We start from the raw sequence: 127553 nt of genomic DNA on the forward strand, positions 1-127553 counted from the left end.
TTAAGCTCACCGGGTCATTGCCAGGCTACCATCACGGTAGACGCTGCAGCTGGCCATGGACAGTATATAACGGGTACGCGCGTCCTGTACCCGTTATTTACTGTCCTTGAGCTGACACAACATTTGGGGCCTCCTTTTACTCGACTTTCGTTGCATTCCTTTTACATCCGGCAAAGATGCAACATAAGCAGATGAGCTTGGTGTGTCCACGAGATTAAGGGCTGTGTGCAGAACTGCAGATACATGGTGCAAAATTGGCGTACATAAAAGAACGCTTTTGCGCACCCCAAACCCTTTTTTCTCTTGTTTTAAGCCATTCTACAGTCGAAATAACTGTCAAATGATTGGTTTACACTGGCAATTTGTGCGTGCAACATCCAGTTGGAGGGGCAGTAATGATAAAAAACTTTCGGTATCCTAAGCGCACAGAGTCGTACAAAAGTTTCATTATAGATTGATCGTTTTCAAAATTTGTCTGCAACTGCCCGTTACCGTAAAGACCACCGAGTCAGGTTTCCACCATTTCCTTCGAATTTTAAATATTGTTTTGTGTTAAATTTTATAAAAATTCGTGGAAACCATACTCGGCGTAAAAACGATCTTTATGGTAATAGGTGTTCTCGTCCAAGATTTGCAGATCGATTTACGGTATAATGAGACTTTTGGTTCATCTAAATGTTTAAGCTTTTGGAATTTTATTTCGCCCATTATCTGCCAAACTGGATGTTGCGCGCACGTACGTTCTTTATGCCAATGATTGTAGTTAATCATTTGGCTATAAAAATGTCATAAAACAATGCCGAAAAGTGTTCTGAATTTGAGAAAGCGGAAGTTACCGTTCACGGTGCATAAGTACGAATCTGGTTTCACGTACCGGCAATTAAACTTCCCGTAACAAAAAGACGGTAACAAAGCCGGCACTGAGCACCGATTTATATATCGGAAGTGAGCAGAACGACCTTTAGTTTATAGTTCCTAACAAACTTTAGTTTCGCAAAACGCAGAAGCTTTAGATCTAATTTAAACTTTAATTTAGGCGCTACTACATGTTGACTGTAATACATTCAGGATATTTCCGATAAGACATATCCATGTAAATGCCAGTAATAATTAAGGCAAGGAGAGCTGCAAACACAATGTAAGCTATGTACTTACTCTTACTTAAGCAAATTTGCGTAATTAAAGTAGTGGAATATTGAGAACGCAGACACAGACTAACATGAATTCATTTTCACGCAACTGATTGTAACATGAGCACAGTATAGCCTACTGCCCATCTGAATAATAATGCCCATCTGAATAATAATATTGGGTTCATCTGCTTGTGTTGTTGTTTATGTGCAACGGGCGTCATGATCAGCTACCAAAACAATAGTAGTATAACGTTAATAAGATAACGTTAGCTGGTTATAGAACTACCTTGTGAATGCAAAAGTGCGCGTATATAAGGCGCCGATTTTTTTGGAATAACAACAAAGTTTCCCATGCACGCATACCGAGCATGAGCCGATCCGGCACCATAGTGGCCGGTAGTCAAAACATAATTTATTGTAGATTGTGGCGCAAAAGCTCGGCTTCACTCATCATCCTTTTCTCTGCAGAAATGATTTCCAGCCCTTTACAAATTACAACACTATAGTTTCCATTCTGGTCCAAAACTGTTTGTCGTGAAGGTTACGGATGGTCGTGAAGTATTACTGGGTATGTTTAATTAACACTGCAGTGCTTAACAATGTCACATTAATTTTATTAGGACTGCAAAAGTATGAGCACCAAGTCATATTTTATTATTAGTTTTGAGTGGTAAGGATGCAGTATTGATACGAATAAATGTTGATACGCTGATATTACCAGTTAGCACCCCCAGATATTAATTCACGTTATGGACTATGTTTCAATTTCAGTTATTCTTTAACAGCGCTTTGACAGACTGTACAGATATATCCTTTAAACAAATTATTCAGACAATATGTAGAGTAGATATTTAACAACTGTGCTGAAGACTAATAATTTTTAGAGTAAATGAACACATAGCGGATACGGGCTGTCGAATTACAGAAAGCAGCTCATCTAAATCAGCCGAAAGGTCCGAAACAGGTTAGTCACCTTCTGTACGTATACAGTACATAAATACTAATATTGTACCACTAATGCAGTTTTCGATAATTATGATCATTGCCTCGTTCCAGTAGTGCAGAGCTAGCTATACAGCATCAATTGTTCATTGTTCCTGAACGGTTCCTTTGGAGAGTGGTATTGCAAATCTAAATTAATTTTAGAATTGCTATTTGTTTATGTGCGAACAATTTTGCGTGCTCCAGTGTAGTGCTGCTTAAATAAGACTATCGAAAAAATAAAATTAATGGTAAAAGCAAACTAACAAGGCAGCCAAACTGGTCTGAAGGTTTGCATTCCTAGTTTTTCTCTTAAATTATAATATCGGATTTGTGTTGGGTTTGGCAAAAATGTTAAGATATAATTACTTAATCGCTGGAGTTAACTGGCGGCAGCCATCACAAGTCAAACCATCAAATGCTTGCGCGGGGAAAATCGGAAGTTTATTCATCCATAAATCAAACGCACCTGATTAATAATTAAAGTATCATACAGCTTCACGCTCAACCGCAAGGCTTATTCCAGCGGTTTGCCTTCTAGATCTGGAAGTGTCACGACTGTGTTTGTAATGCGACCTGTGACAATATTTTACTGCGTTACTTTGCGCAATCGGCAAAATGCAACGTGACCTTTTGAGATATTGCCGTCGTTTGCTCACGAACTTCGTGCTTGGTGTTTGCACTTCACATGTAGAATTGGCTACATGATATGATATGATATACGTTGGCAATATTTTAAAGGATTATAAAGTTACAAACCAAACAATGCGAACCCGCTAATTGGTAGTGCCACATTTTATGCGGCGTCTGCCAGATTTTATCGTTTGCCAGTTGCCAGATGCTCCAGGATTTATCGCTCGCCATGCCATTGGCAGTGCCACTGGCAGGTGCCACTGCCACGTTTTACCCTCTGCCAAAAATGTATTGTTCTAATTTAAGGAATTTTTGTTTTCCAAGAAGCTACAAAATGGTAATGGTCTAGCTGACTTAAATTTTTATCACACGTTCAGATCATACAACCAACCGTCTTACTTTAAAAAAACCGGTTTGTTGCGCCACTTGTGCAATCGCTTTCGCATGCACGCGTTTTATACGAGTACAGAATCCCTGGGTTACGTTTGGACTGGTCCCAAGTGACCGTTATCTTCGTCATCGATAGCCGTTTATAATCAACTGTTTGATATAGGCTTGATCGAGCATTGCCAAGATGAGACTACTACTTCACCTTCCCCGACAGTTACTCCCCTAGATACGACTACACGAAACACTGTCGAATCGACATCCACAACAAGCCTCACTATGAGCGCCGAAACCCACTTTTGCACGTGTCCGACACCGCCCAATTGCACCGCCCGTCCCACTTCAGACCAGATCGAAGCCGGCCCGGCCATCATGATGCACTGCATCAACGGAACGGTTACGATGCCTTTCGTCCAACCAGCGCTCAGCGATGCGGTGGAGGCCGGGTTTGATGGCGACAGTTCGTACCTGTGCCGAACACACCTACGTAACTTGCACTGGTGGTTGCTGGGCGAAAGCGGACGGTCGTTGTCCCACGGGCTGCCGTCCGGGTGGACCAGAGTCACCTGTCACAGCGGCGTAATGCAGTTTTCGGAGCCCGATCCGGACACGGCGCCGTCTAGTGATTTACGGTTGCGGGCAGCTTCCTTGGATTCGAAGTGTCGTGGTGTGTTCGCTGGATTTCTAACGCAGCTCGCCAACCTCGTGGATTAACTTTAAGGCTTAGAGCAGTGTGTACTGTGATACTGGTGTAAAAAAGCTTACGATTTTCACTTAAAAATTAGTTAAGCATTGGTTGTTGTTATTAAATTTTATATTTGCAATGCGCAACGTGCCGGCTTATCAGCAGATGGACATTCGCACGTTTGTCTTAGAAACAGTAGAAGTATTATCGCCACAGCAGACGTTTATTAACTGTGCAACGGCATTGTGTTTATCTTATCTGACACTACTTTAGAATAATTTGCATTGTATGAGTGATTGTTCTTGGTCATGTCGAACAAATAGATCGATAACGCCGATGCGATTCAGACTTAACGGTTTAATTCGCCTCATATGTTACTGCAACACAAGATTAAGAATCGAACAGCTTTTTCCAGACAGCCTCAAACGACAAAAATGAGCAAATCAGTGTATTTTATTTTATATTCGTTGGCTGTTTTAGTTTTGGTTAGTCATCATACTCTCGCTGAGAATTCGACGGATTCTACAACAACGCAGTCGACAATAACAACAACAATCGATCTGTGTGCTGGGTATGTTTGTCAACAAAATGCCCACTGTGTTGTCCACCCGGAAACCGGTGTCGGATGTATATGTAATTCCGGTTACGCGTTGGCCAACGATTCCTCGGGACGGTGCTATTTCGACCCGTGTGGCGCGTCGGCGTGCGGACGGAATGCGACATGCTTAATTGATCTGGACGCGCGGGATCTACGGTGGTGCGTGTGATGATGGGTTCGTGCGGGACGTCCAGTTAGCGGAAACCGAAGACTGTACAGGTTCGAATTGCTGGCGTCATTGCACAAATAATCATGACCAACTTGCTTTGCAGAACCCAGCGACGGTATGGAAATATATGCTTTAGTTATGCAGAAAGTGTTAAAAAATATTTCATGTATGTGGATTCGATAGCTCCCTACGATCTCCTGTATGCAGTCATCGGTGTCGCTGCGTTTATCCTCGTCTCCTTTACCATATGGTTCTGCTATTTGGCGCGACGCGGGTAATTTGTCTGCAGATGGTTTGATATTCGTAGACAATTTGTGCTAATAAAGAGTGTTCCTTTTTGATAGACCAACACGAAAACTCGGTGATTCCACGCCGATATTTAAATCCAACGTGGTCCGCATTATTCCGGTGGATATATCGCAGATTCCCCGCATGTTTGGCGGGAGAAAAGCGTCGGATGCCGAGGTCATTCTGGTCAGCGAAGACGCCAATGAAGATCACACAGTACGTAATGGAGACTGTTTTCCCAGCCTTGACGATCATAGTGGACTTTTGTAGGACGCGCAAGGAACGGCAACAGCGGAACAGCTACTCCAGACGCTGTCGCCGGAAGATGCCGAAGCGCTGATCGAGGGACAGGTAGGAAAAAGAAAATTGTTGCCTTTAAATTAGTGCATAGTTGACAGCAGAACGTATTGAAAATACTGTGTGCAGGTAGTTGTAAAGACGGAGTCCAGTGCTAAGCCCGCAGCTCCATCAGACGATGGGAAAAATGAAGAACCGTCCAGCGTAGCGCCCACTACCGAAACGGTAAAATAAACCCTTTGCGCGCTTTTTTGTTAACCGCAAATATGCGTTGTGGTGCCATTGCCAGGTTATTTTTGTGCCGGTTGATGGAAACCTCTCCCAACCTTTGGATATGGAGCTGCTTTCCGATTCCGAACGCCCCGCGCCCGAAGTTATTGTGGAACCCACGCAGACGATGGTTGGTAATGCAGATATTTGACTTTATAACGGCTATCAAGAGAGCGGTTTTTTAGATAACCGTGGAGCAGCCAAGAAGCATCACGGCCGCTTGAAGTCACTATCGCGCCAACGGCTGCCGGCGTCTCGGACACTGATGAAGATGACGACTCACGGTTATAATAATTTCTGCTTGCAGAGTTAAGATTTTTCTAATTACAAAGTTATTACAGGAGTATTTTAGCACATAAATATTTTTAAGAAGCGTCAGGAAATGATGTCACATATTGTAGAACTCGTGGCTACCAGCGAAAAGGATATACTGATGTGAATCAACGAGACACAACATCAACATGATGTAAAATCAACAAAATGTATTTTACATCAATGTGATGTAAAATACTGAAATAAATAAAATTCGGTGATCCATTCGCACTTCAACGCCCTGTCGTGCGTAATCTGCTGTTGGTACTTCGTGTAATATTCGTAATTTCCGTGTACGCCTCGCTACTGTAAGGACTCTGCTGCGCGTAAATGCGCCGGCTACCGCTGAACCGTTTCTTGGGCGCGATGGCCTGGAAAACGATGATGTAGATGGCTTGTGATCCACATGCTAGTGTCAGCAACAGAACGAAGACGTGCTGCACGATCGGATCCATAAAGCAGGCGAACAATGATAGCCAGACACTTAGCCAGATCAGGCCCATCAGGGTGGTGGTGATAATAACCCCGTTCAGTTGTTGTTGGGCGAGGGAATTGCTGGACGCGCTACTAGATGCCGGCGATAGACGCTGGGGCCCCGCGATGTATTTCTGACGAATTTTGGTTTCTGTCAAAACGGATACGATCAAGCATTAATTTTTCCGCTAAGAATACGGTTTTGCAACTGTTTACCATAAAAATAAAAAATCACGGCCGCTACGTTGAGAAGAGCCATAACGGATATCGGCACGATAAAGGTCACCAGTGAAATCCAAGGATGGTCTCCATCCAGCCAGCACCTTTGGAACGGTTTAGAAAACAAAACTTGTATTATGGCTATTAAACTACGTTTTACAGTTTTGATCTACGTTTTACAGTTTTGATAACTTGCAGTAAAGTTATCTGCATACCATTTTTCGTGGCTAGCGTAGCCGTATCCTCCATACCAGTCGTGAGAAACTCCCTGGATATGACTGACGGAGGCGATAATGGGGAACAGTATTGGAATAACTACATTAACAAGAATGGAGCATTGAAAAATGATTTAAAGCGTAATACGTAATACGGACGTATTGGTATGGTAGCTCAATCGTTATACTAACAAGTTGCAGCGATCCAGGCTTTTAAGCGGAATCCATCATAGGTGTCGCCGGGTATGGGAATCCGTCGGGCGTAGATCTCTGGGTAGCGGGTCATCTGCACGAGCCGGAATGTCTCCACCCCGGTCCATGCCATGCTCATCAAGGAGAACCAGTGCACTAATATGGCGTTGGCTAAACAGAAACGCTGTCCACACAGTTCCGGCGAGAAGACCATGGCCTGGGAGAAGATGACGAAAAAGTACATGCCAAACAGGACAATCCACAGGTTGGTACGGGCGAAGGTGTCCTCGTCGAAGGTGATGTTCTTGTACCAGATGCGCAACCTAAAACACCAAAAGTTTGGTCCCCTTTATAGCTGATTTAACTGCTGAAACTTGAGTTAAAAATGAACCAGCCAAATTTAAGAAGTACTAATGAGTAATGAACTATCTTTTTTATAAAATGCTTAATTTTTTATACGTCTTTCTGACTGCTTACAAAATAATGACCAAAGCCACCAATGAGCAAAGCGCGGCGACCATTGTCGTCGCCGTGGTGACAATGGCCAGATCCAGAGTAAAGCTGCTGTCGCTGCTCTCCGATTGGTCGAGGACACTGCTGCACATGGTCAGCAGTAACGAGAAGGGCGTTAAGTGGTCGCAATGGCACTCGACCAGCGTTCCATTCCAGATAGGTAATTTATCAGCCTGACAACCATTGGTAGACCATTGTTTAGTGGGGTAGTTGAGGTAGTTACATGTGTGACGTCGTCGCGCTCCGTGCGGATACTGTAATAGAACAGTCTTGTTCACATGCGTACTTAATCAGTAGTGCATAGTTACGCAGCGTACATCGAATAGTTTATCGACATTGTGCCGAATGGTCACGATCTTTTCTCCCTTCAGTGGATGGCCGACAGACGCCAAAAGCACCAGCGGACTTGAACGCTCCAGCCTTTTGTTGGTGCTCGGATGCTTGCTGAACGTAAACGCCGGCATGGCGGATAAGGCGAATGTAAAGCGAGAGGCCGAACCATTAAACATTTTCTCTACGAAAAACTTCTCATATTAATTCGAACCTTTGTGAAGATGAATGAAATTTGCCAAGTAGAGCGCATTCGCTGTAAGTGCTGCTACGTTGTTTGACAACTTACTGATTTCCTCGAACGATTTCTTCAGAGCTTCTCTGCATAATTTTATGCTGGCGACCGAATTGTTGTTCGTGCCCGGTGTCAGTAATCCCTGCGATGCGTCTTGTATTCCCAGTTCGGTCCGCAACAGCAGATCCTCAAAGCGTGTTTCATTGTCAACAGAAACAACATGCGCGTACGATAGAATGTGCGTGTCTTTAAACTCGTAAGGCACATCCGAAGGCGGTAGCTTATCATAAAGAATTTCCAGCGTCTGGTAAATAGCAGCTGCAGTCTGGTCGCCTTCTTGTTCGGTTTCCGGTGTTATTGGCATTTCTAGATGGTTATTCTGATCGGCACCCAAAAGGGCGTCCGCAATTTTTATGATGCTTCTAGTTGCGTTTGTCGTGCCATTTACTGGTAGACTGAAATTTACGGGGAATTTAGCGAAATCTAAGGAGTAATTGGCGATTGCTGCGATGTTGGGAAAACTAATTTTCTCTGACTGCGAGGCGCTGTTAACGAGACCTTGCACTGCTCGGAGAACATTAGATGGCGATTGCGTGTAATAGTCCGTGTCATTGTGGTACGCTGTGCGGTTGATGGCGTTGCTCAACTCTTTGGAAATTCGCGGCGCTAGAAAGAAAGAATGAATATCAACTTTATATTAGCAGATTTCATCAATTCAACTTGGCGTAAACTGATGAACTTCACCTGGCGAAGGTGTGGTCGAGGAAGTTACCGGTAACAGCGTAGACGAGGACGTAGATGACAACCTAGACGTGGAAGCTGAAGTTGGGTTTGGCCGCGTGACAGTTGATGACGGTAGAGTCGTTGTCGTCACTGTTGCCAGACGTGTTGTACTGGTCGCTGTTGGTTGGACAGTTGAATGTATGTTGTCTGGTTCGGAACGGTAGGCGGCTAGCACTGCGGATATGGTGGCGTATGCGATGATTTCAACTAAAACAGGTTCTAACTAGTATACTGCAGTAAAATATTCCTTGTTAATCATCCAAATAAATAAAACTTTGAAAACATAAACCATAAATTTATTATTCCTAACGTAATTTGTAAGCTGCACAACATGAACAGTTTTTATACAAGAGAACCAAGTATCTTTTCAGCAAAAAAGATTTTGTAACAAACCGGATACAGGGCTCCATTTATTCGCTACCACAAAAAAACAGGCATCGTAAGAAAAAACCATTTAGAGCCTTACCCACAATAGATGCTATGAGCAAGCCGATAAAAGACAACACTTGCAGAGTTTTCTTTGTTTTGGGATAGTTTTTCAGGTAACCCATCTTGACCCGGAAATATTTACTTCGAGAAAACAAACCGGTAAGATATAAAATATAGCCTTTATCACCGGCTATATTTGTGCACGTGCGGTTGCGTTAGCGCTGTAGTACATGTTTTAATAACATCATTCGTTGGGTGATAAAGCTGATAAGCCGTAACAATGTATACGGAAACCGTGACGGGTGCTATCATCTGGGAGCGAGATTAAGCTAACCGACTGCCATTGTTCAAACATTGTTACATCCTATCATTCGGGCGACGGTTGACTACGCAGTACATTCATCACATGTGCACTCTACGTACCGGCCTGATAAGCTAGTTCATAGAAACTTATACACAGGCGTATCGGAACAGCATTTCTTGTTGTTTGCATTTACTCGGCAAAAATTAATTCGCTTAAAATTGCTTATGTGGAAAACGTCATTGCGGAGTAAAACGGCTTCGATTTTGACGCTAAGACCCAATGAAAAATCGATAATGCCGCTTTTTCATGTCGTTTGTGGGCAACCTTCACAAAAAGCCGCCGTCTAGTGCATGTAACATGAGACAGAAGTGCGCTAACGGAGAACCGCATTTTTGCTTTATGGGTTTGGCCGGTCCTCATGGATAGTCGTGCATCAGCTCTGCATAAAAGCCTTTAAAACAGGTTTTATGACTCACTTTATGTCATATTACGACACCGCGGTGCAAGGTTACTGATAACGATAACTGGATGCTACGAGTTTATAACTGCAGGGTTGCAATAAGGTTATCAGTTTCCTTGTCAGTGTAGCTTATCGTTGGTATCGAACGGAAATGCGCGCAGCTAAATGTCGAGCACTAGTTTCGCGTTTCCACACTTACACAAACCGTAGAATTATCCACGCACATTCCCATGAAATTTTTCCTTCTGGTTACCTTAAAAAATTCCCATTGGAATACTGTTGAAAATGCCGGAGGCGACTGCGCTAGCTTACAGGCTTCTTCTTATTTTCACCGTTTTAGGTATAAACCGCACTAACAGTTGCCACCAGATACTTTCGTTAAACGGCAGTTACTATGCTTTGCAGGTGTGAGTAATAACAGGAAGAAAGTGTCTGCCTCCGAATGTCAACTACCGTCGTCATGCTTCACCTGGCGGACACTGCACGCCTGTGACCTGGGCACCGACATCCAATCGGTTGATACGGGTCACGCCATCGCGGCATGCACTGACACATCGGCGGATGTGACCTGGTTTCGCCGATTCCGATATCTTCCCTATCAGTTTGATCTCATCGAAGATCCCGGGCCTGATAATGTTACGGGTAAAATCTAGCTGTCAGAGCAGTTTTTCAGCGAATTTTGTGAAGAACACGATTTAGGCAATGTGATTGCTGTGTCACGCTGCACTCCACGTCGGAAGGGAGATGCGGCGGACCGCGACGAGCCGGTGGCCATTCTGCGCAGTCCCGGAATTATTCCGCGAAGCTGTTTGGCTCTGCGTGTCACATTTTGGTACCGTTTATCTGGCGGACCAACTTTCTCACCAACTCCGCAGGAATTCAATCTTAAAGTGCTCATTGAGGATCGATATTACACTTTCCCGAATGACTTAATCTGGGGACGCCAAAACGATTATACGAACACCACTGTCAATGAATGGAACTTTGCTGAAGTCTACTTCGGACGCGATAACGGCGAACAGTTCACCGTGAATTTCCTGGCGTACCATGACAACAGGTGTCGGGAAAACAATAAAACCATTGCTTTGGATTTCATGACGATCCAAGCAGGTTCGCCACGTTTCTAAACAATCGGCATTAAAGTTCGTAAAAATCTTTTAATTTTAGCGCAGAGGACCGCTAACTGTACAGAAGTTTCGGATATAACAGTGACAACTGAATCCCCAAACGACCAAACCACGCCCACAGTTAATTCCACCGAGTCATATGCGTGCGAAGTTGACGAACCGATTGTGGTCCGATGCGTCAAGGGCGCCGTAACCGTGACACCACCGTTGCCGGTTAACATTTCAGACAGTAATGCTGCGGAGATAAGGTTTCAAGGTGACAATACGTATTCTTGTCGAACGCTTTTACGGGAGCTCCATCTTTGGTTGGTAAACGCCAGTAATACAGTAGAACGTGGAGCCAAATCGCCTACCAGTATCATTTGCCGAAAAGGAAGCTTAGAGTTCTCTGAAGTAGATCCCGATGCGGCACAATCCACGGATCTGGTCTTCCGTACACCGTCCGTTGATCTGACGTGCCGGAAGATGTTCGTTCAGTTTTTGCAGCAGCTGGCGAATTTTACAGTGGATGAAGGTGTGTGCATTACTACTGGGTACGTTGCGGCATTCGCAGACACTGACTTTTTTCAGCAGAGGTTACCGAGGCCGGCGGTACGATCACTACGGCTTCCGCGCCACCAGAGAGACCCAGTTGCTCATTGCCGGCGGCTTGCTATGACTGGATAACGCTGCACCAGTGCGACATGGGCACTACGGTTCAGCTCGTTCAGAGTACGATAATAACGGCGTGCTCCAATCAGGAGCATGGAATCATGTGGACGAGGGGATACAAATACTACCCCTATCAATTCGACCTCGTAGAAGATGGCGCCGATGCTGACAGTAAGAAAATATTAAGATGTCGCTTCTCAACCGCTCCCGCACTCAGTTACAAATAGTAGAAAAAAACAGGGCACAGACAAAAGCAGTTAGTAGTTATGCACCAGTAAAATCCCGGTTAACTGACAATTAAACCAATGTACCGGCGAAAAAGGTATAAGATCTACGTTTAAACTCTATTAAAATAAACTCTACGTTTAATTTAAGCAAGGGACTTCTGCAGAAGGAGTATTCGCGATTTCCCGCTGCTCGCAACGCGTTGCTGGTGTGGCACCGGAACGAAACGATGCCGTGGCGATTCTGCGCAGCGCAATCGTCACCCCGACGTCTCCCTACCTCTGCCTGCTTGTGTCCTTTTATTATCGCCTGTCCGATTTTCCGGTATTCTCAGTTAACCCAGACGAAAAGTTTCATCTCAAAGCGTTTATCGAAGGTTACGGTCAGACGTTTCCTCACGAGCAGATTTGGGGGAACGAGACCGATTATTCGGAGAATATTATTGGCCAGTGGCGCTATGTCGAGGTGGTTTTCACTCGCAATGTTGGACAACAATTCACTATCAACTTTTTTGCTTACCATAACGACGGCTGCCAGGTCAACCTCAAAACGATTGCATTAGATGCAATAACCATTCGAACAGGTACCGACTGACAACGGAGCGACAAAGGTCATACATCGTACTTGGTGTAAATTAAAATGTGCGTTCATTTAACACTTCCTTTCGCAGCGAAGGAGACCGGAATTTGTATTACCACCACCGTCACTACAACCCCGTCGAAGCCAACCATACCAACTTTACCCACGGTTGCGTGGTTCCGTGATTCCAGTCAAGGGGCATGCGACGTTGGCCCTGCCATCGTGTACAGCTGTCAGAAGGGTTTGGTAAGTATCGATTCACCGATTTCTGATATCGACAGCAGCGACGCCATGGAAGCGGTATTTCGCGGCGACAACACGTATCCTTGCCGAACACATTTACGGAAATTGCACGTTTGGTTAAAAGAGCTGGTCGGAATGTCGCCCCGGTCTGGCTACACGCCAACTGTTATTACGTGCAGGAAAAGCCACTTCGAGTTTTCGGAGCGGGATCCCGATGAGGCGCAATCCACGGAGCTGATGTTGCGTACTGTGTCGATAGATTTGAAATGCCGTAATGCTTTTGTTCAGTTTGTCCGGCATGTGAATGCGCTTACCGGTTCCAGATTGTAATGAATGTTTTCTAGTAACTGACTGCTGTAGTAGGTTTTGATCACGATATACAGTATAATAATGAAAAGTAACCATGGGAAATGACAGCATGCAGAAAGATATATTTAAAAAATAGTTTATGTGCTTTTGCACACAAAGGTGCCTCTTTATTCGGAGGGTATATGTGCGATGCATACAGCATCAATAATATTCTGTAAATTCTTGGTCAGCCGAAGAAAATCCGTACGGTCATCAGGTGACAGTTTCCAGCATTCGCACATCAAATCGTAACTGCCAAAAAAAGGGCACATGCAGGCGACAATACGGTTGCCGTTTTTAATTCACGGCAATTTAAAAACCAGATTCATAAATTTTTATTTCTTTGCGGCAAATTGCGGGCAAATTTTGCACTTATTTATTTATCCAAATTCCTGCATAATGCCTGCTGCAAAGAACTAAGCTGCACTTACATTATGATTGGACAAGCAGACGGCTTATCCAACCGTGACCCCGTCTGCAGTGCCGTCAGGAAATCCGAAATGTTGTTCCCGGGTGAAATACGGAAGCCGGCGTAGGGTAAGGCGCCCAGGCTAAACATTTCCCATAAAACCACACCAAACGACCACACGTCCGACTTCTCAGAATAAACTGCATTCTGGATAGATTCTGGCGGCATCCAGCGAACGGGTAGCGCCTCCTGTAAAATCAGGTATTTGACCTTCCGTAATTAATCTAGCCTTGAGGACTCCTTACGATGCATACTAGCTCATTATTCAATCGTACCTTAGACGCCTGGATAACATATTCCGAGCCTTGCCGCGCTAATCCAAAATCAGATATTTTGGCAACATTTCCATCACAGATGAGAATATTTCGAGCGGCTAGATCCCGGTGGACAATGGACGAGGCACTCAGGTACTCCATCCCACGACTAATCTGGCCAGCGTAAACGAGCAACGTTTGCGTGGACAAAACCAAACCCGCATATTGCATAGTATCCACAGGGCACGATAGTTGCTCTTTGGTGAATTTAATTCGTTCCGCTTCATCTTCGTCATAGGCTAAGATGTCTCCGTCTGGGCTTACGTGGTTGTAAAACCGTTCCGCACCAAGAACTTTCAGTAAATATTTGAGACAACCAAACTTAGCGTATTCAGTAACCACGAGGAGTTCTCCTGCATAAAGCGGTTATACAAGTACGTAAGCAGTTACACTCAGTTGTACTTCACGGTTTTAATACGGACACGGCACTAACCTTTCAGTACCACTCCAACGAGCTTCACAATATTCGGATGAGAATCCAGTGTCGTCAAAACTCTCAGTTCTTGCATCAGTTGTCGTCGTTCCATTAGATCCCGGTCATCTCTCACGCTTTTAACGGCAACCTCAGTTAGTGCAGACTGATGATAACGTCCACGTAGGAGTCCTTTCCGGATAACGCTGGTCAAGCCACGACCCAAAACCATATTGGCTGGAAATGAAATACGAAACTTGTACAAGCAAATGCCCTTTAAAAACTTGGACTCAAGTACGAAAAGAAAAATGTTGCTGGTGCAAGGGACCATTTGGAGATCTTATACGAAATTTTGCGAATTTCAGTTCGGAGATACCTACTGATATGCAAATTAAGCAGCGAGATTTCCATTGCTCTCACGCGTGCATCAGCATGCAAATTCGCCGCTTCCGCGCTGAGATCAAACACCGTCATCGTGTATTCACTTGGAACTTCAGAAACGCTGAGCGAAGCCGTCAAGTTTAATTTACTCTCGGCTCGCTCAGTACGACGCTGTCTGGCGCGCCACAGCAGAAAACAGGAAACTGTTACTGATGCTACCACTGCTACCGGAAGAATTACGCCCAGGATCACTTCAATACGGCCGTCTAACAAAAAATAGCAACCATCAGAAAACAAACAGAAAAAGGACATCTTCATTACTCGAATGTCCACTGCTCGGTCGGCTGGAATATTGTCGAACAATAATGTAGTCAATTAGAAGCTCATAAGAACGTTTAATTGATTGGTTTTGGCAAACTGATTCTTCGATGTCCGAAGTGGTAAACATATCGAATCTCATTGCAGGCCAGTCTTTCGGTTCCGGTACGGTAAGGTTAATTATCCGGCTGTCATCCAGAAAAAGTTCCACGCGCTCTTTAGTCCAGACTAGGCGGTACAGGTGAAAATCGAATGTCAGGTCTCTCTTGCTAAAAATACCGCTGAAAATACGAAAGTTCATTACACATCACACACCCAAGTTTATTGTTTGTCCAAGCGTTGAACATGAACGCTGATTCTATGGTACTTGCCCCAAGTAGTGGTAACTTTGATAATAGTGACCATCTTTTCCCGAAGCCGTAATGTAATTTACCACACCACCGATATCGCGTGGATATTTTGCAACAGCACCAATGTAAACCTCCCATGGACGTACATCAGACGACAGCCTCAACAGCGAGCCTCCGCTGGCTTCCTCAGCTGACATGCTGGGATATTTGAATCGAATTAGCAGTTCACCGTATTTAAAAGTAAAATTCCTGGTGCGGATATAGCCGATATCGTTGCGGTACAGTGATCCATTGTCACAGTTTAGAACACTTCGCAGTGACAATACACCGTTATTAACGCGCACTTTCTGCCAAGATTTCATGTCCCATTTCTCAAAATCTAACGTCTCGAAATCATCCCGGAACACTTCAACCCTCTCTTCATCACAAAGTCCTCGTGCGAGGAGAAGACACAGGCATACGGATAAAAACTGATCCATAGAAACGACAATGAAGAAACCGTATTTATTTTTGTCAGATCATGACCAGCATCTTACTGTTTTTTGGTTATGATCGCGTTGTCATGCAGGCTTATCGCTTCTGTATAACAGCTGTTTCTTGCCGGGTAGACAGCAAAAAGTGTCAAAAAAACTGCAAAACTGCCCGAAGGATTATTTGACTCAAAGAAAAAATAAATCGTTGAGCGTGATCACCTACGAGATGTTACCCGAAACCGGTTTCTTGGCCTTTTTAAATGCTTTGCATTCGTATGCTTTTCTAATACGCTTAGTGGGCGGGAAATACCATTATGCGGATATAGCCAGCCTAAACGAGGCACAACATCCAGTATCCATTCGAAAGAACTTTGCAAGCAACCGGGGCCGCAGCCGGTGTACGGAAATAAAACCCTGAAGCCTGAAGATTTAGGTTGTTTTCCTTCGCACTTTGAACTTAACCTTTTGGTATATGGATAAAAGAAACGAAGTCAAAAACTGCTGCTCTTGGAACAATGTTTTCCTAATAAGTCGCAAAAGCTTCGTTAATTTTAATTTTGATATACTATTTTGTGTTGCAGACAGCAGTTCACATGGCAGTCGTTTATACAGTAGTACATATCCCTGTAATAAAAATACAGCTCGGGGCAAACGGCAAAGCTAGTGGAATTTTTAACGCCGATTAAATCTTGCTCTTGAAAGCAGACAACCTATGCATTGCTGACGAGCAGTAAATTATAAACAGCAAAGCGTTCTGGCTCAGAACTCTGAAGTGTAGAACATTTCTACTGCAGCTAAACCGTTCAAATTTCAGTAGAATCATACTAACAATGAGACAATTTTTTATGATCCACTGTATGTCTGTCGTATTTGCTGACATGGTGGAAGTTTTCCGCGACGATTTTAACGATAGCATTCTGGATAGCACAAAATGGTCCATAACGTGTAAAAGTCATTCCGGAAATTATTTTGATTCTGATAACGTGCGGCTTAAAAACGGCTCACTGTCACTAGGCTCGGGAAGCCGTAACAACGGTTCACAACTAATCCCGACAAGCGCGAATATCCACACATCAGGGAAATTTAACTATACGTACGGTGAACTTGTTATGCGGTTCAAGCTGCCGGTGGGCGGCAATTATATCACCAGTTTTGCCTTCCAAATGGCGGCGTATTATTTTATCGATGCAGTCGGGAGGTACATAATAATGCGACAAATGCGTGGGGGGTTAGGTTTATTCAATCAAAGCCAAACCATGGGCAGAAAGCTTCTACCATTCGGGCTGAGGCTCTGACCAAAATGAGCAGAATATGCAAACAGAACACGGCAACCCAATCAGACGGCCGAAAGGTCATCTTAAAACAGCATGTTTTACTAAAAACAAAACTACAGCACGATAGCATAAAGAAAATTCTAAAATGGCTAAAGCCAGACATCCCATATCCACGATGATCCGAAGACGGGAGGGTGGGAGGAAACAACTTTGCGGCGAGCAAAATGATGGCCGGACTGCAGTGGTAGGCGCTTATATAGGCATCCGGGTAGAAGTGGATCCTGGTTGTTGAATGGCAACACGACAATACTAAGCAGCGACAGCCGGTTGGCCCGCTGACTTTTCTCAAAATAATAACCAGATTCCAAAAGGAATCTTCCACGTTTTTATGGCCAATGCACTGACGATGGTATGGTGCCTGTGATCAATTTGGTCGGTAGGCCGGATGTACCGCATATTCTATTGAGCGACGTGGACTATATGGATTTGGGCGGCGGCACTGCGCACAGGAAGGACTATATTTACATGTACGTATGATTCTAGTCCCAGTACGATATAAAGGAATACTATTAGATCAGAAGAGCTGTTTCTCAGCCTCTTTGTAGCTTTGCCCTCTTACAACGCTGGTGCTGAAGCAAATACTCGTAATATGATGACGGAATGTACAGTACAGTAGCGATGTGAACGTAAAGTGACGGTTTTACTCGTAGTTATCATTATTTCTCGCCCTTTATAAAAGTTTCTTATTATGTTCAGATTTACTTTGGGTTTTTCTACGCGGATGCGCAGTGTCTGTATAAGTCCGTGTGTGGCAGCATTTTGGGCGTCAGCCATGCGTAGTTCTCGGATTTTGAGTTTTGGGAGTTTCGGAGTTATTAATTAAATTTACCGTCGGAGATGTAGTTTCTCGTTTGCGTAGGTTCGTAGACTCAGCTATGCCACATTGAGATTATCAGCTCATACTGTGTTGTTGAGTAGGTCGGTAGGATAGATTATTTACGGTAATTATTACTATCGTACTAATCTCTCTGTCAATAATATCAACTCACTTCCCAGGCTATGGGCGTACTTAACGCAGTTGGCGACAGCGATTACAGCCTGTAATCTACAGGTGAGCTTTGAGGTGACTCTACAGGTGACCTGTAATTTACAGGTGAGCTTTGAGACACATTTTGATGTTTCTGGTGGAAGTGCAAGGAAGCGATCTAAAGGGACGGTAACTGGAATACGTAATTCGGTGCTTTTTCGATCCTGTTCGAGTTATCATGTTCGGAAATAGTCGGGATATTAATTACATATACTTTTTCCGTGGCCGGATTTTTTGAGCCAGTTAGCCATACGCAACATTAAAAAATTCAGCGTTGTCATGTATCGGTGCATTTTAGTTGTCTCTGGTACGCCTGGCGAACCGCCAAGCAGTGAGTGCAATAGAGCATTCTGATGATTTTTGAAATGTATGTTCCTAAGCGTTGCCAGCCATTGCGGGGGTTCGACGCACCCTGACTTTTTAAATCAAAAGGTACCATAGCTCTCTCCTCCGTAGATTAACGCGTTTAGGGTTCCTCTAGAGTTCCATTGGTTCCAAAAGTTCAACCGGTTTCCAAGTTACACCTGCCTTCCAAGTAAAAACGGTAGCATGATAATTGATAAGTGCCCGATGAAACCGCAACCAACGTTCTTGTTGCAAGTGATAACAATGGAACCTAAGGAACTCTACTGGAACCCAGTGGAACTGTTTGAACTAATGCACACCATCTCATTGCGCCCTTATGTGTAATTCCAATGGAACACATGGAACTGTTTGAACTACTGTATATCTCTCAACGCGCGTACAAATGGAACCTGTAGAAATATGGCAAAGCGAAAGCATATATGATTATTCACGGTTCCAACAGTTCCAATTGGGTTCTATAGGTAACGAGAGGTTCTATTGGTGTCACATACGTTTTGCAATGAGGCGGTGTAAGTAATTCCAACAGTTCCAGTCGGTTACAATGGGTTTTATAGGTTGAACGGGTATTATCACCAAGACAAAAAAATTACAGCAGTTTCAACAGATCAAATTCGTTCCAATATACTTCCATAAGTTCCGCTGATACCACACTCTTTTGCAGTGCATGAAGTTTTCTAGTTTTTGTTGCGATTTTAAAGGCCGGTACAGGGAAACAATGCCTTAGGTGCCTCTCCAAGGTACGATTCGATTATGTCTCCGTTGTTGCACTTCGTTCTTACTTGCATAAAGTCAATTCCAATCTTCATTGAAAACAGTAAGAGGAGATCCATTAAGTAGTCGACGGGTTTGAGGAACTAATCGATGACCCACTTCACTTTTAAAAGTTTTAAACGATAAAAATTATTTTAAAGCATTTACTTGTAGTGATGCAGACTTAACCCTGGATTATCACATCCTCAAGCTGGTGTGGACGCGCGATTTGCTTGGTTGGTTTTTGGATGATCAGATGGTTTCCAACGCGACTGTACCCGGGCTCTCAACATGGCCGAAAATGTACATAGCCATTACCAACCTTGTACTCAGCAAACCGTTCCCTGTACAAAAACCAAACTTTACTGGCAGTGCAACCAGAGCATACCAGGAACTGTTAATCGATTACATAGTCGTCTCGCAGTTCAGGAGGCAAACAGAAACAGGTGCTCAATGTATAATAACTTGATAATAACCAATGTATAATAAATTATAATATAATATTATAATATTATATTAAATTATAATATTGTATAATAATTACCAGTTTACAGTAAAATCTTGAACACCTGCGGTTTCGTTTAATGTAGGCGCAGGTTTTACTTTATAATATATTATACAAGTAACAAATTTTGGTAAACATTAAATAATCACCTCTGCTAACATTTTATCACACTTAACGCTCATGTTCTTATCCAGTGCATGCGTCACGAGTCATTTTGGGCACGATCATCCCCGTCACGCTTATCGCTGTGACTGTTACTCTCCTTTGGTTTGTCGTGAAACGAAAGCTGTGGAAGCACGGCGATATGAAGAAAATTAGTCCGGCCAGTGGTCTGCGTACCATGATCGGCCGCTTGCGAAATCCGTTTCCTTTTAACGCGGATACGTTTCCCCTGGACTTGGAGTCTACGCAGCGCTTGCAGCATTTAGAAATTCCTTTAGCCAAAGTGAAATTAGGTAATTCTTCTGATTATTATTGGCTGAACCATACAACAGTATATTGTTAACTGTGACCGGTTCGATGTCAAATTATAAACTGACAATTAATGCTCAGATGTTTTCGCTGAATTTCCAAAGAGTTTATGATGACCTTTAAACAGCGGGGATCTTAAGCCAGAGCCCTTCTTGTATCGTTCGAAGGGGATTCCTTGAAGGCCCTGATGACCGTCCAAGGGTAACGACTGTGGCTGTGAAAATGCCAACTGTCTCCGAAAAGGCCGAGGAGGAGATGGAAATTATGGCTGACGTTGGCCAACACCTAAATATCATCAGACTGCATGGGTTCGTCTTGAAAGGTCCGTCTTATTTTGCTTTTTATTAGCTTGGTAGTTAGTTTTAGGATGCTTGGAGTCTATTGAACATTGAAGGGGAAATTAAAATGAGACTGATATTGTTTAGGGGAACTCATGTTGCTGTACGAATACGCTTCATTGGGAGCGCTTTCTAACTATCTCAAAATGCACCGTGGTGTTTGGTTTTACAACCATGTCAGTCCAAATGGAGAGCTGCTGTCGTATAATTCGGAAATGGCGGATGAGCTCCAACAGGTTGCCATCCGAAATGTCCAGGAAACCGAAATGGACGGATTCGATGGACAGCTGCTCTCCACTCGGGATCTTTTGAGGATTGCCTACCATATCAGTCAAGGTGTGGCGTATCTCCACAGCCGCTCGATTATTCACCGTGATCTGTCGGCGAATAATGTGATGATCTGCAATGGGCATGTGGCTAAAATCGCCGGATTTGGAATGGCTAAGCAGACACGGAGATACGTCGCCCTTGATACACAGGTAGATTATGGGCGGTAATCGAATGCGTAAAATCCATATATCTTATGAAACAGGAAGAGATTACCATGACGGAAGGGAGATAAGTTTTCTCGAACATATGCTGTTACTTTTTAAAACAGGAAACATTATGCGACCGTTGGATGGCCCCAGAATCCATTACGGATCGAACATTTTCTGCCGAATCCGATATGTGGACCCTGGGAGTGCTTATGTGGGAATTGTTTAGCCTGAGCTGTCTTCCATACGAAGAGCTTGTTGAGAACCCGTACCCTAATTGGCCGACATTACTGCAGAACGGACTGCGTTTAGGAAGACCGGAAGCTTGTCCTGGAGCAATGTGATAAGAATTTAATATTATCAACGATTTTTTTTGCAGATACTCTCTAATGCGTGAGTGTTGGCAGTGGATACCGCAAGAGCGCACGGATGCTGCTCGACTGTCGCAGGCGCTTCGCACGGTGAATGACAATATTTCCGATGAAACATACCTACGTTTGGATTACTGGTACGCCCAGAATAGGGATGCCAGCCCTGCGGAAGGAGCCGGAGGCAGTGATGACTATAGTGTCACTGCACAATAACAGATTTACGATGATTTCGTTAGAAGACCACCACTACCTCGCTCTTATGACCATCACTATATATTCCAACCAAGTCTTACGAAACCTGTTGAAAGCGTGGCGTCTACCGAGCACAGATGTGCGAACGAAAGAACACGCCGCTGCCAAACAAACTTTATTAAAGTCGAAGAATTTAATACAGGCACAAAGCCCAATCATCAAAACGCTATTCGGCGTGAAAATCAGGAAGATCTAGATGAAATCTCTCAGCTACGGGACGTAGCTGAGAATGAAAATCTTCGAAAATCTCGAAAATGAAATAGGTTTCGCAGAATACCAAAGAATACCTAGAATACCTAAGAAATCTTAGAAACCTCAGAAACCTAAGAACCCCAAAGAAACATAAGAAACCAAAGAAACCAAAGAAACTTAAGAAACCTAAGATACCTGAGAAACCTGAGAAACCTAAGAAACCTAACAAACCTAAGAAACCTGAGAAACCTAAGAAACCTGAGAAACCGAAGAAAACATGAAGAAACGTAAGAAGACATAAAAAACATAAGAAATGCCTAAATCCAAGTCTAAGTCATAAAGTCCAAGTTGTAGTGCGCGGTGTTATCTTTTACTTGGATCATGTCCAGGAGGTAGGCCGGAAGTGAGAACTGATCTTTGTTCCAGAACTTGAACAACCACACCGCATCGCTCTGACGTCATCGGTCGAATATATCAGGAATACCCAACTTCTGATACAGTTCCGGAGTAACCGGCATCTTGTAATCAGTGATGGTTTTCACAGCTTTACGTTGCAGTCCGTCCAGCTTGTCGCGCTCGTCGAAGACGCTGCAGACCATACCGGCGACTGGTGTCCAATATGGCATCCAAAGCAAGCGTGGTAAAGACCTTTGCGCTGTGACATGCTGAGCCCTTCTTGTGCCCGCTTAATCATGGCAATGCCGAAATTCCCCTTCCGCTGCACCTTTCTGAACTGCTCACTCCACTTCAAGTGGTTATCGATCTCAACACCGAGATACCGTACACATTTTGCAATGCTGACAACCGACCCGTTGATGACGACTTCCGGATCCGGTTGTTTGTTTCGGTCAGAACATAAGTAAATGGCTTGGCATTTCTTTCCATTTACGTGCAAGAGATTTTCTTCCAAAACCTGGCCGACACGCACCAGTCCAGCATTCAGTTTAGCGGCCGCAATACTTTTCGTTTTTCCAGTTGCATGGACAATTGTGTCGTCTGCAAAACAATCAACCTCACAATCTTCTGCGTTAACAGTAAGTACATCATTAATGTAGATGGTGAACAGGATTGGTCCGAGCACTGTGCCCTGCGGGGCGCCAGATGTTAATGGCAGCCAGTCGGATGTTCGTTTCCCATCTCGTACTCTTTGCACTCTGCCGGTAAGGTAACTATGTAGCCATTGCACTACGATATCCCCGGCTCCGATTTTCTTCATCTTGTACAGTAGTCGCGAATGGCTTACACTGTCAAATGCTTTCTTGAGGTCTAAAAAACACACTGCTGTCACATTCGTGCTATCCAATGCCTTTTTCCATTTCTCCGTTGTTTTTAACAATAGCGTTTCACAAGAATGACCGTCTCTGAATCCAGACTGATTGGGGGATAAGATCTGTTGTTCTTTCAAAAAACGCACTAACTGCAATTGGACGCATTTCTCAAACACCTTCGAGAAATTACAAAGTAGCGAAATGGGGCGGAAATCATCAACACACTGCGGGGAAACACTTTTTGGCAAGGGGTAAACTTCGGCTTTTTTGAAGACGGACGGAAACACTCCCTCCTTCAGCGACTGATTCACCATTTGCGTAAGGACTGGAGCGATGAGCGGCGTGATTTTCTGTAACAGTTTTGGTAGCATCCCGTTTGGTCCGGGGCTTTTTTTCTTCGCGGCCATTCGATGAAGTATCCCAGCCACCACTGCTGTATCAACATGCGCAAACCTAGAAAACAAAGCGTTACTATCGTCCCCCAGTGGCGGTCGCTCTGGAGGATCGTGCGGAGCCCCGTGTTGGCCCATTGTCACAAAATGCTGATTAATCGCATTTAAATTAACTGCAACCGCATTAGGTTTCGCCTCTTTTTTCATTGTTCTGCCGATTTCTTTCCACACTACGTCACTCCTGCGCTGATTTTCTTTGAAAAACGCCTCTTTAGCATTTAAAATAGCCGTGGTCACTTCTAGCTTCACTCGCTTATACTCTCGGGCTTGGTGATCGTACATCGGTGTCCCACGTGATCTGCATTTCTCTTCGTACAGTTGGTCTTTAATCTTTAGCATAGCTTTTAAATCATCGTTCATCCACGGTGGAGATGCACGCTTTACACGGCGGGAGCGTGTAGGAAAACATTTGTCAACCACAGCTGAGAGGTCTTGCACGAAATTCTCCACAACTTCATTCACGTCACGTTGTTCATCATACTGTTCGTAGCGCTTCACTGTTTCACCGATTTCATCCAAAAACTTGTTATCGTCCGTATGGCTCCACAATCGAAATTGAATTGTTTTGTGAACTGGAATTTTAGTTTTGTACTGTGCAACAGTACGACACAGGCGGTGATCCGAAAACTTACATCGGTAGCAGGCATACTGGCATACAGGGAAGGCGGGGAGCACAACATAGTATCGATTTTGGTGCAGCTGATAGAATTCATGTTATCCTTCTTCATTTTCCTGTTGGCCACGCGAGTATAACCTATCACCTTTTCGTCGAGATTAAAATTTGTTTGCAGATCATGGTAATAGCGGTGGTACGGAGTACTACTGATGGAAGTATTTATATAAATAAACTTCCGGCAGCCAAGGCAGTAAAGGGTTGTTGCGGCTGGCTGCCAGGGAACGGAAATGCCCAGGCTGGTTCAAGTTGATATTGAATCGACCAGGCCATTTTTGCTCAAGGCCGGCAACTAAAACATCGCCTCGATGAATTTGAGAAAGATCAACAGGAGTGCCTGCACAAAGTCGCCAAGTGCATCCTGCGTTTTTCATCCTGGAGAATCGTGGCTGTCCAGCCAAATTGTCAGCGGCTTGTGTCAACAGTCATAACCACCCATGTTCAAGAAGTTGAAGAATCAGTCAAACCGGGCGTTGCTTTAAAGCGTTGCTTTAACCTCATGGCACTACTGTTTAAAGCAACGCCCCAGACAATAACGCCATGAGATTAATGAATGAATGTCCGCCAAAACTTTAATTAATATACAACATTTGATGACGCAAGGAAATTTTTACAATAAGCATCCACACTACCCTCCGGCGCCATGCGGGCCAGCCCGGGTACCTTACGGTTAACTCTAAGCAAAAAAAAAGGATACAATCCTAAATGATCAGGCAGCCTTGCGATGATCACTTATCATTGTCTCCATTTTTAAAGCATTAACCTTTCGGAAATTGCATACCGTATGAATGAAAAGGCACGAAGCGGTGAATTACTTTTATGGAGGACGGCAGCAGTGAGCCGCTAAGAGTGAACAGTCCCATGGTGGTGGAGAGGATAGCAGATCATCGCGAATTGTGTAACATTTTCACTTATTTATTCAGAGCTTGGCCTGCATCACATGCCCGGAACGCGATACGGCTGGTATTGCATTTATCATCAAACATCCAGTGCGAACCCCTTCAAGTTTGTGTACCATTGACGTCAATGGGATTACGGGAACGGATGGCTGTTGCCTGTTCCTATATCTACTTAGTCAGCTAAACCAGAACGAAGAGCAAATAGACATTTTGCAGCAGGTAGGCAGCTACAAGCGCCAGCAGCTTTTGCCAGGAAGTATTGTGAAAGCAGAAATGTTTGAACAGCGTCAGTGTTACTAATACATCTACGGCAACGCGGACATGATCTGCACCAAAACCACGGCGAGCAGGTAATGGATAAAGACGCGCTAGAGCAAAAGGTCAACTAAAATTTTCTATACCATTGGTTAAACAGATTACCATGAAATTATACTATGAAAACAAAATGAATGAAATTAGGTTGCAGTCATTGTTGTCTTGGCGGCTTTTGCCCATTAAAATGTAATAGGTATCCGCTTTCAGTAAAATATTAACGTATACGTACACGTAACCAAGTACTCTACTTACAACGCATATGTATTTGCTTGATAACACTATTATGTACATGTGCTGGATACTATAACAGCTGATACTCTAGCCAGTATGTGCAGGCAGTAACTTGGTGCATAATAACAACACAATAAGCGTTCAATAAAACAATCGTTCCACAGCAAGAACACTTCCTCTATACTATCTTGCTCCGTAATCGTGCCCGTTACGCATACCGCAATCCCGCGCTGTATCTGTATGGACAAACGCTGCCGAAAAAACTAACTAATTGTAATAGGTTATAGTGACCGTTATACCATGAAAAATGATTAAACTGAAAACACACAATGGTGAAAGTATTTCTCGTGAATTCCAGCTGGACGTTGCCGATATCTGTTAGCGCTTGGCAAATATGTAGATTACCCGCATTTAGTTATCTGTAACCGTATTAACCGTAACCGCATTTATTTATTATTAACTACAACCAAATTAACTTAACTGTACCCTGTAACCGTATTTAACTGCAAGCTATTACCAATGCGCCGGCAGTGTGGTGACTTTATCGGAAGAGCAGCTGCGGCCGCGTGTGAAGACAAAATAATTCGGAAGTTAGTCGACGCCATTTTAAGGGAAACGCACGGTACAACAAAATTTTGCTAATAGGCATCGTATTATATATCATTACAGTGAGAAAACATGAGAAATGGTCAGTGGAATGAAATGAAATAGGCGAACTGCAGGGACCCTGAGACCGAGCGGAACCGGTCGCGCGCTTTCACAACATTAAACCGAGTTACTGGACCGTGTAGCAATAGACACAGCGCCGACACCATTCAGAAAGTTGCACTTATACCAGTCGCTTCGTCAACGGTTCAGCGGGTCCACTTACTTGGTTTTGCATGGCCAGACTGCACACCGTTCCCCGCGCCGTCCGCAACTGCTGTACACGGTGCGAGGCGGTAAAACCCAACGCGCTGCTTATCAATTGTTCTGGCAGAGCTTATCGCAGTTACAGATAATTAAGGAACACCGTGCCTCATCTGACGAACGGTCATGCCGGTCTAACACGCTTGGTGTGGAACGGATTAATTAAATGTGCTGATTTTTATGGATTCAGAAAATAAAATTGCGTTTGGCGCTATTTAATCGTGCGAACGCCTACACAGAACGCCGGTGAGGTTAAATAGCCATACTATCCAGTCCTGCATTAAGCGCATTTGCCGTTAAAAAAATGGAGTTCCAGTTCTACTACGTTTTACAACCGGGTGCCACAAATCCCAAACACAGCTGCTCGGGTAGTCTTTCGTCAAGCTGACATGACTCGAAATTACTCAGTGTAGCGTCACCACTGAACGTATCGAAGATGACTACCAGCGTTCCGGATTGCACGGGCGCCTATGCGTCGCTTTTATGGCGGCTGATAAATTCCGTCCATGCGTCGAAAACAAAATTACGATATAGGTGTCCGTATGACTGATAAAAGTAATAAAAATAATACCTTTAATAAGTATCGTGGTACGAGTGCAAACTATGCACCAGAACAAAACGGCATTTACAAAAGAAACACTTCCTCTATGCTATCCTGGTCGGGGATCGTACCCATTACACAAATCGCGTTTCCCCGTTGTATTTGCATAGATATTCGCTGTTTAAAAAACTCTTTCGCCCGCTTTTGGCCAGTTGAAGCCGCAATACCGTTTCCAACCGTTTCCACTAGCTTTTTAGTACCGTCTCCAAAAGGTCCGTAAATTTCGAAGGCTGCGGCAACGAAATCGTATCTTGTTTGCATCCAAGCGTGTTTCGCTAGTTTCTTTCTTTCAGCGAGTTCGGCTGCTGCGCCGGCATTCACGGAAGTGCGGTCGATATACGAGGCTGCCAGCGTGTCCACGCAGGTAACATCCACTGCCAGCGGTTTTCCGCGCTTCCACGGAATGAGGGTGATCACATCCGGCCTCTTCTTATCTTTCAAGGATAAACCTTTTGGTTCCATTCTCGAAGGAAAGCCAGCTGATTTTAGGCCCCGGGTGAACTCCGCGCTGATTCCGTCGTGTCGTGGTAATCTTCCAGCAGACCGTTTACAGCGAAGTCCGTGCCGGCCGAACTCGTCGACCAGCCCACCACAAACGCATACGTGTGGAGTGACGATCGGTGCTCCCAAACGCAGCGCGACACTTATGCGAAAAGCGTTGTCCTCTAACAGATTACCAAGGCAAGCTGCCGGTAATGCATGGATCCACAAGCCTGCTTCCGGGACTGATACCGCCTTAAGATGCGCAACTTCCTCCTGTGAAGTCCGTAGTGCGGTCAGCCTTGAGAATGTCTGCAGTGTCGTGGGAGTGTCCCATGCTTTCTGGACGTGTCTGAAAACTTCCACCGGAAGTTCGTCAGTGTCTGCTTCTAACTTCCAGGCGCGCGTGACGGTATTGACATCCGTGGCCGTCAGTGTCGGGCATAATCTGGAAATCAGTGGGTGCAACGAGGAAGCCGATGCCAAGTAGGCAGAAGAAGCTAGCTTCTCAGTGCGTCTGATCCCCAAACCACCGAAACGAACGGGAAGGGAGGCCTGGAGCCACGTTGGGTGGTCCATCTTCACATTGGTGATGATCTCCGCCGTCTCGCGAAATACTTGGTCCAGCCTGTACAACTCTTGTGGGAACATCCATGCGAGGGAAGTGCGCAATATGTGCACAATTTTTGGCACTCCAAGGCAGTTCTTCAACAGGAACAACGCTTGGTGTTTAGGGATAAGCTGCAAGCGGCTGCACATAATTCCCAACTGGCTGATCTTCTCGTTGATCATCGGGGTTACGGCGGCTGGTAAGAGAGGAGTTCCGAGCAAATTCAGATTACCAGCTGTCACTACAGCTATTCCGGGGAATAATGTGGAGAAGTCGTTAGCGGCCGATGTACGCTGTGCTTCGGTGCCCCCGCACAGAAAAACTTCGCACTTCGCAATATTAACTTCCAGGCCGATCTTTTTAGCTTCTTCTATCAGCAGCAGGAAGTTACGGATTACTTCCGACGGTGATCCTCCTAGCGTCCCATCATCCATATACCACGCATTCAGGTAAGTGTTCAGTTTGTAGATGATGAACTGCAGTACCAAGCAAAACAAAACCGGTCCGAGAGGATCCCCTTGCTGTACGCCGGACTGCGAGGAAATGACGGTTTCTCCCAGAAACAGCGAAGAATGTGCACCGTAACACATTTTAATAAAGGCGTAATATTCCGGGATGACGTCGGCTGCTATCTGCAATACTTCCTCGCGCGAGACGCAATTGAAAGCGTTGGTGAAATCAATTTTAAGGAGGGCTTTAACACCACTGCTGTATTGAAGAAGAAAGTCCCTAGCTGCGTGAATAATTCCTTCCACTCCCCTCTTTACACCGGAACCAAGTTGGTGTGGTTGGAGAATCTCCGATGTAATTGGCCGAATTCGGGTATCCACCGCCTTGGCAGCGATGCGGCGGTATACATTTCCGACGGCAATTGGACGCAGGCCTCCATCCTTTTTCCGTAGGGCAACGAGTCGAGCGCCGCAGAGTAAAGTAATAAATGAAACGCGGTGAAGGTCCTGCCATAAGATGTAAACAAACCAGAGTTACCTTACTTTAAAGTCTTGATATGTAATCAGTTTGTCCGACAGTTTATTACCCGCGAAACATTACCGACAACCTTCCAGCGATCGTTTCGGCTATCTGGATTTTATTGCATGCACCAGGGTACGATATCAGTATACGCATCTCTCCATCAACCTAGTTTTACACCGAACAACACACACTTTTGTCGAGTGCTCTAAGTTGTGGACAAGGCAGATGGCGACATCCTGTTCGGCCGACATTTGTCATTTCGAAGCTATCAGCAAATTATTGAAGTATAATTACAAAGTTACGAAATAATGGAGTTTTGAACCATGCGTGACAACACTTATGGATTTTAAGGGCTGTAATTATTTGTTGATCATGCGGGAACCGCAGATAAGCCGAATTCAACTCTCACCATAAATCACTTAACTGCGTAGCCAATATCAGTCTTTGACAGCTCCGGTTTAACATTTACTAACTTTGGTTAACCAACAATTCTGATATCATTGTTTATATAGGTTACTTGCAAGCTGTGACGATGTTAGCTGGACCATACTGCCGTTCCATCGATAACATTGCAGTATTAATAGGCAAGATCATATTCTTCGCGCGGCCACTTAAAATAATGACTGTCGTGCTTCTTCCCTTGTAAGCATTATGTTTACTGAAAACTGTACATTTCCGGTTTATCTTCAGGTAGTCGCAAAGAGTTAAAAAATTTTGTGTCGTGTTAATGTGTTATCCGCAAATTAGTACCAGCCAGAAAAGGTATTTCTGAATACCACTAGTCAATTTTATAAAACCGCCGCCGAGAAACGTGCAAGGGCCGAGAAAAAGGTATGTATAAATGTGGCAGCTAGCATAGATAAAATCAGGGTTTCCGGCTTTAACATGTTTGTGCAATCTTAGGAAATCCAGATTGAAGTACCGTGCCGTGGAGTTGTGGACGGTATTGAGGGATTTCACGGGGATCACCCGGCAGGAGTATCACGCACGGTCCGATGAACCCCACCATGACCCTCACCGTGTTACCATTATTCGGTATGACATACATACGATTTACGAAAATAACATTAATTTACGTAATCAGCTATTACCTTGTTATATGCGAATAACAACAACCAGTGACCAAATAACGCGCATAGTATTTAATAACACAAAAAGAACTGCTTTAAAACGTACGACACAGCGCACATATCACACGTACGTATGATAACATTGATAATTCATCGCTGACCATTCAAGTGGTTTCGTTTTGTATCTGTTTTTCGAGCTGCCACCGGGACAGCAGTTTCTTTAAAGGTGATCTACCACCTCGTGCAGGATATCCCGGATCGTAGTAGACATTAAGCTGGATAAACAAACAAACCATACATTTTCTTACTGCTGCAGCACTGATCTTGTTTCGTCTGGCCACTGTGTGCAGTGAAGATTGCTACGAGGAGGTGGATTCCTGTGATATGGGAACGGAAGATCAGTCGGACGATTCCAGCGTATATATTTTGGCGTGCTCGTCGGATCCGCCAAATCAGAATTCGACTTGGTATCGCAGCAACAGTGTTGTTGGCAGTGGCGTGGCACAGGACACTTACCAATGGGACATCATTGGAAAGATAAACGGATCAAGTGAAAGTACGCCTCAGTTGTTGTTATTATGCGTTCGCATCTATTGAGATTCATCCACTACATCCTAATTATTGCCTGTGCATGTTTATTCTAGATGACATGATGGCCATCGCACGTTGCACTCCTAAACATGACTACAGTGGTGTTATCCGGGTTACAACTCTTTATACCCCGGCGCTTCGCGTCGAACCAACCATGGTTGTTAGCTTTTGGTTACTGTTATCCGATCCTCCAATAATAAACACAGAGTACTTCGAACTGGGCATCGCTGAATGGAGAGAAGGGCATCCAGCTCATTACACCGATGTCCTGTGAGGAAGGCATAATGGGCAGCAAGATTACGCGCTGATTTCCCCTAATAACCAATGGCATCTTGTTCAAGTGAAGAGGGTAATCCCGCCTACCGACAATATTTTCCTCCCCGGTGTTGCAAGGCCTTTTGTCAGGTTTAATCTCCGAGCTTGGCACAGAAATAGCTGCCAAAACGTACGATTCATAGCGCTCGATGAAATAAAAGTGGAAACTGGTCAGTCAAAAGTGAAATTCACAAGCGATACAAATCATTACCTTTATAATAAGGAAAGCATTTTACTAATACCAATCACAATGATTTTTGACGGACGGAATATTTTTGCAGTTACGAACTGCTCCACAACTACGCCGCCTACAGCTGAATCAACAATGGAAACCCTAACTACAAAAACTGAATCAACAATGGAAACCCCAACTACAACAACTGAATCAACAATGGAAACCCCAACTACAACAACTGAATCAACAATGGAAACCCCAACTACAACAACTGAACCAACAATGGGTACACCGGAAATGACAACAACAACTGAATCAACAACGGGACCGGAAATGACTGCAACAACTCTATCAACAATGGGAACACCGGAAGCGACTACGCTAATTCGACCTGAAGTATCCACATCGTCAACTACTAAATCGACGCCGGGAACACCATTAACAACCACAACGACTCCTCCGCGTGTTACCCTAAGTCCCGGATCATCTACAGCAGCTCCTGGTAACTATTTTTTCTCTTGCGTCGTGAAGTGCACGGCTAATGTTTAACATGCCTTCCATCGCAATTACTGTACCATAGGATACTCCGGCTTTTCATCCGTGTTATGACTGCGCTATTCTCTTTTATCACATTCCACGTTAATGGCAAATATTCTATGGCGACTTTATGTAAACAACGCTCTTTTACTGTAGGCAACCCTATTCCTGCTACACCACCACCCATTTCTGCTGCACTGGAGAGCGCGACTAATAACGCTACCTATCCGAATGCGACCACCTATTACCTACTTTCGACACACCGCGTCCTAAACATCTTGCAGAATGCAGCCGAGCTTACCTTCAACGATGTCCGAGTAACTGCCAATTATTTTCGAGATTTCGCTACAATGAACCCACCTGAAGACCTACCGGAAGGTGCACAGAAAGATGCTGTCGAAACCCTGCTTCAGATAACTTACCAAATAGTCAGCGCCGAAAGCTCTGGAAAACTAAAAGTATCGCCTTCACCGGGAAACGGCCACCGCGCTGCAGTGAGCATCTATCAAGCACTCGAGCAATTGTACCACAAACTGCCGGCAAGCGACGAGTCATACATACGAGTATTTATTACTCCGTTCTGTGTGACTTATGTCTACTCGACGGTAATCAATGGATCTTCCCAATTCGACGATCTGAGATTTTCTAACAACTTGGAGATCGGTGGTTTTGATTGGGGAACCGGAATTACAGCTGTATGGAACGGCAGCACTGGTTCCGTGACCAGTACTACTTTCAACAAGGATGTTTTGCGAGAGGTTTTTGAGGATTTAAGTAAGGCTGGGATAAACGGTCGACACTTTAGTTGAGATTTATGAAAGGTCTAAATTATGTTCTAGAAAAAACTGTTAATGCAACAGAAGCCGCCAAGTTCACATTTTCGCTTTCCGCGATGGTGGTGTTCAAATTTGCCGAAGAGATTCCTGCCAACGAGCTGAACGAAAGAGCAAGCCCGTTAGTCTTACTGGCGTCCTTAAACGACGATTCGCAACGGAGAAATAATATCGTCACTACTCGGCATAATGTCGATATTCTTTTTAATGTAATTGATTACTAATCCGGCAAATATTTGTTATTAAATAATAATTACAAGTGGAAAGAACATTAATTTGATGCAGACAGAAATTCTATGTTTACAGTATCCATCGGGAGCGAAAAGGCGACACGCATGTACTTTCTTAAATTACGGAACCGACCGGTGGTCGATAGAGGGCTGCTCTCTTACCGCTAAATATCCGAAATGGGACAACACAATCGTGGAATGCACGGGCGACCATTTGACGCCATTTTCACTATTCTTAACGTTATGCAGCAGTTTATCGAGATCCTTGGTTCCAAACGATGCGGCATTCACGATGGATTTAGCGGTCGTGACTACGGCCACCACGGGTGTGGCGGCTGTCTGCTGCGTTTTCGCCCTTATTATAATCATGTAAGTAAGCTCAAACTTGGGTAGGCGTTGCTTATAATGTGTTCATTTTGCGCTTCAGGGTGAAAATTTATCAGAAAAGCGTTGTCTTCGACGAAGTGATGTTTACACGGATGGGCTTGTGGGTGGCACTATTGGGAATGTATACATTCTCCATTTTCTCCCAGTTGATGGTTTACATTCCCGAAATGTGTGGGCAGCAATTTTGTTTGGCCAGTGCCATTTTGGTGCACTGGTTTGCATTGATGAGCATTGGATGGACGGCAGTCCAGACCGTCGGCGTCATTCAAGTTAACGCTGTACCCGGAAGAGTATGGGCGAAGGGTGAATATTCCTGGATACACATACAGTGGATTCAGGATGAAAACTCTACTGGCAGCATCCTGTACGCAGTTTAATCGATAAGACCGAAATTTGCTTGCGATAACAGTAACTGCTGCGTTTGCGTAGCAAACTAATAATGTTTTCCTGTTATTAGTTATCCCAATACTGTTTCCTGTTTCTGGCGTCTATTCCACATTTTTCCGAGGACACCACGAAATTTTTCCATGGCTACGGTTATGCAAGTGATGAGAAATGGTATAAAATATTGAAATGATCACCGAAAAAGCATATTTCCGATTCAGCTAAACAGGGTTATAGAGAACAACGAAGCGCTGCATTTTCTTGAGCGGTTTCACTGTAGGTGCTGGCTGGAGGGCGATCACTTGTGGATCCCTTGGGTGACCTATGTTGTACCTTTATCGGCTGCAGGCGTACTGAACCTATCCGCGGCGATACTGTATTTATACAGTGAGTAATTTCTCTATCTCCAAGCCGCTTAAATAACCGGCTTTCCACACCCACGCCACCAAATGTTTTTGTCTTCTTTAGCAATCAGAAGACAGGAGAAACAAATGGCGGTTTCGGACCAGCGTCTCCGGAAGCGTGTGAACTCTGCAAAAAGAAAGCTGCATGGAGTGATCATTAACACAGGTTTGATGGGATTGATCTGGTTGAGCGTGTGGCTGGCCCTTTTCTCTTGCATAATTGACCGGACACTGCAGTACGTGTTCGTTATATCGCTGACGGTGGCATGTGGATCGCAGGCGGTCTATGTAATCCTTTTTCAAGGAATAATTCCAGAAAAGTCGTCAAAGCGGCCAAAGAGCCCTAACGGTAGTCCAACCGGGCGTGTTGCGACTGTTCAGAATTTAATACTGAGCCAGCAGTAAACCGAAAGCGAGATTTATGATAGGCGCTTGCACATTGACCTTTCTTGATTAATTTTATTTTAGGCTGTTTACAGCACGTGGCGTTGACCACTTTAAATGGAAAAAATAAAAGTAGATTAACATGCAAAACAAGACTACGTATGCCAATAAAAAGGGGTAAGGATTCAAATAGTACCGGGGCAAAACTAAGCCCAGAAAGAAATAATTTTGGTGGATTAGCAATAACCGCTAGCGCGTATTTACCAGACTTGAGGTTGCATAGGAAAATAGCCCACGTTTTGGTAAAAACATTTTTTCACGATTACCGTGAGAAACGGTCGACCAATTGACACTACCAACTAGTACTAGAGTAGTATTTATCTGGTGCGAACCGGTAGTGTCTAGTGAATGCCGTTTTCGCCACTTCCGCCCGGTTTCGGTGTTACTTGCTGAATTAAGCATTCTTGCTTTGAATGTATTGGCGCTTTCCAAATCACATATTGGTTGGCGTTTATTGTGTTTTACATGTCTGACTAGTGCCTAAACAGAATAGCACAATCCGGTCCGACTCATGCCGATTGCCGAAAAGGCGATGACCATTTACCATATACATACTTACTGTCTACATAATTGCTGTTTAAGGAGAATTTATACGATGGTAGCAAGATCGAAAATGAAATTTTCAAAATTCTACATTGCAATAAGAAGGGTTACATCTGTTACTGGGCGGAAGATGAGTAAAATTAGGTAGCAACGAAAAAAGTTATTTAAGTTTTTTCGTTGCCGACGAGGAGCGATTTGGCGGGCTGGCGAATCTTTCTACTCTACTGCCACCTGTGGTCAAATCAGTGAAAGAAAGGCTTCAAGAAGGCATTCTTTCATTCTGGAACAAGCCTTCTGGCTGTTATATACATGCCAGCTTGCAAGTGTGATAGGAGCAGACAAGGCTCATGTTTACACAGTGAGGACGCATAGAGTATGACAAAGGCGCTAGACAATGGAAAGACATAGCGCTGTCCCGTGAGCGCAAATGAAAGAGTGGCACAACATGTAGTGAAAATATCATTGTGCTATGTCAAATGCGTAGTTATGATGCAACACAAGCGCACGCTTTGTGCTAGCGAGAATAGTCGAAAGAGGTCGAAATCGGTATAATCTCTTCTTAAGGGTGAATTAAACACTTGCGGTATGCTTATGATGGTCTAAATAATACCTTGCACAATTTACAACCGCTTTTAATACGTAAAGTGACAACCGAGAAAATATTACCAGCATAACAAAACGATTTTTAATCTCATGCAAAGAGTATGCATAATAATTATTACCAAGTTAACTGTCGCAAGTTCAACGAGATCCACGTGTGACATATCATCTGCATGGCAGGACAGGTAGCGATTACACGCCATCATAACAAGTGTATAAACAACTTGTTATGATATAACTGACAAGCATTACAACCCTCTTGAATAAATAACACTGTGCAATCTTAAATAACACTGTGCACTTCATTAGGGCCTTATGACAACCGATAGGTGTTACGCAGTGTGACAGTCGATGACGCGGAAAATATCTTTGGGTATTTTCCGTGCAAGAGGCCCTTTCATTTCCGGTACGCTGCTTTTCAACGCTGCTGTCCTTCGGGAGTGATAACATCGGCCGGTGGCGCATACCACAGCTTATCCGCCGGCCACAGGCGGTCGCGCATCATCCCGGTAAAGGTCAACTCTCGCATTTGCAACCGCGAGCATTTGTCGTAAATTTGTCGCCTGTGCTGCTCGTAACTGATTTCATGCAGATATTCTTCATCAAAAATTGTCGCGACGGGATCCGTTGCGTTGAGCTCTTGCCCGGCGATCTCCTCACAGCGGCCGCGCCATAACTCGCTCATCTGCCGCAGTTTGGCCACATCTTCCTGTAAACGCTGCAGTCCGTACTCTTTTTTCTTCCGCTGGAAGATCGCGTAAAATGCCGGTACAGCTGGTCGTCGGCGTTGTTCCAGGCGCGGATTTTCTTCTTCATCGTGCGGGTTAAGGGAACGACGCGAGAGTCGCGGCGTTTGTTTACGCGAAAGGTCACTACATCGTTCCAGCTCCAGCAGAGAAGGTCCCGTAGCATGACCAGCGACTCGTCCATTTCTTCTGTGATCATCACCAGGGAGAAGCGATCATTTAGCTCGGCGATTTTCTCTTCGATCTGTAAAAATATTTAAATATATAATTCACTGCAGAAATAAGCGGTTCTCGCACACCATTTTTATTATCGAGATGCTATTTGTAAAATACACTGACTCATTAATTTGTAAATAAAATTCGAGAGTATTTATTTATTATTTGTTAACTTTCTTAATTCAGCCAGAATAACAAAAGTGTGAGCGTTGGGAATTCAGTGTAAAAGATGCAAGGTTTTTTTAACCATTTTTTTAAAATTTTTATGCCGAAACATTTGTATTTTTTTTTATTTCGCAACTAAAACGAAAACTCTTACATCCGTCAATAAATTTCGATTTAGGTAGAAATGCCTGCACTTATTATTTATTATTATTGTTATATTTAAAATATTTTTCGTAGTTAAACATTTGTGCATCTAACGGCCAATCTACATTTCTTCTAACGATTGTATCGATAGCTGACCTTGGACTGATCTTGGAAGTCTTCCATCTCCAGACCGAAATCGAACATCATCGGATTGCGGGCAAACCGCGAGCGAATCAACAGTCTGGTTGTTGTAATAATATTCCGGCCGTTGGATGAAATCGGTGAGGTTAACGCCATACCGCTTGACCAGTCCGAAAAAATCATAGGCCGACTCGAACATGGCGGCCGGCTCTTTCAAACTCGTCACGTACACCGTGTCATTAGGCATAATGCTTTCGATATTCTCGCGGTGAAATCGTGTATGGTGACATAATAAATTATACTGGCTGCCCAGGGCGGATGGGAGGGGTATGGCCAGCTCGGGAGCGAACTTCTCCCGATGTCCTAGGTAGTTGTCTTTCGGTGGTAAAACCAGCGTCAGATTATTGGACTCGCCGAAGCGCAGGAGGATGTTCTGGAAGGCGCTGCTGGCGCATTTGTGCACTTTGAGGAAGACGATGTTGTGGTGCGGGGAGCAGTGGCCAACCGGTTTCCTGGCCGCAGCTGTCGTCGGCTCGTCAAGTGGCGGGCGAATGGCCTGGAGACGGTGATCAGGCAGTTTTATCTCCAGCTCCTCCGATTTTATTTGCCTGCAGAACACGCTTAATATAATTTAATTCTGCTGGATCATAGCGTAATTTACCCTGACACGATGATCGGTCAGATGCAAACATAAGACACCTGGAAACTGTTGTACATAATTATGCAACTTCATCATTATCGCCGCAAGATATTGCGCATCATAAATCTCATAACAACTGATTTGAAAATATTTTCAGTACTCTATTGTAGATACTCAGGATTTTGTTCTAACAAACAAAAATATTTTATTTTTTCCGTGGCTTATAGACGCATTTCGAATGAACTCATCAAAGGCTTTTTCGTAGCAACCGCGAAAAATTAAGTAACCAATGGATTTTCGGAAAATACTAGTTTGAATTTCTTTACAAAATAATAAACTGAATGAGTTGTCTTTTAATAGCATATTTGGGGATCGATTATTAATGATACTGCGGAATGAAAAGCTAAGAAAAATAGTAACATTAAAACTGAGAAATTTGTGCTGACTCTATGTAAAATTCTGCAATAATGCTGGATAATAACGGGAGTAACTAGAGTTGCACCAAGCGAATTTGTGGTACTTACAAAAATGCATCGGGGCAAACAGTTTTAAGGAAGATCCGCTCCCGCGGCAACAACCGGTCCAGCCCAGGACCGCCGAGGATAAAATAGGCGGAGAAAGAGAAAGTCAGCAGACCGACCAACAGCGTCAGCTTCACCAGATCGCCGTTCGTGGAGCGGGGTGAGTAGCACTCCCAACACCCAGCTCGCCTCCGCATCGCGTCCTCCTCCTGTATCTTGCGCTTGACCGGCGCATTTGCAAACAAAATCTCCTGGATGGGCACGATTTTTCCCGATTTCTTGCAACGTGCCGTCCTCGGCCTAACAGCATACAGCGACGGTAGTTCAGCGCAACAGCAAGAAGCGCTGTTAGTAGGCGTAGTAATCCGCCCGCGATCAATAGCTCCGGCACTGCACCGTCAGCTGAGATACCGGTATTCAGGCCAAAGAAATAATCAACGCGCTGCTGACAGTGGCAGCGCACTGCAGTGCCATGGCCTGTCTTTTATTAAGTCTTTATGGTCGTGTAGTAATATTTTCATGCACTGTGCATTGCAGCGGCACAGGAGGTATTGATCGTACTGTGCGGTATTGTTATGTTGTAAGGAGCGTTATTATTCGCTCAGTTGTACCTGTATTCGCATGTACCATACGTCTTATAAAATGGTCCGCGTTCTACAATTTAGCGAAACCGGTTCTGCGCTGTGTAAATGCAGTGCGCGATCGGCAACAAGAAGAATATACAAGCTGGCGTCTTATCCGCGCATACAACCCTGCGTACAAGCGTATCCGGCAGTTTCTAACGTAAACGTACATATAGCACGTGTTTAGCGCGAAGTTTGTGCTATGAACGAGTGCCTCTACATACGTCTTCCGCTATCATAAATTTACTCTTCTCAGTATTTAAAGTAGGTATATATAAAGGAGAAAATCTAATGTTTTACATTATTTGGATAGTTTATACTTCAAATCAATATTTGTCTCGCATCAGATATGCCAAATGCATGTAAAGCGTAAATAGTGAGGCGTGGCCCGCCGTCCCGCCGTCGTACTGAATTCGGCGCAGTCCGTTAATTTGTAATTTTCACTGTGTGAAAACGTTGTGCAGAACACTCAAAAGCGTACAGCGATATAATTCTGAGTTTTTCAATGTACAATCTTGTACAGCGGGCGATATAATAAGGCCGAGCAGAGTTGTGCGTTAAATACGTTTTCCGAGTTGATACGGATCATTTTCATAACGTACCGGCAACGCAATGGAGGTGTGTTTGTGTTAAGTTGTTTGTTCGGCAGCCTTGATCGGCAGGACAAGCAAATGATCACTGGCAGGCATGCATAGTTGATAACTCTTATGGAAGCTATTATGCTGCAAAAGAACGGACGTTGCATAAGACATTCGTATTGTTCTGCGGCCACTCCAGTGCGGTGTACAGATCCATACACTACCACATACTTCGGACGCCGACTGTCAATCTGCCGCTTTTTATTTTACCAAGACAATGGCTCTCATCACCGAGCGTGAAAATAATCTCTTTTTATTGCGGGTGGTTATGAGTTGTTTCGTTGGTGGAGAGTGCTTGTAATCATTTTTTTTCCGATTTCTTGAAGATATCATCGACCGGCTGAAAACACACTGGAAAATTGTTTTGTGGCAGAAAGTTTGTTGTTGTCGGCTTCCATTGTTTTCGGCGCGTAATTTCGTTTGTTACTGCAAGCCGCTCAAGTGGCGATGGCCGCGGTGAGAAGCACTTTAAGCCGATCTAAAAATGCACAAAAAGTGCTGCTGGGCGGAAATGTTTCCATAATAATCCAGCATAACATGTTTGTAACCGGATGTGGATTTCAGACTGAGCTTTCGTTAATGCTTCTCTAGTATCAATTAAAACCGCAAAAACACTTTCTAGAAACGATGAAAGGTCACCGTACACACAATGGGCAACACGGTGCAAGCGTAGAATTGGGGATTTACTTGCGTGATAGAACCATATATAGAACTGGTGAGAACGTCGAATACTTTTTGCGCCAGGCGATAGCCATGCGACAGCGGGTGCTTAGCACCCGAGGACGTATGAGCTCTGTTGTGTGTAGAATTTGTAAGGGTAGTATTTTTTGTAGAAGCTGTAGTGTGCCTATATGTCCTCTGGAGAGGACAATTTTCGACATGGGTATTTCGATATAAATGAGGCCGCTTTTGAAGTTCGCTGACGAAATGGTCTTTGATTGGGAGATTGAGTAGGCAGTGGGTTGAGATTTCTTTTGTATTGGTTGTTTTGTCGAGTATAGTGTGGTTTGGGTATATAAAGGAGTCCGAGTGCAGTTTGAAATTAGTTGGTGAGTTGGTTATTTGAGAGTTTGTTGGTGAAAATCTTTGTCTCGTGCGCACTGATTCCGAAGTTGGAGATTTGATGGTGTTGGAAGTTGGTAATTTTGTTAGTTGAATTTGTTATTAGCAATCGAGGGTTTAATAGTAACTGTAGTAACATATTACTAGTTGGTGGGAGAATGGAAATTTGATAAATTAATCACGGATGGTGGAAGTTGGACGAATAGCGGAAGTACATAGTGGTTTTGGAAAAAGTATTTTTGTTTTGATCTTGTTATTTTATTATTTTGTTAGTATTTTGATATGGTTTTATTCTAAATAATAGAAATTTGTCGTTATTTTGAATTTAAGATTTTATGGGTGTAGCGGGTATTTTTTGTAAACGTGTTTTCTGTCGTTAGTTTATGCTTATTGTGGTTTCTTGTTTTATACAGTTAGTAAACTAAATATTAAATTTTTATTGGTTCAGGTAATAGTAACGAAGAAGGGTTACGAAACGCTAAATGGTTCTAAATGGCTTTAGCGTGTTTTGCTGGTCAAATAATGCTAAGCAACGCGGAAAATTTATGAGATTGATAGCATATTAACTGATTAGATAATTACTTTTGGTTACATGTTCTGTGCAATTAGATACTGAAAAAATTGTGACACATTTTGAACATGTATAAAATTGTGATAGTTCCCGTAACAGTGATGTGTAGTAAATTTATAGCTAATAATATTTTAAATTTAGATAGACTAAAAATAAAAATAAATTTTATGAATGTACAATTTTAAAACAATAATAAACGTGCGTTTTTTATGTATTGTATATTGCATTACATAATATGACGGATTGCCATTACTTGCATTATTATTGTTTTTTTCTCTCAGATATTAAGAAAAAAATTTTGAGGGTTCATTTGGGGTTGATACCGCTGACAAATGATTTTCTCCAATAAATTTAGTTGGGGATTTGCAATAAAATTTTGTCATGAGAACATTTGACATAAGAAACAGGTGGGTTCAGTCGTGCGCTTCACGGCTTCGGTTAGCAGCCGTTTCTGGGAATCATTGAACCGTATCCGCAGCTGTAGAAATCTTACAAGATTTAACGGATTAGGGTGAAATGTTTTTTTTTTCGAAAAATTTTTCGTTGGAGTATTTTCGACAGAATTAATGAATTGTGACGCTGACGTGAAAATATCCGTCTAAATTAATGCTGCCAAGAAAATAACAGATTCTAGATAAACTGAATCATCACAAGCAGGTGGCTGCACATTTGGCTGGCACCCTAGCTTATTTATTGACGTTAAATTATCTATAAGTTCAGATGAAATATTGTATTTTTCAAACAAAATAGTATTGGTACTTATTATTTGGTAGGCATTTAGTATTGGTTGGGCGCGGTTGGGCGCATACTTACAACATACAAAAGAAAAATGCGTAACGATATATGGCCCGACTGACCACTTCCATGAGTTGGGATTTTGTGCAGCGCCCTGGCGTTTTGCCGCCACAGCCGCTAGTTTGTTTGTTTGTGTGGAACGGAAGAAAAAAACGTGACTGAGTGATTGCCCAAGCGGCAGCACCGCCGCAAAGGATACAGTAGCCCACTGTAATAGGAGCAAATTTTAATTTATGTACAGTACTGTACTTTGAAGGATTATTATTCACGATAAATACCTAGAATGTGCTTCTACTGTGTGCCCCTATAATGTTCTCCTGTCTGTTTCTCCACTGTCAGTTATATATTGTTGTTAAATTTGTAAAGGTAAAAACCATAAGAAACCAAGAAAAAACATAACAAACCATATTTTTATTATTATTATTTCTTCGTGGAGCAGGTAGCCCATTTCCGGCTAGGGTGACATACTAGCATGGGATTTTAAACCTGGCCAAACAGTAACTGCACAGTGAAATTCCCAGCACGCTTAAACAAAATTTGCACTGCGCAACGCATGCTTAAACGCACCAACAGATCGAACACTAAAAATATCAGAAGAATTAAAATCCACGAAAAATTTCCACATTTTATTAAGCTTTCAAGCCAAGGTTGTTTCGCCGACTTTTTTCTTTGCTTTCGCCTTGATGATGGTCCGGTTCCCTTTTCGAAGATTGTACGGTTTTACTTCTTCTTTAAATTCCACCATCTCGCTGATGTACTGCGGCACATGGAATTTTTCCGGGTGCTTGATTTTGTACAACCACGTCGCTTCGTTTTGTCTCCATCTTGTGAACAGAGGAAGGATCCCGTGCTTGGTCATGAACGATTCCGTGGATATTCCAGAGTAGTTTGCAGCCGCTCGCAGGCCGCTACGATGCATGGCGGCCAACTTGTCCCGCAAGCGCACAGATGCCCCGCTCCACACTGTAGAGCAGTAGTCCAGATGAAACTGGACAAAGGCATAGAAAAGCGCAATGCGTTGGGATGTTGGCAGGCCAACTTTCACACGATTTAACAGTGATATGCAGTACCGAACACTCTTTTGGACCTTTTTAACATGGTCAGCCCAACTGAGATGTTCATCCAGCATCACTCCAAGGTGTTTCACTGACTTTTCTGGTTGCAACTGATGACCGTTCAGCGATACGTTAACGTTACTTTCGCAGTTGCGAGCTGAACTTACCAACAATAATTTCAATTTTTTCTCATTGACATATAAACGGTTAGCTTTTAGCCAGTCACAGATGTCCGGTAGTGCATCCGTTAGTATTTTTGCTGCTTCTGCTTTCGAGTTAGCAACTGCATAGCAGATGGTGTCGTCAGCAAAACTTTCTAGCTGGACATTTCGTAATCCCAATTTCAGAAGCTCGTTGATATATATCGTGAATAAAATAGGCCCAAGTATGGACCTTTGCGGAACGCCGGCCATAACGTTTTCCCAAGAGGAAAATTTATTGCCATGGCGTACGCGTTGCGAGCGACCGGTCAGGTATGAATAAAACCACGTTAACGCTGAAGTTTTCACTCCAATATCACGAAGTTTCTCCAGCATAGTTAAGTGGCACACTGACGGAAAAGCCCGTTTTAAATCAAGAAAAACTACTGCAACACACTGTTTGTTATCGACAGCCTTTTTCCATGCCTCCGTCACTTTCAACAGTAATGTCTCGCAGGAATGGCCGTTTCGAAAACCAGACTGGTTCGTTGCAAGAATGCCCTCGTTCTTCAAAAAATTGTTCAATTGTAATTGGGCACATTTTTCAAATAATTTCGACAAGTTACATAAAAGCGAGATTGGCCGAAATTCATCCGCTGTTGCCGGATGAGTACATTTAGGCAATGCGATTACATCCGCGATTTTAAAAACTGATGGAAAGATACTTTTTTTGAAACACTGATTTATTAGATGGGTCATGGGTTCAACAAGTATGGGCGAAATTTCAGATAAGAGCCTATGGGGAATTCCTTTCGGTCCCGCGCATTTCCTCTTAGTTAGAATTTTGCCGAACATGTCAACTACCATGTCTGGGGTAATCTGATCGAATTCGAAAGTCGCCGTGTCAGCCTCCTTCGGGAGGACAGCTACGGGATGCCGTTCACCATGCTCCCCCATTGTAGCAAAATGCTTATTCAATGTATTCAAATCGACGCCCACAGTATCGCTTTGGCTTTTCTTTCCCCGCAAGCGATTAATTTCGCGCCACATCACTTTAGAATTTTGCGCATTTTTTTCAAAATAATCCTGTTTTGCGTTCTTGATTGCAGTAAACAGATCTCGCTTCAAATTTTTGAATTGTCGATTATTGCTTTCATACTCGGAAGCACTTTTCGACATTTTTCTTCCTTTGTATGCAAGATTTTTATTTTTTATTAAACGCCTAATGTGACCGTTAATCCAAGGTGCACTGCTGTTCGAAGCTCTTTTCGATCGTAACGGATAGCACCGTTCAATTATATCAGCCAAACCACCAACAACATTCGACACTTCTTCGTCAACGTCAGGATAATCCACGTAGTTTACGTACCGCTTCATAAAATCGAATACTTGGCTCTTAAAAGACTGACTACTAGTCGCTTTCCAATCTCTATAATAAACCACCCTGTGCTCCGGTTGCGCACACTGAAATGCAGAGACCGTTTTGCACAGCTTGTGATCCGAAAAACTTATATCTGACGGCTGGCACGATGTGTACGAATTCTTAGGACTGCATAAAATTACATCAATTTTGCTGGACGTTGTAAATAAAGTATTATCTGATTGTCTCAGGCGTTGGGCTACCCGAGTATATCCGATTACCTTATCTTCGAACGAAAATTCATCCACAAAATCTCTGAAAAGTTTAACATAGGGGCTCGACGAACCAGGGGAGGAATCGATGTTAAAGTCACCCATGACAATGTGATCACAATCCGGATGTTTCAGTAATACTTCTCGCAAATGATCAAACAAAGCTTTTGTTTCAGTGGAAGTCGAATCTGGCTGACGATAAACAGTACCAATAATAATTTTCCGATGTGAAACAGATAATTTTAACCAAAGACCCTCAAACCCCTTAGAACGATACTTCAGCTCGACACGCTCAGCCGTTATATGCTGAGGAACATAGCACAAAATTCCACCACCACGAGATTTACCATGAATATTAGGACGATCACTACGAAACAAACAGTATCCAGGAATAAAAAATAATTGGTCTGGATCCGAAGGACGAAGATGAGTTTCAGTAACAGCGAAGAATTTGGGAATATTATCATCAGTGCAGAGATAATCTGTCAGTAAATCAAGCTTATGATAGTTATCATAGGGCAGCCCCTGGATGTTTAGATGGTGAAACTCTATGGGCGACATTTTGGTCGATGACATGTTACAGAATCAACAAAATGTTTGATGCCATATATCATAAGAACAAGCAAAAAATTCTACGCATTCTGCCAATTTATAAGGAGAGAAGTCATAAAAACATGCATGAAGTAAGATTACACGCGCTGGCTGAACGGATCTAAATTAATCCGCCAGCCAGCCATAAAAAAACATAAGCTCACAAGAAAGAATTTCAAAATCCAATATGGGCGAAATGTCCTTTTTGCCGAAATGAGAGCTAGCCGAAGTGATTCAGTGCGCGGAAATGTAACGCGGCAGAAGTGATCGGACGCGGTAGAATTCATCCTGAAAATAATTCCCGCCTGGCAATTAGAGTGGTCCTGGATCAGACTGCTCGGGAGCACTCTTCCCGTTATGTTTTAAGTGTACTAGCTAAGTGTTTTGTACTAAATGTAGACAAATGTCCGAAGCGAGGCTTGCAAGATAATTACGTACTGTAATCGATATTTTGTAATTTATGTACACATTCAGTATGTACGTCTTAAACAGCACCTGCAATTCAGTTCAGTCTGTGCTTCTTCTGAAGGTTTCTTTCAAAACTGCCGCTTTGCATTTATGAACTTTATGTATTTATGTTCAACACTGCGTCTCAGCGATAAGCCCGAAGCCGTCTAAAAGACTGGCATGGCTGACAATGTTACGGTATCTACATTTGATCCGATGGTAAAAACAATGTTATCATACTTCAGGTAAACGCTTAAACAAACAGTGCCTCTTATTCAAACAACTGCATCGCAAAATGTCAATATTAAAATAAAACAGTAATGATTATCATAGTTCAGGACGTCACAAAATGCACCCAACAGCTGCTCAATCAAAGAAATATTTTTAGCTTTATTCCGTATGACGCTGACGGTACAGTGATAAATGAAATATCCCATTTTTAAAAAATGGTTTCCAAGATTTTCATGTGCGCTGATCTGACTTTATCTACAATTATGGATTATTGACTTTCTTTAATAATACTCACGTTAAATCTTCAATTAAATTTAATTTGTGGTGCGGTAAAGTGGGTTCACCGTAACATGGAACGCGTTTCAAACCTTGTGCGCCCAATATTGCACTTGTGTTTGTTGTCCTGTAAGTCATTTATTTTTCCTCTTTGCATACTGTCTACAAATATATAGCGCAGCTGTGCAAGTACACAGCATACAGTTTTTGATAAGTCGGATGACATACTGTATAATATAGGAAACGTATTTTGCCGGCATCCATAGCGGTATTTGTTTGTGCATTTTAATTATACTTGCCTCGTCCACATATAAAAAGGCCTGCACTAGCCAGAAAATCTAGGCCGGTGTTGAAATAACTCAGATGTATTGTTGTAGGTATGGCTGCGTCTGATTACCGCAACGCTCCTGGTGATATACATGCACGCACGGAATGCCTTATCCCATCGTGCTGCACTTGGTCATCCGTAACGTCGTGTGATATGGGAACACTACCCGTGCCAGACAACAATTTTTTGGTGATCGAAGCGTGCAACCTTCCAGACCCTTTATTACTTGGAGATCTCAAGTGGCAGCGTGGTTACCTGTGGTACTCTCCATATTATTTTAGCTGAGTCACCGAGGCTGGGAATCCCGGAAACGATGTCGGTAAGTTAAGAAGCTAATTTTGTACGAAGAAGCTAATTAGGAAGAAGTTAATAATTATTATATAGCGGAAAACAGTGATGTCGCAAACTGTACAGCGTATGCAACAGCAGAAACGAATGTGGAGACTGTTTATCACTCCTTATGCAGGTGGTGTCATTGCCGTGTCACGGTGCGCCAAACTCCCTGATCCGCCTCGTCCCAGCCAAATTAACGAATCGATGGCAGTATTACGTAGCCCAGAGATCGATCCCACAGCATGCTTGCTTTTTCGTGTTACATTTTATTATCGCCTATCTCATTCACCGACGTTCAAGCACAGCAATCTGAAAGAACGGTTCTATCTGCACGTAGTCATGGAAGTCCGTGGTTTGCCTTTTAGAAACAATCTAATTTGGGGAAATGAAGATGATTACCAAGGAAAGCATCCTAACCAGTGGCATTTCGCGGAGATATTGTTTGAGCGTCAGCTCAATGCAAAGTTTTTCATCTCCTTGTTGGCGTACCATAACGACGATTGTCTATCCAACATAAAAACCATAGCAGTGGATGTAATCCGGATTGAATACGGTTTGTGCGAAAATAGCTTTTCAATATTTCTTTAAGGCTTACGGGGATTTTTAACTGCAGCCGAAAGCGTCGAACTGGAATCTGGCGTGTGCCCGATCACTACGGCCGCATCCCCCATATCCAGCACCGCATCCGTACCGGTTTGGCCGGCTGTAAATACAATGCCTACCACAACAACCACTTCAACAACGACGGCTCAAGTTGGTTCAGGTGGGTCGAGTAAGACAAAAGTCTATAGCTCGACAAACCATATACCCTCTAATGTTCTTCTTGGCATAACGTGCACCAGATTCTATTAGCTTCGTCGTTAAGGATAAAAGCGCGCCAGCTCTCAGACACGCATGATAATAAAGCGGATATTCACGCCTATTAATCAATCTTCTTTTCAGGGATTTCTATCACAACAGAACTGAAAAACGCTACAAACAAGGAGACATATGCTAACGACACTGCTTACTACACCCAGTCACCGCACAGTGTTCTGGACGTTATTCACAGTGCGGTAGCAGACAGCTCACTAGAGCTACCTTTCGATGACGTTCTGGAGATTGCGAATTTCTTCAAGGATTTTGTCGGAACAGATATACCGGCCAACCTACCAGAAGGTGGGCGCAAGAAAACGCCGTCAACACGCTCCTACAGATCACTGACCAAATAATAAGAGCTGAGGAGAGTGGAAACCTGCAAGCACCGCCATTAAGCAAAGACGGACACGCAGCTGCAGCGACTATATATCAGGCACTGGAGCACATGTACCATACACTGCCGCCTCAAGAGGACCTATACGTGTTCAATAATTCTTTCTCGCGGGTTTACGTCAGTGCTGTTCTAATCGATGGCTCGTCCCAGTTTGAAAGCCTCAGCCTAACCTCACAACTGGAAGTTAGTGGTTTCGATCCGAAAGGCAATATATTTTTCTTGGGTGACAGCTCATCCTCAGTGGCCAGCATCGCCTTTAAGAAAGAAGTACTGAAAGAAGTTTTTGAAGATTTAAGTAAGTCATTGAAATGCCCGATTGCAGTTACATTATTATCCGTTTCTCATAAATGGATCCAATTAGATCGTTGGAATATCATGTAAGAAAGTATTTTCCAGGACAATCTGCGAATGAAACACGAGTAAGGTTCGTCCTTTCACTTTCTGCAATGCTGTCATTCAAGTTTGCCAAGTTTATTCCCCAAAATGAACTCCGCGAAAGGTCAAGCCCGATAATTTTGCTCGCATCAATGAATCACAGGCCCAAGAGGAAAGACACAGTAATCATTCGACACAACGTGGACGTACTATTTGAGGTAAGCAAAATAAACATATAGTCTCAACCAAACTACAAGACGAACCAAAACGGCGAAGTCACTTTCAGCATCCATCTGGAGCCAAAAGACAGCACCAATGCATCTTCTTGAACTATACATCCAAGCAGTGGTCGGGAGACGAGTGCAGAATATTTGCAAAGAGTGCTAAATGGGACAGCACAACCGTGGAATGCGCATGCAATCACTTCACACCGTTCTCGCTTTTGCTGACTTTGTGTGGCAGTTTATCGAGATCCTTCATTCCCAAAGATAAGTCGCTCACTTTGGATTTGGCGGTTGTGACAACAGCAACGACCATCGTTTCGGCAGCGTGCTGCCTCGTTGCTCTCCTTATCATAGTGTAGGTACTAGGTTGTCGTTTATTCTGTTGGGGCATATCATATCGTTTCAGAGCACTTTTGGATATGTTGAAAAATAATTTATAGGGTGAGAATCTGGAGACGTAGCGTTATTTGTGACAAGGTGACATTTACACGGATGGGTTTGTGGATAGCGCTGTTAGGGATGTATCTCTTCATAGTTTTCTCACAGTTGGTAGTTTACGCTCCTGAATTGTGCGGACAAAAATTCTGCCTGGCAAGTGGCATTTTGGTGCACTGGTTTTCCATGATTTGCGTTGGATGGACAGCGGTTCAAACAGTTCAACTTATTCAAGTCATATTGTATCCGGAACGATACGGGAGAGGAAATCACCTCCCAGGAGACTCATACCATGGATTTAGAGTGAAAACTTGGTTAGCCGCAACACGTGAGTAACGTTTCTCGTGTTCTGAGAGCCGGTAAGTGCGTTCGGTCAACGATGTGTAATCAGTTTTATGTCTTTAGTTATTCCCAGCGTTTTTCCGCTTCTTGCCTCCATGCCGCATTTTTCCGAGACTTTAACCACATCACTCGGTGGCTATGGTTATGCAGATCACGAGAAATGGTAACCAAAGAAAGTCGATATTTTGCAGAATTTAAACATCAGAATGATTTTACTAGGTGTTGGTTGAACGGCGACCATCTATGGATCCCTTGGGTGACTTTTGTTGTACCAATTTCGATTGCAGGCGCAGTGAACATCGTCGCGGTGATAGTGTACGTTTGTAGCCGGCAAGAATGTTAACATGTTCACGGTTCACGTTGTGAGCATATTTGACGGGCGAAAATGCTTGTGAGCATTTTTGACGGGCGAAAATGCTCACGAATGAAATCATGAAGGCTACATGTAGATTTTCCTGAAAAATGACTGAGACACCACATTTAAAAAAAGGATTGTAAAGATGAGTTTCCGGTGCTGAAACTACACGTCGCCGAAAAGACAATTAAGGTAAGTGTCCCGACTACTCGTAAGTGCATGTATATCTAGTAATCTACTGACATTCGATCCCTTTCGCGCACGACTAAACACTGATTTGCAGTGTATTCAGTCAGGCAGTACCCGATTGATTTGTATGCCTACACTGGGTTAAACAACTAGGGTCTTTGCCCATAACACTTTCCCATTCAAAAATGCATTTAAAAAATAGGCATTAATGCACAAGTGGGCCAGTGTTGCATGGATACATGTTTATTTTTTATGTTATGGGGGGGGGGGACCCTGGAATATCAGATCAACACAGGCTGAAAACTGCGGCAGCCTGCGAAACTGCGGCAGCCTGCGCATTCGTGATAAATTGAGAAAATCGAAATTAATTCTCCTTCGGTTATTCTTTCAGTAAAGTAATCCTTCGTGTTACAAATCCTGGCAAATATTTTACATGTATTTTCGTATTCCTGTATTTTGAAAAAGAATGTTATTTTTTGTATTTTTTGCGTGTATTTTGAAAAAGTGGCAGGTTACCTTCTTACCATTGCGGCCATTACCTTCTTATTTTAAAAGTTTTACATTTCCTAAATTTCGAACCATTTCAAAACATTTACAAAGCTAGTCGAGCAAAGCGCGGTTATTACCTTCCTACTTTATAATTTCTAAATTTCAGTGTGAACGTGAATTTCACGAAACATTTTAAACATCATAAAGCATTTGAAAGGTGGCCTCATTACGCGGGCATTTTTACATATTTAAATAACGTAGTAAACATTTTCACAAATACGATTATATGACATATTTCTACACTCTCAACTTTTTACATTATGGCTGCGTGCAACGGTAAACACTGGCGTTAGCTGGGTGCACGAGTGACCTTTTGGTGTTGGCACGGGTGCTGGCACGATTATATGACATATTTTCTGACGACATATTTTCTGCCATATTTTTTCTGCCTGCTATATGACATATTTTCTGCTTTTTTTTTATTATATGACATATTTCTAATAAAATGTAAATAAATAAAAATAATGATAAATAATTTATTGAATAAACGCATTTATTGAAGAGTGGTACTATTCATTGGATAATCAGAACGTTAATTTAATAATACGGATTCTTTGTACGAGGGACGGCGCTCATTAGACTAAATTCTCGGTGGTCTAAATAAACGGTGGACTATAACTAATTCAACCGTTCAACGGGTTCCTCGAAAAACTTTAAATGACATTATCGTAATAATGACAGAAACAATGTGCAGTGCTCGAAACCTATAATCGACATTTAAATAAATATCGGCAACCGAGGAGTAACTGGCCACTTTCAGCAGCATTCAGCTTAGCTTAGCAACACACCAACACCACAAGTCCAGCTTGCAGGGCCGCAGTCTCGCAGCCTCGCAGTGCCGCAATCTCGCAACGCCGCAGTTTCGCAAGGCAAGGCCGCAACACAGCAGTCTCGCAGCGCCGCAGTCTCGTAGAACCGCACTCCCGCAGCGTCACAGTCCCACACCGCCGCAGCCGCATTCCCGCAGCCTGGCTGCTTTCTCGCCCCGTAACAATTCAGATTTAATATATTATTTTCTGGCCCACTTCTGCACAATTACCAAAAAATATCATTAAGGAAGTACGACGAAACAAGTTTTTATTCAGAATCATCTCTGTACATATCTGTCCCTCGAGGTAAAATCGCAAGAAGACAAAGTAAAATTCTGTTTTCGGCACACAACCACCAGCTTAATTTTACTTGTACAGTAACTTCCATTTTCTGTATTTGAGCAAGCGGATGTTGCGCGCACAGAGGGTTTTGAGACCCCTATGTACATCATTTGATTGTAGAATAGTTTTATTACGGTGCAGGTACCCCGTATACCGGCCATGATTTATATACGCACCATGGGAATTTACATTGTACACCTGGCCACGTTTATACGAAGTACTAGTTTCTTTCATTCTTCATATTAATCCGTACTTAATATGCAGCACAGCGCAAAGCGGAAGTATGTATATGGAACCCACTGCAGTTTGGTCTTTGTAGTCTTCACCACTATACAACACATAAACAGATGTTGCTTGTTTTCACTTAAAATAACCGATAAATAACGCACAGATTTTCAGATATGTTTAAGCTTTGCCCACGTTTTTCCTTGTACATCGTATTTGTGAGTACGGACACCCGGCAGGGATGCTCACGATGTAAGATCTATGCAGTAATCGGATACCGCTAGCATTTGCAATCTGCATTCTGCATTACACCCGTGAACATGCGTGACGGCCGGGCACGGATGCTCATATTCGTGAGCACGCGTGCCGAGCGCGAATGTCCACATTATTTTTTAGCACCAGTGCCGACTTGGCCTGATATGTACTGTATAAGATTTGGGAACCGAATATACAAACCTTAAAAAGTTATTGGAGCATCGTAGTGAATTATTGATGCTATGCAAACATTGTTCAGTTTGTTGCACTGTATTTGGGTAATTCTTTATTATCTCGGTTCTTTTTAGATGTGACACCAGTAGGCAATGGGCACCGTGAACCCCGGGAATTTTCACGCTAATGTACCGTAAAATCTCGAATCAGAAGCCCACAACCAAATTTAATTAAATTAAGGCATGCTGGGGCTCGGTGTTTACGTTAATGTACGTATACAAATCATTTGGCTACAGAGTTCATAAAACAATGCGCAAACGTGTTTGGGAGTGCCATAGGTTCTCTGTAAAGGTATTAAAGCCCATTCCCAACTGCACGTTGCAGCCCACAGCAGAAATTCGCGGCCTGACGTTGCTGAAATATTTGCATAGGGAGTAAAATTCGATTTTGCACCTAAAGCTAAATCACTTTTGTGGTTATATCAGGTTTCTTAACAGAATTGTAAGGAGCAATAGAAACAGAATGAGGAGAGCGACCAGTTGTAAAAAATGAATTATGAAACTGACCGGTTGCGGGAGTACTTGATTATGAAATTAAGCAATTGGAAGCCGATTAGTCAGCTGGTTACAGTGCACCTCACAGATTGATTTCGCTTTTTCATATGTATGTACTAAACACCAAAGATCACGCAGGTACTGCTTAGTTAAGGCATAATGGCATCTAATTATGAATATAATTCTGAATTATGCTTGAACCGGTATCGAGCAACGAAGTTCTAAATTAAAACTTGCTTGTTACCACTATTGCTAAGTTTTATTAAGTCTTATGAAATTTTCTAGATTTATTTACATGACTAAAAAATGTTGATATCACCGCCCGGCGCCGATGTTCACGACCATACAGCAGACTGCCACGCAGAGACGGCCGAGTTATTCTTCTGATCTGATTACAAGTGTGGCTTGCATCAGCGGTATCCGATTACCGCCCAGTAGCTAACGTGTTCATCACTGCCCGGCACCATTCACTAAATTAACGTCTATTTTGTTCTGCTCGCAAGGCAACCTACCCGTAGAAAAGAATTAATCAAATATTATTCAGAAATAAACAGTGTCACGATTGCGTATTGTACAAGACGGACTGCCGGACAGGGAATCTTCTGCCGAATACAGTGCCATCTTCATCATAGCTGTGTAGTCCTGCTCCAACCATACAGAAATGGCTTAAAACTTAATGATAAAAGCCGCCGAAGTTTAGGAAAGACTGGTTTTTATGAGACAACGTTTTATTTCCCAACAATATATTAATGCCATCCTTTGCGTACTGAGAATACAGAAACATAAAACATTTAATTTCAAACCGGGTGCAGAGAAAATCAACACTTGACATGCATGATTTCATTCGTGAGCATTTTTGCCCGGCAAATATGCTCACACCGTGAACCGTGAACATGTTAACATTCTTGCCGGCTACATACGTTCACAGTAAGCCGAGCCGATTATTATTTTAGGCAGCTTCTACCAGGTTCGAAAGGCTGCTTCCGCGAACTACAATTTGTAATTTTGTGATTTTATCGTTGCTAGCAACCAGGAAGCGCCGGAAAGAAATTTCGGTCCGTCAAGGTGATAAAGAAAAAAATGCCGATTCAGTCAAGGACAGGTTTTACGGCGTGATCATCAACACCGGTTTGATGGGATTTATCTGGTTAAGCGTGTGGCTGGCGCTCTTCTCCTGCTTCATTGACCAAACACTGCAGTACATCTTTGTACTGCTGTTGACGGTCGCTTGCGGATCCCAGTCGGTGTACATCATTATCTTTCAAGGAATACTGCCCAACCGGAGGTGCAAGAGTACTGACGGCAGTTGGTGCGCCACTGCCGGAACGTAATATTGCAAGAATGCAGATTTTGCGTTTTTCATCTTTTTCAGATTAATCGTTTGCTTGGTCATTAGTTGCTCAAAGCTGCAGCACAATATACGGCTCAAATTAGCTGTAAAGCGGATAAATTGAAATAAACTTCAGCGGAATTCGGTTCATGCGCGCTCTGATTATTTTTTCATATATATGATCTTTATTAATTGGTTTACTTTGTGTTCAACAACAATGACTACACACTACGGTTACAAGTTCCAGGAACAACCAATATCATTCCCTTCCCCAAATTTACTTCTGCCCGGAAAAGTGCCTAAAACTGCGGCAGCGTTTCCCTTCATTATCGCCAGACTGATGCGTTGTTTCAAGAAGGCGGTATATCGGCTTTCTCCTGTCTTTCTCCGAATCAGGCGTCCAACGAAGCTGACTATATCATTCGCGGCTTCTCCAAGCGCGCCAAGCGTTTCCACCGCGAATGGATAGAGCAGATACTGTTCTCCGAGGGAACGGTACTTTTGTCGCTTCCGACTTTCCGCTTGCCGAGCTGCTGCACCAGCCGCTTTTGCAGTTCCTTTAAGGTACGACTGTACCATTGTATCTGCGCATGTGGCATCCCATGCCAGCTGTTTTCCATCACGGACGGGTACCAGAGTAACTCCATCCGGCCGCAGGCCATTCTCTCCCGACATTCCCTTGGGCTCTAGTTCACTAGGAATACCCGCCCCAAAAAATCCACGGTGAAGAATGCTGTTTAACTCGGAATGTAAGCTCCATCTGCCTTTGTTGTACAAACAAGACAAGCCATGGTGACCGTCCAGGGTTCCGGAAACTTGCATGCTTGGCAGTCTTGATTAGCTACCACGGGTAAGCCAAACCTCATTTAAATGGCGATTCTTACTTGATCATCGGAAAGCAGGGTGCCCAAACTAGCCGCCGGCAACGCATACAACCATGCTGCAGATTCCTTTTCTGCTTCAGTGAAGCAGCCAGCAAGAGTGCCATTTCCTTGTCGCTTCCGCTTTACATGGTTTTCAGTCTCCATCTCGAGTAAGACAATTCCACCACCGGCCAGTCCCAGCTTTTCTGAGATTTCCGAACATGTTCCACTGGCAGTTCCCAATGGTAGGTATCAGTCCATAATGTTATGGCTTCATTGAGACCCGACAACTGATTAATTGTGTAAACAAAAGGCAAAGAAAGCAACGACACGTGTCGTTGCCGAACATTTGAACGTGAGAATGTTTTGACTAATAAAACCTTTAAAACGAAGGTTTTAGCAAACGACCAACGTCGTATCAAATTAAAGAAAATTTGCGCAACAGCGTTGTGATCTTAAATATTTAGTCGGTAATGACTCGGTATAGCACATTTCTTTAACTTTACTGGCTCAGTTGTTTCCAGAATTGGCGGATCCCTTTCACTCTCCACAATTTCAAACGAATGTATACTTTATATACATTCGTTTCAAACGAATGTATACTTTTACGAAAAACGAAAGACTCTTCCGAATGCGCAGTAAACCTAGACGCCCTTAATCAGCACTTTGCATCCATGGGCCAGCATGGATTTCCGCATGTCGTACCACCACCACCCACCGGAAGCGTACTCCTGTCGGGTGACGGAACGCTAATAGTTTGTTTTGTAGGTTCAGCGTAGTCACACCTGAAGTCGTGATGTCCGTAATTCAGAGCATAAGAGCAGGAAAGAAAGCATCTGGTCCTTTTGGCATCCCAGCGGGCTTACTCGGCTCAGTGGCGTCGATTCTTGTTCCACCATTGACCTGCATGATCAACAACTCGTTACGGTCAGGCATTTTTCCCTCAGTTTCCAAGATGGCAGATATTTGCCCGAACCCGAAAGTGACCAACGCACAGCACCCAGATGACTTCCGCCCAATATCGTTGTTGTGCAATATGTCCAAAGTTTTTGAACGTTGTGCCCAAATTCAACTGAATAATCACTTGCAAGCGTGTGAGTATTTATCCCATCGCCAGTCCGGCTTTCGCAAAGAGCATTCATGCGAGACGCTGCTGGTAAAAGTAACAGAAACGTGGAAGTGTGCGATGGACGACGCTGATGTGATTGCAGTAGCCTTTTTTGACCTTAAGAAAGCCTTTGACTTGGTCAACCACCAGCGGCTAATGCTAATGTTGGAAAAAGCCGGCATTAATGGCGTGCACTGCATTGGTGTTACTCTTATCTCGCTGGCCGTCAGCAGCGTGTGAAGACAAACAGAAGGACCTCGAAGTACTTACCGGTAATTTCCGATGTACCGCAAGGTACTGTGTTTGGTCCAATTTTGCATAATTTACCTGAATGATTTGTTACGAAACAGCGGCATGTGGTTTGAAATCGACGCGTTCGCCGATGATACCATCGTCTATTGCCGCGGGAAAACAAAAGCTATAGCGGCTGAGAAATTGAATACCGCATTGGAGGAAGTCGCAACCTGGTTTAATGACAACAGTCTGGCACTGAACGTGAAAAAATGCGCCGCAATGTTTGTATGCATCAATACCAATCCAAAGAAAGTGACCCAGTGGTAATGCTGAACGGTCAAGCGCTGACCGTAAAACAGCGTGTAACGTACCTGGGAGTTGAAGTCGACCATCAGCTGAAACGGGATAAACAGTTCCAGAAAGTGAAACGAAACATTAATTTCGGTATCCAGAAGATCAAGCGAGTCAGAACCGGTCTCAGCATCCCTCAGCGAGCCACCCTTCACCACGCCTTCGTCAAGCCGTACATAAATTACTGTGCACTGGCTTGGTCAACGGCGTCTTCGGTAGAGCAGAAGGAGCTGAAGAAACGGCAAGACGCGGCCTTGCGGACCATCACCGGCGGCAGTTGTCGGATAACACCGCAACTGTACGTGCAGCTGGGCATCACACCAGCAACCGACTGATGGCGGCAAAAGGAAGCGGTATGGCTGTACAAGATACGTAACCGGAGCAGTTTTAATGTGCCGTCTTACATGACCAACCTGCTGCCATTCAAGAAAACGAGTGCGAGGTACGAGCTTCGCCGTACAGAGCGGATCGATGCCACCAGGCGGCTGTGCATCGGGAAGACAACCCTGCAGATGAGGCTGAAACAGTTGTATGATAAATAACGGGAAAATGTTTACTAAAATTGTTGATGGTAAGACTAAAAAACTACGTGCGGAAGAGGTGCTCGGTTGTGGTTCTATTGAATTTTACCTGGCTACTTTACGTTCAAATAATTTTCTGTAATATTATGTGACCTCGACTGTTCTACCATCTTAATAAGGTTATGTATTTGTTATTTTTCTATTATTATCTGACCAGACTAGCGAGTCCCTCAGGGTTTGTCTGCTCTTGAATAAACTAAACTAAACTAATATACTCCGAATAGTTCTGTATCTTTTACAATGGACATTGTGGAATTAAGGTTATGCTAAGTAGGAAAGCATTATGTACATAATACAAACCGTTTTTAGAAAATGGTTTTTTTCACATTTCCAGAGCTAATTACGCTTGCCCATTAAAACCATGAGATGAATCACTGTAATCGGCGAATAAACTGTGCGTCATGTCACCTCGTGTTTTATGAGGAGAAGCTATACTGGCAGCTTGTAACAATAACCTGAAAAGAATAATAAAAATTCTTGCCTAATTTTGCCATGTGAAATATTCACAATCAGTGCGACGGTTTGGAGGTTCTAGCGTACCCACCGACGAGCGACGATGATAGACAATATAAAAAAATAAAATAAAAAATAAAAAAACCTGCAGCACTTCTACTGAAGGAGCGTTGATCTGCTTATCTTGGGTCGTTTTCTCATTAATTTTACGTTATTTCTTAAGAAAGTAAAATATTACTGGACTCTTTACAACTATAGCAAATTCCGCACGACTCCGTAAATTTGTACCCTTATTCGCTTCCACTTGTGTCATATGTACTTAAGTAAGATACTTTGTAGCGATTTAACCACCACTGCGAGAGCGGAAATGTTCATTCATTTTGCGATTTTTCTGCTGTTTTGTCGCATCTTACCGGTTAGCCGCTGCGTATTTACTCACTTATTAGTCTTCTTGGATTTTACAAAGCGCATTCAACAGTTCCTTGAAGTCACATGCTATACTTAACGGGTTTACCTCATCGTCTTAAACATACAGACTTCACCGTTTTGCAGTTTCGTATCAAAACTTCCATTGTTCATACATAGAGAGTTACGAGTTCAGTTCTTGATCACAACATGCTTGGAAGAAACAAATTGAAAATTGTGGCCGTTGAATGTGGAAGCCAAGTCAGTTTAGCGAAGAACAAATCAATTACCGCCAAATGGATAACTGATCCTGCTCTGCAAATTTGTTTTTAAACGTGCACTAAGCACCAAAACGAATTAAAAATCCTATTAAGAGCACGACCGATTAAGAGTAGTCGATTTTGTTGTTGGCTGCTGGTCGATTTTAAGCCACCTCCTAGTGAAGTTAATCACTATTCGTGCCGATTAAGAAATTGCCGATTTGCGAAATTGGCAAATTTTTTTAATCGGACCGAATAACAGACCGATTAATCTGTAAAGCGGTAAGGTCGATAAGAAGATATTTCTAAAACGTAGGAATTTAATAGCAGTGCTGTTTTCTTCCGCGAAACCAGTCCTATGTGCCTTCCGCGGCTGCAACCGCTGCCTATGTGGTTAGTACAATATCTTCGTGTTCGGCAAGAGTGTCATCTTGAGCCGGGCAACTTAGACAGAGACGATGGATAGTAACCAGTCGGTGTAACAGCATTCCCTAATGAAAATGGAAGGCCGCTAGTATGGGAGATAACCGTGGGCAGACACCATAATTTCCAGACATCCATGGTGCCCGGAAGTGCAGCGGATATATGCGAAAACCGGAAGCCGGGAACATATAGCGGCCTGGCAGAATTTTACATAAGACTCAACCACAACCGCTGGCATTCGAAACTTCGGAACCATTGACCAAGACCATTGACCAAGAGTCCAAGACCATTGACCAAGACGTTCTTTAAAGAACTGTAGAGAAAGATTAGTGAATGCACAGCAACCCCCGCTCTGGAAGATTAGCTGCCAAAGAATCGGTATCGAGATTCAGCGAGGGATGCAATTTCTGTTCTCGGTACATTTAGCGACATGGTTGAGAAGGAGGATGTATTTGTATGTTGCCTTTAAGTTAGCTGAATGGAAACATTAATGTTATCGGTTTTTGTTGCTGGTGCTTGATGAAAGGCATTTTTTAATACAAATAAAATGTCTGTTATCAAAGCATTGTATGATATGGAATAAGTATCGCAATAATTCTTTTTTAAATGCTGGATTGTTGTCCCTTTACAAAGCACTGAGCATTTGTTAAGCCAAGGCTGCACAAGAATCAAGCGTATATAATTGATGTTACAGCGTGGATCCCTCGCTTCGAACAGTTCGAGTGGGTGTTTACCACTCTGTAAATTGCTAACGTGGACGTAAATGACAAAAAGGTGTTTTCACTAACGTTTATTAACGAATTGAGCCGGCTACGCACGATTACGTCCGTGTGGTTGCGGAAGTATCGCTTTCCTTTATTAGATTATGGCAATCTTTCCTTCGTTTCCGTTGTTTTCCGGGAATAATAGCTTCGAAGAGGATAAGGTAAACTGCCTGCGATCCGCAAGCGGCTGTGAGCAGTATAACGAAAACGTATGGCAGAGTTTCCGTTTCGTCAATTACACATGAGAAGAGCGCCAACCACATGCTCAACCATATCAATCCCATCAGGCCAGTGTTTATGATAACACCATGAAGTCGTACTTTAACACGCTCCCGGTCGACGCCGCTACGCTTGTCCAGAGCCGTAAGTTTATTTTGGCGCGCATTGGTTGCTGGCAACACAAGATCCATGCGGCTTCACATTAGCGATGAAAAGCTGTAGAAATACAACTTACAGACGAAGTAGAATACCACTGTCGAAATGTTAAGTAAGGCCACAAGCGATACAGGTACAATAAAGGTCACCCATGGGATCCAGGCGCTATCATCACCCAACCAGCACCTACGGCACAGACAAGCTTATGTTCCTGAGCCTGATACTCATTACCAGAGGTTTTATTGATTACCATTTTTCATGGCTAGCGTAACCATAGCCACCCAGAAGCGGCGCTAAGCTGTCGGAAAATTCCGGCATCGAGGCAAGGAAAGGAAACGCACAAGGGATTACTGAAACCAAATCCTAGAAAATCTGTCTGCTGTTTTGATAAACAAGAAAAGGAGAAATATTTAGGTAATTTCAGTAAAGCAATGCAGCAACTAACGTGTCGCTATCAGCCAAGTTTTTATCCTGAATCCGTGATAACTGTGGTAAGGAAGAAGGCCCTCTCTTCCGTACTTAAATGGCTGTCGTATGACCTGGACGAGGCGCACCGTTTCCACGGCTGTCCAAGCCACACTCATTAGTGCAAACCAATGTACTATAACCGCATTGGCTAAACAAAACCTCTGTCCACACATTTCAGGGAAGGACACCATCATCTGAGAGGTGACTATGAAGCAGTACATGCCGAACAGCGTGATCCACAAACCCGTCCGAATAAAATTTTTTTCGTCGAAAACAATTCTTTTCCGCCAAGCTTTTGCTCTGGAAAACACAAGCTTACCAAAGAGCCCCCTCCATCAGGTAATGGTACTACAGGGTACTTACATTATAATAATTAAAGCAGTGAGGCAACACACAGTAGATACAACCGCTGTCACTGTGGTCACGATGGCTAAGTCCAATGTAAACGGTTTATCCTTCGACGCGAAAGAGTTGGACAGGCTGCCACATAATGTTAGTAAAAGAGAGAACGGCGTCAAGTGATCACATGTGCATTCAACGACCGTATTATCCCATTTAGGGTATTTAGCTGATACTCTGCATCCGTCTGTTGACCATTGTTTGGAGGTATAGTCCAGGAAGATGCACTGGTGCTGCCTTCTAGCCCCGCTGGGATGCTGTAAACACGGAGCAGTATTACCGACTATGTTGCCTAAATAATTTTTGAAATTTTGTGTTTGTATTTACATTGAAAACCTGATCTATGTTGTGGCGAATGGTGATAACATCTTTTCGGCTAAGGCTGAATCCTGCAGATGCCAGTAAAATTAAAGGACTTGACCTCTCCCGCAGTTCGCTAATTGGGGTATATCTAGCGAATTTGAATACCGGCATCGCGGACAAAGAAAATGCGAACCGTGCTCCCGCTTCATTGGACGTCGACTCCAGACAATGAAAGACGGTTTAATTCCAGTAAAAGCGGAGCTTCGAAGCTGACTTGGACACACTTAGTGCTTTAAAAGCTTCCCGCAGGACGTCGTCCTTTAAAGCAATCGTGGCTAAAGAAGGGATGCTCTCGTTGGAGCCAGTCAAAATCAATTTCCCGTGGTTAAAACCGGCGATTTCCATTTTTGTGTAGAGATGCAGATCGTCAAACTGCGCGGAAGCGTTGACCTTTGCAACATTAGCATACACCGCGAAAGACGCATCATTAAACACGTAAGGTTCCTCCGTTGGTTGCAGCCTGTTGAACATGTCTTCCAGCGCCTGATAAATACTAACTGCGGCGCTGTGCCCCTCGTCGTTTGCCGTTGGTGCGGCTATTTTCCCCGAGTTTTCCGCAGTGAAAATCTGGCTTGTGATCTGCAGCAGCGTGTTAATGGAGTCTTCCTGAGCACCCTCTGATAAATTAGTGGGAATGTCCGTTCCTGAAAATTCTTGGAAGAAGTTTGCGATTGTCACGATGTCACTAAAGCTGAGCTCCGTATTCGCATCGTTCAGTCCGCTTTGAATCGTGTGCAGCACATTGTGTGTCGACTGCACATAGTAAGAAGTGTTGTTCGGATAATTCTCCTTGTTGACAGCATTCTGCAGCTCCAGAGAGAATGGGGATAACAGCGTAGTGGCTGCTGTAACAAAATTATGCTGATAGGATACTAGTGGCACTCGGAACGAGAGAGATTAAAAAAGAGGCAAATCAAATCATTTTTACATGTGTAAAAATTAAAATACATACGAGTAGCAAAGCAACCGTAATCTAACGCTATCAGATTAACGAATTCTGGTTCATATTCTGATTTTGAAATTCGTAGTCTGGTTGTTTTTGTTAGTTTGTAGACGTTCCGAACTACCCGGCGTCGTCGGAATCGTTGCTGCTATCATAGCTGCGAATGTCGGGGACGTCGTGGGTTCTGTCGTCGTGGGTTCCGACGAAGTAAACCCGGACACTGCAAATGGTTGCGATGGAGCCGAAGTAAAAGGACTTCCTTCCACTGGTGTAATTGTCGTTGAAATCGTGAGTACCGTCGATGGACCTGTACATATTCCGGTGGCCAGGGTAGCGGGCGCGGCTGCAGTGAGAAATAAGAATCAATATCATCGCTATTAACACTCGTAGACAGTGACACCACGTAGTGGCAGGCACGATGTAAGCTTTTCAATGGCTTTATTTTCATTGTATAGATTGCCCCGGACGGCGGGTGCTGTTTGATTCAGTTCACCAGCCACCGAGGACACAAGTCCGTGACAGCCTAACTGGTCGTGGGAAATTTTGTACATTTCGTACATTTTCACCGCACATGCTTTGTGGCAGCGACAATTCGTTATGGGACAACGCGTTGCACATCCCCTTTGCACATCCCGCGACGCGTTGCGTAACCCCACATCTGACCGCTAGACTGTTTGAAGTCAAAAGATCTCGAGCGATCTGATCTAGATCTACAGCTATGACCCCTCATACCACTAAATAGCCTCGCATTTCGTACCGCTCTATAAAATCAGCCGGTTTTCTTAATTTACGTTAATATCTCACGACGAATAATTTGATCTCACGGCAGACTGTCCATATACATATGACTCATTGCACCACCACCAAATGTTCCCCGGCGACCTGTTGCGCCGCCCGTAGGCCTTAGCTAATGCACTCTGTTGTTACTGCTAGGTAAGTAGGAGATAAAAAGAAAAATTCAGCCCGGCAGTGACTGGCTTGCACTGGCTGACCGGAGCGCAGAAGCTTCGGACGAAAGTCACGCTGAAGGTCGATTTTGCACGGTCAGTTTTAGTGCCATCAACCCCTCTAATTGCACTAAAACGCATGATTTTTTTGGAAAATAAGCAAATAATCTCTCATACTGGGATAGCCAAAATTTCCGTAGCTGTCAGACCCAGATCGTCGGTAGAGAGCAAAGTGAACGTCGTATAATCTGCATGATGCCATCGACGAGCTTCCGCACCAGGCGGACTTCATATGCCTGCGTATCGGCTGAGGTAGAAAGCCTGATCTCCGGTCGATGAACCAAAAGGCGACCGCGTATTAAACAGCATTTATTTGACTTGTTTTTGCCCGTCAGCAGCGTATATCGACGGCCAGACAGTTTAACAGTACCCAGATTAGTCAAACACTCAAAAACGTTTGCTTATTAAGTTTCTTTCCTCATTGTACTGTATGATGTCCCATTGTACAACTCAACGTGCGCTAGGCGCTTAATCGAACACGGGGACCATGTGATGTGTTCGGTTAGGACCATGTGTTGTGTTCGGTTAGGACCATGTGCTGTGTTCGGTTAGCCACAAAAGTTTCAAAACGAATAATTTATTCTCATGTTTTAGTGCAACAAAATTTAATGACTGAGTGGGACCGCGTACTCACCGTATTGAATCCCCATGGCGTCCACAGCGATCGATTTTAAATCAACTTCACAGTCGTTATTGTGATAGGCGAACCAGTATACCGCAAATGCCTCGCTTTCACGGTGAAAAATTGCCTCACCAATATTCCAAACATTCGGTGCAAAACCGTCATAGTCCTCCTCTCTGCCCCAAACCACTTCCGTGGGGAATGTTTCTCCGCTATTCTCGACAAACACTTCGAGATAAAACTGGTTTTGTGGGTCGGCAGAAGCGAAAACCGGGTAGTCAGACAACCGATACCAAAATTTCACACGCCACACGGTACAAGATCCCGGCGCAATATCCTGACTCCGCAGGACAGCCACGGAGTTGTTTCGCTCCGGCGCAACACCGAAAGGTCGTCTGGTGCAACGTGATAACGCGATCACATCAGCTGCAGTTCATACCAAAGAAAGCGTTTTAATCAAGATATAGATATACGCACAACTTCAGCGTTTCGGCATATCTCGCACGCTATAGTGGCTCTATAATATATATGTAAGTCCGCTATTGTTATGGTTCGCGAACCGGACACTCAGCTGTACCCACACATTAACAGCAGTCGCTTGAGAGAGCTATCACATTCAATCATCTCTCGTATATACGAGAAACTTCAAAGTATCGATCATTTTAGAAGAGCAAAATTAGTTTCAGACACCCCGACCGTTATTGTTCCGTACATAAGTTGAATATTATAGATTTGCCGTAAGTGTAAGCTTGCAATGACTTGTGACTGGTTCCGTATGATAACCATAGCTTCTATGGATAATTCATTTAGTTACTGTACATACATAATTCACTAGCTTTTCCTCCCGAATATTCGTCATTTTCCACCAAATCGAACTGATATTGATAATATTTATAGCCGCGGTACCAGTTTGCGCAGGCGATGATAGATATGCCGGTGTTGTCTGGCTGAATTTCTGTTCCCAAACTACACTGGATAAAAGTCTCCCAACTGTAACACATGTGAAATTCATCCAATTACAGGTACAGACAGTATATACAGAAGATTTCGAAAATCTAAAGTGTATGAAGGGGTTCCGACCTGTAACACGGTGCTGGAAGAGAGCATACCGTCCGTTCACTTCCTTTAACCAATGCAGGAAAGAGCCGTGCTGCACTTGCGCCTGCAAGGGAGAGACCGTCACTATTGTAATAATTTAATGAATCGCTTAGAAAGCAAGTTCGTGCTTGTTAATAGCAGGTAAATGTCGCCACACAGTTCAATACACGGCCCGGTTAACGTACGATGGGCGATGTCCCAATCAGCCTTTGCGCTTCATGAGTGATAAAAACCGTTCCGGAACAAATTCGTTGACACCGAAACTGGTTTGTGATTCCAAAGAATATAGATAATTGTTCTTAAAGTTAGTAGTGTTTGCGCTAGGAAAACACATACTGTACGACAATGGAGTTTAACTGAACAGCTCGCGACGGCGAAGCGTGCTGTACTGTTCCGTAAACCAGCATACCCAATTCGCATGCCGCGACCCCGGGCCGCCGGAAGCCCTAAGAGGGCTGTGTGACCTCGCGCTCCTCCTGGCACTTTGCGAATAGCTTGAAATTATATGAGAAAAGGAAAGGTGAGCAGCTTTTCTGCAAATTTTTGGCTTCTTGTTTTGTTTCTCGTCTTCCACTTGTTTCCTGCGCCTACGCGAAAGGAATACGACGGGCCTGGGCCAATACTGCCGACCAAACTTCAGAAGGCAATATTTTGGGTTGCACTTTATTTATTTAGCTTTCGGATGGACCGGCACGGATTTACGGTAGGCTCATTAATTTTAAGTTACAGTATTCGCTCAACCTCCATAGCAGACCTTGGATTGACATCTAACAAGAGGCTGGTAAACGCGATCACTTCTTGAATCACCGCTATACCGAGACGTCAGTGATGGCTCTGGAATGGTAATTGGAAGCCAGGCCAGCCAGGGCCAGATTTTTGTCGGTGCCGACAAATCGTCTCAGGTCTGGTACGAGTATTAAAACAAATCAAAAAACCAAATTCAAAAATTTTCAGAAATTCAAATTTTGTAATAGCGCATAGTAGTGTGAGATCTAGCCCTGTTGTACGTAGACGCCATACCTATCAATAAAATCGTTACCGCAGTCCTCCAAAAAGGCGAAACGAAATCCATTCGACCAGTTTATTCAAATCAGAGCGGCACTTTCTGTGCACGGTAATAAATGCAATGCATGCACAAACTGATTCTTTCGAGATACCTTAAAGACGACATGAGTTTTAAGAAAAACTTGAGCTAGCTTCTAGCGGTTGAACTGCTGCATGTGTTGAGGGTCTCGGTGGCAATATCGAACAGACAAAGGTGATGATCGACATAACTTTTGCGGTTACTTGACAGTTAAGCGAGCGTGCTTAAAAATTTGATTAAACTTTGTAAGACTACAATCGTATCTTAACGTCAAGTATTGCTGATAATCGTTGCAGTGCGGACAATAATGCCGTATTCACGGATATTCAAGGTACACCGAATCATCCTTAATCGCTAGCACTAATGCCGGCTCGTTTGACATCAATGAAACCGGAGCGTTGTGTGAACATTGAAAAGGGTTTTGGTTGTACCGTATAAATACTTACATATAATGCAATACTTACATAACAGTATGTCGATGCGTTTATATGAGGCTGCATAAGTTACACTTCATGCACAAATTACTTAACGGCGTATTGGATGCGTGTTGCGTTGCGATATCAGCCGAATAGTGAGTGCATAAATGATAGAATTATAGATGTATTACCAATAGTAGCTAAGATCGAGCCTGTTTACAGCACCATGAATATTTCTAACGCTCAAGAAACATAAGCTTGTAACTTACGGAAAATACCGTCGATATACATCATAAGGTGCAACCGTGCAACCAAAAATGTGGTACCAAAAATGTGATACCAAAATTTATTATAAAGTATAGTAAGAGCAGTGAATGGCATGCTGATGAGTAGGTTAAAAGCGCACGCTAAACTCAACGGACATTCGTGCACCATTCGACAAATGCTTCGTCACCGTGGTGGGGATATAATTGCCAGGTCCTCCTGGAATACTAAAATCAAAGAAAAAGTTTCCGATATCATCGTTAAAAGTGAAATCTTTATCGACCACCACAATCCGAACGGTGGCGGTGCTGTTGCGCTGGACGGGCCTGGTGAGGCGCACTCTGACAGGAAAGTTGATCTCGACTACATCCTCGCCTCCGCTATGGGTCTGCGATTGGGTTCTAAACAAAATCCTCAATCAGCAAAGCGAAGCGTTCTATGGTACACATCACAGTATTGTCATGGGTAGCGTTAGCTATATACAGTATATAAGCCAGTACGGGTAGTGTATACGTTAGCTATATACAGTATACAGCTACATACAGCTAACTATTAACTATATTCTATGAATACACCATATAGGGAAACATGGGATGTTTGTATATAATAGCTTTCATTCATAAAAGGGATAAATGGAGAAAAAAAACATTGAAATGGATAATTATTCAGATCAGAGACGCCGATACATAATCCAAACCAAAATCCGTTACAGGGGCATTTCTATAGATTGCCGTCTTTATGGGCGGTTGCAGCATGAATTACAGGATTGCCTTCCAGATTTCAGTTTTTGACTCTTTTAAAAACCGTGAAAACGCTTATCACATTTCAACCATAAGTAGCGATGCCGTCCAATCAGTACTTTTTTAATTGACAACAAGCCATTAAAATAACCGAAAAAGCGCAAGCGTGGTCACACTGCGCACTTCAAAGGTAAACCTTGTTAAACCTAATGCCAAACTGGTTTTGCAGAACCGCGGGTACCTACGTATGATAATTTTGTTACTGGGATTCGCAATCTAGATTAAGCATTTTTGGATAGATATTTTTTGTTGACTAAGCATGCAAACTTGAAGTGCAACAAATCCGTCAAGAATTTGACTGCCTTGAGTGACGACCAAGTAGTGGTTAATATTGATTAGCTTCTTTTTAACAATTACAGGAGCACGCCGGGCGACTTACCGGGTAATGCCCTCGGTGTTAACCCAGCTGTACGTGATGGTGAAATGTGGATCGCATTTACGGGAATTCCAGAACTCAGGATCGCAGTTACCGTCGTAGTAATAATGCATTACGCGGATATCCAGCGTCGGGTTGAAGCGGACCGCTGCAGCAGACCGCACGCTACCGTTGCGTATCTGCAGCCGCTCATTTCGCTCCGCACAGGCGGCAAATAGTACAACCAGGAAGTACGCCGCTGTTAATACAACCAGGTTAATTAAATATTAAGTCTGGAGCTTTGGCAGAATTTTAATCGGTTCCCACCCAGTAAAGCGCTAACGAGACGAACAGCCATGTTTTTGATTGTATAAGCGAAGCTAATATTATTACATAGCGCGAAGTCTTCTATGAGCGAGAATTCCGACACAGTGGAAACACAGATTGGCGTGAAATATCGCGCTTTTGCCAGTTTTCAAGCACACTCTACAGATATTGGCTTTTGTGTTGCGCGGTAGAGATAAAGCAAATAATGCGCTTTATGAGCAACAACATTTGGTACCAAATTGGGATTGTGATAGCGGCATCAACAACGTTACGTACCGTTTTTATTCGTTCTATCTGATTTTTTCTTTACTTTTTCTTTCTTTATCAGAGCAGCCACCAAAATAGCTAAGCATCACGACGTTCGCAAGTGTAGCCCAAGCAATTTTCTCGTTTACTACTTGCATACGGTCTTTGTTGCCTGAACTGATTTTGCTCGATCCAGAGTCTCTACGCTCAGGGAGTCAAGAAATATGCAGAGATCCAAGAACTATGCCGGTAAAATACCAGCTAGTTGGTTTTACAAGTACAGATACAGTAAACTTTCTTAGTTTGTCGACTGGACGGCGGATGCGTGCCAGTTGCCTTATAATTCGCCGGCATGACACTTGCATATAGCAGTGATACGATCTCTCTCTCGAAACCAGCCGAATCGGCAGATTCAAAGCGGATGTACTACGAGTGCCATAGATTTTCTGGGGAGTACGTGGTAGTAGGTGCCGATCACTCCGCGTATCAAGTTGTACGTCATGCGCGGTAGGTATACGCGGTAGGTACAACTTGTACCTAATGCGTATACCTATTGTTGTTGATAACGTTATCGCACAGGACGGCGGTATGCAAACAATGAAACGGTTTCATCTTGCCGGTATCTACGAAAACGTACCCTAATTGTACTTATTTCATTGATAATTCCGCGTCTTGTATGCGTCTCAATCTGAACAAGAGACATTGTAGAACTAAGAATGCGCCAAGTGGTGGAAAGTTATGCAATAATACCGTCTTTACAAAACTAATACTTTTTCACATTTCGCGTGCCCATTAAAGCCATGAGATGAATCACTCTAATCGACGCATAAAATACGCGCCTTGTCAACTTCTGTTTCATAACAAGAAACTATACTGACATCTCGCATCAGTCTGAACAGTATATCAAAGAATCTCGTCTAAATTTGCCGATTACGATTTATTTAAGAATGATATGCAATGCTTAGCTGTTTGGATGAACGCATAGGTGGCTAAATTAGGAGTAACAAATTTCGACACTGTGTTGCAGATCCCTGGCATCGAAGTCATCACGAGAATGACCGGGCACCTTCGCGTAGCCCAGATGGTATTATTCGGTATGACTTTATATAAGTAAATGCTCAGTGGAAATAATAGTATTTTATGGTACTTAATTATTACGTCACAAAGTGATACAGCTGTGACAACTTGGATAACTTGCTAGCACTCATGTCATAAAGCCGACGGACGAATGATTTTTATCAACACTTGACTTCATGGTCGAATTCTCGTTTTATCACGACTACAATAGATAAAACTTAGCGAGGAAGTGAACACAGGCATTTAGATTTGAACTAGGACGCTGTCAGTTCTATTGAGCTCAACCCGAATAAATAATACCTTACACTACATTACATATGGTGCATTCTTGATTGTGCAGTAATGGCTGTAGTGGAATGATTGACTGTTATGTCGCAGTATAAATCGGTATTAAAGTGTTAAAAATACATTACATACATGATACAATCTTAAGTAGACAAAATCGTATTCTGATCGGTTTCAGCTGTGACTGCGTTCTCTCAATCGGTTCGTGTCCAGTGATGAAGCCGAAGTCTGTGCAACAACCCACAGAGTGTTTGGAGCCGTTGGCGTCATGTGATATGGGAACGGTAGCGCAGCCGGACGCGTCCGAGGGAGTCATTGCGGCTTGTTCGCAGCCAGACGCCACATGGTACCGTAGCAACTACAACGGGAGCGGGATGTATGGGCGGGACGGATACCAGTTCGATTTAATTGAAGACGAGGAAAGCGGTACGAATGAAGTGGGTAAGTCTCGTATGTGCTGTTTCAACTTCCGGTGTTACTGCAGTACTGTTCTTTACAAATTGCATTTCTTGCTGTTTTAGTGTCTGTCAGTAACTTGCGATCAACGAATTATACTCCAAAAATTTACAGATTCAAAAACAATAAATTAGAGCCTCCGGCATTAAAACTGCGCCTCTCTATAACTGCTTTTAGGTGTTGTAATCGCTGTTTCGCGTTGCACTTTGAAACCCGGCCTCGACAACACTGCGGTCCCTAGATACGAGGCGAGGGCGCGCTTAAGAACCCCAAGAGTTAACCGGGAATCAGGTAGCCCGGTTATATTGTCTTTTTGGTATCAGCTGCGTCGCCCCACACCTATTGACCAACCGATAGAGCCAATCGATCTCGAGGTGGACATCGAAATTTACTATAAAGACGACTTGAAAAAAGGTGGCAACCGGAATGATTTTTGGATTCCCTCAATCGACGACGGTTATCCAGACCCGGGCGGCTACATCTCGGGAGGGGACCTTATGCGCTTGCGTCCACTGTGGAAACTATCAGAGCAGGATCCTGTCGCCTTCTCCCCTGACGTTTGGCACTATGTAGACGTGCCCGTCCTGCAGGCGGATATCGATTCCATATTCTCCAGTGAAAGCGGGGATTTAGAGGATTTCCACGTTATGTCTCCGCGAGTTAGTTTTTCGTTTTTGGCCGACCACAATAACTGCGACTTCAGTGTGAGTCCCATAATGCTGGATGCTATCAGCGTCAAAGCAGGTTCGTGAACGATTGTTGGCTGACCACAAGCTACCGAAAACTTGCGGTTTTTGCCGCAGAAATTTAGATTTGTATACATTCCTTGTATTTTTAGTAAGAAATTGCTCAGAATCAACCACCATGATCACTACTGTATCGACAACTACAACTGCAAGCACTGTTTCGACAGTTGAAACTAGCTCCCCCGTAACATCTTCTACAACTAGCTCCTCTTCTACAACTGTATCAGAGCCCACAACAACTTTGAGGAGCACCACGATACCAACGGAAACCACCACAGATTCGAAAACCTCCACGATGGCCTCTCCTTCGCCCTTATCTGCCACCGACGTTACCGTCTCATCCAGCTCAAGGGTTTTCCCAAACGCAACTTCCGAAGTGACTACGGAAACGTTGCATTACACTACATCGTCAGGTATATACCGAAATTTGAATGTAAATTAAGTATTCCAGGACCTATTGACGCTGATTGCCACCAAATCAGTTGACCTAAAATGACGCTGCAATTGCTCATAAAATTTAATGTAGCCCTCTTTATAGAAGTACAGTACTCCATAAAAAGATTGTATTTGCGTTTGCAGAATCACTCGCCACGACATTGACCGATCCACTGACTGCAGCGACTGTATTGTCACAGCAACTAAGACTCCGGAGCCTTCAACAGTGATCCCAAGTAAACATTGTTCTTGCAGATTATAAAGTCGTTTGCTTATCAAATTCTTCGCAGAAATTCCCCCTACAAAATCGCCAGTATCTGTGGCACTGGAGATGGCCATGAGTAACAACACCTGTCCTAACGAGACAGCCTACTTTACCCAGTCGCCATCCAATGTACTCGCTGTCATTCACAGTGCCGTTCAAAATGACTCGTTAAGTCTTGGTTTTGACGATATTCTGCAAACGGCGCACTTCTTTGGAAAATTTTCTGGATCAGGCGTACCAGCAAATTTGCCTGAAGGAGCAGAACAAGCTGCAGTTGAAACATTGCTGCAGATAACGGACCAGATGGTCATTGCGGAGAACACTGAAAAATTGGCATTACCTGCTAACAGTGAAGACGGTCCCAATGCGGCAGCGATCATTTACCAATCACTGGAGCAGATGTACTACAAACTGCCATCTAAAGCAGACCCATACGTGTTTAATAATACTTTCTCTGTGGTTCATGTCCATGCTATGCTGATCGATAGTTCTGCGCAGTTTGCCAACCTTAATCGGAGCACGAAACTGGAAGTTAGTGCCTTCGATAAGGCAATGGGCGTTGTTACTAGCTCAAATGACAGTTCTTCTTCGATCGCAAGTATTGCATTCAGAGACGCAGCGCTTGAAGAGGCATTCGAAAGTTCAAGTGGGTGCAACAACTTCAATCTTAAGAGATGCCTAGCACTGCAGTCGCAAATGTTTTTCAGGACCAACCGCGAAAGCATCTCCAGTTGTTTCGTCTTTTCCTGTCCGCGATGCCGGCATTCCAGTTCGCCAAATTCATCCCGACAAACGAACTCGAACGAAAGGACAAGCCCGATTGTTTTGCTAGCTTCTATGACTGGAAATGTTAAACAGGGAGATATAATCACCATTCAGCACAACGTGGATGTTCTGTTTGATGTAAGCAGTCGAAACACTCTGACAAACAGTTTTAAACGCTGCCCCAACCATAACCCTTACAGTATCCATCTGGAGCGAAAAGACAGCATAAGTGTATCTTTCTGAATTACACTTCTCAACAATGGTCAGGAGACGGGTGCCGTTTAACCGCTAAACATCCGAAATGGGACGGCACAACCGTGGAATGCACATGCAATCATTTGACGCCCTTCTCGCTTCTGCTGACATTGTGTGGCAGCTTGTCCAAATCCTTTATTCTAAAGGATAAACCACTCACTTTGGATTTGGCTGTTGTAACCACCGCGACGACTTCGTGTTTCCACTGTCTGTTGCTTCTTAGCTTTGCTGATAATCATGTAAGCTGTTTTTCGAGAACGTAATAAGAAATGATGGAGACAATTTTGGTACGTATTTATGACAATAATTTTTTTCAGGGTAAAGCTTTTTCGGAAACGAGTAATTTTTGATGAAGTGACATGTACTCGGATGGGTTTATGGATGGCGCTATTCGGAATGTATCTGTTTACCATTTTCTCGCAGCTGATGGTGTTTGTTCCTGAAATCTGCGGACAGAAGTTCTGCTTAGCTAGCGGTATTTTAGTGCACTGGTTTGTTCTGATGAGTGTGGGATGGACTTTAGTCCAAACTGTCGGTGTCATCCAGTTGATACTTTATCCGGAACAGTATTGGAAAAGGAGACACCTTCCAGGAGACAGACGTCACGCGACTAAGCTGAAAACGTGGTTAGCCACTAGCCGTAAGAAATATGTTTGTTTTTAACTGGCGCATCTGTTTGCGAAGCTCGCTCGAACTTCGAAGTCTATAATCGATTCGATCTTGCGATATTTGGGATTGACTGTGTATTTTAGTTATCCCTGGCGTGTTCCCTTTGCTCGCATCGATGCCACATATTTTTGAGAACATCGGTAACATAACAAGCTTCCTTGGTGGCTTCGGCTATGCACATCACGAAAAATGGTAACCAACCGCCAGATGAAGTTACATCCAGCACTGCGCAAAAATACAGTAATCAGACAGTCTACATACATCTGTAGGTGCTGGTTGAACGGCGAACATTCGTGGATTCCAATCATTCCATGGGTGACCTTTATTGCACCTCTATCGACTGCAGGCCGTGCTGAATATAGCGACAGTCCTAGTGTACATGGTCAGCGAGATAAGTGAGTTACCATTCCAAACCAGACGCCGTTACGGAGCGCTATATTCTACTATTTTCAGTATTCGCGCTACGTTTACGAACTGAAGAATGCTCTGAGAATTTTCTGTTGTTGTTAGCAAAGAAGAAGCGCAGAAAAAGGCTTTCGGTCTCCGAAGAACGTAATGGGGAATATGCCGGTCTGGTTAAGCAGAGGGTTCACGGAGTGATCATCAACACCGGTTTGATGGGATTGATCTGGTTGAGCGTGTGGTTAGCGCTCTTCTCCTGCTTTATTGTTGATCCGACGTGGAATTATGTCTTTGTTTTACTGTTGACTGTTGCTTGTGGATCTCAGGCGATCTACATCATCGTATTCCAAGGAATAATTTCTGATAAGAGTTCAAAGAATCCTGTCAGCAATTCCAACAGCAGCAACGAGCGCAGCGTTACTCCTAATTAATGCCGGGCCGCGCTACATCGAATAGATCTGAGGAGGTCCAGTTGCGGTGTTTTCAAGTAATTTTTTAATTTTTGTTCACTTTAATCGTTGACAAACTTGCAACATCAAAATGGTTGCCAGAAGCAGACGAACGATACAGTGCGAAAGACAAACAAATAAAAGCCATGGCCAATGATTTAGTCAACCGAGACTATTATTGCGTGCCATGACATTTTCTCGCTCCCTACATCGGTCCCTTGCCGAGCAGCCAATCCGCACTCCAGCTCTTGTGCTCAGCGACGACGACGTGTTTACACTCGCCGGACTCGTATTTCATTTTTGTTTCCCTATAGGTATCTGTTTATAATTAAAACAGTGGTTATTCACGGAAGGCAAATCTACATGTTCGAAAGACAAACATAATATCTGTTGTTTTGCTTTCGCGTATTTAGCGTCTGCGGGTGAAAGCTGCTTGCACAGGTTAATCCGGTTGGCAAATACATGACTCTGGTACAAATTAATAACCAGTTCAAATGTCTTGCACATTACTGTGATACCGGTATGTACCGGATGAAATAACACAGTAGTTTTATTGTTGAAAACGACGACGAAATACTGAAAGCAGAATGCTATTGGCTGTTCCACTTGCCACAATCGGAAATCAGGTGATTATAACTTTATGAGGTGTGCCAGGTGTCGATTTTGAGCTTAGATTGCAATAATATTATATAAGAACAGTGTACGCTTTTTTTCACGTTTATTATAGTCAGCATATAAAATTGGTCCTATGATCAACATGAGCCCAAAAATTTTCACAAAAATCTAACGTTTCAGACGGTTCCATGTTTACGGTTAAGTTCGTGTCGATACATCACTGCTCCCCTGGATATAAATATCGTAACCATTCCGACGCTTCCGCTGCTTATCCGGAATGATTGCCTCGAAGAAGATTAAGTAGACTGCTTGCGATCCGCAAGCGACTGTCAGCAGGATAACAAACACGTAGGGTAGCGTTTCGGTTTCATCAACAACGCATGAGAACAGCGCCAGCCACATGCTCAACCAGACACAACCCATCAGGCCAGTGTTTATGATGACACCGTGAAGTCTTTGCTTAACAGGATCCCCGTGCACACCGTTACGCTTGTCTAGTACTGCAATGGTCTTTCTGAAGTTTACGGGTTGCTATAAACAGAGATTAATTAAGTAATTAAGTGCTTCGTATTTTGAAAATAGAACTCACAGATAACGTATAATATCACGGCTGAGACGTTGAGCAAAGCAACCAGTGATACAGGCACAATGAAGGTCACCCATGGTATCCAGGTATTATCGTCGCCCAACCAGCACCTATAACGAAACTCTGTTTACAGTTCTGCCGGCAAAAAAAAACGCCGTATTTGCTGGTTACCATTTTTCATGGCTTGCATAGCCATATCCGCCCAGAAGGGGCGCTAAGCTCTCGGAAAACTCCGGCATCGAGGCAAGGAAAGGAAATATACTGGGGATAACTGAAATCATATCAACCAATTATATGAAAGCAGAAATGGAAGCAACTGATTCTATAGTCCCAAAAACACTACAACAGAGCTTACGTGTCGCTGCAAGCCAGTTTTTTATGTTGAATCCGTAATAATTGTCGGTAGGAAGCGATCTTCTTTTTCCATGTTCTAACGGACGCCGCACAATTTGAATAATGCGCACTGTTTGAACAGCTGTCCAAGCAACACTCATTAACGCAAACCAGTGCACAAGAATGGCGTTGATTAGACAAAATTGCTGTCCACACAATTCCGGGAAATAAACCATCAACTTTGAGGAGATTATAAAGCAGTACATCCCGAACAGCGCTATCCACAATCCGGTTCGAATAAAGTTCTTTTCGTCATAGACGACTTCTCTTCGCCAAGTTTTTACACTGAAAACACTATCTGTAGTAAATAGTAATTAACAACCAACTTCTTATCAAGTGTCCCATACTTACACTATTATAACCAAGGCAATCAGGCAACAGAGTGTAGAGACAGCCGTTGTCATTGTGGTCACGATGGCCAAATCAAGAGTAAACGGTTTATCCTTCGAGGCGAACGAGTTGGATAAGCTGCCACATAGCGTCAATAAAAGAGAGAAGGGCGTTAAATGGTCGCACGTGCACTCCACAACCGTATCGCTCCATTTGGGGTATTTAGCCGTTACTCTGCATCCATCTGTCGACCACTGCTTAGAGGTATAATCGAGGAAGATGCACTGGTGCTGTCTCCTTGCTCCTGACGGAAACTGGAAAAGATACTCGGTAACGTAACTACGGACTGGAGAAGCAAATCGGATTTTACATTAAACAACTGGTCGACGTTGTGGCGAACGGTTATTATATCTTTCCGCTTCGAATTGTGTCCCACTGATGCCAATAATACTAAAGGACTTGACCTTTGTCGCACTTCACTGGCTGGAATGTATCGGGCGAACTTGAATGCCGGCATCGCGGATAGAGAGAATGCGAATTTTACGTTGGTTTCGCTGGCTGTTTGTTCTACAAAAGAAACTAATGTCTGCACTTGCAAAAGAAACATATTTCCTTCACGAACTCACTTAGCTCGTTGAAGGCTTCCCGCAAAACATCGTCCTTAAACGAAATCGAAGTTACAGGAACGCTGCTTAAATTTGAGCCGGCTGAAGTCAGTATTCCACGGTTAAAGCCGACAATGTCCATCTTTGTGTGGAATTTGAAATCATCGAATTGCGAAGAAGCGTTGATTTGAAGAACATGCGCAAATGTGAATGAAAGCGTTTCGTTAAAGACATAAGGTGCATCCGTTGGCGGTAGATTGTTGTACAGTGTTTCCAATGCCTGGTAAATAATGGATGCAGCATCATATCCGTCATTTGTTGCCGCTACGGCTGATTTCCCAGATTCCTCCGCAATAACTATCTGGTCTGTGATCTGCAACAGCGTATTTAAGGCGTCGTTCTGAGATCCCTCTGGTAAATCATCGGGGATTTCTGCTCCGGCAAATTCTTGAAAGTAGGTTGCAATTGTAAAGATGTCGTTGAAAGTGAGTTCCACACTTTCGTTGTTGACAGCGCTTTGAATAATGTTCAGAACATGGTGTGTCGATTGCGTGTAGTAAGAAGTGTTATTCGGATATGTATCCTTGTTGATAGCGTTCTGCAGGTGTGCGGAGAAATTGGGTTGAATAGTATGAACCCCTGTAAAACGATCATTTTGATGGCACAGTACCATGGTGGCGTTGCAGCACAAAGACGAACAGGCAGGTTTACGTTATCAACACAACTAACTTCTCCTGATCGCTCGCTCATTCTGTTAATAACTTTAGTATGCAAGTGTTTTGAAATACCGGTTGTCGTCGTAGTGGGCGTTGCTCGTGAAGGGGAAGATGTCATGGACGTTGTGGGTTCTGTTGTCGTGTGTTCCGTTGAGGTAAGCAGTGTAGCTGGTTGCGATGTAGTCCATGCGGAAGTACTTGTTTGAGTAGTCGCATTTGTCGCTGCATCCAGGTTCACAGTCGAGGAATTCGTGCATATTGCATCGTCCTGGCTGGCGTTTGCGCTTCTGGCTGCAAGGACAAGGATTTTATTAACACAATTGCAGTGCACGAGCACTGCAGCCTTTTTTCATAATCAAGTGCAGTATGTACACTGTCGTAAAACTCGGGACTTAACAAGGCCAGCCCGCTTAACTGCCGTTGTAAGATAGCATTTTAGTCTGTTGTAGGAAACGCAACGGCTGTTTTGACGGCTAAGGAAAACAAATAAAACCTAAAAAATTGAAGAAAATTTAAGTAATATAAAAATCCAATAGAACTAAGATACCTAAGAAAACTAAGACAGTATAGCAGAACGCTAGCTCGACTTCTTGACGGGTCGATATCATGTCTGTGCGATGAGGTCACGTTGTTGCGAGCGCATAACGTAAATCAGAGCACTTTGAAAACAGGTACGCAGGAAAACACATTTTGGGTGCTACGCATAGAATGAATCTTAAGCCTATCGTCTTTCAAAAAGTTACTCTCATTTGCGTTTTTCGCCTCGAGCAGCAATTTATGCGGTACCAAAACCTTCTAAAAAATGTTTTCTCTCCCTTTTGCAATGTTGATCTTGAAGTTTCCCAAGATCTATACAAGAGAAAAAGGCTGGTGGGGAACGCATTAGTCAACGGAGAGAGCCAGCTAATGGGCAAAGTCGCCTGATGCGCTTCTCGTCTATCTCTAGGGTTCTGTTAAAATTTTTAAAGGGAACGATTTAACTGGAAGATAAAAACGTCAAACGGCATGCAGGCAGAGTGATAAATACTGTAGCGATAAAAGTTGTACAACCCATAAGACCACCCAGTCATGGTTCATCATGCCGTTATGAATTCTCTTTATTTTACCGGCTAGCTGTTCTTCTTCACAATTTCTAGAATTCAGTCTTGCCCTCGCTTGTTACAGCTTGCATCAGCTTGATCAGCTTGTTCTGCTTGTTAAACTCTTGTCTAATCCTTGTTCCCTGTGTTGCATTGTTCTTGTCATTAAACATGCCGTGAACTTCCGTTGTTACGTTCAGTAATTGCGTTACGTCAGTAAGAGCAGTCCCGGCCAGCATCGTTGCCGGTCGTGCCAGCCCTTTCGTCCCAACAGCCTACACAACATCGTGGTAAGGTCAACACGCCAACCCACTAGAACAGCAGCCAGATCGGCTACTGTTACAATACATATGGATAACTGCATCAACCTAGCAGTGATGGCGTGCACTGACACTTACAAGTGGGCTTGAATGCACCCAATGATGTCATTGTTAGATCAATCGACACCGACGGGTAGGCTCGGCAGATGGGTGGATGCGAATTCATTAAACATCTATATCCACCAATCGACCTTTCTGCCAGTTACGCATGCAAATATATTTAAATGCAGCTATGATGAAGATCAGCTGAAATAAGAAATAGCAGTCGGTCTTTCTTCTAATTATTTTGCCATCGCTATCGACTGATACCACTGACCGCAACTCAGTTTTTTTGTGAGGCATCATATCATGAGCTCTTGCAAAACGAAGGAATGACCTTTAAAAAAAGGTTGATGGAATTTGAAGAAAGGTTGATAAACTTTACAGAAAGGTTGATGACCTTTGCAGAAAGGTTGATGACCTTTGCAGAAAGGTTGATCAACTTTCTGGAAAGGTTGATAAAGTTCACACAATAGTTGATGATTTTTAAAGAAAGGCTTAGAACTTTCGACAGACAGGTGGACTACCAATACAACCATCACTAAAACGAGGAGTGCAATAACGCCCAAATCTCGGTCTCCATTAATATGCAAAAGGCGGTAGTGTTCATAAGTTTTTAGTCCTAAAGCACAGCGGTTCGGAAAGTTGTTACGGATAGAGTGCACAAATAGCGCGAACACGATAACCAAATAAAGAGATCTGCGGCTTTCGCCTTAATTTTGAAGTGCTGTGCTCCGAATTGTCAATCTCTAATTCGGTACTTCTTTCTAGTTCGTATAGCTGAACATTTAGCAAAGGACAGTCCTAGCACTGTGGCTTCGACTACTCTGAGCGCATACTATTATGACCCAAGTGATTTCGTATAACCGCAATGTCTTCGAATACGCACCCGGCGTCCTTTTTAAATCAATGGACAGCGAGAAAGAAATATAAGAAAATGTTAAGGTTGAATAAGCTTAGACAGACAAGCAGTAAGCAAAAAAATAAAATCGGTGAATGTTATGTTGGGCAGCTATGAGGATAACCTTCGCCAAAAAGACGCAAAATTTTCTGCAAAAAGGTTGATGACTTTTAGAAAAGGTTGATCGAAAAGGTTGATGACCTTAAGAGGCTAATCAGAAAGGTTGATGACCTTTAGAGAAAGGTTGATGACCTTCATTGAGCGTCAACCACCCGTCAACCTTCCTGCCGGCTACACACGACATATTAACCTTCTGCGACAGGGTGTGTAGATTTGTACTGACCAAGTTGGAATGTGATGGTATCCAGAGCGATTGATTTGCGATCACTCTCACAGTTGTCGTTATGATAAGCGAACCAGTATAATGCGAACATCTCGGAGCGATGAACAACAGCTTGGCCGGAATACCAAACGTTGGGAAGAACACCGTTATAATCCTCTTCTCTTCCCCAGATCTGTTCAGTTGGAAATGCTTGTCCAGTATTTTCGACAAACACTTTAAGGTGGAACTGGTTTTGTGGACTGGCAGAATCGAAGACTGGGTAATCGGACAGCCGATACCAAAACGTCACGCGCCATACAGAACAAAATCTTGGAGTAACGCTTGCACTTCTCAAGACAGCTACAGAATCGTTTCTTTCATGGACGCCAAAAAATCGTTTGGTACAACGCGACAAAGCGATCACATCAACTGCAATGCGCACAAAATGAGAATTATTTAAACGAGTGACCCCAACTGGAATGATACGTACCGTCTTCGAAGCGTGGGTCTTTGTCCACTAAATCAAACTGGTATGGGTAGTAATTGTGGGCGCGAAACCAGCCTGTGCATTCTCTAATGCTGGAGGTGGTGCTGTCTGGCTGGGATACGGTTCCAAAGGAGCAGTTTAAACCATTGTACAGTTCCCATATATAGCACGGCGCTGGTAAAGGACATACGTGCGCTCAGTCTCTTCACTGAGCACACAAAAGCGCATTATTGAGGTTGCGCCTACACGAAACAGACAACCATTAGCAGAATGTAGATATGGATGAACGCACACACCGGAATAGTGCCGCACTGCCGTTTGAAACATAGCCAAGGACATTAAACTCCCGGTATTGGTATCAATATTACTGTTTTCCATTGCAATTACTCAGGATCTGATCATATTCTTTAAGAAATGTATTAAATTGCCGTATGAAAATAATAATATTATTATTAATGTGTTAAAAAATATTAATAGTTCCTAAATTAAAATTTGTGTTCATGTATTAAAATATTAATAGCTTCTATACCGAAGATTGCATTAAAAATAAGCTAGAAATAACAGGATTTTACAGTATGTAAGCAAAACTGCACGGTAACGCATGACGAAGCCAGTGAAAGAAAAAAATCTAACCGAATAACGAAAGCGCCAGCATCACGCGCAAACCAGTATGCACAATGAAATCCATTCAGGAACTGGCCGGCTCTTCAAGGGCGCTATTCTGTTATATCTGCACTGTTATGTATCCTGCCTTTCTATGTCGGCGACTCGGCGCTCCCCACTACTGTACCACAATACGCGCAACAAGCGCAACAATAATTATGACATAATTTTTTCCGTTGAAGGAGTATGATGCAAAGCGGAAATAAGCCAAACTACAAATACGTTACTGTCTGTTTGCATGTGCAGGAACGTTTTGCGAGCAGATTTTTTGTATCAATACTCAGCTGATAACGCTATGCTGTAGGCGATAGTACAAGCCTCCTTTCTGACGTGAGAGCTGCGACCGGCTTCGCTTTATTATCTGTACTTCCGTCTGCATTACTTAATGCGGTAAACAATGCGCCGGTTTATGATAATACATTGCCGTATGCTCATTATCAGCGCTGTTTTCGTCTTATAGAAATCAGGCGGTTTGGCGCCTCACTGGTGCAGCGTTATGAAGAAGGCTGAAGTAAATTTTTATTTTTATGCGAGCCAAGACTGTGCCTTCCGTGATTTGACATTTTAATTTTTCGGTTGCAAATTGCCAATTTATGCCGTTTACTTATTCAGAGTTTCAAAAACATCTTGTAAAACTGTAGGAAAAAAAATATTTTGTCTGAAGTAATGGAACGTTGTGCCCGGAGCCTCGATTCTCAAGAAAATCCCCGCTGTTTTGACGTAAGAGAGACGATGAAAACAAAAACTGGACACACGGTTTGATTTAGTTTGGTTTCTTTTATTTAAAACACAACAAGTATCCAACTTCCGGATGGGATGATCGTGGAATTCTTAAAATTGGGTGAGGAAATTTTAGGGCATTAAAATTAAAATAAGCGTCAATATCTGTTCTGCCACAGTGCGTAGCAGACCAGTGCAAAACCACCAATAAACATGAACCTCTACTTATAAACTATGACATTTAATCACACATATCAGTCTAATAAAACATATCCCTAAATTAGCTTCAGCCTTCAGCTACTTCGGTATCTGGCTAATGGAAACCAATTCGGCAAGAAATCCGGCGAAGACGACCCGGCATTTTGTATCCAGCGACGACGCATGGAACTGCAAACTCGTTGAGTGCGCCATGTTCGGGTTTGACTGGGAAAACACCATCACGCCTCTTTTACAGGTGACCTCTACCGGCCCGTGCAACGGCGATCGTCTTTGGGCTTTCTCCAGCAACCACATGTGCAGATTGCGCAAGTGTGTTCGGCACCGGTAAGAATTGTCCCCGTCAAACACCGCAGTGCTGGCGTCACTGAGATCAGGTTGCAGTGAGGGCATAGTGACTACACCGTTAGTGCAGCGGGCGATAATGGCCGGGGCCAGCTTCACATCGGTATGATACGGGATTCAGGGTGCTGGACTGCAGTTCTGCTGGAGTTGCTGAATCCGGAGTTTCCGTTTCAGTGGTTGATGTTGTTGTGATTGGAGTCCGTTTGGTTGTAACTGGGGTTGGTGATGATGGTGGAGCTGCGGTTTTGGTTGGGCAGATGCCGGAACTGGGAAAATCACTTGTCGCTACAACATGGTACTTGTGATTAGATTATTGTCTGCGTTAAAATCACTGAATAATGCGGCTTTTGATATCCGACTGAGGGTTGGGAAAACGTTTAGGTAGGCTGTGATATTAGTGTTCATTGTTAGACCAACGGGCGAACAATTTTTTACATAATACCAGGCGCCTACTGACGGACTGACTGACGGATGGACGCGCAAACGCTTACTGACCATACTGAATCCTCTTGGTGTCCACAGCGATCGATTTAAGATTAACTTCACAGTTGTCGGTGATAGGCGAACCAGTATAACGCGAACGGCTCGCTTTAGTCACGGTGGAAAACTGCTTCGCCAGAATGCCAAATATTAGGAATAACGCCATCGTAATCTTCTTCTCTGCCCCAGAGGAGTTCACCAGGAAATGTTTGCCCATAATCCTCGAGAAACACTTTGAGATGGAACTGTCTTTGAGGATTGACAGAATCGAACACTGGGAAATCCGATAACCGATATCGAAATGTCACGCGCCACACTGTACAAGCTGTCACACCGATGTTCGGGCTCTTCAAAACGGCCACGGAATCATTTCTTTCGGAATCTGCGTCGAAAGGTCGCCTGGTGCAACGCGACAAAGCCATCACGTCAACTGCAAGAGACAAGAGGGAAAATTATTGAGACAAGACGTAAGTCGGCTCGGTACTTGAGAAATGACTATTTCCAAAGTGCAATTATGAAAAAATCATTGCCACTTACGAATTTTGTCATCAGAGCTCTGGTCATTTTCCACCAAATCGAACTGCTACGGGTAGTATTTATATCCACGAAACCAACTCCGGCACGCGTCAATGCTCGTGACAGTGTTGCCCGGCTGAATCTCGGTTCCCAAATCACAAGTCCCTCCGTTTAAATTTACCCAGCTGTAACACGGCGTTGGTAGGGGGCATATCGCTCGCTCCGTTCCCTCGCCGAGTGTAATCGGGACTGTGCCTACAGAAGCAAACAAGCGCTCCAGTAATTATGATCTGATCAGTTGTAGCATTTTCTTGTTCGTTGCGGTCCGCGGAAAAGTGCGCTACGGTAGTAAACAGCTCGCATGTCTAACTCTTTTTTCCATTCGTCTAGCTAATTTTTAAAAGCTCTTAATCGTTAATATTCGACATTAACAAAGACTCCGTAATAATAAGTAATAATTAATTTGATTGATGATGGTCAAAATTTATCAAACGAGAGTACGAAAACACGAAAACACGAAACACATTTCACCTAAGTAGCGTATGCTCGACCGTGGTGTGCAGAAAAGACATCGTACCTAGCAATAAGAGTACCACTCCCCAAACATTATCTGCAGCAAAATCCATTCGGCAATACAATATACGGTTTAATCAAAATAAACATAAACTACATGTTCTCGCAGAAATTTCGCGATAAAAACTTAATGTTTTATCTCTGTCAGGTACTACTTCTCGTCCGTAGTGTTTATTTAGCTCAAAAAGAACCCTGTTTATGTATGCCTTAAAATAAAGTTTGCGACTTTGTACATCGTGCATGCCACAATCGCATATCTGCGTCAAGTATCGCTGATAACATTTTCCAACTATGCCGCACTTCCGGTGATAGCCACTAGTAAGCTGTAGAACTATGACATTGTTTTGTTCATGGTTGATCCGGAATTCCTTCGTTTATGTTTCCTGTTTTATCTGAATCCAACAACGGAAAGTACGAGTACAATACACCAGCATATTCTGATTTCCGCTTCCTTAATTCGTGTCTACAGGGCTTATCGATATGGTATTGGTAACCGAAAGCAATTCAGGCGTTTGCTTTACCTGCTGAAATGTCACGGTGAAATTGCAGTGAAACGTGATTCTCCTGTCATGTATGATTAACCTTCAACCTTTTACTGCCTGACATCGTAAAATAGACATAATTATGACAGCTGAAAACAAGTGTACAAACTGCACAAATTCACATATATATTTCTTCCGTTGTATGCTATGCCGACACCCTAAAAATGTATAAAATAATTTGAATAAATTAGAGTCGTTATGCGACTTAAAACCATCTCAGGAAAAAATTTCGGAGAACTTTCAGTTTTGCGTAATGGTGAACTCGTTAATGTAATGTGGCACTGTGCAAATTAAGGAGCATTAATCCTTGGAAACAGTGAAAAACCCACCGAATACAAAGCCGAAACACCTGCCTAGGATGATCAGGATTCAGAATTCACGATACTATTTAACAGCTAATGCAATTACTATTTTTGCTAACATTAATTACTAAATTGTTCAGCTGTTATTTTGACTTTTTTAGCCCGAATATTTTCCCACAACAAAACCAGTGTTCGAAACTTCTAAAATGGATTTCGTGTTTACGTCCGTTTGGCTGCATAACTACTGCTGTCCTTTGCATAATTATCGCATTCTTTCCGCCGCTTCTTTTGCTTCCCAGGAATAATAGCTTCGAAAAGAACAAGGTAGACTGCCTGCGACCCGCACGCGACCGTGAGCAGTATAACGAAAACATACGGCAATGTTTCCGTTTCGTCGATTACGCATGAGAAGAGCGCCAACCACATGCTCAACCATACACAACCCATCAGTCCAGTATTTATGATAACACCGTACAGTCTCCGTTTAACAGGATCCCCGTGCACGGCGTTAGCATTGTTGAGGGCCGCAAGGTCCTTTTGGAGTTTACGGGTTGCTGTAACAATGACCAAGAGACTTCACATCGCACTTCGGGCATAACTGATCAATCGGTTTGTGAACAGAACTCACAGATGACGTATAATATCACCGCCAAGATGTTAAGTAAAGCAACAAGTGATACAGGCACAATAAAGGTCACCCATGGAATCCAGGTATTATCGTCACCTAACCAGCACCTAAATCAAGATTCACCTGTTATTCCCGGCAATTGTTTTCTAAAAAACTTACAGTTGTGGTGACATACCATTTTTCATGGCTTGCGTAACCATAGCCACCCAGAAGTAACGCCAAATTTTCGGAAAATTCCGGCATCGAGGCCAGAAGGGGAAACAAGCAAGGGATAACTAAAACAAAATGTCTGCAATTTCTCATATCGCCGTAACCAGATATACTCTGTATTCCATAAGGAAACACGTGAGTTACAGAGAGCAAAACACTTACGCGTGGCCGCAAGCCAGTTTTTTATCCTGAAGCCATGATAACTGTCTTTAGAAAGAGACCTTTCTCTCTCATACGCTTCTGGATGCCGCACAACCTGAATGATGCGCACTGTTTGAACTGCCGTCCAAGCAACACTCATTAACGCAAACCAGTGCACAAGAATCGCGTTGGCCAGACAAAACTTTTGCCCGCATAATCCAGGAAAATAAACCATCAACTGCGAGGAGATTATAAAGCAATACATGCCGAACAGGGCTATCCACAAGCCGGTCCGGAGAAAGTTCTTTTCGTCATAAACTATTGTTCGACGCCACGTTTTCGCTCTGAAAAACTTCACTATTAAAAATTCGGCTATTAAAACTGAACTTCAAACTGAATTCGGCTATTAAAACTTCTGGGGCAGTTCTTTTTACGCTTTATATACATGTAAGTCCACAATATTCGCGCCTTCTCCCTTCAGATTACACTTGTTACATTAAGCGCCATATACGAAAACAGCCGCTTTACAGGTCATCTGTAGCCTGTTCTCCGTGTGTCTAATCTAACAATATTAAGGTATGTACATTATTATAACTAACGCAATGAGGCAACAAACAGTGGAGACAGCCGTTGTCGTTGTGGTCACGATGGCCAAATCCTGGGTAAAAAGTCTGTCCTTCGAAACGAACGAATTCGATAAGCTGCCGCACAGGGTCAGTAGAAGAGAGAAGGGCGTTAAATGGTCACACGTACACTCTACAACCGTATCGTTCCATTTGGGATATTTAGCTGATACTCTGCATCCATCTCCCGACCATTGTTTGGTAGTATAATTGAGAAATGTGCATTGTTGCTGCCTTCTTGCGCCGGATGGATACTAAAGAGAGAACCCATTCATAAAAAGAGCAACTGGGAACCATGCTGATTGCTGACGTTACATTAAACAAACGATCCACGTTATGGCGAATGATTACTATATCTTTCTGCTTCAAAGCATATCCCACGGATGCTAATAGCACTAGAGGACTTGACCTCTGCCGCACTTGGCTGACTGGAATGTATTTGGCAAACTTGAATGCCGGCATCGCGGACAGAGAAAACGTGAACTTCGCGCACGAATCGTTGGCTGTTTGTTCTACAAAAAGAAACAAGTTAAGTTATAAAAAAAGTAAAAGATGAAGATTTTTCCCTAAAACCCACTCAGCTCCTCAAAAGCTTCCCGCAGAACATCATCCTTGAATTCAATCGTGGCTACAGAGGCGGCGTTCTCCTCTGCCCCAGCAATAGTTATTGCTCCACGAATAAAGCCGGCAATTTCTAGCTTAGTCTTAAACTGCCAATCATCAAACTGCGAAGAAGCGTTAATTTGAACGACATGCGCATAAGTCACAGAAAACGTTGTGTTAAACACATAAGGTTCTTCCGTTGGCGGTAGACTATTGTACATATTTTCCAGCGCCTGGTAAATAGTGGATGCGGCATCTTGTCCGTCTTTCTCGACCGTTACTGCAGCTACTTTTCCAGATTCCTCCGCAATGACAATCTGGTCGGTAATTTGCAACAGCGTGCTTATAGCGTCTTTTTCAGCACCCTCTGGTAAATCATTGGGAGTATCTGTCTGCTCTGCGAATTCTTGAAAGAAGTTGGCGGTTGTCACGATGTCGTTGAAAGTGAATTCTATAGTTTCATTTGTGACAGCCCTTCGAATCGCGTTCAAAACATTGTGCGTGGACTGCGTGTAATAAGAAGTTTTGTTCGGATATGCAGCTATGTTGGTAACAGTCTGCAGCTCCATAAATATTGAGGATGGCGTTGTAGCGGCTCCTGCAACATCGTCGCACTATTGGTGTTACAGTATGCCATGACCTGAATTCTTTAAATTTAAAATCGTTAGATGTTTTCGGTTAGCTTTTATGGCCTCGTTAATTTACCGGTTGTCGTTATAGTAGGTGCTGCGGCTGTAACCAACGACGTCGTGGGCGTTGTGGGGTTTTTTGTCGTGCGCTTCGGTGAAGCGGACAGGGCGACTGCAGGTGTTTGCGATAGCATCGAGTTTGTTGACACCGTTCTGACATGCGTCGTTGGCGGCATCGTCATTGGAGTTGTTGTTGTCGATGGACATCTTGCGGCGTTGGTCTCAAGTACAGCTATAATGAGAAGCAATTCGAATACAGTTACAGTGAACAGGCATTGGGTTGATTTGTCGATTGATTATCAGCATTCGACCGATTGGCACCGCGACATTTCGCCAAGAACAGTTAAAAGCAGGACAATTGCTCGCAGATATTTCGTCGCAAATACATCTCGCCGCGGTCATTTCAAAGCGGAACATTTAGCCAAGGGGACATATTTGCTGCAAGACATTTCGCCGCAAGGCCGTTTTGATGCCGAGACATTTCGTCTTTGAAACATAACAATATATGTAAAAGCATAAGATAACCTAAAAACCTAAGAAAACATAAGAGACCTCTGAAATCTAAGAAACACAACAAAGCAAAAAAGAAAACTAGGGACCGGGAAAACCTAAAAACTTTAGAAAACTTAGCATGTTCAATGTTATTGCGACGAATCGTCGCATGACTCGAGCGTCCCACGACGAATTATCCGTTGCCAGTTGTCTGGCGGCAAAATGTCCCCAAACCATACATATATATAAAACGTCCCAGTCCGAAATGTCCCCGCACCCGCATGTTCCTCGCGGCGACGGCGACATGTCTTCGCGGCGAAAAGTCGTGCGTCGCAGTTGAGTGCGGCGAAATGTCACATTCCCAATTGTCCAGATGCGCAACCGATTATCTGAACTACAGGGAAAAGGCATGCTAATGCTGAGTGTGCTGCAGGAAACTAGCCTAAAGCGTGCAGCTATTTTGCACCGAGCGCGAAGCGCGAGGTGCTGCAATAAGTCTTCGTCAAGAGCATAAAATTTGTCTGACGCCACGAAGAGCGTACGTCACGCTTTTCCAATTCCACAATTTCAATACCATTTCCCAGTTTTACTGGCGCTCGCGCTCGTGCAATAATGTGGTTCGCAACCACCGCTAGTAATACTAAGTACTGTATGTATTTGTATTTGTACGTTCTGTTTGTACGAATGTCACTGAAAACCGATCGCATCCCATATTAAAGTAACGGGTAACCATAAAATCTGATCCAATGTCCGCGGACAGATAATGCATACTTCAGTTCAGTAACGGCTGCTTTCGGTGTGCTTAAACGCTTACTGACCATATGCGATATCAATGTAGTCCAACGTGATTGTTTTGACATTAGCTTGGCAGTTGTCATTGTGGTAAGCAAACAAGTAGATAAAGAACGGCCCGTTGTTGGCACGGTGAAAAAGTGTCTCGCTCTGATACCAAACATTGGGCCGTACACCGTTATAATCCTCTTCTCTGCCCCAGATCACATCCGTGGGAAAGGCTATGCCGGTAAGCTCGGCGGCAAACACTTTGAGGTGAAACTGGTTTTGTGGATTGACAGAATCGAAAACCGGGTAGTCGGACAAATGGTACCAGAATCGCACGCGTCTCATTCTACACGGATACGGATTACTGATGATGGTGCTGCGCAGAACGGCAACAGAATCGTTTCTGTCGACTGTACCGGTAAGTGGTGCTCTGGTGCAACGCGACACGGCGAGTATTGCACCTGCAAGCAGTATACAAGGGACAAGCTACCAGAACCGAAACGACAGCAACTGTGAGAACAATGCTACTCACGGTAACCACTGGCACTGCTGTTCACCACCAGATCGAACTGAAACGGATACTGTAGCCGCCCGCACAAGTTGCTCCATTGGCAGATCCGGCCGCTGCCTTCTCCCTGCACACACTGCGCTGAACAGCGAGCAATGTGAGGCCAAATATCCGTATACCTCACTCTGTGGGGCAACTTGTGCGGGCGGCTACAGTAATATTTGTAGGCGTTATACCAACCGCTGCAGGCAGTGATGCTGCAGGCAGTAAAGCCGCAGTCACTGCTGTTCGGCTGGTTCGCGATTCCAAAACTACACGTGTGCTCAATAAGCCATGCGTAACACGGCGTTGGGAAGGGGCATTCCGTTCTCTCGGCTGCGTCACAGAGCACGTGTAGGCGCTTTACTGAGCTTCCACCTAGCGTGAAGACAGATTACAGATACCACAAACATTTTTATGTTCTTACATATATTGAAAGAATTAGCAGTTAACGTTGGTTATTCGTTTAGAAAAGTATCAGATGGGTCTTCTTTTTATTCGAATTGCAGGTCTTACACAAGCAGATGCTGAGTGGACGACGGGACCAGACAATTAAAAGAGGATTATCATAAAAAATATATGACTTAATGGGACTTACCAAGGAGCAAAATCGTTGACCATGTTAAAAATATATGCTGCATGGTAAAGACTATTCAGCGACAGGTCTGGTGCCAACGATGCGCTCAACACTTAACGATGCTGTTAAAGGCATACGCGAATTGAAAGCATACATAACATGAATTTTTATTCTGCGCAATGGAAATTATGTAACTACCGAAATTTGTGTGGTGTAACAAATTGTCGTACGTTTCTTCGATAATCTTAATTTGGAACTGCATTGCTTTGTTTGCATTATTTTGTATCAAGTATTTGACCAGGCGACAACATTGTTGACCATGGCGCAAACGTGCAATGGCAATCGCTTTTCGATTGTCCGACTATCAGATATGAATAGAAATGTCAATAACACATCTAAAATACCGCCTTTCTAAAGGTCAAGACCCTTCAAACAATCTTTGATCCCTCAAAATCATTCACAAATACTGAAAATTCTTCTTGGAGGCTTTACTAATTATCCTTAAACAATACTTTTTAAAGCAAATACTGAATGATATTAGGGCTTTATACTGCTCATATAGCGAGGTAAAGGACTAATAATATTTATGTCAGAATTGTGCTTTCAGAACGATCATCCAGCTTTGAATAAACGAATAAGGTAAGTAAGGATCAGACCAACCCACTCCACTGGTCCAGATATCAATCGGTAAAATGCTCACTTTGCAGGAACCGTATTCACACCTCGTCGGCAGAGGAGCTACGAGAATTCCTAGTAGCATGAAACAGCGCTGACTGTTATGCGCCATGGTAGTGGTCAATGAGAAGCGATTTTTAGAATATTTATTCAGCTGTGTTCGTTTGCATCAGAACAAAATCAGCAACTAAATATGTTTCATGCGTTACGTCCGTGTTGTTGCGTAACTACTGCTTCCGTACGTATAACTGCTGCATCCCTTCTGTCGTTTCTCGCGTTGCTTTCCCGGAATGATAGCTTCAAAAAGAACGAGGTAGACTGCGTGCGACCCGCATGCGACCGTCAGCAGGATGACAAACACGTACGGCAGCGTTTCGGTTTCGTCAATCACACATGAGAAGAGCGCCAACCACATGCTCAACCAGACACATCCCATCAGGCCAGTGTTTATGATAACACCGTGAAGCCTTCGTTTAACAGGATTCTCTATGACACCGTTAAGCTTGTCCAGAGCTGCCAGGTCCTTTTGAAGCCTACGATTTGCTATAAACAAAAATATTAATGAGACTACAGATATGCTTTCAACTGTGCATTTTTCAGTGAATATTGTAGTTAAAAAAAACTTACAGATAAAGTATATAAGCACAGCCGAGATGTTAAGTAAGGCTACAAGCAATACAGGCACCATAAAGGTCACCCATGGTATCCAGATATTATCGTTGCCTAACCAGCACCTGTAAAAAAACAGCTCTCTTGCAATATCTGCCATTCACTGCAGAAAAAATTGGCGTTTCCTGGTTACCATTTTTCATGACTGGCGTAACCATAGCCACTGTTAGGAGCGTGGCTCTGTTCGTTAGGTTGCCGGCTGTACGGAGAATATCTTACGATATTCTGCTGTACGCCGATAGCCTAGTGGTGCCTCTCTCGGCTTTAAAGTATAGAGGACGCGGGTTCGATTCCCGCAGTCGGCAGATTTTTTGCGAGTTATGTAGTCAGCAGCGGCCAGTCTGGCACCACCTAGAAGTTGCGCCAAACTTTCGGAGAATTCCGGCACTGAGGCCAAAAGAGGAAATAAACAGGGGATAACTAAAACCACACGAGGAATGTGCTACTAGCTTTGAATGCATTTACGGGAATTCAAAAAAAAGTAAAGGCGTTCAAGTTTCCCGGTAATGGAGCGCTGCAACACTAACTTGTCGCTGCCAACCAGTTTTTTATTCTGAATTCATGATAACTGTCGTTAGGGAGAGACCGCATTCTCTCATACGCTTCTGGACGCCGCAGAACCATGACGATGCGCACTGTTTGAACAGCTGTCCAAGCAACACTCATTAACGCGAACCAGTGCACAAGAATGGCGTTGGCCAAACAAAACTTTTGTCCGCACATTCCAGGGAAATAAACCATCAGCTGCGAGGATATTATAAAGCAGTACATGCCGAACAGGGCGATCCACAAACCTATCCGAAGGAAATTCTTTTCGTCGTACACAATTCTTCCCCGCCATGCTTTCGCGCTGGAAAAAATTAAGGAATCAGCAATTTTTTTCAGAGCCAAACTACTTTATTTCAATGCTTGATATAGTCAATATATACATATAAGATCGATGGAATTGGAGCCTTTTATCCATGCATACACGACGTTTACTAGACAGGCTGCAATGGCACTCCCTGCAATCGCATTTACCAAGACAGTGCTAATTCTTGAGCTACTCGAAAATATCGGCTTTGCTGTTTTTAGACGTTTGATTCATCAACGGTCAGGTTCTTACATTATGATAATTAAGGCAATGAGGCAACAGACTGTGGAGATAATCGTCGTTGTTGTGGTCACAATGGCCAAATCCAGAGTGAGGGGTTTATCCTTGGAAACAAACGAATTCGGCAAGCTGCCACACAGCGTCAGTAAAAGAGAGAACGGCGTCAAATGGTCACACGTGCACTCCACAACCGTATCGTTCCATTTGGGATATTTAGCTGATACTCTGCATCCATCTCCCGACCATTGTTTGGTAGTATAATTCAGAAATATGTGCTGCCTTCTCGCGCCGAATGGATACTGAAAAGCAGAATTTTTTTTAATATATTCAAGACTAAATTGTGGAAACCATTCCGACCTTACATTAAACAGCTGATCCACGTTATGCCGAATGGTAATTATATCTTTCCCCTTCAAGCTTTGCCCCACGGATGCCAGTAATACTAAAGGACTTGGCCTTTCCCGTACTTCGCTAACCGGAATGTATCTGGCGAATATGAATGACGGCATCGCGGAAAGAGAAAACGTGAACTTCGCGCCCGTCTCATTAAAGCTTACTGTTTTTTCTGCAGAGTTAAACAAGTTGAATTTTATAAAAGGTATGGAATAGAGGTTCTTTCCATGAACCCACTCAGTTCCTCAAACGCTTCCCGCAGTACATTGTCCTTAAATGCAATTGTGGCCACAGAGGTGGTGCTTTCGTTTGTCCGAGCAATAGTTATTGCTCCACGGTTGAAGCCGGCAATATCCATTCGGGTTTTGAACAATAACTCGTCGAACCGCGAAGACGCGTTAATTTGAATGGCATGCGCATATGCAGCTGAGGATGTGTCGTTAAACACGTAAGGTTCCTCTGATGGCGGTAGAGTATTGTACATATTTTCCAGAGCCTGGTAAATAGTGGATGCGGCATCCTGTCCGTCCTTCTCCGCCGTTGCTGCTGCGACTTTTCCAGATTCCTCCGCAAGGACGATTTGATCGGCGATTTGCAACATTGTGTTGATGGCGTCTTTCTGAGCGCCCTCTGGCAAATCAGGGGGAATTTCTGTCTGTCCTGCGATTCTTGAAAGAAATTTGCGGTCGTCAAAATGTCGTTGAAAGTGAGTTCTATGCTTTCGTTCTTAACACCGCTCTGAATCGCGTTCAGGACGTTATGCGTCGACTCCGTATAATAAGACGTTTTGTTAGGATATGCTGCATTGTTGGTAACATACTGCAACTCCACAGTGACAGGGGATGGCGTTGTAGCAGTTTCTGCAACATGATCGAACTGATTCTGAATACAGGCGCACTGAAACGAAACGTGACGAGAAGAGCGCAGTTGGCGTCAAGACAAAGGGAATAACCGTAATTACCGAATTTGTATCCCTGGGTGCAAAGACTGTAGTTCGAAGGTCATGGCGGCGGGGGACTTATTTCGGAGAGGAGCGCAATTTCGGGAGGTGGAAATGTTTTTCAAACGGTTTATTTTGGAAGTGGATAAATTATTGTTTCAATCAATTGGGAAACTTGTTCTAGTGAAACTGAACGCAATAGTTATCGGTATATTGTAGCGATAGTATTTTGTACGCCCAGTTATGATGAATCATTCCATCGCGTTATGAATTTGTCCACTTTACCGGCTAGTTTCCTTTCTCATGAACTTCTAGAATTCAGTCTTGTGCTCAGCTTGCTACAGCTTGCATCTACTTGTGTTTCTCTTGCCGAAACCCTTGCTTACAACCTTGCTGTGTTCTTGATTCCCTTGTCATTAAACATGCCTTGAGTTACGTTGTTGCGTTTGACCGCTTGCGATGAACTAGCGTCATCCCAATCGGTGCCACCTGTGTAATTGTGTACATCAGTAAGAGCGTCCTCGGCCAGCATCGTTGCCGGCCGTGCCACCTTTCACACCAACAGCCGTTTAATCGTGGTAAAGGCTGATCGCCATCCCACTAGAACAGTAGCCAGATAGGCCACTGTTACAATATGCAACTGCACAACCTTGCGAGCGACATTCTGAAGGGTATGCCCTCCTGTACAGCCGTATGCCAACGAACACCACATCATGTTGGTCTCCCTTTACTGTTTCCCATAAAATCACAACAGCTGTTATGAAACAATTTCGGTACACCTATCATTTTGCAGCGTTGACATTTAATAACGGCCCCCTTGGGGCAAAATTTCGGGGGATGGGCTAATTTTTAAACCTGGCTCGGTGAGGGCGCTTTTTACAAGGGGGCTCTTATTGCGGGGGGAACCACAAATTTGATGATTATGGTAATGTTTTTCCACGCAACCCAATTTGACCTTGCAGATATGAATACATTTCGAGTTTACCGGTTGTCATCGTAGTCGGCATCGGTGCTGTGCTCGTACGAGGAAACGTCGTGGGTTTCAGTGAAGTAGGCGGTGTCACTGTAGTTGGTTGCGATTGCGCTGACGTGGAAGTATTTCCTTGTGGCGTTGTAGTTAAATTCGAGAGCACCGTCGGTAAAGTTGGGCATATTCCGGCGGCCGGGCTCGCTGATGTGGCTACAATCAGAAGCAAAGCTATTGATCTTAAAATGCGTAAGCACTACTGCTACTACAAGGGACTTTGCTTAATTTTCTTTGCTTTTTCCATTAAATCGATTAAAACAAAATCCACTAGATTTGGTTCGTGACCGTGCTAAACTGGCCGTACCTAGAGTAGTAAGCAAAATACAATTAAAGGTTAAGCACGAACACGCCTTCCAGGAGGGCAGACGTGTACTGACCATATTGAATCCTAATGGTATCCACAGCGATCTCCTTACGGTCAACTTCACAATTGTCATTGTGATAAGCGAACCAGTATACCGCATACGGCTGGCTTTCGTTACGATGAAAAACTCCTTCGCCAGAGTACCAAACATTGGGCCGGAAACTGTCATAATCCTCTTCTCTTCCCCAGATCAGCTCGGTGGGAAATGTTTCTTCGTTATTCTCGACAAACACTTTGAGATGGAACTGGTTTTGTGGATTGACAGAATCGAAGACCGGGTAATCAGATAGGCGATACCAAAATGTTAAACGCCACACAATACAAGCTGCCGGACCGATATTGGGGCTCCGGAGAACGGCCACGGCATCTTCGCTGTCGGGCGCAGCGCCAAAAGGTCTCCGGGTGCAACGCGACAAAGCTATCACGTCAACTATCATAAATCCAGAAGCAAACATTAGCAAAAAACTGACCACTTTGCCGCAGTACAATTAGAAAATCTTCGTAAATGTCGCTAACCAATTTTGTCATCAGAGGTCTGGTCGTTTTCCACCAAATCGAACTGATACGGAAAGTATCTGTACCCTCGGAACCAACTCGGACAGGCAGCAATGCCTGTGGCAGTGTTGTCTGGCTGGATCTCTGTTCCCAGAACACAATTCCCTCCCTTCAAATTTGCCCATCTGTAACATGGTGCTGGTAGAGGGCAGATCACTCCAGTCGTCGGTTTGGCTGTCGTTACAACTGATGACGATTCCGTAGCGGTACCGGTGCTTGTGGAGAACGTCGAAGTCATCGTTGTTGATGTAAATATTGTTGACGTAATAGCCGGTGTGGGTTTTGTTGTGGCGAAAGTTGTCGGGCAAGAGTCGGCTGTAAGAAACAATACTGCTATACTGAGTTATTTAAAGTTGCTTGAAATCAAGGCTATATTTAATGCAAGTCATCGGTGGCCTCATTAGCTTTCCCTACTGACCGTCAGCGTTATCAATGGCGATCTTGTCCAGTGTGATGCTTTTAACGTTGATTTGGCAGTCATCGTTATGGTATACCAACCAGTTTATCGTAAACTGTGCGCCACTGGACCTCACAAAAGATACCTCCGCAAAATTCCATTGTCTGAGGAGAAGGCCGACATAATCAGTTTCTCTTCCCCAGATTAAATCAGAGGGAAACGGCTGACCGTTATCTTCAATTAACACTTTCAAATGGAACTCATTTTGCTGATTTCCGGGAACGAATACTGGAGGATCCGAAAGGCGGTACCAGAAAGTAACGCGAAAAATTTTACAGTCAGGGGGTACGAGTATCGGCCCTCGGAAAATGGCTACGGGTTCATTCCTGTCGGGAGACTGACCGAAAGTCCTTCTCATGCAGCGTGACACAGCGATAATACCACCTGTGAATAAACCTTTTGGGCAGCTATTACGGCTACCGTAGTGATCAAACAGAACTCCTCCTTCGATTGTACACGAGCTAGAATAATTACAAATGTGAAACTAGCCTGAATGTTTATCTGACCTGGCTCGTTTTCAGCATCTTCATTATCTTCGACAAGATCAAACTGATATGGAAGATACCTGTAGCCGCGGTACCATGTAATAAAAGGCGGATTGGAACACGCCATGACACCAGTGCCGTTGGCTACCTGGCTAGTATTTCCCATATCGCAGGACCGTAACGACACCCATTCGATTCGTTCGTTGTGCTCAGCACTTACACGAAAGCGCCTCGGTAAAGTTGTTCCTGCAAAATAAAAGGTCTTGAAAAATTTGTTATGTGCTACTTTTGCTTCTATACAAAAACTCCGATTTAAGTTGCCCAGTAAAAACGATGAAGGATGAACGATAGTGCTAACCGCTTTATACGAAGATAAGCTTAGTACGAAATAAAGGTGTTTCGCGAGAAGGCTGCATCGACGACAAAGTAACGTAAACGATAATAGACTAGGATGTGATAATAATTATATTATGAGCATGAACATGTACGAGCGAGGCATTCACAAACATGTGAACAGCCGCTAATCCATGTAAACAATAGTCCATGTTTTGCTTTGTTTCATATTAGTTTTTTGCAGTTGTTCAGTAGGAACCGTTGATCGTGATGAATTCACCACTTGGCTTGACACTAGAACAGAATTTCATCTTTTATCATTTATTTTGAGATATTATTAAATCATCTTAAGCCTACCAATAACAAAAAATCAGATCAACAATGTCGAAATCAAATGTCATGCTGTGCAGACGCACATGCTCCACTTCAGACCATTAACTGCAAATTGAAATCAAAAACCGAGGAAAGAAAATTTCCAATTTTTCTGGCCACATTTAAAGTTTTCTAAAAAAAATCTGCCAACAGCGCGCAACCGCAAGCAGAATAAACCCGGGTCTGCATGCAACGGCTTTATCGGGTAATAACTTTTCAAATTATATCCACAAAAGTTATCTTGACATGCACTGTACAACCGGCAGCTGTGCGGGTTAAAAACGAAATCTATCGGTGTAGATACATCGCGAGCAGCTCAAAATTCGTTGAAATACTTAAAATTAGCGCAACCTTATTCAGACACTCGACTGTGGAAGATGTCGTACCAAGTAATAAGACCGTTACCAGTATCCTGGGAACGTTATATGTTACGAAATCCATCCGGTAGTGCAATAATTATAATCACTTCAATGAACAGATAAATTTTTTTCTGACACAAATTTCGCAACACTAGGTCTTTATCGTGGCTGGACAGATTCTCGGCAGCACTACCAATCTCGGTAAGGTACTCGTCATTTCACTTGTAATAGACTTGACACTTGACAGGCTGTGAAAGAACTTTAAAATTGATTAGAAAATGATTACGGTATTCACGTCCACAGTTGAATCATGAGTCAGGTTTCACTGATAAGTGGCTCTTCTGTTACATTTAAAGTGATACTACTACGCTTTGGCTGCTTCTGTTTAATGCTGTTTAATTACGTATCGTGCGTAGCTACTACCTTTTTGACTGCGTCGCTGTTACCAGTTTTATCTCCATTCCACTACACCAAAGAACAAACCACCTTCTAATACGTACAATAGTTCCAGTGTATACATACCGCTGACACGTCAAGTATCACTGCTAGTCTCATCGTGCACTAAAACATACCAGGCTTCAAATCTAATAGCAAAAATACAAATTCATGGATTCTACTAATCATGGCACATATGCAAGCTCCACACTTACAGGAAATCTCATCTCCTATAGAAAGTTAGAATGCCGTTGTGAGTAATAATGCCGATGAGAGTAATAATTGCCGTATCAACTATCACCCATAAAAAATTTTTGCTTACAAAGGTTACGAGGGCGTGATCAAACAAGAATTAAATGCCAACCTAACACTACAATCATGATATTGCAATTCATTTATGCTAATTGCATTTTAGTTTAGTTTATTCGTTGAGCAGACGAGCCCTTGAGTCGCTCACAAGTCTGGTCAGCACAATGCTAAGATAAGACAAAAATACACAAGTACTACAAAAATTTTTAGATAAAACAAAAATTTTTAAATTTTAACAGGGACAGTTGAATTTTAACAGAACCACAGGCAAAAATTCGTTTCTGCTTCTTTTTACTTTGTTAAACAAATCCTTCAGCGTAAAGCTACGGTGTTTTCCCAATTCGTAGTTCTGCCGCAGGCACATTCGAACGTACTTTCCGACGAAATCGTACCTCGTGCTAATGTCCTTGAGTCTTGAATGGAAAAAGGTCAGACACATATGCCGGTACATGGCCGCCGCCATACACAGATATGTACATAAATATAAACTGTAGTGGTTGAGACGCTGGGAGTTTTTGGCCCTCCTCTAACCAGGGCACGGTCAGAGGTTCCCCTCTCCGAAAAATTTGATTTTTTTTCTGGAGTGAGATTTGGCCCAGGGTATATTTTAAAAAATATTTTCATAGGCAATGGTCCAGTGGGCGTGGCCAAACACGAATTTCATTGTTGACGGTATTGCATGTGTTGTCCCTGCCGTACTACTGCACTATTACTGATTACGATAAATTTCATTTTCCAGGTTCTGTGGTACCCGTTATCATTCTGGGTTTTTATTTCTTAATTTTATTTTCGAAAGCACTTTTTCAAAAATTTAAAATTTTTTAGTGAATCGCCACTTATCGACTGTGTTGAACCGTCCGTGTGGTGCAGATAACTTAGAGCTCAATAAGTGGCGAGATTCTCTAAAAATGTTAAATTGTCAAAGCTGTGATTTAGGAAATAAAATCAAATGAAGCAGCAAAGACTATACATTTAGGCTGATTTAGCACAAAAATCCGAAAATAAAATTTGTGTCACTATAATTGGTAACACCTAGAACGGCTTATTATGGCAATGATATGCAGTACATGCAGGCCCGTCTTGAAGGGGGGGGTGCACCCCCTTCCGAAGCGAATAAACGGGAAAAAATTGCGCCGGAAACTGGCGCGCCGGTGCAACATTTTTTTGCCAAGACCGGGCGCGTCTGGCGCAGAATAACGGAGTGAACTGGCGCACTTGGCACGCGTATTATTCCCTAAGTTCTGCATTTTTTATGAAAATTAGTGAAATACTGCACGTAACTTTTCCGAAAATTTAGGGATTCCATAAGTGCTATAATTACTAAAATCCAGGCGTTCGTATTTGTTTGCCGTTAAATTGCAAGCTCGCCTTGTATTAGTGCACGATGAGCAGTAGATTTGCCAAATTTGTATTATTTCAATAGGGAATAAAAAAATTAAATTCATTCGTGTCTGTCCACTACACGTCCACTGTCCATGTTCCTGTCCATCCAGTGTCCATCCTCCGTTTTGTCCTCGTCCCCCTCCATCCAGTGTCCGTCCCCCTCCATCCAGTGTCCGTCCCGTCCATCCGTCCGTCCGTCCACGTCCGTCCATGCCCGCGAATTAGTAATACCCTTGTCGGGTAGTGTCACATGTGTGTGTGGGTGGGTTACATAATCCGCTCGCATTCACTTACACACGTACGTGTCTGTGCTCGTACTAGCTGTACAGGCCGGTTTTCGCTGTCTTCGCTAAATGCATACCATCATCCGTAGCTTCCTTTCTTGCTCGCATTGTACTTAATAAGAGCTTAGCAACGTTGTGGTAATCTCTGAGTTTATTATATGAATACTAAACATCTCTTGCAGGTGTTTGGCCTCTCCTGTTAGACCGCGGTAATCTCCGCTTCTACTCATCCAATTTGCGTACTTTAAAATGTTTTGAAAACCTCTCAGTCTTGCGGGTGATCTAAGGCCAGTCTTGTCTTACTATCATCAAATGATTAAGGCCAGTGGTCACTGAAAGGCTTGTTACCATGGATGCCATAGAGCTAACATGGCTGGCCGGTTACCACGGGCACATTATATACAAAGGACTACACTCAAACAATAAGAAAAGCTTCGGCCTCTGCGTTTCTTCTGTTCACGGACTGAGTGAACAAATCATTTCGGCCGCTGCATCTGCTAGAGTAGCTTAATAATTTGGCAATTTTGAGTAGAATGAACAGAAACCTAGCACGCGAGAAAAAAACAAAACAAGCTCCAGGGTTAAAGGTCAACAACGCAGTACGCTCGTCGCGGACAACCATCCTGAGCAGTTGTCTGGCTTTGCCATTCTGACTTTTCGAGAAACTAATTACATGCTAAACAATATACTGCAAAGAAAATAAAAAGTTTTTAAAATCGTCGTAAGCCAATATTCATCCGTGCTCAGCTGGTTTACTTACATGTTTTCTACTCGTATGTTCTACAATGTTCACATAATTATTTAGTCTATCACCAGCCGACCTGGCGTACAGATTTAATAAAATTTTTAATACTTATCAGATACTTCACACATACGCTTGACCAATCGAGGATGTTGTTGACTCAAACAGATGCATCCATTGCAAAGTTCATCTTGGCTCTGCAAAGTTCAGATAGCAAACCAAATGTCAATAAAACATCTAAAATGCCGTCTTTTTAACGGTAGGTCCATGGACTTTCATTGATTGATTCAGCAGTAGAATAATCATTCATATCATTGTGAAATTTGTTAAACATGACCTTATCAAACCATTGTGTTGAACTTTGATTAAAGCTAACATGAAAGCGTACTTCGTAGTATATAGTATCAAGGCTCTGTGACATGCTTATCAGATAGGACTGGCAAGAACAATTTTAATATCACTGCCGTGTGCGCTCAGAGATTATTCTTTCCACATTGCAGAAAATATGACTGTATAGAACATAAAAAAAACTTTTCTAAATTGCTTTCAAAATTTTCTTAGTAGCGTTTGAACTCACTCCACTCATAAGTTTTGTGCAGCCAACTTGGCTATTCCGTGACCGTGTTAATGCGTAAAGGTTGAAAATTTGGAATGCTGTTTTACCGATTAGTGGCACCGTTCGCACTATTTCCATTTCTTGCTATAGGTAAGATGATAATGTCAGGAAATGATTTGGTGAAGTTTCTGAATTGCAGAGGGACATAAAACATCCAATGCAGTATGAATTTCATTTACCATTATCAGAATCGAGAATGCACAAGGGGCAACAAGTAACGATTTTGTTGGTGTAGTTTTCACCTTTACGTGTATAAGTGTATCTAGGTACATCGTCCACTTTGTAAAAGTGAGTACAGGCTAATGCAGGTTCGAACACCCGGGTAGCTTACGATAAAACAGAAAACTGACGATGCGCTCATGACAAGCTGGTCGGAATGGGCAGTCAAAATTTGGGTTAACCAGAAAAACAGTACTACATATTTTGGCTGAAATCATTAGTGACACTGATAATAAGCATGGTATGTTGTATGACAGGTATATTATACGATCGTCTGCCGCCTGTCCAGTTAAATTATCTCAAGCAGAACAGGAATGGCTGCAACTATCCCCACTCCGAAGGATTTTACACTTGGTTTGCTCTATCTCGCGGCAATGCTTTTTCCTGCGATATGGATGGCGCCCAGCAGAGCAGCGTCGGCGATCGGCTAGATGCCTGCCCGGACTGGTTACGAGCGTTCTCGCTCTATCCTATGCAATTTCAGACGCTTCCACACAATTCCGATTCCGATAAAACCGTCATTTCCCAATATGCGCAATCAAGATGCTATATGAAAGCTGACTTGTTAGGAACTTATTACAGCGAACGTAACACCGCTCCCATGGCATCAGCAAGATTCGTACCAAGTGGTTGCACAAAATTGCAGACTTCATTTTGGTACCGAATGTCATCTCAGCCGATTATTACCAGAAACCGTAGCAGAAACTATTTTCTCGAATTGATATTATCTAAACAATACCCTGCCAATCTCATCGGGGAATCCTTACAGACTTTCCAGATTTGGGGCAGCACAATCGATTTTCAGGGATTTCCCGGCGCCAATGTGTGGACGAATGCAGCGGTCGAGTATTCAGTGGACACCGCCACCGGTGTTTTCCTTAACTTTTTTGCGCATCATGGTGATACGTGCAACACCATGTCCATTGATTTGGATACTGTCGAGACGCGACTGGCAGGTGAGGCTTACAGTATTTTTCGAGTGAATGTATTTTCAGCCTGATGCGTTTCATACCGAAAGCAGTATCCTTCAATCTGACTCAACACAGCTCGGCGATGACTGACGCCATGTTTAATGAGGCTTATCGCGATGTGTTGTTCTAGTCCCAAAAAGGAACTGCAATGCCACCACAACGACTTCAGGCCCGCTTGTGTCTGAATTAACTAAAACGACCACAAGAATGCCACTGTCACGTTCACCAAACCCAGTGTCACTATCAACATTTACTACGAGTGATACTCAGCTGCCAGTTGCGCTGTCGACAATTCGTGCAGCAACGGCTGTTCCGGCACAAATCGGTATGTAAATTGCGATGTTTAATTAGTATAACACCTTTCAGAATTTTGCAGTGCCTTGCCGAAGTGTATGTATGATTTCGATAATACGAGATTTTCAGAAACCACCACTACAATGATATTATCACCCATCAGTGTGCAACTTCAGCAAGTAATCAACAAAGAAAATTACCCAAACACGACGGCCTACTATACTCAGTCGGCACATAACGTTTTGGAAACGCTGGAAAACGGTATCAAAAACGAGAGCTTAGAAACTGGCTTCGGAGACATTATGACGATAGCCCAATTCTTCCAAGAATTCGCGGAGATGCCTCCCCCGTTAGGTTTACTAGTGCCAGAAGGAGCGCAAGAGAACGCTGTTAACACTCTACTCCAGATTACGGATGCAACCGCCAGCGCAGAGGAATCTGGTACAGTCACGGCAGACGATAGTCAACACGGACAATATGCCGCAGCCACCATTTATCAATCACTGGAAAAGATGTATAACAATCTGCCGTTAGCAAAGGAACCCTATATATTCACGTCCACATACTCCTTGGCTTATGCTCATGTATTTCACATCAACGTTACGTCAATATTCGATCAGCCGAAAATGTATACAAAGCTGATAGTGTCTAGCTTCAGCTGGGAAAGAGGAATTACGAGTTCTACAAACGAGAGCATGGCTTCTGTAGCGGTGATTAATCTTAACGTTAAAGCATTGCGGGAAGCCTACGAGGAACTAAGTAAGCTGTAGAAGTCCTGATCCAAATAATTCGTATACTAGTAGTTCGATTCTCAAATAAATCATTCATATTTTAGAAAATGGGGCCAATACAACAAGGTCTGTGTTTGCATTTTCGCTGTCCGCAATGCCTGAGTTCAGGTTTGCCAGATATACCGGCACTAACGAAGCGCAAGTACGGTCAAGTCCAATAATGCTGCTGGCATCCGTGGATCACACGCTTAGTCGTAGAGATATTATCACCATTCGTCACAATGTCGATCGATTGTTTCATGTAAGACAATCGACGGAATTTCAGACCGATTAGTTCGAAAGTGATCATTGATTATTGTAGAATCCGTCTGGCGTCAAAAGGCGTCACCAGTGCATCTTCCTGGATTACACTTTACAGCAGTGGTCGGAAGACGGGTGTAGGCTTACAGCCAAATATCCACAATGGGGCAACACCACCGTGGAATGCACGTGTGATCATCTGACGCCGTTCTCGCTTCTGTTAACGCTGTGTGGCAGTCTGTCCAACTCTTTTGCTTCCAGAAAAGAACCTTTTACCTTTGATCTGGCTGTTGTAACAACAGCCACCACCACGGTATCAGCCGTGTGCTGCCTGGTGTCCTTTGTTATCATAATGTAAAGTCTTGCTTGCAACATCTAATAATTTTAGGATTTAATATTTAGCTTGACTAGCTTATATTCATTGGTTTTCAGCGTCAAAGTGTCACGGAAAACCGTCGTGTTTGACGAAGTGACATTTACCCGCACCGGTTTATGGATAGTGCTGTTCGGCATGTATTTCTTCATCTTGCTCTCCCAGCTGATGGTCTATACTCCGGAAATCTGTGAACAACGGTTTTGTTTGGTCAATGCCATTCTTCTTCACTGGTTTGCGCTAATGAGTATTGCATGGACAACTGTGCAAACAGTACGAGTCATTCAGATAATACGCTTTCCACAAACTTATGGGAGAACAAAATACCTTCCTGGAGACACGTACCATAGGTTCAGAATGAAGACCTGGTTTGCTGCAACTGGTAAGCACATTGTTCGAAATTTTCTTCGGTTCGACGGACAAGTTCACTTGACAACTTTGAGCGTCCTAAGTCGTAGTACAAAAAGTGTTCCAGATACTTTAAGTACAATAATTTCCGTGAAAAAAAACTATAAAATCTTTGCAGTGGCGGAATGCAGATATTTGATAATTTTTTGTACAGTTATGGCCATGCTAAAAATTAAGGGCTGCTGGCAGAATTTATTTCGAAATATTCTAGAGGCTGACAACTGTTTACAGTTATTCCCGGCGTTTTCCCTTTTCTTGCCTCGGTTAGCCATTTCTCCGAAAGTTCAAGGGAATTTCTTGGAGGATACGGTTACGCAAGTCAGGAAAAATGGTGCGACTGCAGCTGTCTAAACATGACCAGGTTGCAAAAATATGTAAATTTGTTGGTTGCTTTACGTAGGTGCTGGTTGGACGGCGATCACCTTTGGATACCCTGGGTGACGTTTATCGCGCCTATGTCCATCGCAGCTCTCCTCAACGTAGCAGCTGTCGTTATTTATATCAAGAGTAAGTATTGCTCAGCGGTTTTCTGACTAAATGCATGCAGCGAAAATAAACTTACGTTGTCTCCTTCGATAGCAACAAAAGGTCGCCGAAAGAAACTGGCGGCCTTGGACAAACAGGCCGGCATTCAGGCGGACACGGTTAAAAGCCGGCTCTATGGAGTAATTATCACGACTGGTTTAATGGGATTCACGTGGTTGAGCGTATGGTTAGCGCTCTTTTCCTGTCTTATTGATGAAACTCTGCAGTATGTCTGCGTAATACTGCTGACCGTTGCGTGCGGCTCGCAGGCTGTTTACATTATCATTTTCCAAGCTGTAATTCCGGAGAAACAATTGAGAAAAGGGGAAATATCGGATAAAAATTATTAGAATTACAGCAGTATTTGCGTTTTAAATTAGCTAAGCAGAGTGACGGTCGCAGATCTATGTTATACCGTATACTGAGCTGACGTTAACAACCAATCGACAACAGCAAGTTGAATGCCAGATAGCTTTATTAAAAATTTTTTGTATAATAAAGCGAAGCTTTTCAGATTGAAGACAGACGCATCAATCGCGCAAGCACTACTTCTCTAACAGTCACATTATGATATTGGTGATAGTGACCGGCGGCAACCTTGGCCAATAAATTACTATTATTACATCAGGAGCAGACAACCCGCTAAACGGGACTTCAACGTCAGGTTGGCGCAAAAACTAAACAAAAACACAATTTCTAAGACAGATCAACAGTTCGGAGAGCAAATTTGAAAAATCCCACACCATCCACACTGAGTAGATGCAAGTTAACTTTTTGTATGCGCTCAAAGATATTCTTTAGTCGCATGGCCAGCGTGCCTTCTCCGATTTTCTTCTTCGTTCTGGCAGCCATTCTCGCTGGGTTCCGCAGGGTCAATATACGAGTCATTACTCAACAGCCGAACAGCGGCATTTAACACGATTTCCCAGTACATGCTACAGTGTAGTCCGTTGCATTGTGCTGTTGTAGTGTAACGTTCTAAATTAGTCAGAATTTGCGAAATCCCGATAAAAGCTGATAACGGCCGAGGACGCATGCGGTGAATCACCGTACAAAGTCGCCTTGTAACCAGCACTGGGGAATGCAGATGGAAGTAAAGGTGACAGGCGCACCTTCACGATGAGCCGTAAATCAAAAGCTGTCGACAAGGCTGCAGCAGAGCACTATCGCTTACGACGTAGAGATATCAGCCAAATTGGACACAAGAACCTGAATTGCAGATGCGCTGACCTATTTTTTCCTGTGCAAGCTGTAAATATATTGGAAGTGTTGCTTTGTTTCTGCCGCATTGCAGCATACTTGTTCAAGGAAAGCGATGAATCATGCGGATTCATGCCGATATTTTGCGATTGCAAAAGTACCATAATCGCCGGTATGGTTTGGATTAATTACCTTACAATTTGCGACAACATATGGTTGAACATCCGTGCTTGTTTGGCGCAGTAGATAATCGTTCAGATTTAGAAAACCACAAACCTATTTTGAAAATTTTGTTCATATTAACCGATTGAGAAGGCACGAATGCGCTGGATGGATTTTATGTCCCATGTTTTGCAGATAATGCTGCTTTCTATGCTTGGTAAGAACTAAGAAGTCTTTCGTACTCTGTAACAAGCCGTGCAACACCGCACAGTTGTGCTCGTGTTTTTTAAAAACCTTCCCAAAATTTTGCTGAATTTTGGTTAACATGCAATGCAGTCTGTAAAACGAATCCATATTCCATTTTTCCATGGTACTTAATAAAAATAAAACAGAGATCGCTAAACATATTTGGGGATAGCAAGTATTTTATGGAAAAGCGATCCAGTTTTGAAAGCAGCGTTTTACTGTTGCGTTGGTTAGTTGGCACGTTGTGGCGATTGTTTTATACACTTTGCCGCGGCTTATAAAGTCCGATGGCTTGAAGCGCAATATTAGTTGTTAACTTTTTTATGCTAATCTAATGCAGTAGCATTTTGTTTGCTGGTTCACTCGTAAAATTTAAATTGATAAGACAGCTCAAGGATATCTCTCGGCTATCGCGCACACTGAGGGTCAACGGGACCATGCGCGCTGTATTACTGGCTTACTGCCATGTCTCGCGAGTCGGTGCTAAATGTAGCAAAGCAAATTTTAATGGACCAACACGCACTGTTACCAATACGCCGGCTGGCTAAAACAGAAGTAACAAAAGTATTGCAAGATATCAACACATTAAAAAAATGGCAGGAACCGTAGCATGTCGGACCGACTTCGCAATGTCACCAGTTTTACACCGTCCTTTGTTGAACGACCGTATGTACTGATTACATTCAAATAGGGATTGTTCCTTGTAGGGGTAAATTCGGTCGGGCGATTATACGTTCTCTGTGACGTAGCTGAGCGAGCGGTATGCCCTCTGCCGGCGCCGTGTTACCGGTGGGCAACGTTGAGCCAGTGTGATTTCGGAACGGAGATCCAGCCGGACGATACGCCCTCAGCCATTAGCGCATGCCACTACTGGTTCCGTGGCTACAAGTATTACGCATACCAATTCGATTTGGTACAAAACGACCACCAGAGCTTAGAGGACACAAATCGTAAGTCAGTTGCATCTGTACTATGCCTGCGAGTATTATGCCTGGTTGCACTCGAAATGGTGATTTTATAACATGCGCTGATACTTTCTGTTTTACCTTCCATTTTTTCTGATACTGCTTTGTTTTGTTTCTGATACTTTCTACTCCACTCTTTATTAAAGTTGACGTGATTGCTTGGTCGCGTTGCACCAAACGATCCTTCGGCGTTGCACCTGAAAATTCGGATGCCGTGGCCGTTCTGCGGAGTCCCATTATCCGTCCAACATCTTGTACTGTGTGGCGTGTGACATTTTGGTATCGCTTGTCCGATTACCCGGTTATCGATTCTGCCAACCCACAAAACCAGTTCCATCTCAAAGTATTTGTCGAGAATCATGGGCAATCATTCCCCACTGAGATGATTTGGGGCAGGGAAGAGGATTATGATAGTTTCCTTCCCAATACTTGGTATCTGGGCGAAGCAGTTTTTCACCGCGACCACAGCGAGCCGTTCGTCTTATACTGGTTTGCCTATCACAACGACAACTGCGAAGTTGATTTGAAACCGATCGCGGTAGACACCATAAGGATTCAATATGGTTAGTTAACGTCTGCGCGTTTTGAAGTCGCCGCGGCTTACATAATAAACTGTTTTACGTGGGCATATGTATTGAGTATTTCCTTTAGCAAAACTGAGAAAAAATAGATGTCCAAAGAAAACCTTCAATAATGATGCATTTTTTAAATTCGTACCTCTGATTCGCTTGCTCATTTGTGCCGCCCACGCACCGATTATAAAAACAGCTACTTATTTATGCAAACACACTGGTATTCAAGTTTCGCTAAGTTAAATTACACAGCAATTTAAGCTACACTTTCGTTGTTCCTCAAGGCTTTAGTGTGGTAATAGTTTAGTTTAGTGTTTGAATTAAGCTATGCAGATCGTGCTTTTTCGTAGCTATCCCTGCTGTCGAGGGATCCGGCGTCTGTCCAGTCGTAACCATATCGCCCATCGCCGTAGTGACAACACCAGCCACGACGACCACAACCACATCAAGCGCCATAACGACAACCGGATCTGCTGCTACCGTAACCACCAACCAACCCCCATCGACGACTACTGAATCGTCTACATCTACGACGCCGTTGAACATCAGCACAACGACCAACACAACCACTGCCACGCGTAACCCCAATACGGAGGTTGATTCAACCTCGACCACAACTCCAAGGACATCAGCCACTACTCTTCGCACCACAGCTGCGATAATAACAACCAGCCGCACCACGACTGTCTTTCCAAGCCCAAACTCAACAACGACGACGACAACAAACTTTTTTACTTCCGCTGAAACCTCCACGGAGACCAGCGATGTGAATAGCGGCAGCGTTTATCCGCATAGTGTTAGTCGTGCACATTACCTTCCTGTATTATTTTTACTGTTTGCAATAATACTGCAGGCGTAGTAATACGTGCAGCAAACAATCTTTTGTGATCCATATAGACGAACGTCTGTGCTGGGTGTGGTCCCGTCCCAGGCGGCAGCGGTAGTGATGTCGAAAACCTATTTGGTTGTGATGCCCTTAGATGAGTACGAGTACGCTTTTGTGCCCCTCTGCTCATAGGAAACCAAAGGGATTGCGCAGTATTGCAAAAACCTTTTGCCTGCAGTTAAATGTACGGTGTCTATTCAGGTTTTAAAGCCCGATTAGAAAACTGCTAAATCACAAACGTTAGTTACAGCCAGTTATCACCTACTTACAAGTGTGTTTGCAAGTTTTCTTTGCCCTGAAAGCTGCAGTTGTCTTTGCTGCTAGACAAATCTAGACTGCTAAGCAAACAAACCTAGACAAATCATTCTTTTAGTGAGTTGGTGTAAATAAACACTTGCACTTGCGGGTAACTATTAAATTTTCTGCTATACAAAGTATAAATCTGATGGAGATGTACCACATTTACGTATTTACAATTTTACCATGAAGAATGTTACCGGGTAAAACTGACCAACGGAAACTTGGGTCGCTTAACGACCGCATTCCACCTGATTAATTTTTCAAATGCTCCTAGTACTGTAGTCCTTTTGCATTCTTCTATAGTGATGTAACTTTTTTCAGGTACAATGCATTAGTCAGGTTTTGCGTAACTTCTGATAAAAAGAAAGTAATGCCGATAACGAGCAAACGCGCTAACGGTAAAGTACACAGCTGGCGCATTGTTCTCGGCATTAAGGAAGACCAGTGGAATCAAAGATAAGAACAGTGCAGCTAAGCGCGGACAAACACTCTCGCGTACTCGTAGCAAGCGTGTAGGACTATCGCCTACAGCGTAGCGGTTATCAGCTAATTTGACATAACGTTGTGATTGGAGATGTGTTATTCACATGCACGCTATAGCGTACAGGCAAATCTTTCTATTTTTCCGCTGGTTGTCATAACAGTCATAATTCTGGAAGGAAAGCGACGTACATTACAGATTTCAGATTACCACACACGGTGGTACTTGCAATAGTGCAGAAGTAGAAAGCCATTCTCATCAACCGATTTGAAAATTGCCACAGCGAAGGATTCGTCGATGGCTATTATTTCGAAGATTTATATTGTGTTACGGATGATATTAACGGTTTTACTGTTTGGTAAGTTGTCTTTTGCATGTAGCGGCATTGTCGCACGCAAGTACCGGGAACGAAGATTTTTTCCTTCCTTTGAATTTTCTTACTTAATATATTCATAAATCATGAAGAGTAACCCCAGGTCAAATTATATCAAATTCTTATTGCGGAATTCTTTAGCCTCACGTGCGCAGCCGACTTCACCAAACTTCTTGTTAATTATACAACGAAACTGGTCCTAATTGCATTGTTATGAGGCTTTTTATGTCAGAGCATTCTCTGTTCCTTGCAGGCGAAAGCTCAGTAAAACGCCTATACGTGTCATGTGAGGAGAGTGAGCGAGCGGTATGCCCTCTCCCGACGCCGTGTTACAGGTGGGTAAATTTGAACGGAGGGAGTTGTGATCTGGGAACGGAGATCCAGCCGGACAACACAGCCACTGGCATTGACGCCTGTCCGAGCTGGTTCCGTGGCTTCAGATACTACCCGTATCAGTTCGATTTGTTGGAAAATGTGCTACAGAGTTCTGATGGCAAAATTCGTAGGTGACATTTATGAATTTTTCATAATTGTTGTACTATCGGCAGCCATGTTATCACTACCTTCTGCATTTATGACAGTTGACGTTATTGCTTTGTCGCGTTGCACCCGACGACCTTTTGGCGCTGCACCCGAAAGACAAGATGCCGTGGCCGTTCTGCGAGGCCCCAACATTGGTCCGGCAGCCTGTACTGTGTGGCGTGTAACATTTTGGTACCGATTGTCCGATTACCCGGTTTTCGATTCTGCCAATCCACAGAACCAGTTTTATCTCAAAGTGTTCGTCGAGAATAACGGAGAAACGTTTCCATCTGAACTGATCTGGGGAAGAGAAGAGGATTATGACGAATTCCGGCCCAATGTTTGGTATTCTGGCGAAGGAGTTTTTCATCGTGACCAAAGCGAGCCTTTTGCACTATACTGGTTCGCTTATCACAATGACAACTGCGATGTAGATCTTAAAGAGATAGCCGTGGACAGCATGAGAATCCAATATGGTCAGTAAGTATATAGGTGTCCGCCAACAGACAAGTTGCCACAGGTGATCGCCGGTCACGTGAAAAAAACAGAAGAAGAGGAAGTGATTTCGCCCGTAAACTTCAACGCTAGGAGGCGGCCTATATTCGCATTCACTGCTCGCCATTAAAGTCGAGTTTATACAAGCTTTCTGTGCCAAAAGAGTCAAAATACAGGGTTAATCTGCATAAAGGGAACGTAGAAACCTGAATTTCTGCATCAAACAAGTTATGGTTATAAGCAATTTCCCTATTAATCCATGCATGCCGCGCATTTTTGGTTGAAAATACCTATATTTGCTGCCGTTTATTATTTCTGTTGGCGCTTCGGATAAATTCGCTGTCGGTTTTGCCATGGTTCGGCTTTTTTGAGGGTTCGTGATGTCACGAGCTCTGTGGCAACTCGTCTATTGATGAAAATATAATATTCGAATATAATCTAATATAACCCTTTCAGTTTGATACGTAAGATGGTATTAAGCCACCTCTGACGAGAAGGTCTCGTGTTATAGCCACATCTGCTACCCCCGCGTCCGGTATCTGTCCAACTACAACCGTTGCTCCACCTCAAACCACGCCACCATCAACGCCGACACCAGTCATACCCGACACAACACCGACCACAACTCCGTCAACCACAACTACGGAATCTCCGACGACGACCAGGGAATCGCCAACTCCGACAGAGATTGTGGATTCCACCACAACGCCCGACACAACCACCGTCTCTCCTGAACCAGATCCTGACACACCCTCAATTGACACCACAGAATCCACACCAACCCCATCCACAGCGACCCCGAGCACTGTAACTGATGCCCCAGTATCGGAGACAACGCCCAGTACTGCAACGGCCATTCTCGATGCTAACACAACAGCACCAGCGATGACAACAGCGACTGTCTCGATCGAGCCAGGCACAGAGATGAACACAACCTCGATAACTGCAACTGCCTCGATTGAGACAAACACAACCTCGACGCCAACCGAATCCACCAATTCAACGGTCCCCATCACAAGCCTAGAGACTGCGCCACCTGGCAACATAACCGCTACCACGCCGTCGATTGCAACGCCTATCACAACTACCACAAACGGCACGAGCCCGAGCTCCCAACAACCACACCGTTGATGCCGGTTGATCTCTGCAAAGAAGTAGACTGCGGCTTTGGGCAATGTAGCATAGACGGCGCTTCGTATGCGTGTGAATGCCGCCACGGTTTCGTGCAGGACCATCCGCGGGCGGTGTGCCGGTGCCCAGCCACGACGTACCACGCGAACGTTACTTCCGGCTGTGTAGACGGTAAGCAATCTATTCATTTCGAGTGACTGCCTGAAAATATTCTGTCTTCGCGTTGTAGCGCCACTAATAATTCAGTCAACGTACCAATTGGAAGCCGAATTTCCCAGTGACCTTTCGAATAATAATTCCGAAATCTACATGAAGTGGTCCTCCGAAATTGAGCGGAAAGTGTGTATTCAACGATCTGCATTAACGCAGTGTCTAGTTTTTATCAGCAACTAAACGTTATCGTAGATAATACCGAAATTTTATTTGCAGGTTCGAGATGAGATCGCAGTAAATTTCACGCTAGGAACGGATTTCACGCATCTCTTCGTCAGAGTTCTGTCATTCCGCAATGGCTCTGTAGTCACCGATGTCCTAGTGACAGTTGCCGGTTACCAAATTATCCGCGAGACAGAAATCCGAACAGCAATCGAAAACATTCGGCCATCGTTCGAAATTGACGGAACCTCCTTGATGATTGTCGAACCCATAATCTCCGGATATTTCAATCGCTGCATAGAAGTGGAAGAGAATTCCGCCTGTGGAGCAGCTCACCGCTGTAATTTCGCGGAAAGCACCGGGAAAGCGACGTGCCACTGTAACCCGGGTTACGAATTTGATGCTACAAGGAAACTGTGTAATCGCATTCAGATAGTGGCGCCAACGAGCACTCCCAGTCCAACAGGCAACACAGACCGTAAGAGCTGGTGTTCAGGCTTCCCACACCAACACAACGCTTTACGTTAACGCTATAATATTGCAGCTCTGTATATCGCCTTGTACACCATTGCGGCAGTAACTGGAACGGTGGTCATCGTATTTGCTGGGTTGTTTGCAAGAAGAAGATATGTCGCGAGGTCAGGCTCCACTGATTTTACTTGCAAATTTTAAAGAATGTAGCGAACCGTTTTTTTTTATACATATTCTGACGGTTCTAGGCGGCGACGACCTCTACCGCCGGTTCCGCCGATCTACCAAGCTCGCACTAATCGCACGTATTTGTCTCGCCAGCAGCAGCAAGATGCGGTATACGCTTCTATCGCTGATTATGGGGGGATCAACTCCAGACGGCAACAGCCGGCATCCATCCGCAGCACGGTAAGGATGGTTGACATCAATATAGCTCCTACGACTGCGAGAAATAATTGCCTGTATGTGTTTTTGGCAGACAAGCAGTATGCCAGATTATGATTTGGACGTGGATGAACTGGAGCGGCGCCGTTCTAGCGGCTACTCCGGATCCATGCGCAGCCTCTCTTCCTTTCATCCGTCGGAGCAGTCATACGAGCTGTATGGTGTGGTGTCGCCACGGAGTCAAAGACAACATTAACCAGCCATATCTGCCCTATATTTGTTCTGATTGTAAAGTGTGTTAAAAAGCGAAGATTAAGTCGCTACAGTTTTGAAGTTTTTTGCATGCTTTGTTTAAAAACGTAGTTAGGATTTTAGTCACTTTGTAATCTCTGCAAGTATGTGATTTTTTAGGTGTTGCTAATATTTGCTTTATTGTCCCTTTGAAAGGTCTATTCTGAATTCTTGGATTTTTTAAAGGTTGAATGTTCAGTCTTGGGCAGCAGATAGTTTAGGCGAAGGTAGATCAGGTTTTGCCACGAATTTATAATATTACTTTCTACACTTGTGTACACCTTGTACTTGTGTAGGTTTTTTTACCTTTTTTACCTTGCGTGGAGTAATGTGACGTCTAAATCGATTGTGCCGACAGCGTATGAGATATCGTTAAACTGTACTAATGAACTTTTTCGGATTTCTTTTTTTTGCTGTCCCTCTTTTTGTACGGGCATTGTGTGATGAATTTGCGTAACTAACCGATAAGACAACACGAGCGCTAATAGAACACAGTGAATCACCGGATAAAGGCACATTGTGTCCGGTATTGTGGAATGTAGATAACCATGGTCCATGGAAAGCGTGATAATCGCAGCCGTAGGTAAATGGCTAATCAAACATTCTTGTATAGACTCAGTATAGGAAAGATATCAGCGGAACTGTAAGCATTATCACAAGGCTTGACACACGATGCTCCGGTTGTGGACATATCGTACCCGCAAACTCTTTATTCGTCAAACGTGCTCTTTGCCTTTTCTCTTTCTTACATCGTACTTACAATTATCAAGCCATATCAGACAGGTAACACAGTAATAAAATTGTGCTGCATATGTAGCTGCAGAGAAGCACAACAAAAACATTTTTCCCTTTCCTACGTGTATTGTCCATAGGCAGGCCTATAGTGGACAGATTGTGTGAGCGGATGGATTTCGCTGGAAACAATGCTTTGTGGACGGTATTAACGCTTCTGCTTTTTGGTAGGCTATCATACATTTCTGTTACATATACGTGATTTTATTCCGGAACAACAGTTATAAATGTGATCATTTGTTCGTTTCTTTCGGTTACCAGATAATTGCTATTTAAAATGAAATAGTTGTGACACTTGCTAACTAACTCCCATTGAAAATCGTACATTCAGTTATTCGGGCGAGTAATTCTGCAGGCGCTACTTCACTCCAGCGCTCTCGTGTGTGCGGTGATCATAATGATCGTATCGATTGTCCGCTGCCAGCGCCATGTTTCAACTGGGAACCGTTACGTTCCTGTAATATGGGTCACTCCATCCAGGTGGCCGGCAATGGCACTGGCATCTTTGCGTGCTCAAATCCGCCAGATGAGACATGGTACCGTGGCTACAGATATCTTCCCTATCAGTTTGATCTCATCGAAGACGGTGACGATGCTGACTCCGAACCAGGTCGGTTTAACGCATTGTATCTGTACTGTATTTATGAACGCGGTGGGTAACTTGGTATCCTCCGTTGTAATCTTGGTAGTTTTGTGATCTTTTCTACAGTCAGTGTCCATAGATGCGTAAAATATCGAAGTTTATTTGTTGATTACAAAGTTAAATACCGTTGGATATGAAACTGGTTGGCTGAATAATTTATTGATTGACAGTGACTGTTGAAGCACGTTGTTAACAGGTGGCATAATAGCTGTGTCACGCTGCATCAGAAGGACTTTTGGGCTGACTCCCGATAGAACCGAATCCATGGCAATCTTTCGGGGACCTATAATAGTTCCCACTGAGTGTCTAGTTTTCCGCGTCACTTTCTGGTATCGCCTTTCCGACCCTCCAGTATTTGACCCGGCAAACCCGCTAAACGAATTCCATTTCAAAGTGCTAATTGAAGATAACGGACAAAGTTTTCCGGTTGATTTGATTTGGGGACACGAAAGCGATTATGCCACCGCACTTCTTAATCAATGGAATTTTGCGGAAGCGTCTTTTGGAAGAGACACAGGCGCCCGGTTTACTATTAACTGGTTGGCATACCATAACGATAACTGCCTGACCAACGTTAAAAGCATCACGCTGGACATGATTACCATCGATAACGGTCGGTAGGCAATTAACTGAAACCGCAAGCCTTTTTTTAACAAATACCGCAACCTTTTTTCAACTTTATCTCGTTTTAATAGCTGTCGGTTGTCCGACAACTGTCACCACTACAACGCCCACAACAACCACAACAACAACAACCACAACTACGTCCACCACGACCACAACAGCAACAACGGCTACTACACCGTCTCCGCCTACACCACCCACGAGCACAACTACAAGCACGACCTCAACTACGCCCACGACACCCACAACGCCTGCAACCACAACAACATCTCCAACCACAACTACCGTGCCGCTCGTACCCGATCCGGTCTCAAGCACCCCGACCACCACGCAATCCACTCCGACATCAACACCCACGACGCCACCGACTACGCCGTCGACTGCAACACCAGTGATCACTATCAGTACCAACACAACGACGTCAGATATTCCGGACACTTCTACGACAACACCAACAACACCAACGACGAACGCGACGGCCCCCACCCCGCCGGTCACCGAGACCAACGCAACTTCGACGAACACAACCGTTTCACCTGTTACGAATACAACATCGGCGCCCACGGGATTCTCGAATTCCACGGATTCTTCTCCAAGCGTCGATACAGAGCCGACATCGAACGTTACCGGAACCACGCCGACACCAGGATCGTCTCCCATCCCGACAGCCAACGGCACCACCTCCAGTTCGCCTACATCCGCGTCGCCGCAGCCACCGAACGTCTGTAACGGAGTAAACTGCGGCTTCGGTGAATGTACGGCAAATGCAGCTTCTTATGAATGTCGGTGCCGGCAGGGTTTCGTGCAGGACCATCCGCGAGCGATATGTCGTTGCCCGGCCACAATGTTCTCTCCGAATGCAACTTCTGGTTGTCTGGACGGTACGACTTCTATTGCTAAATGTTTTACCGGCTGAACTTTAGGTGCAATGATTTTTTAGCACCGTTGTCACTGGAGACAACGTACCAGTTTTCTGGCGATTTCCAGAGTGACCTTTCCGACAACAGTTCTGCAATGTACTTAAAGTGGTCATCGGAGATTGAGGAAACCGTACGCATTCAACGACCCACTGTAACGCAATAGTTTAGTGTGTCAAATATGCATGTTTATTCCAGTTGCGAGACGAAATAACCAAAGATTTGACACTCGGAACGGATATCGCGTACCTCCTCGTTAAGGTCCGGTCGTTCCGCAACGGTTCCATAATCACCGACATCTTGATCACCGTGGGTGGTTATGAAGCAGGTCGCGAGGCGGTAATAAAAGCGACGATCCTGGAAGCTGTGCCTGCATTCGTCATTGACGGATCTAGCTTGATGGTTATCCAATCGCCCGTTTCCGGCTACTTCAATCGCTGCGTGGCAGTGGAAGGGAATTCGGCATGTGGATCAGCCCATCGTTGTAATTTCGACAACAGCACCGGAAAGGCGGCGTGCCTCTGTAATCCTGGGTACGAATTTGATGCTAACAGGAAAACGTGCATTCAACTTCAGATCGTGGCACCCACGAGTACTCCGCAAGGAGACACAGACGGTAAACCGTAAATCTGTCATCTGTCATCGCTTAATGATACAGACTTGTTACAGCTTTGTACATCGCATTGTACGCTATTTCGGGTGTCGTTGGCGCGGCCATCATCATATTTGCTGGACTGTTTGCCCGAAAGAGATATATCAATGCAAAGTACGTCTGCATGGTTCTTAATCCCTATTTTCCGAAGCAAACATTAATTTTATCAAATAGCAAAAATTATATACTTCAGGATATAATTATACTGTACGCTTGCAATACGCATTTCATGAGAGTATTCGTTAAAAATGCCGCAAAAAACCTTGTCCCGTTGTTCCTATCGTAAAAATATTTAGCGCGAAAGTTGCGCTATGAACGATTGTCACTATATTACGTGCAATGACAAATTTCCTTTTTTCAATATTTAGGTAATTAAGAAGAGAAAAGTTATTATTGACAACTTATATCGATAGTTTATAATTTAGATCAATATTTGCGTCAGCTGTGTCAAATGCAATTCGAGCGCAAATACTGTATAGCGTGACGCGCCATATTAGGGAGTTCGGTGAAAACCGTAAATTTGTACTTATTTTGCTGTGTTAATACGATAGAAACTTGTACAAGCTTGTACTTGTATATGTATAAATGTTTTGCCGATTAGAAAGCGACGACCTTTACCAGAGCCGCCAGTGTATCAAGCCCGTACCAATCAGTCGCGCCAGCAGCGACACGACGCTATCTACGCGTCCATCGATGGTGATTACGGTGGGGCCCACTCCAGGCGGGAATACCTATCGGGTGCGGTGCGGACACCGTCCATTCGCAGCACGGTAACTGGGACTAATAAAACCTCTATTGAACAAGCCAGTAGCAGCATATGTACCTCATTGCAGACCAGCAGTATGCCGGATTACGATCTGGACATGGATGAGCTGCAACGGCGATCTAGCGGCTACGCAGGATCTCTGCGCAGCACTTCGTCTTTTCATCCGTCGGAGCAGTCATACGAACTGTACGGTGTGCTTCCGGCGCGGAAGCAAAGACAATATTAAGGCGTGTTGTGTAATCTTTCACAATATGGAGAAGAGAGTATGCTTGGGTAAGCAGATTTATGGTGATTTAGGATAGATTACTGAGACGTCTAACGCTATTTATAATTTTCGCTTTTAATGCAATGACTGAATGCACTTGAATATTTGAGTCAGTTTAAAATCTCCGAATTCTCACAATTTATCATTTCAATTAGTGTGTACCAGCGCTGGCTTTTTATTCTAAGAAGTGGCCGTTGCCGATTAAAGAATAAAATTCAATGACGATCATGACGCTGAAATGTTGCACACAGAAATATTGCACACGGCATTTACATTTCGAAAGAATGCATATGCTCAGATAAGGAAGAACCAATTTGTAATAAAAACAAACGGCATCTTTAAGAAAACGCTGCATATGTACGGTAAAAGATAAACCGTTACCATTCATCGTCAACAGTATAATAATGAGCACGTAGAAACCAGTTGCATACTTTTGTCTGATATAAGTCCTGGATGACACTCTAAACTTGTGGTAGTTTAATTTTGAATACTGGTGTATCCGCTGAAATCGATGGGATCATTCCAGTTCGTCGGGAACATGCCGCCACTGAGGCGGACCTTGCCGTCCAGCGACTCAAATATCCGCAGATGCGCCACGTACTTCTGGTTCTGTGTGTCTTCCAAGTACACTTTCATGTAGTAATTCGTCCCGGCCACCACTTGTACGCGGTACGAATTCACCTTGTACGTCGTGAAGGTCTTACCCAAAACCCGCTGCAGTTGACCTTTTACCTACAAGTCCACGTGCACATAGCTTCATATACGTCAAACAGTACGGGTAACTTTCCTGGTTAAAATACCAACAATGTTTTGCACCGCAAAGGCATTATTCTGTACATCGTACAGTGCAATAAATACGTCATGTACAGTGCAAAACTAATATAGTTGCTGGCTTACTTTATCGGCAATGGCCTGGGCATTAGCATCACCAGTACGTGTGGCTCCTAATCCCCCAGCGTTCATGGGAGTAATAGGACGCGGTGGAGGTCGCATCGTTACGGTGATTTGTGCATCCATCTCACCGCATAATAACAACCTGAAATTATAGCGGCCCAGTATTAATTCATATACTGTACAGATAAAGATTTATCATTATCATTGTTAGTTCTAGTATACAAGCATTTACAAGTTATCTCAAGTAATTTAAAGCAACCAACGAAGGGAAATAATTTGGTTTTTATGAATAAGTTTACTAGCAATCTAATAATAAGTAAAACTCTGCAGTAATTAACTTTATTCACTTACACACCGATAACCGATAAAACCCGAAGAGACAACATTTTTCCTATCCTGTCCAATAAATTTTTGTTGAGATATAAAATATATCCTTATAAAACGAAAGCAAACTGTCTTTAAGATTTCTGTATATACTGTATTGATGTCCGTTTTTGTGGGATATTTATACGTTTTACATGGTAAGCATCGTCTAGCACAGTCTTGGCAGCGAATGCGTAACGCATGGGAGTTGATCGGAGAGATTATCCCAGTGTTCAGATCCGGTATTACTGCCGACTATTGGCGGGAAAGTCAGGGATATTCAGCAAAAATTGTTTTATCACCGGTATGAAATACACGTTAAGCTGTATGTACACACGCGTATTGAATTTCACAACCGGAAGTGCACTTGGCATATCTGCGACATAGAATGATCTTGAATTACATGTGCATGCATGTACATCTACATTTGTGTACATGTTCGTTTTTTTCCAATAAAATACTTGCAAGTTACATACATACGCAGAATTATGCGATGAATTAAGTTAAAATGAATTTACCATGCATGTATGAATGTGAATAATGTGTTTCGCGTATAACGTAAATATACACTGTTACAACGTACATAATATTAATATAACGTATATCGCTTAAGTGTATAGTGTATCATAGCGCAAGTGTATAAGCATTCCTTTATTTTAATTAGTACACATTTTTACTGTTTCTATACAGAAAGTTTTATGAAAACAGCTGTTTTGCAGCAACCCAAAATCAAACTGCTTTTATACTGGTGCTGATGTGTAATTTTAATATTTCTGTCTTGTTCTTGAACCAATCTTGCATTTGTACTTGTGGAATTACAAATAATTATTCCGGGATAAAAGTAATGTCATAGTTTATTTTTAAGTACACCAAACAAAAATAAGTACACGTACTGTTTCTATGTATAGTCGTTAAATGCATTAAGTAAGCAAAACGCTAAATCGGCACTTAATGCACTTAACGGTTTCCGTACGAGATTGTGCCGAACCGGTCCGTGCATAGCAAAAGCGCATACGCGGCACGAAAAGATCGTTAGGCCGATTCACGGTAAACAAACATGTACAATCAACAAGATAGGAAAGTTCCGTCGATCAATACTCCAAGATATGGCATAACGTGGTACTGTACATGAAAATACAGAGCAACATGTAAAATCCATTTGGGTTATGACACAGCAGACAGCCGGCACGAACACTCTAACTACGGCAGGTACAATTGACAGTTGCAATGCATAACGATCGATTTGCACAGAAACGTAATATGAGCTCGAAATACAGGTGTTGTTGAAGTACCTTTTACACGTGGTTATGACTGGATATTACTGTGTTTCTTCGATACTTGATATTTGCAGCACGAGCAACGCATCGAGTGCTTTGAATTGCGGCTTAGCCGTCGAATTGAGCGATGTATTTTCGCTTTCTAGAACGTGTTACTTTGTGTGCGTTGTGTTTTCGATTAGAAAGTAGCGTCTGATTCTGACAGCATTTGACTTGAGGCATGTCTCGCCGTTTTTTCTGCAAACGTGTGTAGAAATCGTCTGACGATACTGTGGAAATCGGGGAAATCCTTCCCTCTTATATCGGATGTATCTCAGCAAAATTATAGTGTTTTGTTGGTGTACTTTGCGATTATAACGTACATTATCATGGAAATTAACTTTAGCGATTTCCATAATTATCCTTCGCCACAACAAGAACGAATATTTGAGCGACAGGGATTTAATCCCATGGCTATGGAGCCGCGAGACGATCGGCGTTTTATGCTGTCATGTCCAAAGCGTACATTTGATCAGCAGCCCAATGAACCTTATAACATACCGGAAATGCATTTTATTGAAAGTCAGCGTTTTATTCTGGAACGCAGTTATCCTCGTTTTCTGCCTGCGTACATTCCGTCTCACCCAAGAATACCGTATACCGAACCTATCAGGGAAGAATTTATCGTGGAGGACAACCCTTCGAGACGGATTTATCCCGTTATGATTTCTGCACGTGAGTTTTCACACGCACGGATGGAGCTAACCAGTAGAGAACATTCACCACCGGAATTTGACTATGAGAAAACAGCATCGCGCATACGAGACCGAGAACTTCCACTTCGCAGGGAAATGGATGAGCTGAATTTCCACTTCCAAGAGCCTTTTGAGGAGCGACGTCCTTCCCGACATCCGTCTCTACGACAACCACGGCGATATAACTTCACTGTGGAGAGATCCCAGCCGATAGTGATGGTTGTGCACCATCAGAAAACCGACCGGCCATTCTTCCGATCTGACGGGCCTTCGGAACGTCAGCGCTTGGATTATCCCGAAGAACGTGATATACGAAGACCGACATTCCGAAGATCACGTTCTATGGAGGACGTTCCGGATGCAGTGCTCCGGCATGAAATTTCATCGCTCCTTGTTGGTCTGCAGAATCTCGGCAAAGACTTGCAACGATTAAGCACTACGGCTTGGGAAAGCGCGGAAGACGCAAAGAACGGCAAAGAAATTAAGAACGTTGTCACAATTCAAGAGATTTTTTGCGAAAACATCAAGCAACAGCATACATCCGTAGAGCACTTCGACGTGCGCAGTGCCGTAACGGAAGACCAAATATCCCTTGAGACCAGCGCAAAGAAGAGTGAAAAAGCCACACCTACTTCGTTTTGGGACCATAAGGGAAGCGATACCGATACCACGGCAGCCATAGAGGATCTTCTAAAACATCCGCTCGTTGCGGCAGCTTCCGCACCCGAGGAATCTGACGTCTTCTCTGCAGCTTTTCGTAAACGACTGAACACGGCTCCGTCCGGGCCGGTCCTCCGCAAAACCGTCGTCCACACTCAGACAGTCGTCACGCGGGTGACTAAGCGGCGCCGCGCCACCCTTGGGGCGAAAGATCTCTCGCGCGGGGATCCAATTATTCTCAAAGTCCCGGTGGAAACCTCGGAGGACACGCCCACGAAAAAGGTCAGCTTGATCCCTGCGGATTTTGATAGGCCGTTGCAGTCGGAGACGTACCGGAAGCGCTTGGCTAGTTTCTTAAGGAGGAATCCGCATGTTGATCACGAGGATTTCCCGGTGTTCTTGGTGCATAAGGTGTTTTCAGGGTTGAAAAATAGCAATTGAGTAGGAATGATTGCTGCTTATATAAATGGTGATGGTTAAAACGTGGTGCGCAATGTTCGAGAGGCACAATTTATTTAATTTACAAGAGTGAAGGATGATCTGTTCTCTGTCTTTAATCCTTTAAAGCAAGATTTGTATGCTAATACTATCGACTCAACAATGATTCAGTCGTCCTGCGGCATGACATTATTAAAATTTAATCAACTTCCGGTTCACAAAAACTCTGTGTACCAGCATTATTATTACGACAATAATTTTGGTTTAACTAACGAAGACACTTGTGCCATGAATCACGATTGCTGCTTGAGAAAGCACTAAGGCAAATAAGTGCAACGAACCGATGGATACGCAGTCCAAGAAATCAACTGACACTTTCTGTAAGTATAATCTGTGCAAATTTAATTAAAGTAGGTCATCCAAGCGGTATTGTTTTGTCTGCATGTCTTATCGGCACGGGTAAGTCAAGTGGGTCGTGAATCGCAAATATGCACTTCTGCTGTGCCAACGTGCTATTCTGTACAAAGGACAGAGATTTGTTAAATCTTAATTTGCCCATGTCTAGCACTAAATTTTACACATGACTTTCCTCTGGATTTGTTAAACACGGAGCGTTTGTGATAATCACCAACGGGTCTACGACTTCACTTTTAGAGTTTATCGCAATCGTCATAATATGCGAATAAGCTTGCCGCGTTTTTCCGTGCTTTTCTAGCTTTATGATTGCTCGATGTTAATCAGCTTCATTTACAGAATGAAACTATTGGCTCTGCAGCTTCTGCTACTTTCAATCTTTGTTACTGGTAAGTTAAGCGTTATAATTAACGGTAGATCTGCATACGGTATTCTTCCTTCGTCGGAAACAACATGTTTTAACAACACTAAACCTTTTCGCCTTTAAAACGGCCTGCTCAATACCGACACCTATTTAACTTTACTGTTCCCTTTACTTGACTTTACGTGTGACTTTCAAAATTTTTCGATTAGCTGAATGCTTGAAAAGATCAGGTGATTTCAGCCACAAAGAAACTTACCTGTAGCGCACTAGTATGGCAGTGACAAAATTGTTCCAAACTGTAGAAGCATTCGACAACAACGGCGCTTCGACACAACCGGCTGTTAAAAGACCTCTAAGACCTACCTGTGATTACCTCGAAACATGTTACGAATGGAAGCCCGACTACGACATACTGAGCTGTGATTTAGACAGCTTCCAGCAGACTAGCCCTAACGCAATTCTGGATCCCTGTCCCGGTTGGCTGCGAGCCTTCTCACTGTATCCATTCCGGTTCCAGATCATTATTCCAGTCGAAACAGGTGCTGAATCCGATGGAAAGATTTATTCTCAGTATGCGCAGTCCAAATGTTACATCAAAGCTGCACCCGATTCCTTTTACCCGAACAGGAAATCGGCCACCATAAGAACCGATGCCTTTCGACCAAACGGTTGCGTGAAACTGCAGACCTCGTTCTGGTACCGGATGTCCGCTGCGCCGATCCTCACGGGTGACCGCAATAAAGACTACTTTTTGGAGTTGGTAGTGCACCATTCCGCGGATAACGCACCTGGTTTCATTCCTGACTGGCAGATCTGGGGCAGCACCAGCGATTACGCCGCCTTTCCAGGTCCGAATGTGTGGACACGGGTCCAAACGGAATACGCTGCGGATGACCAGTTTACTCTCAATTTCTACGCGCATCACGGCGACACTTGCAACACCACATCCATCGATTTGGATGGCATCGACACAAAAACAGCAGGTATACTCTATTACCTTCAATATTCCCCTAATAAACAATATTATACTAGCTGGCATTACCAGACTTGCTCTAGCGAACCACCCGGAACTCATGAAACAATCAACTGTTACTGTTACTTGTGTATCACGAATGGTTCCTTCACCGCTGCAGAGAAAGGTTCACTGCAAATTAACTAACTGTTTACAATTCGGTCCCCAGGATTACTTATTATTCTATTTGTGTTCCGGTACTGTATTTCAACATTGTAGCATCTAGTCAGTAAAGACCAGTTAAGTCACAGAACAAGCCAATGAAGCTTCGCCGCTGAGCGTGTTTTAAAATATATATTCTGATATTTAAAAGGCGTTTAACGGTGAATAAAATAGCGATTTTTGAAGGTTTGAGATTTTCCTCCTGGTTCCGTACATCTTTAGAAGACAAGGTTTAAGCAGCAGGAAGCGACAACCATTAGCATTACGGCAAAACTAACACCGGTAGGATCGAAAGTAAAAACACAGGAGCTGTGCAGTGCAGCCATAAAAATTTTGAAAAGACATCCGAAACGTGCAACTCACCTCCTAATTTCAGAATTTAACATCGGTTTGCAAACCAATCTAGAGAGCGAAAATTGCTTGTGTTACTGTTGTGTAACTTACAACAGCTGTATCCAGATAACCACCTACTATACTTTCAGCAACGTCAAACTGCACGCGTGGGGCATCAGAAATACCTTCATTCGAACCAGCATCCGAACAACCCATATTCACCGCTACAAACGACCGCACCGAAACCCTGCCCATCACAGAACGTATGTCATCCACAACAACCCAAGCGCCTGTTACCACAACCGAACGCACTTCGTTCACCGACACAAACAACCATTCAAAAACTGAATACACCAATGCAACATCTACTACAACATCCGAACAGCCGTCTAATGTCACTGAGAAGTCTTGGCCCAACACCACGTACTATGATATTGAAACTGATACCTCCACCGGTACAACATCTACTACGACATCCGAAAAGCCGTCTATTGTCATTGAGGAGTCTTGGCCCAACACCACGTACTATGATATTAAAACTGATACCTCCACCGGTACAAAATCTACTACAACGTCCGAACAGCCGTCCAATGGTACTGAGGAGTCTTGGTCCAACACCATGTACTATGATATTGAAACTGATACCTCCACCGGTACAACATCTACTACGACATCCGAACAGCCGTCTATTGTCATTGATGAGTCTTGGCCCAACACCACGTACTATGATATTAAAACTGATACCTCCACCGGTACAAAATCTACTACAACGTCCGAACAGCCGTCCAATGGTACTGAGGAGTCTTGGTCCAACACCACGTACTATGATATTGAAACTGATACCTCCACCGGTACAACATCTACTACGACATCCGAACAGCCGTCTATTGTCATTGATGAGTCTTGGCCCAACACCACGTACTATGATATTAAAACTGATACCTCCACCGGTACAAAATCTACTACAACGTCCGAACAGCCGTCCAATGGTACTGAGGAGTCTTGGTCCAACACCACGTACTATGATATTGAAACTGATACCTCCACCGGTACAACATCTACTACGACATCCGAACAGCCGTCTATAGTTACTGAGGACTCAGTGAGGAGTCGTGGCCTAACACCACGTACTATGATATTGAAGCTGATACCTCCACCGGTACAACATCTACTACGACATCCGAACAGCCGCCTATTGTCACTGAGGAGTCTTGGCCCAACACCACGTACTATGATATTGAAACTGATACCTGCACCGGTACAACATCTACTACGACATCCGAACAGCCGTCTATTGTCATTGAGGAGTCTTGGCCCAACACCACGTACTATGATATTGAAACTGATACCTCCACCGGTACAACATCTACTACGACATCCGAACAGCCGTCTATTGTCATTGATGAGTCTTGGCCCAACACCACGTACTATGATATTGAAACTGATACCTCCACCGGTACAACATCTACTACGACATCCGAACAGCCGTCTATTGTCATTGAGGAGTCTTGGCCCAA

At 43.6% G+C, this 127553-nt stretch overlaps 20 protein-coding genes and 1 long non-coding RNA gene across 30 annotated transcripts; 11 read left to right on the forward strand and 10 right to left on the reverse strand.

Annotated features, from left to right (window-relative positions):
• Positions 1-4214: 4214 nt before the first annotated feature.
• Positions 4215-6089, forward strand: LOC129581778 (uncharacterized). The gene is made up of 8 exons (XM_055473011.1): positions 4215-4636; positions 4690-4701; positions 4770-4860; positions 4931-5090; positions 5145-5225; positions 5301-5396; positions 5461-5571; positions 5627-6089. Exons 4-8 carry the CDS (start codon positions 5019-5021, stop codon positions 5663-5665), a joined length of 399 nt encoding a protein of 132 aa, XP_055328986.1. The 5' UTR covers positions 4215-4636; positions 4690-4701; positions 4770-4860; positions 4931-5018; the 3' UTR covers positions 5666-6089.
• Positions 5673-9328, reverse strand: LOC129581777 (uncharacterized). The gene is made up of 9 exons (XM_055473010.1): positions 9181-9328; positions 8676-8921; positions 7986-8597; positions 7684-7880; positions 7331-7620; positions 6854-7176; positions 6662-6761; positions 6444-6550; positions 5673-6378 (listed from the first exon to the last, which is right to left on the reverse strand). Exons 1-9 carry the CDS (start codon positions 9263-9265, stop codon positions 5987-5989), a joined length of 2352 nt encoding a protein of 783 aa, XP_055328985.1. The 5' UTR covers positions 9266-9328; the 3' UTR covers positions 5673-5986.
• Positions 9329-10042: 714 nt separating this feature from the next.
• On the forward strand, positions 10043-13225 carry LOC129581901 (uncharacterized). 5 transcript variants are annotated; one of them, XM_055473191.1, is made up of 8 exons: positions 10043-10247; positions 10313-10549; positions 10607-11017; positions 11075-11290; positions 11432-11548; positions 11605-11856; positions 12077-12493; positions 12581-13225. In XM_055473191.1, exons 1-8 carry the CDS (start codon positions 10193-10195, stop codon positions 13060-13062), a joined length of 2187 nt encoding a protein of 728 aa, XP_055329166.1. In that variant the 5' UTR covers positions 10043-10192; the 3' UTR covers positions 13063-13225. The 5 variants fall into 5 exon arrangements, with proteins under 5 accessions (XP_055329166.1, XP_055329165.1, XP_055329167.1 ...); XM_055473190.1 differs by having other exon boundaries at positions 11075-11548; positions 12077-12234; positions 12316-12493; positions 12581-13224; XM_055473192.1 differs by having other exon boundaries at positions 11608-11856; positions 12581-13224.
• Positions 13069-15888, reverse strand: LOC129581903 (receptor-like tyrosine-protein kinase kin-16). Its single transcript, XM_055473193.1, has 7 exons — positions 15346-15888; positions 14978-15255; positions 14656-14922; positions 14297-14512; positions 13825-14216; positions 13512-13738; positions 13069-13332 (listed from the first exon to the last, which is right to left on the reverse strand). The coding sequence occupies exons 1-7, from the start codon at positions 15801-15803 to the stop codon at positions 13209-13211; spliced, it is 1962 nt and encodes a 653-aa protein (XP_055329168.1). The 5' UTR covers positions 15804-15888; the 3' UTR covers positions 13069-13208.
• A 4195-nt stretch (positions 15889-20083) lies between these two features.
• LOC129581723 (fibroblast growth factor receptor 1-A-like) lies at positions 20084-21408 on the forward strand. Its single transcript, XM_055472936.1, has 3 exons — positions 20084-20234; positions 20676-21067; positions 21187-21408. Exons 1-3 carry the CDS (start codon positions 20084-20086, stop codon positions 21406-21408), a joined length of 765 nt encoding a protein of 254 aa, XP_055328911.1.
• An 8788-nt stretch (positions 21409-30196) lies between these two features.
• On the forward strand, positions 30197-31243 carry LOC129581905 (uncharacterized). Its single transcript, XM_055473196.1, has 3 exons — positions 30197-30324; positions 30676-30915; positions 31004-31243. The coding sequence occupies exons 1-3, from the start codon at positions 30285-30287 to the stop codon at positions 31222-31224; spliced, it is 501 nt and encodes a 166-aa protein (XP_055329171.1). The 5' UTR covers positions 30197-30284; the 3' UTR covers positions 31225-31243.
• A 330-nt stretch (positions 31244-31573) lies between these two features.
• Positions 31574-34581, forward strand: LOC129581904 (uncharacterized). The gene is made up of 8 exons (XM_055473195.1): positions 31574-31942; positions 32134-32751; positions 32817-33019; positions 33117-33409; positions 33468-33791; positions 33885-33985; positions 34092-34198; positions 34280-34581. The coding sequence occupies exons 1-7, from the start codon at positions 31591-31593 to the stop codon at positions 34130-34132; spliced, it is 1932 nt and encodes a 643-aa protein (XP_055329170.1). The 5' UTR covers positions 31574-31590; the 3' UTR covers positions 34133-34198; positions 34280-34581.
• Positions 34582-35821: 1240 nt separating this feature from the next.
• Positions 35822-38867, reverse strand: LOC129581764 (galactosylceramide sulfotransferase-like). Its single transcript, XM_055472987.1, is given in 4 exon segments — positions 35822-36792; positions 37230-37373; positions 37375-37822; positions 38379-38867. Coding segments are annotated over 4 exon segments (1095 nt in total). The 5' UTR covers positions 38573-38867; the 3' UTR covers positions 35822-36483.
• Positions 38868-47039: 8172 nt separating this feature from the next.
• LOC129581724 (uncharacterized) lies at positions 47040-49690 on the forward strand. The gene is made up of 9 exons (XM_055472937.1): positions 47040-47083; positions 47231-47650; positions 47711-47860; positions 48040-48172; positions 48232-48644; positions 48746-48942; positions 49011-49303; positions 49389-49539; positions 49592-49690. The coding sequence occupies exons 2-9, from the start codon at positions 47302-47304 to the stop codon at positions 49688-49690; spliced, it is 1785 nt and encodes a 594-aa protein (XP_055328912.1). The 5' UTR covers positions 47040-47083; positions 47231-47301.
• A 10110-nt stretch (positions 49691-59800) lies between these two features.
• LOC129581949 (uncharacterized) lies at positions 59801-66408 on the reverse strand. The gene is made up of 9 exons (XM_055473272.1): positions 66245-66408; positions 65979-66128; positions 65207-65288; positions 64950-65116; positions 64139-64552; positions 62622-62840; positions 61519-62399; positions 61156-61448; positions 59801-61092 (listed from the first exon to the last, which is right to left on the reverse strand). Exons 2-7 carry the CDS (start codon positions 65989-65991, stop codon positions 61735-61737), a joined length of 1560 nt encoding a protein of 519 aa, XP_055329247.1. The 5' UTR covers positions 65992-66128; positions 66245-66408; the 3' UTR covers positions 59801-61092; positions 61156-61448; positions 61519-61734.
• A 612-nt stretch (positions 66409-67020) lies between these two features.
• On the reverse strand, positions 67021-68597 carry LOC129582066 (uncharacterized). Its single transcript, XM_055473460.1, has 3 exons — positions 68471-68597; positions 68168-68402; positions 67021-67389 (listed from the first exon to the last, which is right to left on the reverse strand). The coding sequence occupies exons 1-3, from the start codon at positions 68499-68501 to the stop codon at positions 67119-67121; spliced, it is 537 nt and encodes a 178-aa protein (XP_055329435.1). The 5' UTR covers positions 68502-68597; the 3' UTR covers positions 67021-67118.
• Positions 68598-69670: 1073 nt separating this feature from the next.
• Positions 69671-74759, forward strand: LOC129581755 (uncharacterized). 3 transcript variants are annotated; one of them, XR_008689531.1, is made up of 12 exons: positions 69671-69810; positions 70257-70519; positions 70712-71278; positions 71373-71693; positions 71860-71951; positions 72006-72626; positions 72688-72883; positions 72946-73239; positions 73318-73640; positions 73753-73861; positions 73939-74064; positions 74180-74759. XR_008689531.1 is itself a non-coding variant. In XM_055472976.1 (6 exons), exons 2-5 carry the CDS (start codon positions 70294-70296, stop codon positions 71943-71945), a joined length of 1200 nt encoding a protein of 399 aa, XP_055328951.1. In that variant the 5' UTR covers positions 69671-69810; positions 70257-70293; the 3' UTR covers positions 71946-71951; positions 72006-72674. The 3 variants fall into 3 exon arrangements, 1 of the variants encoding a protein (XP_055328951.1); XR_008689533.1 differs by having other exon boundaries at positions 74188-74759; XM_055472976.1 differs by lacking the exons at positions 72688-72883; positions 72946-73239; positions 73318-73640; ... (1 more) ...; positions 73939-74064; positions 74180-74759 and having other exon boundaries at positions 72006-72674.
• A 515-nt stretch (positions 74760-75274) lies between these two features.
• LOC129581750 (uncharacterized) lies at positions 75275-81049 on the reverse strand. Its single transcript, XM_055472971.1, has 10 exons — positions 80917-81049; positions 80448-80855; positions 77838-78056; positions 77071-77688; positions 76815-77011; positions 76466-76758; positions 76077-76399; positions 75893-75992; positions 75725-75831; positions 75275-75666 (listed from the first exon to the last, which is right to left on the reverse strand). The coding sequence occupies exons 2-10, from the start codon at positions 80536-80538 to the stop codon at positions 75620-75622; spliced, it is 1995 nt and encodes a 664-aa protein (XP_055328946.1). The 5' UTR covers positions 80539-80855; positions 80917-81049; the 3' UTR covers positions 75275-75619.
• Positions 81050-82344: 1295 nt separating this feature from the next.
• Positions 82345-84619, reverse strand: LOC129581757 (uncharacterized). The gene is made up of 3 exons (XR_008689534.1): positions 84431-84619; positions 83875-84108; positions 82345-83767 (listed from the first exon to the last, which is right to left on the reverse strand). It is a non-coding gene; the product is annotated as an uncharacterized LOC129581757 (long non-coding RNA).
• A 703-nt stretch (positions 84620-85322) lies between these two features.
• Positions 85323-90744, reverse strand: LOC129581748 (adhesion G protein-coupled receptor L3-like). Of its 3 annotated transcripts, none has more exons than XM_055472969.1 (11): positions 90582-90744; positions 89969-90361; positions 89475-89897; positions 88181-88396; positions 87450-88073; positions 87224-87384; positions 86834-87126; positions 86271-86593; positions 86074-86173; positions 85899-86005; positions 85323-85824 (listed from the first exon to the last, which is right to left on the reverse strand). In XM_055472969.1, the coding sequence occupies exons 1-11, from the start codon at positions 90622-90624 to the stop codon at positions 85490-85492; spliced, it is 3018 nt and encodes a 1005-aa protein (XP_055328944.1). In that variant the 5' UTR covers positions 90625-90744; the 3' UTR covers positions 85323-85489. The 3 variants fall into 3 exon arrangements, with proteins under 3 accessions (XP_055328944.1, XP_055328943.1, XP_055328942.1); XM_055472968.1 differs by having other exon boundaries at positions 86849-87126; positions 87188-87384; XM_055472967.1 differs by having other exon boundaries at positions 87188-87384.
• Positions 90745-95371: 4627 nt separating this feature from the next.
• Positions 95372-98569, reverse strand: LOC129581751 (uncharacterized). 2 transcript variants are annotated; one of them, XM_055472972.1, is made up of 6 exons: positions 98310-98569; positions 97240-97464; positions 96695-97117; positions 96238-96591; positions 95735-96151; positions 95372-95661 (listed from the first exon to the last, which is right to left on the reverse strand). In XM_055472972.1, exons 1-6 carry the CDS (start codon positions 98362-98364, stop codon positions 95579-95581), a joined length of 1557 nt encoding a protein of 518 aa, XP_055328947.1. In that variant the 5' UTR covers positions 98365-98569; the 3' UTR covers positions 95372-95578. The 2 variants fall into 2 exon arrangements, with proteins under 2 accessions (XP_055328947.1, XP_055328948.1); XM_055472973.1 differs by having other exon boundaries at positions 95454-95510; positions 95662-96151.
• Positions 98570-101923: 3354 nt separating this feature from the next.
• Positions 101924-106222, forward strand: LOC129581726 (uncharacterized). Its single transcript, XM_055472940.1, has 10 exons — positions 101924-102141; positions 102528-103226; positions 103372-103566; positions 103665-104294; positions 104371-104567; positions 104628-104920; positions 104999-105321; positions 105579-105678; positions 105748-105854; positions 105927-106222. Exons 1-10 carry the CDS (start codon positions 102087-102089, stop codon positions 106220-106222), a joined length of 2895 nt encoding a protein of 964 aa, XP_055328915.1. The 5' UTR covers positions 101924-102086.
• Positions 106223-107195: 973 nt separating this feature from the next.
• On the forward strand, positions 107196-110146 carry LOC129581754 (uncharacterized). Its single transcript, XM_055472975.1, has 4 exons — positions 107196-107451; positions 108188-108430; positions 108592-109008; positions 109368-110146. The coding sequence occupies exons 1-4, from the start codon at positions 107394-107396 to the stop codon at positions 109874-109876; spliced, it is 1227 nt and encodes a 408-aa protein (XP_055328950.1). The 5' UTR covers positions 107196-107393; the 3' UTR covers positions 109877-110146.
• A 588-nt stretch (positions 110147-110734) lies between these two features.
• Positions 110735-115126, forward strand: LOC129581753 (uncharacterized). The gene is made up of 9 exons (XM_055472974.1): positions 110735-111042; positions 111311-111559; positions 111639-112055; positions 112586-113376; positions 113435-113544; positions 113635-114058; positions 114125-114218; positions 114300-114459; positions 114530-115126. The coding sequence occupies exons 1-4, from the start codon at positions 110982-110984 to the stop codon at positions 113203-113205; spliced, it is 1347 nt and encodes a 448-aa protein (XP_055328949.1). The 5' UTR covers positions 110735-110981; the 3' UTR covers positions 113206-113376; positions 113435-113544; positions 113635-114058; positions 114125-114218; positions 114300-114459; positions 114530-115126.
• A 249-nt stretch (positions 115127-115375) lies between these two features.
• LOC129581749 (mucin-13-like) lies at positions 115376-119611 on the forward strand. The gene is made up of 10 exons (XM_055472970.1): positions 115376-115509; positions 115599-115685; positions 115874-116128; positions 116358-116774; positions 116857-117666; positions 117726-117835; positions 117901-118318; positions 118372-118468; positions 118956-119124; positions 119188-119611. Exons 2-10 carry the CDS (start codon positions 115631-115633, stop codon positions 119344-119346), a joined length of 2490 nt encoding a protein of 829 aa, XP_055328945.1. The 5' UTR covers positions 115376-115509; positions 115599-115630; the 3' UTR covers positions 119347-119611.
• Positions 119547-120786, reverse strand: LOC129581756 (cystatin-B-like). Its single transcript, XM_055472977.1, has 3 exons — positions 120631-120786; positions 120283-120421; positions 119547-120117 (listed from the first exon to the last, which is right to left on the reverse strand). The coding sequence occupies exons 1-3, from the start codon at positions 120663-120665 to the stop codon at positions 119863-119865; spliced, it is 429 nt and encodes a 142-aa protein (XP_055328952.1). The 5' UTR covers positions 120666-120786; the 3' UTR covers positions 119547-119862.
• Between the last annotated feature and the right edge of the window lie 6767 nt (positions 120787-127553).

This window comes from Paramacrobiotus metropolitanus, unplaced genomic scaffold (genome assembly GCF_019649055.1).
Source record: "Paramacrobiotus metropolitanus isolate TYO unplaced genomic scaffold, Prichtersi_v1.0 Parri_scaffold0000006, whole genome shotgun sequence".
Taxonomy (NCBI): domain Eukaryota; kingdom Metazoa; phylum Tardigrada; class Eutardigrada; order Parachela; family Macrobiotidae; genus Paramacrobiotus; species Paramacrobiotus metropolitanus.

What these genes read in the sequence shown, in the direction of transcription:
- LOC129581778 (XM_055473011.1), top strand. Translation starts at nt 5,019, where the DNA reads ATGTTTGGCGGGAGAAAAGCGTCGGATGCCGAGGTCATTCTGGTCAGC. An exon ending in ACGCCAATGAAGATCACACA is followed by an intron (nt 5,091 to 5,144) that starts GTACGTAATGGA and finishes GGACTTTTGTAG; the next exon opens with GACGCGCAAGGAACGGCAAC. An exon ending in AAGCGCTGATCGAGGGACAG is followed by an intron (nt 5,226 to 5,300) that starts GTAGGAAAAAGA and finishes TACTGTGTGCAG; the next exon opens with GTAGTTGTAAAGACGGAGTC.
- LOC129581777 (XM_055473010.1), bottom strand. Translation starts at nt 9,265, where the DNA reads ATGGGTTACCTGAAAAACTATCCCAAAACAAAGAAAACTCTGCAAGTG. An exon ending in GCTCATAGCATCTATTGTGG is followed by an intron (nt 8,922 to 9,180) that starts GTAAGGCTCTAA and finishes AACCTGTTTTAG; the next exon opens with TTGAAATCATCGCATACGCC. An exon ending in ATGTCGATAAACTATTCGAT is followed by an intron (nt 7,621 to 7,683) that starts GTACGCTGCGTA and finishes GTTCTATTACAG; the next exon opens with TATCCGCACGGAGCGCGACG.
- LOC129581901 (XM_055473187.1), top strand. Translation starts at nt 10,193, where the DNA reads ATGCCGGAGGCGACTGCGCTAGCTTACAGGCTTCTTCTTATTTTCACC. An exon ending in TCTTATTTTCACCGTTTTAG is followed by an intron (nt 10,248 to 10,312) that starts GTATAAACCGCA and finishes TATGCTTTGCAG; the next exon opens with GTGTGAGTAATAACAGGAAG. An exon ending in TGCAATAACCATTCGAACAG is followed by an intron (nt 12,494 to 12,580) that starts GTACCGACTGAC and finishes TTCCTTTCGCAG; the next exon opens with CGAAGGAGACCGGAATTTGT.
- LOC129581903 (XM_055473193.1), bottom strand. Translation starts at nt 15,803, where the DNA reads ATGGATCAGTTTTTATCCGTATGCCTGTGTCTTCTCCTCGCACGAGGA. An exon ending in CGTTGGAGTGGTACTGAAAG is followed by an intron (nt 14,217 to 14,296) that starts GTTAGTGCCGTG and finishes CGCTTTATGCAG; the next exon opens with GAGAACTCCTCGTGGTTACT. An exon ending in ATGTTATCCAGGCGTCTAAG is followed by an intron (nt 13,739 to 13,824) that starts GTACGATTGAAT and finishes CTGATTTTACAG; the next exon opens with GAGGCGCTACCCGTTCGCTG.
- LOC129581723 (XM_055472936.1), top strand. Translation starts at nt 20,084, where the DNA reads ATGAAGAAAATTAGTCCGGCCAGTGGTCTGCGTACCATGATCGGCCGC. An exon ending in TTTAGCCAAAGTGAAATTAG is followed by an intron (nt 20,235 to 20,675) that starts GTAATTCTTCTG and finishes GATATTGTTTAG; the next exon opens with GGGAACTCATGTTGCTGTAC. An exon ending in ACGTCGCCCTTGATACACAG is followed by an intron (nt 21,068 to 21,186) that starts GTAGATTATGGG and finishes TTTTTAAAACAG; the next exon opens with GAAACATTATGCGACCGTTG.
- LOC129581905 (XM_055473196.1), top strand. Translation starts at nt 30,285, where the DNA reads ATGAACCCCACCATGACCCTCACCGTGTTACCATTATTCG. An exon ending in CACCGTGTTACCATTATTCG is followed by an intron (nt 30,325 to 30,675) that starts GTATGACATACA and finishes TTACTGCTGCAG; the next exon opens with CACTGATCTTGTTTCGTCTG. An exon ending in GATAAACGGATCAAGTGAAA is followed by an intron (nt 30,916 to 31,003) that starts GTACGCCTCAGT and finishes TGTTTATTCTAG; the next exon opens with ATGACATGATGGCCATCGCA.
- LOC129581904 (XM_055473195.1), top strand. Translation starts at nt 31,591, where the DNA reads ATGGAAACCCTAACTACAAAAACTGAATCAACAATGGAAACCCCAACT. An exon ending in ATCATCTACAGCAGCTCCTG is followed by an intron (nt 31,943 to 32,133) that starts GTAACTATTTTT and finishes CTTTTACTGTAG; the next exon opens with GCAACCCTATTCCTGCTACA. An exon ending in AACTCTACTGGCAGCATCCT is followed by an intron (nt 33,792 to 33,884) that starts GTACGCAGTTTA and finishes TCCTGTTATTAG; the next exon opens with TTATCCCAATACTGTTTCCT.
- LOC129581724 (XM_055472937.1), top strand. Translation starts at nt 47,302, where the DNA reads ATGGCAGTATTACGTAGCCCAGAGATCGATCCCACAGCATGCTTGCTT. An exon ending in AGAAGTTTTTGAAGATTTAA is followed by an intron (nt 48,645 to 48,745) that starts GTAAGTCATTGA and finishes AGTATTTTCCAG; the next exon opens with GACAATCTGCGAATGAAACA. An exon ending in ACGTGGACGTACTATTTGAG is followed by an intron (nt 48,943 to 49,010) that starts GTAAGCAAAATA and finishes AGTCACTTTCAG; the next exon opens with CATCCATCTGGAGCCAAAAG.
- LOC129581949 (XM_055473272.1), bottom strand. An exon ending in AGGAAAAGCTAGTGAATTAT is followed by an intron (nt 64,553 to 64,949) that starts GTATGTACAGTA and finishes TATGAACTGCAG; the next exon opens with CTGATGTGATCGCGTTATCA. An exon ending in CGCCATGGGGATTCAATACG is followed by an intron (nt 62,841 to 64,138) that starts GTGAGTACGCGG and finishes TTCTCACTGCAG; the next exon opens with CCGCGCCCGCTACCCTGGCC.
- LOC129582066 (XM_055473460.1), bottom strand. Translation starts at nt 68,501, where the DNA reads ATGGCTGTTCGTCTCGTTAGCGCTTTACTGG. An exon ending in TCTCGTTAGCGCTTTACTGG is followed by an intron (nt 68,403 to 68,470) that starts GTGGGAACCGAT and finishes TTGTATTAACAG; the next exon opens with CGGCGTACTTCCTGGTTGTA. An exon ending in AACACCGAGGGCATTACCCG is followed by an intron (nt 67,390 to 68,167) that starts GTAAGTCGCCCG and finishes GATTTTGTTTAG; the next exon opens with AACCCAATCGCAGACCCATA.
- LOC129581755 (XM_055472976.1), top strand. Translation starts at nt 70,294, where the DNA reads ATGAAGCCGAAGTCTGTGCAACAACCCACAGAGTGTTTGGAGCCGTTG. An exon ending in AAGCGGTACGAATGAAGTGG is followed by an intron (nt 70,520 to 70,711) that starts GTAAGTCTCGTA and finishes AACTGCTTTTAG; the next exon opens with GTGTTGTAATCGCTGTTTCG. An exon ending in GCATTACACTACATCGTCAG is followed by an intron (nt 71,694 to 71,859) that starts GTATATACCGAA and finishes TTGCGTTTGCAG; the next exon opens with AATCACTCGCCACGACATTG.
- LOC129581750 (XM_055472971.1), bottom strand. Translation starts at nt 80,538, where the DNA reads ATGTTCGCATTATACTGGTTCGCTTATCATAACGACAACTGTGAGAGT. An exon ending in GCCCACTACGACGACAACCG is followed by an intron (nt 77,689 to 77,837) that starts GTATTTCAAAAC and finishes ATCGTTTTACAG; the next exon opens with GGGTTCATACTATTCAACCC. An exon ending in GGAAGCCTTCAACGAGCTAA is followed by an intron (nt 77,012 to 77,070) that starts GTGAGTTCGTGA and finishes TTTCTTTTGTAG; the next exon opens with AACAAACAGCCAGCGAAACC.
- LOC129581748 (XM_055472967.1), bottom strand. Translation starts at nt 90,624, where the DNA reads ATGCAGCATATATTTTTAACATGGTCAACGATTTTGCTCCTTG. An exon ending in GTCAACGATTTTGCTCCTTG is followed by an intron (nt 90,362 to 90,581) that starts GTAAGTCCCATT and finishes TCTTCACGCTAG; the next exon opens with GTGGAAGCTCAGTAAAGCGC. An exon ending in GGTGATATTATACGTCATCT is followed by an intron (nt 85,825 to 85,898) that starts GTGAGTTCTGTT and finishes TCATTGTTACAG; the next exon opens with CAACCCGTAAACTCCAAAAG.
- LOC129581751 (XM_055472972.1), bottom strand. Translation starts at nt 98,364, where the DNA reads ATGGATTTCGTAACATATAACGTTCCCAGGATACTGGTAACGGTCTTA. An exon ending in GGTAACGGTCTTATTACTTG is followed by an intron (nt 97,465 to 98,309) that starts GTACGACATCTT and finishes TTTATTTTGCAG; the next exon opens with GAACAACTTTACCGAGGCGC. An exon ending in GACCTCTGATGACAAAATTG is followed by an intron (nt 96,152 to 96,237) that starts GTTAGCGACATT and finishes GATTTATGATAG; the next exon opens with TTGACGTGATAGCTTTGTCG.
- LOC129581726 (XM_055472940.1), top strand. Translation starts at nt 102,087, where the DNA reads ATGCTGTTTTACCGATTAGTGGCACCGTTCGCACTATTTCCATTTCTT. An exon ending in ATTTCCATTTCTTGCTATAG is followed by an intron (nt 102,142 to 102,527) that starts GTAAGATGATAA and finishes GTTGTATGACAG; the next exon opens with GTATATTATACGATCGTCTG. An exon ending in GACCTGGTTTGCTGCAACTG is followed by an intron (nt 105,322 to 105,578) that starts GTAAGCACATTG and finishes AACTGTTTACAG; the next exon opens with TTATTCCCGGCGTTTTCCCT.
- LOC129581754 (XM_055472975.1), top strand. Translation starts at nt 107,394, where the DNA reads ATGCGCTGGATGGATTTTATGTCCCATGTTTTGCAGATAATGCTGCTT. An exon ending in AATGCTGCTTTCTATGCTTG is followed by an intron (nt 107,452 to 108,187) that starts GTAAGAACTAAG and finishes TGTTCCTTGTAG; the next exon opens with GGGTAAATTCGGTCGGGCGA. An exon ending in GAGCTTAGAGGACACAAATC is followed by an intron (nt 108,431 to 108,591) that starts GTAAGTCAGTTG and finishes TCTTTATTAAAG; the next exon opens with TTGACGTGATTGCTTGGTCG.
- LOC129581753 (XM_055472974.1), top strand. Translation starts at nt 110,982, where the DNA reads ATGGCTATTATTTCGAAGATTTATATTGTGTTACGGATGATATTAACG. An exon ending in ATTAACGGTTTTACTGTTTG is followed by an intron (nt 111,043 to 111,310) that starts GTAAGTTGTCTT and finishes TGTTCCTTGCAG; the next exon opens with GCGAAAGCTCAGTAAAACGC. An exon ending in GAGTTCTGATGGCAAAATTC is followed by an intron (nt 111,560 to 111,638) that starts GTAGGTGACATT and finishes CATTTATGACAG; the next exon opens with TTGACGTTATTGCTTTGTCG.
- LOC129581749 (XM_055472970.1), top strand. Translation starts at nt 115,631, where the DNA reads ATGGATTTCGCTGGAAACAATGCTTTGTGGACGGTATTAACGCTTCTG. An exon ending in AACTTCTGGTTGTCTGGACG is followed by an intron (nt 117,667 to 117,725) that starts GTACGACTTCTA and finishes ATGATTTTTTAG; the next exon opens with CACCGTTGTCACTGGAGACA. An exon ending in AAGAGATATATCAATGCAAA is followed by an intron (nt 118,469 to 118,955) that starts GTACGTCTGCAT and finishes TTTGCCGATTAG; the next exon opens with AAAGCGACGACCTTTACCAG.
- LOC129581756 (XM_055472977.1), bottom strand. Translation starts at nt 120,665, where the DNA reads ATGTTGTCTCTTCGGGTTTTATCGGTTATCGGTGT. An exon ending in GTTTTATCGGTTATCGGTGT is followed by an intron (nt 120,422 to 120,630) that starts GTAAGTGAATAA and finishes CTATAATTTCAG; the next exon opens with GTTGTTATTATGCGGTGAGA. An exon ending in CCCAGGCCATTGCCGATAAA is followed by an intron (nt 120,118 to 120,282) that starts GTAAGCCAGCAA and finishes GTGGACTTGTAG; the next exon opens with GTAAAAGGTCAACTGCAGCG.